Below are 128,555 nucleotides of genomic sequence, written 5' to 3' on the forward strand. Positions count from 1 at the left end.
GAGCTTCATGAGCTTCATGAGCTTCATTAGCTTCATTAGCTTCATTAGCTTCATGAGCTTCATGAGCTTCATTAGCTTCATGAGCTTCATGAGCTTCATGAGCTTCATGAGCTTCATGAGCTTCATGAGCTTCATTAGCTTCATGAGCTTCATTAGCTTCATGAGCTTCATGAGCTTCATGAGCTTCATTAGCTTCATTAGCTTCATGAGCTTCATGAGCTTCATTAGCTTCATTAGCTTCATGAGCTTCATGAGCTTCATGAGCTTCATGAGCTTCATGAGCTTCATTAGCTTCATTAGCTTCATGAGCTTCGTTAGCTTCGTTAGCTTCGTAGCTTCGTTAGCTTCGTTAGGCTTCATGAGCTTCGTTAGCTTCATGAGCTTCGTTAGCTTCGTTAGCTTCATGAGCTTCGTTAGCTTCGTTAGCTTAGCTCTGTGTTATCGTGGGCCATATTGGTCTCTGATCATACAGTATTTTCCTTTAAAAATAAATACACACAAATATACGGATGGTGTAGCACAGGTACATACTCAGAGACGCGCTGTCCCACCCCAACCAGTGGGTGGCAGTAGTGAGGATAAAATGGCCAACTTGCATCTCTCCTTTAACCATGAGGACGAAAACCGCCAGAACAATCCATCAATGAATCAAAAATGCTGAAGATCAAAAGGTTGATTTTGACCCTCAGTGACTGTTTGTTTATTATGATCTGGCAACCCGTGTTTTCCTGAGGAACGTGTCAGAACATGGTGTCCTCCTGAAACGCGCTGTGAGGAAACAGACGTTCCTCTCGGTGCCTCTTCAGTCTGAGCCGACACTGATTTGATTTGTAAATGAGGAGGCGAGAGCAGGACGTCCGTCTCCAGGGCAACCAGACGATGGAGGATCAGTTACTGAGGCGCGGGAACCTCTGAGCACCTCATGGTCTGACCCTCTGAGCACCTCATGGTCTGATCCTCTGTGCACCTCAAGGTCTGACCCTCTGAGCACCTCAAGGTCTGACCCTCTGAGCACCTCAAGGTCTGACCCTCTGAGCACCTCATGGTCTGATCCTCTGAGCACCTCATGGTCTGACCCTCTGATCCTCTGAGCACCTCAGGGTCTGACCCTCTGAGCACCTCTGGAGCTCCTCCTGTAGCACCTGGAGCTCCTCCTGTAGCACCTGGAGCTCCTCCTCCTGTAGCACCTGGAGCTCCTCCTCCTGTAGCACCTGGAGCTCCTCCTCCTGTAGCACCTGGAGCTCCTCCTGTAGCACCTGGAGCTCCTCCTGTAGCACCTGGAGCTCCTCCTGTAGCACCTGTAGCTCCTCCTGTAGCACCTGGAGCTCCTCCTGTAGCACCTGGAGCTCCTCCTGTAGCACCTGGAGCTCCTCCTGTAGCACCTGGAGCTCCTCCTGTAGCACCTGGAGCTCCTCCTCCTGTAGCACCTGGAGCTCCTCCTCCTGTAGCACCTGGAGCTCCTCCTCCTGTAGCACCTGGAGCTCCTCCTGTAGCACCTGGAGCTCCTCCTCCTGTAGCACCTGGAGCTCCTCCTGTAGCACCTGGAGCTCCTCCTGTAGCACCTGGAGCTCCTCCTGTAGCACCTGGAGCTCCTCCTGTAGCACCTGGAGCTCCTCCTCCTGTAGCACCTGGAGCTCCTCCTCCTGTAGCACCTGGAGCTCCTCCTCCTGTAGCACCTGGAGCTCCTCCTCCTGTAGCACCTGGAGCTCCTCCTCCTGTAGCACCTGGAGCTCCTCCTGTAGCACCTGGAGCTCCTCCTGTAGCACCTGGAGCTCCTCCTGTAGCACCTGGAGCTCCTCCTGTAGCACCTGGAGCTCCTCCTCCTGTAGCACCTGGAGCTCCTCCTCCTGTAGCACCTGGAGCTCCTCCTCCTGTAGCACCTGGAGCTCCTCCTGTAGCACCTGGAGCTCCTCCTGTAGCACCTGGAGCTCCTCCTCTGTTTCCCTCAGTGAATGAATGACGTTCCCCTCTCCTGTCGTAGCTCCTCCTCAGGTCCTGAATCTTCTCTCCATCAAATGTCCACGTCCTGGGACATGAGTGTCCAAGTCAGCGAGGGTTGTCCCAAAGTGTGACATAAACGAGCAGCAGCTAAAGCAGACGAGCTCGTTAGCATCGTCACAACAGAACAACAGAAGCTCCTCTGGTCTTTCCTCCGGTCGTCCGTGAGCTCAGAGCTGCTCCTCGTGTTTGTTTACAGGAGACACTTCCTCGTCTTTCACCTGTTAAACCCCCGATGGCGCTGAGGCCACGCCCCTCGGGGATTTATTATTGTGCGTCTCTGATTGGTTGAATTAATGATACGTAGTGACGTTTTTATACCATATCAGAGCCATTGGTTCGATCGCGTGGGCGCTGTCCCCCCCCCCCCCCCCCCCCGAGCACAAAACGACACATTTATGTAGATGAACCAGGCAGACACAATGACACCTCCTTCACCTCCGCCCCTGGAGCCGGTCCTGGAGCCGGTCCTGGAGCCGGTCCTGGAGCCGGTCCTGGAGCCGCTCCCGGAGCCGGAGCCGGTCCTGGAGCCGTGGCGTGTCCTGGAGCCGCCCCTGGAGCCGGTCCTGCAGCCGGTCCTGCAGCCGGTCCTGCAGCCGGTCCCGGAGCTGCTCCTGGAGCCGGTCCTGGAGCCGGTCCTGGAGCCGGTCCTGGAGCCGGTCCTGGAGCCGGTCCTGGAGCCGGTCCTGGAGCCGGTCCTGGAGCCGGTCCTGGAGCCGTGGCGTGTCCTGGAGCCGGTCCTGGAGCCGGTCCTGGAGCCGGTCCTGGAGCCGGTCCTGGAGCCGGTCCTGGAGCCGTGGCGTGTTCTGGAGCCGGTCCTGGAGCCGGTCCTGGAGCCGGTCCCGGAGCCGGTCCTGGAGCCGGTCCTGGAGCCGGTCCTGGAGCCTGTCCTGGAGCCGCCCCTGGAGCTGCTCCTCGAGCCGGTCCTGGAGCCGGTCCTGGAGCTGGTCCTGGAGCCGGTCCCGGAGCCGGTCCTGGAGCCGGTCCCGGAGCCGCCGCAGTATCACACGGGAGGATGTTTGGACTGTGGTTTCCTGTGTGATTCAGACACTTCCTGCTCCTCGTGCTCCACTTTCCAGCTCTTTATTTTCATCCTGTTTTATTTATTCACCACAGAAGCTCGGCATCGACACAGCTCTGCCGGAGTTTAGTTTAGTTTGGTTTAGTTTGGTTTAGTTTGGTTTAGTTTGGTTTAGTTTGGTTCGGTTTGGTTTAGTTCAGTTTCTTCGTCCTCCAGGAAACGTGTCTTTCAGTCGAAACATCTTCACCAGATCGTTCCATTTCTCGGTGGCGACTCTGGTGTTTCGTGCCAGTTCTAAAGAATCCAGAAGAATCCTCCGCCCCAGCGTCAGACCCAGGACGTGCAGCAGCCCCTCAGGAAGTGCCTCCTCCCTCTGCCGTCTGCTCCGATCCTTCATGTGGCCCGGGGGCCTCCTGGGGCCTCCTGGGGCGTCCCGGGGCCACAGACTGGGTTTCCCATTAGTCTTGACCTCAGCACTTGAACCACTGCAGAGGAAACACGTTATTAGTGTCATTTCACCCGGAGCGGCTGATAATCACTCATGTGGTCACCTCAGGCCTCAGTTTGTGAATGAGTGAACACAGTTTAACCCCTTAACTCCCACCTGAACTGAGCACACTTTCTCCAGCTTTACCCCAATCCAAAAGCTTCTGGAAAAAAAGGTGTGAAAATAGCAACAAAACTGAGTCGAAAACAATGATGAAAATGTGACAAAAAAGTGAGAAAACATTGACAAAAAAATTACAAAAATTTGACAAAAAAATTAGAAAAATTTGACATAAAAATTATAAAAATGTGACAAAAATGTGATAAAAATTTGACAAAAAAATTACAAAAATTTGACATAAAAATTACAAAAATTTGACAAAAAAATTAGAAAAATTTGACATAAAAATTACAAAAATTTGACAAAAAATGTGATAAAAATTTGGCAAAAAAATCAGAAAAATTTGACAAAAAAATTACAAAAAATTGACATAAAAATTATAAAAATGTGACAAAAATGTGATAAAAATTTGACAAAAAAATTAGAAAAAATTGACATAAAAATTACTAAAATGTGACAAAAATGTGATAAAAATTTGACAAAAAAATTACAAAAATTTGACAAAAAAAGACAAAAAAATGGACAAAAAATGTACAAAAAAAAGACAAAAAATGTACAAAAAAAAAGACCAAAAAAAAGACAAAAAATATAAAAAAAATGACAAAAGCCTGAGCCGTGTCCTGGGTGCACCTGGACCACAGTTTGGGAACCAGTGTTCAGACTCATGAACTCCTATATGAGACTTTACCCTGAAAACATCTCCCCCTGTCCCTCTGTGTCTCCAGGCTCCGGCTCAGACATGGTGCTGGTGTTCGACCCCCTGCTGAAGGACGAGGGGGTCATCCAGGCCCCACGGGAGGCCCCCGACGCGGGGCCCGACCCGCTCCCGCCCCCCCGCCTCAGGTCTGACTCCGCCTCTTCTGACCGCAGCTCCAGCTCTGCGACCTCCTGCTCCACCCAGGACTCTGTGGGCCCCTCCTGCAGGACCAGACTGGGCTCCGGGGCCTCGGACAGGAGCCAGGGGCCAATATCGCGCAGTCGCCATGACTCAGGGGCCTCAGACAAGAACCAGGGACCGATATCACGCAGTCGCCATGACTCAGGGGCCTCAGACAAGAACCAGGGGTCGATATCACGCAGTCGTCATGACTCAGGGGCCTCAGACAAGAACCAGGGACCGATATCACGCAGTCGCCATGACTCAGGGGCCTCAGACAGGAGCCAGGGGCCGATACAACGCAACCGTTTAGACTCAGGGGCCTCAGACAAGAACCAGGGGCCGATATCACGCAGTCGTCATGACTCAGGGGCCTCAGACAGGAGCCAGGGGCCGATACAACGCAACCGTTTAGACTCAGGGGCCTCAGAGAAGAACCAGGGGCCGATACAACGCAACCGTTTAGACTCAGGGGCCTCAGACAAGAACCAGGGGCCGATACAACGCAACCGTTTAGACTCAGGGGCCTCAGACAAGAGCCAGGGGTCGATATCACGCAGTCGTCATGACTCAGGGGCTTCAGACAAGAGCCAGGGGCCGAGCTCGCGCACTCCACTCGACTCAGGGGCCTCGGAGCCGAGTGTCAGTGTGTGCTCTGGCGACACGGGGCCCACACCTGCGCTGAACGGCTCCGCCCACAGCACAGACTCCGAGGCAGAGACCAGGGGCGGCTCAATGGGGGCCCCCACCACACCTCAGGACCAGGCTGACGGGGCCCTTCTGTCCAGACAGGGGCCGAAGAACGGGCTGACCAACGGCAGTCTGAAGGGCCGCTCGGACTTCCTCAGTCAGAGGGTGAGTTCACGTTAAAGCCTTTTACAGAGGGGGCCAGATGACCATACACCATCCACACTGTGGAATACGGGGGGGCAGCATCATGCTGTGGGGCACAGCTGAAAAGGCATAGGAACGCAAGGCGGCCTAAATGTGTCTGTTACACCAGTTCTGTTTGGCCGAATGGACCAAAACTCATCCAACTTTGTGAGAAGTTTGTGGAAGGAAAATATAAAAATATACAGTTTAAAGGCAATGCTACAAATATTAATGACATGTATGAAAACTTTTGGATTTGTAAAAACTAATATAAAAAACTTGTAGGAAATTCTATCTCTCATTCTTCTGGCATTTAGCAAATAGAAATATGTTTTAAAAATCCAGTTGACCTAAGTTAATTCAAGTTAATTCTGGTTTCATGTCAGACACTGACAAATATGTGTATTTTTATATAGTGCAGGCAGGGCCGGACTGGGACTGAAAAACAGCCCTGGACTCTGACCAGCCCGGCCCAAATTAGCGTAATTGTGACTTCCACAAATACATATTTTAACCTCTAACCCCCCGCCATAACATTAACGAGTGCATTTTCCCCAGTTCGGCTTTTTATCATTATTTTTTGGATCAGCATCATCAGCAAAAAGAGCGGGAAAGGTGGTCGTAGAAACAGAAGCAAAATCATTATAACATAAATAATAAATAATAACGGTCCCAAAATTGAACCTTGTGGTGCACCATACTCCACGGAACTCCTTTTAGATTCATGTTTTTTTATACTGGGCTTTACCCAAATCTAAAAGCTTCTCGACTGGAGATCAACAATGTAACGCCTCATTTGAAAGCTAAGACCTACAAAAGTGACGGAAACTTTTCATCACGTCATATTTGTCATATTTTTGTTGTTTTTTTCATAATTTTTCGTTGCCTTTTGATCACATTTTTTGTCACTTTTTTGTTGCTTTTCCAGCACATTTTTGTTTTGTTTTCATCCTCTTTTTCCTCGCTATTTCTATGCTTTTCTTTTTAGCTTTTAGATTTGGGTAAAGCTCGGTTGAGGCGGGACCGGTGGCCCGAGAGCCAGTGGCCCTTCTTTGCTCTTCCAGAACGGACATATGGCCCGTCCGCCCCTGTGTGTATGTGAACATCCGGCTCCCGCTGTACATTTAAATTGTTTGTTGTGTCATTGTTTACTTTCCTAATGTTCACAAAACGTCCACATTTGTCACAGAGATTCGTTCGTAAGCGTTTCACAACTTCCAGGGAGCGAAATCTAACTCACTGTCTCATGTTGCTTCCCAAATGTTTGCTTTTACGATATAGAGGAACTTTAATGCTCCTCGAACACCCAGACGCCTCAGGCCTGTGGGCTTTGGTAGTGGCGCCCTCTAGTGGAGGAACACGGCGATGCCAAAGCAACTCCCAATGCTGGAGGAAACCATGTGTGGATTCTGTCAAAAAGAAGCAGATTTTCAGTAGAAATTAAGGAAACCTGAGCACAGTTTAACCCCTTAACTCCCACCTGAACCGAGCACATTTTCTCCAGTTTGGCTTTACCCCAATCCAAAAGCTTCTGGGAAAAAGGTGTGAAAATAGCAACAAAACTGAGACGAAAACGAGGATGAAAATGTGAAAAAAGTGAGGAAAAAATGGACGAAAAGTGACAAAAAATGAGAAAAATAGACAAAAATTTGACCAAAAAAATGAGAAAAATTTGATGAAAAAATGGACGAAAAAATGGACGAAAAAGTGACAAAAAATAAGAAAAATAGACAAAAAATGGACAAAAAAAATGAGAAAAATTTGATGAAAAAATGGACGAAAAAATGGACGAAAAAGTGACAAAAAATGAGAAAAATAGACAAAAAATTGACAAAAAAAATGAGAAAAAAATGAGAAAAATTGAGAAAAAATTGACGAAAAAGTGACAAAAAATGGACAAAAAAATGACAAAATTGACAAAGAATTGACAAAAAAGTGAGAAAAATTTGACGAAAAATTGAGGAAAAAAATGACGAAAAATGGACAAAAAAGTGATAAGAATTTGAGAAAAAAAATGCAAACAATTTGACGAAAAAGTGACAAAAAAGTCACGAAAATTTTAACTGAACTGTGGAGATTCCTGAGCTTTGGCACGTCTTAAAGGTAATGTGTGTAGGATCTCAGGGGTTTATAACAACCACGTCTTAAAGGTAATGTGTGCAGGATCTCAGGGGTTTATAACAACCACGTCTTAAAGGTAATGTGTGTAGGATCTCAGGGGTTTATAACAACTACGTCTTAAAGGTAATGTGTGTAGGATCTCAGGGGTTTATAACAACCACGTCTTAAAGGTAATGTGTGCAGGATCTCAGGGGTTTATAACAACCACGTCTTAAAGGTAATGTGTGCAGGATCTCAGGGGTTTATGACAACTACGTCTTAAAGGTAATGTGTGTAGGATCTCAGGGGTTTATAACAACTACGTCTTAAAGGTAATGTGTGTAGGATCTCAGGGGTTTATGACAACTACGTCTTAAAGGCAATGTGTGTAGGATCTCAGGGGTTTATAACAACTACGTCTTAAAGGTAAGGTGTGTAGGATCTCAGGGGTTTATAACAACTACGTCTTAAAGGTAATGTGTGCAGGATCTCAGGGGTTTATAACAACTACGTCTTAAAGGTAATGTGTGTAGGATCTCAGGGGTTTATAACAACTACGTCTTAAAGGTAATGTGTGCAGGATCTCAGGGGTTTATAACAACTACGTCTTAAAGGTAATGTGTGTAGGATCTCAGGGGTTTATAACAACTACGTCTTAAAGGTAATGTGTGTAGGATCTCAGGGGTTTATAACAACTACGTCTTAAAGGTAATGTGTGAAGGATCTCAGGGGTTTATAACGACTACGTCTTAAAGGTAATGTGTGTAGGATCTCAGGGGTTTATAACAACTACGTCTTAAAGGTAATGTGTGTAGGATCTCAGGGGTTTATGACAACTACGTCTTAAAGGTAATGTGTGTAGGATCTCAGGGGTTTATAACAACTACGTCTTAAAGGTAATGTGTGTAGGATCTCAGGGGTTTATGACAACTACGTCTTAAAGGCAATGTGTGTAGGATCTCAGGGGTTTATAACAACTACGTCTTAAAGGTAAGGTGTGTAGGATCTCAGGGGTTTATAACAACTACGTCTTAAAGGTAATGTGTGCAGGATCTCAGGGGTTTATAACAACTACGTCTTAAAGGTAATGTGTGTAGGATCTCAGGGGTTTATAACAACTACGTCTTAAAGGTAATGTGTGCAGGATCTCAGGGGTTTATAACAACTACGTCTTAAAGGTAATGTGTGTAGGATCTCAGGGGTTTATAACAACTACGTCTTAAAGGTAATGTGTGTAGGATCTCAGGGGTTTATAACAACTACGTCTTAAAGGTAATGTGTGTAGGATCTCAGGGGTTTATAACAACTACGTCTTAAAGGTAATGTGTGTAGGATCTCAGGGGTTTATAACAACTACGTCTTAAAGGTAATGTGTGTAGGATCTCAGGGGTTTATAACAACTACGTCTTAAAGGTAATGTGTGTAGGATCTCAGGGGTTTATAACAACCACGTCTTAAAGGTAATGTGTGTAGGATCTCAGGGGTTTATAACAACTACAGTTTGACAATGAGCGGAACTGACCTTTAACCACTCGCAGACAAAAACGAGACGTAAATGAGGGTGAAAATGGGAAATATTTATCATTTTAAATCATAATTCTGACATACTCTACGTCAGGCGTGTCCAGAGTGTGTTTTGTTCTTCTTGTTTTATTGGCTCTCATGACCAGAGACGATACTTTTACTGCAATTTAAATAATTACGGGTATTTAAAACCAAAAAAGTAACATTTATTGTGAGTCAGAGCAAACATTACGGTTCCAAACCTAAATGAAGGTGTGGGGTTTAAGCTCTCTGTATGTGGACCTCGGTGAAAAAACAGTTTGCTCTATGTCTAAGGCACCCCAGGGTGAGTTCAGTACTTTCTTACAAACTGTCCTGCGTCAGAAGGAGTCCGCCAGCAGAGGGCAGTGTTTAGCTGTCCTGTGTTGTTTCCTTTAACCCCTTAACTCCCACCTGAACCGAGCACATTTTCTCCAGTTTGGCTTTACCCCAATCCAAAAGCTTCTGGAAAAAAGCTGTGAAAATAGTAACAAAACGTAGATGAAAACAATGATGGAAATGTGACAAAAAAGGGATGAAAAATTGATGAAAAAGTGGCAAAAATGTCACAAAAATGTCACAAAAATGTCAAAAAAATGTCACAAAAATGTCACAAAAATGTCACAAGAAATTGACAAAAAATGGACGAAAAAATGACAAAAATGTGACAAAAAAATGACCAAAAAATAACAAAAATGTGACAAAATATGACAACAAAATACAAAAATTTGACAAAAAATTGATAAAAATTTGACCAAAAAAATGACAAAAATGTGACAAAAAAGGACAAAAATTTGATTAAAAAATTGACGAAAAAATGACAAAAATGTGATTAAAATTTGACACAAAAAATTACAAAAAAAAATGACAAAAAAAATGACAAAAAAGTTACAAAAATGAGTTGAATACTCCACAAAAAAATGATGGAAAACAATCTGATGACGTGAGGATAAAGATCCTCTCGGTTCAGGCGGGAGTTAAGAGGTTAAGTACTCTCCTCTGTCAGTGTAGTGTTGAAATCAGAGGCTGTCATTAGCAGCTGCCTGGGGCCCCCAAAGTCAGCAGGGGCCCCCTGAGGTCCAACACAACAAACCTCCTGTAATAAGTTACTGTCCATCTGAAGTGCCTCCATTGTTCTTTATGCAAATATCACCAACAACAAGCGTGCGAGGGCAAAAGAAATGCCGTTTAAAATAGTAGATTTTTCTTTATAAAATGAGTTTTCAAAATGACCGAACAAAAAAGATAAAAAGATATTCTAGAAACCTTAGTGATTACCAGAGGTGGGAGACTCGAGTCGGATTTGAGACTTACTTGACCAAAGCTCCAAAAAGACTTGACTTGGGACTTAAAGAGTAACTAAACACCAAATCCACTTTTTTTTTGCTGATAAACGGTCTAAATGGTTGTTGAATAGAGTTAGCTACATGTCCCAGTCAATATTTTGACATTTGGCGCTAACCAAACAGGGTTAGCGCCCCTACTGGTTTCACGCAGCAACTACATTTGATTTTTTTGCGGTTGGAGGAGAGTGTGTCCACGGCGTCCAGAAAACGTCATCAGTTCTGCCCGTGGTTCTGCCTCTGTGGCCCCGCCCACACACGCCTCTGTGGCCCCGCCCACACACACGTACATTTACAACAAACGACGTCATAAATATTTCTACTGGTATTTTATTCAGCTCACCTGGGAGAGTAGTATTATTTAGCCTTAGCTACGATGCTAACTTATAGTTTGAGATTCTGGAGGTTTCATATTGAGCTCATGAGTCAAACCAGTAGATGGCGCCCCTGCGATGCTCACACTTCGGCTGAGGTGGTGTAGAGGAATAAATCCCTTAGAAAAGCTACTGTGCGATGCTCTCGAGCGAGTCGTCTACCGGTGGCCATCTTTTTTTTTTTTCGTAGGATAGTTGCTACATCAAGTCATGAGAATGCACCAACTCTCCTACGAAAAAATAAACCTTGCGCACAGTGGTGACAGCGGTAACAGCAGTCAGTCAGTCCTGTCAGATCGAGGGGCGTGGTCTGAGACTGTCAACAGAGCAGACCCCGCCCACACACTCACCCCCCTCGTCTCCCCCAAAGCCTCCGAGACCCCCCCTTTCTCAGCACTTTTTGACTTTTGTTTGTGGGTGGGGAAAGGCTCTGCCACGCCCGGTTAGTTACTCTTTAACTTGGACTTGAGGCCAGTGACTCTCAATGACTCGCTGTGACTTTATATTTATTATTTATTTGAGTGAAACTGTCGAAAGATCGGGATTAATTTCGTAAAAGCGGCGCATCTGTGTTTACATTATGTTAATCAGCCTCATGCGTGTTCGGTTTCCCCACGGAGCGTCTGATCAATACAGCGCAAAAAGGCAGGAGGAAATACCACGTGTTTCTTTGGATGCATTAACCCCTTAACCCCCGGGAAAACGGGAATTGGTTCGACCGGGGGAACTGGATTAATCAACAGCAATTTTTATTTTTTCTCGATGTTTTGAGGCGTTCACACAAAGTTACAGCATTTCGTGGTTATTTTCCGCATCCGCCACAGCCCAGTGACAGCGGGACTGAAGGCTACGCGGAGTCTACTTTGAGCAGGGGCGAATCCGAGTATACAGGGGCTGGGGCAGTACAGGGGAACCACTGACAGAAAAACTGCCAGAAACTAACAAAAATAAAAATATTGTTTTATATTTATCTTTCAGACTGCAGGGAAAAAACAGCTCATGTTTAAAAGACTCCGGGCCCCCTTCCTTAAAATGCTGTCCCGGTAATTTTGTACATAGACTGGAGCATTAAAATATATGTATTTTGAATTTTGTGGTGATTAAATATCAATTAGACTTTAAATACAAATCCATGAGATTTTAAAAAGTTTGATTTTAGCCTAAATTCCAAATTGCGCTTGTTATTTTCCAGATTAAACGCATGAAAAGTAGGTGACTTGGCGGCTAAAGCAAGACTTGACTTGACTTGACTTGACTTGACTTGACCCCATGATCGATTGACTTGGACTTACTTGGGACTTGGACTTGTGTATGATGTTAATAATAAACAAACATCGTTATAAAGTGATGTTATATATTCAATATGAGCATTAAAGGAACAGGCCACAGTTTTTCCATCCTGAGATCTGTTCTTACCTGAGCTTAGACGAGTTGATCCGTACCTGTCCGGTCTTTGTGTGTGCGCTCAGTCACGTAAAACGACCAAAGATGTTGTTAGCGTTTGGCCTCTCCCAGTGTATTCCTATGGCTCCAAACGGGGGTGAAGTTGGAAGCGACCATAATCAGTCTGGAAAAACGGGGGCCTGTTCCTTTAAGGCAAACCGCCCCCCCCCCCAGAGGGCCCCCTACTGACATTCCCCGGTATTCCCTCTGTCTCCATGGGTCTTATTATGGACTAAACCCGAGTCGTTTCTAATTCTGTCAGTCAAAAGTTTGGAGACACTTTAATGTTTTTGTTTATGTCCAACGCTATTTCCTTTGTGCGACTCTCATTGACCCTAAACTCTGAATAAAGGTTAGCGCTAGATCGTCTGCTCCGGAGGGACGGTCTGCTGTTTGTATAGATCTATGAGTTGGTTTGTCTAAAAATACAAATAATCCTAATCCGTAAAGTTAACCCCTTAACTCCCACCTGAACCGAGCACATTTTCTCCAGTTTGGCTTTACCCCAATCCAAAAGCTTCTGGAAAAAAGCTGTGAAAATAGCGATAAAACAATGATGGAAATGTGACAAAAAAGTGAGAAAACATTGACAAAAAAATTGACGAAAAATGTATGAAAAAGTGGCAAAAATGTCACAAAATGTCACAAAAAATGGACAAAAAATGGATAAAAAATGGACCAAAAAATTTAAAAAATGTGACAAAAAATTGATTAAAAATTGACGAAAAATTGACGAAAAAATGACAAAAATGTCCCCAAAAAGTGACAAAAAATGGATTAAAAATGGACGAAAAATTGACAAAAATGTGACAAAAAATGTATCAAAAATGGACGAAAAAATGACAAAAATGTGACAATTTTTTTTTTTAAAAACGATAAAAAAAATGTCAAAAATGTGACAAAAAATGATTAAAAATTGACGAAAAATGGACAAAAATGTGACAAAAAATGTATCAAAAATTGACGAAAAAATGACAAAAATGTGATAAAAAATTACAAAAAAGTTACAAAAATGAGTTGAATACCCAACAAAAAAATGTTGGAAAAAAAATCTGATGACGTGAGGAAAAAGATCCTCTCGGTTCAGGCGGGAGTTAAGAGGTTAACCATTTCCCTGGCCCTAACCTTCATTTGTGTCATGATATCTCACGTTTTCACAGCAGACTGTCCCTCCGGATCTCTGAATAAACACGTGGGATCATGGCCGCCCCTTTCCACTCGCCTTCTCGCCCCTGAGCTTGAGTTCGCTGCAGGAGCTCGAGTTCTCCGTGAGGAACCCGCCTCGTCCACGTGTGCTCTGGTCCGTGTCTCCCGCCTCATGTGTTTGGACAGCGCGGCCTGGACTCCCTTTTTGTCGTCCCCGCTGCTCAGTCTTGTGAGGAGAGTGTAAACACGAGGGGCCCCCGCCGTGTCCCCGGGTCCTATAAAAAGCCCAGACCCCCCCCCCTGAGTCCAAACACTGCAGTTACATAATGAAAACAAGCCGCTGATAAGGCTGCGGCGCTGGTAATGAGGGGGGGGGGCGTTAAGACCTGGATCTGGCTCTGGTTTAGTTCTGATTTAGCCTCTTAACCCCCACATGAACCAAGCACATTATGAAGACCAGGAAGCGATGGATAAAGTAGCCAAAATGTGACAAAAAAACACACAATAAAGTGACAACAACGCAAGGAAAAGGGTCCGTTTAAATCAGTTGTGTTGGTCTTAGCGTTAAATGAGATGTTACGCTGTCTTTTTTTTTTTAAAGAGGGGGTATTCTCCTTTTCTCAGTCCCACAGCACCAGTCTATATCACACTACAATGATGACAAACCTTCTGTTGGTCTGTAAATGCAGTAAATTAGAATCACTGCCTTGTTTAAAATGTCTCTCTCAAAATGGCTGTAGTGAATGTCTTGAAATAGGCCTCTGTCTCTTTAAGAACCTCTGAGCCTTTAGACACGCCCCCTCCACACGCTGTCTGTGGCATCAGTGGGGAGGGGGTTCTGCTGAGGAGCAGTGGTTGGTTACTCGGCTGGTGACGAAAGCTCGGAGGCGTCTCCAGGAGGTGGGGGCGTTCCTAGGAGGACAAAAATGTGACAAAAATTCAACCAAAAAGTGACAAAAATTCAACAAAAATGTGACAAAAATTCAACCAAAAAGTGACAAAAATGTGACAAAAATTCAACCAAAAAGTGACAAAAATGTGACAAAAATTCAACAAAAAAATGTGACAAAAATTCTACAAAAATGTGACAAAAATTCAACAAAAAAGTGACAAAAATTCAACAAAAAAATGTCAAAAAAATGACAAAAATTCAACAAAAATGTCACAAAAATTCGACAAAAAAATGTCAAAAAAATTAAACAAAAAAATGTCAAAAAAATGACAAAAATTCTACAAAAAATGACAAAAATGTGACAAAAACCTATCCCTAAAATGGCCGCCATCAGAGTTTTTACAGATTACTCAATGATACGTGAATGTGCCAAGGCAACACTTCAGGCATGTTTTAATGAGGGAACGACATAATAACATGAGGTAAAGCTTGAAAAAGTCCATTTTGCATAATACCCCCCTTTAAGCTTCATTTACCACGTGGCTATAATGTGTTGTTTATATCCTGATCTCTCATTATGTCAGTGCCCCCTGCTGGACATGTGTGGAACTCATTTTTCATTGACGTATGTTGACCCCTAGTGGCTGGAATGAGTATCCTGGTTAGAAATGGCTGGAGATGTACTTTTTTTTTAATTTAACATACTCAGGGATTTGTGCTCTGCAAGTCAGGGGCCGCGGGCCGTAGTTTGAGGACCCCTGCACTAGATGATTTTAAAGCTTGCACAGGGCTCGGGGGGCGGAGCACGACTTATTTACATACAGAGTGTGTGAAGTCTTTGGAAAGTGGCAAAAAAAGCAATGAAAAGAAACATCAAAGTGACCACAACACGGCAACGACCCTAGGAAGAAGATCTGTTTAGATGAGTTTTGAAGGTCTTAGCTTTCAAATGAGGCCTTGCTCTGGCCTATAGGCTGTGAAGCTTTAAGATTTGGGTGAAGCTGAAATGGTTTGCAAAGACATCGCTTCGTTATTGTTAAAGAGAAAGTCCACAAAAATACAAAGATTTTCATTTTTGGTGATATTGTCCTTTTTAACCCCTTAACTCCCGCCTGAACCGAGCACATTTTCTCCAGTTTGGCTTTACCCCAATCCAAAAGCTTCTGGAAAAAAGCTGTGAAAATAGCGACAAAACTGAGACGAAAACAATGATGGAAATGTGACCAAAAAGTGAAAAAACATTGACAAAAAATTGACGAAAAATTGATGAAAAATGTGACAAAAATTGACCAAAATGTAGCAAAAAAATGACAAAAATTGGATAAAAAATTGGATAAAAAAAAGAAAAAAATGTGACAAAACATGACCAAAAAAATGACAAAAATGTAGCAAAAACATTACAAAAATTTGATAAATATTTTACAAAAAAATTGACAAAAAATGGGACAAAAATGTGATAAAAAATGAACAAAAAATGGACGAAAAAATGACAAAAATGGGACAAAAATTGACCAAAAAAATGACAAAAATGTGATAAAAAATTGACGAAAAAATTGAAAAAAATGTGACAAAACATGACCAAAAAATTACAAAAAAAATGACAAAAATTGGATAAAAAATTGGATAAAAAAAAGAAACAAATGTGACAAAACATGACCAAAAAAATGACAAAAATGTAGCAAAAACATTACAAAAATTTGATAAATATTTTACAAAAAAATTGACAAAAAATGGGACAAAAATGTGATAAAAAATTGACGAAAAAATTGAAAAAAATGTGACAAAACATGACCAAAAAATTACAAAAAAATGTGACAAAAATGTGATAAAAAATTAACAAAAAATTGACGAAAAAATGGAAAAAATGGGATAAAAATGACCAAAAAATGACAAAAATGTGACAAAAAAATGACAAAAATTTGACAAAAAAATTACAAAAAATGTGACAAAAACGTGATTAAAAAATTGACGAAAAAATGACGAAAAATTTGCAAAAATGAGTTGAATGCCCAACAAAAAAATGATGGAAAAAAAAATCTGATGACGTGAGGAAAAAGATCCTCTCGGTTCAGGCGGGAGTTAAGAGGTTATCTCAGTCCTTCCATTCACTGCAATCCCACCAGAAAACCACTGTTGTCCAAATGTTTGTGTCAGATGATCCTAAACTCCACCTTCTCCTGTTTTCAGATCACCTTCAACAACTCCCTGAGCAACGGGAAGCCCAAAGATGCAGGTGAGGAACTTTACAGTGACCTTTCCCTCAGTCATCGTCCTCTCCTGGAGTTCTTCTGGAGTTCTCCTGGAGTTCTTCTGGAGTTGTTCTTCTGGAGTTCTTCTGGAGTTCTTCTGGAGTTCTCTTGGAGTTCTTCTGGAGTTCTGCTGGAGTTCTCCTGGAGTTCTTCTACAGTTCTTCTGGAGTTCTTCCCTTAACGTCCTGGTTCTGTCTCCTCACAGTCCTCGAACAGTTCTCCCGCACAAACTCGGTCCGGGACAGGATGCGCAAGTTCACCGAGTCCGCCCAGAGCCAGAGCGCCCCCCACAGGCAGACCACGGCCCCAGCAGCCCGCGCTCAGCCTGCGATCCCCGCCTCCAACACGGGACCGTCCCAAAGAGGGGGACCGTCCTCAGCCTCAGCAGGTGGGGAGAGATTTAACTACTGATATATAATTATTAACTAAAGGAAAGGGAAGAGGGAACAGACAGAGAGAGAAATAAAGCCGGAGCCGTTTAGACTTGTGTCGTGCCAAGAGTATTTGACATAAGTGCTGTGAGTAAAGCTTCATGTTGACTTTTAGCTCATTGACTGCCAGCCATTTTCAAATCAGAGAGCTCCCACTGCCAGAGGTTTTTCAAGCTTTTGGATTTTGAAAATGTAGGTCTATGTCAGCCCGTCAAAAGAAAGATTAGACTCTCTTCTATCATCTAAAACAGAAGCAATTCCATTGGCCCGCCAGAGAGTGACCTACTTTTTGCAGCGTGTGGTAAATACCAACTCTCTTCCATTCAATCTCAATGGTAAATATGGATGCAGTACACTTTTTGACCACCAAGGTCAAATTGGAAGCGCTGTTTCACTCCTTAAAAGGTTTTGTTTCTTGTAGAGCAGGGCGTCTATTCACCCCCCCTATACATTTTAGATTTAAGAACAAATCGCTCAGCTCCAATTTCGTGAGAATGAAAAAACTGAGTGCACTGCAAAAAGTGGATTCTAAGCAAGTAAAAAATGTCTTACTTTAAGAAATAAGTTCTTATTTTTTCCCTAAAAAGTAATAATGTTTTGCCGAGCAAAGTTTTCTTGAGAAAATAAATCTTATTTTAGGAAATAAAATCCAGCCATTTCTTATATATATTTGCTAAAAACATGATCATTTTTATTGTAACAAGAAAGAAAAACTTTTTGAATCTTCTTCAGCTTTAGACAAAGAATATTTTTTCTTATTTTTAGAAAAACTAAGATCACAACAACTCGGTGGCACAGGGGTTAGAGCCTCAGCTTCACAGCTCGAAGGTCCCGGGTTCGATTCCCACCAGGACGGGGCCTTTCTGTGTGGAGCATGTTCTCCCCGTGTCTGCCACTAAAAACATGTACAATAGGTGAATCCTCCAGCAGGTGATTCTGACCATCAGCCTGGCTCCACATCATGGAGGCGGGTCTCCGGGCGCGGCAATACTTTCCTTAAATATTAGTATTTATTAAGAACATTTTGCTTAAATCAAGCAAAATTTAAGTAAAATATCCCTCAATTTTTCATCAAATAAGAATGTTTTCCTTAAATTATTCCATTTTCTGAGGACATTTTGCTTAATTCTAGCTTTTTATTTGCTTAAATTTAGTGTTTCTTTCTTGTTTTATGATGAGAAAAATATTCTATAAATAAGAATTCTTGGCAAGAAAAAAATGCTGACCCCATTGGCAGAATTTATTCCTTAAAACAAGACAAAATGTCTTATTTTAAGATTTTTGTCCCTTGTTTTTAGGAGGGCAATTTTTCCAGTGTGGTGATTCTTATAAAGGATCATTTTAACATATCAGTGCTCTTGTATTTGTATTTCTTGCCTTTCATCTTCATTATTCTCCCCTTCTTTAAACTCCGTGTCTTCCATGTTGTCATTATCGAAGCCGTCCCGTCCTGCTCTTGCTTGTGTTCACGAGTGCATGTTCTGCCTGCCCCGACAGCCGACCAATGGGGGCGCTCGGGGGGCGGGACCGAGCCGGCCGCTGAAGAGGATGCTCCCTCGGCGGCAGCAGAGGAGCAGACCCCAGGGAGCGCGGACGAGGACGCAGACATGAAGACTTTCCTCACCATCGAGATCAAGAACGGCAGCGGCGGCGGGAGCGGCGGCGGCGCCCAGAGGAACCCCCAGAGGAACCCCCCCAGGGCCAACATGGGGGTCACCGCCACCAACGCCCTGGGACAGAGGACAGGTACGACATGGGAGACTGACTCCTACACCCGACTTTTACTTACCTCACCTGAACCGAGCACATTATTCTTCAGTTTGGCTTTACCCAAATCTAAAAGCTTCTTGAGGAAAGTGTCAAAAAGGAGGATCAGTTTGTAGAACAGGGGGAGGGAAGTTTTCTTAACAGAGGCCAATTTTTTTCATTGTAAAAAGAAGCCGAAGCCGCCAGTTTTAGGCCAAAGTAAAGCACTACTCTAGAAAAAACACCATCTTAAATGAGATAAATGACTTAAAATGGCTTGAATTAAAGGTTCTTTATGTTGAATTTGAGTCTGTTTGGACTAATCTAAGATAAAGAAACAAACGCTGATGCCAATGGAACAAGCAGAAAACCCACTTTGAAATCAGACAAATGAACTTTTACTTTTAAAAAGATTTGTTTTTCACTTGAAATTACACAATATAATCTGAACTAGTCTGGAATGACATAGGCAACAATGTGCCATTAATAACGGTGCCATGACTTAAAAAAAAAATATATATATTTGTCCTTTATTTATCCAGGATAAAACTCGTTGAGATTAAAACTGGTGTCCAGGCCAAGATTCTTTAAAATTAAAATATGCAATAATTTGCCACAGAAAGTAAAAGGAACCCGTAATACATCATTATGAATAAATTATATATTTACTTTACAGCAATTGCACTTTTGGGTGGCATGTAACTGGGATTATTTATTGTTTTTACTCATTTACAACTAGCATAAACGCTATCTTAAACAGAAAACTAATGTGTCATGTTCGCTTTATTAAACAACAGAAGCATCTACGATTTCTATATTGGTTCATAAGAAATCCAAAAAAAAAAAAACTCTGTTAAAGTCTCACGTTCGCTGAGTTGATCAAATCAATCTTCCCGAGACCTGACACCGTCGTGTATCCGTCTTTACCAGCAGAGGGCGCACTCTCACGGTGGATTCGCTTCACGGTGTTTCTGTCTCGGCTCCGGGTCTGCAGCTTCCCCTACTCGTGCGGAGTTATGGATTTTTAAAGAATAACCAGAATGCTCATTCTAGCCACTAGGGGGCATTACGTTTAAAACAGTTCCACACGTGTCCAGCAGAGGGCACTGGTATAACAGGCACATTGTGTACGAAATGCGCGGTATAAATAAAGTTGCCTGTAATAAGAGCTCAGGATATGAACAACACATTATAGCCATGTGGTAAATGGACAGTCTGCCCCAGGGCGGCTGTGGCTGTGTGGCTGAGTGTGGAGTGAATGAATGATGACTCTGTAGCACTTTGAGGAACTTGTGACCCAATAACAGTGTCAATGAAGCTACAGTTAAGTCGCGGCTTTGACCAAATCACGGCTTATTATTTTATTAGTTTATTTCTTCGGGACAGTGCATGTTAATGAACGTACATGGGACTCATGCATGTAAACGAGCCACACCGGACTGTAGCCTTACATCCGTCGTCCCCCATGTGCACTCTCAAACACACTCGCATTCATCCCGGCCTAGTGTACATGTTTTTAGTGGTAGGGGAAACCGGAGGAAACCTACGCAGACACGGGGAGAACCTGCAAACTCCACACATGAAGAACCCGTCCCGGCGGGAATCGAACCCGGACCAAACCGCTGAGCCACCGTGTGCATTCATTCATTTATTGGATTAATGTTCTCTATTATATACGACCCGTGACCCACAATGAGTTTGACTGGACTAGATTTTTTTTATTTTTTTTATTGAAGAATACAAAGTATGCCAGGGGGTGACAGAGTTGTACAATACAATGATTCAGTTACAAATATATTATATTTTGAGCAAATACTGATAGTTTTTAGAACCTTTTTGTTTATCAGAACCTTCCAAGATCTTGATATATGAGAGAGTATCACTAAAAAAATGTGCAGAGTTGGGTTTCTGCTTAGAATATTTACATTTGTGAATATAAAATTTGGACAAAAGGGATAAGTAAATGAATAACAAAATAGACGTCTTCATTCTTTTGCTTTCTGAAGAAACAAAAAAATAACGTTTTCCCATTTCAATGTAAAGTCCTTGTGTAGACGTCCAATTATAAAACTACAGAAGTCTTTCCAGAATTTCTTGGGGTAAGAACATGTCCAAAAAAAAGAGCCGTTCACACCAATGTCCCTTTTGAATTTAGTCATAAAAGAATTAACTGGATAATATTTACGGATGATTTTGTACGAGACCTCTTTTACGGTGTTATCAGAAATTTGTTGGGAAGTGTCCGTATATTTTTCCATGAAATATTACCTACAAATTGGGTCCAATATGATACAACATGGGGAGTAGATACAAGCTCTTTCTGGAATAAAGCACGAATATTCTTATTACAATTTCCCCCTGGACTAGATGCAAGATAGATACAGACGGCAAGGGGGCGTGGCCTCGCCAAGGGGGAAAATAGAATCTTTAGAGAAACACAATTTTCCCTCTTTTTAGCCATTTTCTGGTGGAATATCAACTTATTTATCACATACAAATAAAGTGTAAATCAGGTCCATATGGATATTTTCTCACAGCAAATTGTTCTGTAGAAGTGAAAAAAACGGCAGTTGTAGCAAGCGCTAGCTAACTGTAAGCATTAGCCCGATGCTAACCTGTAGCATCATGTTAGCATTCTCCGTTTTTTCATGTATTTATGGGCTGTTGAACCACTTTGCTCCTCCCCATGTCTTTGTTTCTTTATTTAGTAGAAAACTTTATTCATAATTCAGCGTTTGTTAAAGTAGTTTTTGAATAATTAGAGAAAAAGTTTAGATTTTTTCAAAATTGTTTTCCCCCTTTTTCAAACATGACCATATATGGGCGATTCCAGAGATGCCGTCTGTATCTATGGTCATTTTTTACTCACTACTGCCACCTCAGGTCTCACGCGTAACTGCAGCTTCTATACTGACGCTCTGGGCCTGACTGGAGTTTGCTGGTTTGTTTGTGTGAGTGTATGTGTGTGTGTGTGTGTGTGTGTGTGTGTGTGTGTGTGTGTGAGTTATGTAAACACGTGCATGTGTGTGGACAGAGGAGTGAACTGTCCCCTCGCTGTCCTCACTCCCCCCCCTCCCCCCCCCTCAGACGTCCCATTGTCCAGCGGTGCTCCCCGTCCTGACCCCTCGCTCACTCACTGGCCTCCAGAGAACACTCGCTCTTCAGAACATCCCACTGCTCCACACGCCGGCCCGTCTGCCCCCCCCCCCTCTGCCCCCCCCCCTGCCCCGGCTCTCGGACAAAACCAAAGTGTCTAAATCAGGGATAAGTCCTCGTGTTCGGTTAGTCACATGATTACTATACCCACCTCCAGGGCCGGACTGGGACTGAAAAACGGCCCCGGACTCTGACCAGCCCGGCCCAAGTGAGCGTAAATGCAGCACTTCCACCCCTACCTCCCGTTTTAACCGAGTGCCTTTTCTCGAGTTCAGCTTTACCCAAATCTAAAAGCTTCTCAACTGGAAAGCAACGGTGTAACGCTTAATTTGAAAGCTAAGCCTACAAAAGTGATCGCTGCACTGCAAATAAGAGGTAGCTAAAAAACAAGATAAAATACCAGCATTTCAAGATAAAAATACTTAAAACTAGTCAAATTATCTGTCCATGCAGCAAGTTCATTTTACATAGTAAGAAATCTTAAAATAAGATATCAAGATCTACAGAATAAGGACTCCCAAGACTTATTTTAAGCTCAGAAAACTTATTTTTAGATTCAACTATAAGGAAAATATACTTATTATGAGCATATCAACTTTTGTTTAAAGTTAACCTTACTTAAAACTTGCTCTAAAAACCTGAAACCAGTGCTTGTTTAAAGGACGTACATCTTACTGAAATAAAAAACCAGAAGAAGCAATATGAAAACATCAGAATGATTTTTTTTCCTCAAAGTTCAAACAAATTGATTCTTTATGGATCAAAATAAAAATACAATTCGTTACCAGAGAGTCGGGTCATAGGGGGGGCTTCAAGGAAAAAGGGTTGGGGACCCCTGCTGTACCCCATACTAACGGGAAATGAACTTCTTTTAGACTTTCAAACTTTTAGACACCTGCCTTATCATCCTCCACACTCAGACTTTTCTGTAATACTAGTGAATTAAATGTGCCCTTTTGTGCTGAGACACTAAATAGAACAAAATATAGAATGCAGATCAGGGCCAACCCTACGAAAATAATATATTGCAAAGTAGTTTTAGGTTTCTCCTGACACTCATCCTTGAATTAAGTATTTTTTTACGCTCCAAAAATCTCTAATCAAGATTTTCGACGTTGAAATAAAGAATATCTTATTTTAACTCCTAAAAAAACGGATTTAAGATTTCTGAACTAAATAAGACAAATAATACAATACAATAATATCCTCAGCTGCTCCTTTCGACGTGAAGGAGCAGCGACTCCACTCCGAGCTCCCCTCGTGTAACCGAGCTCCTCACCCGATCTCGCTGCATTTTTGTCACATTTTATGTAGTTTTTTGTTGCTTTTTCTGTGGCTTTCTGGCGTGATTTTGCCACTTTTTTTTGGTCACGTTTTATTCCTTTTCCATCGCTTTTTTTTATCGCTGTGTCGTCATGTTTCCCTCACGTTTTTCTCACTTTTTTGTTGCTTTTCCGGCACATTTTTGTTGCTTTTCACCGTCGTTTTTGTCGCTATTTCAATGCTTACTCTTTTAAGCTTTTAGATTTGGGTAAAGCTCGGTTAAGGCGGGGGGTAAGAGGTTAAGGAGAACATTGAGAGGCCAGACTTCTGTGCCAGTGGCCCCTCTGTGCTCTTCCAGGATGGACATATAGGCCAGTCCGCCCCCTATATCGCCTCCCCCTGGTCCCGCCCACACTCAGGGATTCCATCGAGATCTGAGGCTGAACGCACAAAGACGACACTGTAATCAAACACACACACACACACACACACACACGCACACACACACACACACACACACGCACACACACACGCACACACACGGACACGGGGGTTTGACTTCATTCACACAAACACTTAAGAGTCAAACATTATTATCTTCTCTTACACCAGGGTCTGGGTGAATACTGGATTCTGATTGGCTGGTGCATTATTTTGGTATAACCGCACACGTAGTCCGGTAGTTAAATCACTGGGATATCACTCCGCTGTGGGCGTCGCCATAGCAACGCCTGACACAGCTGAATCAGATAAAGGCGTAATTAGTGACTGACAGGAACGTATGAGATGGATTTTGTGTTAATTTCAACATTTTTGTCCAAAACAAAGCGTTTGCTAAATGTTTGTAGAGGAAAGTGAGCAGCTAGGTTAGCTACTGTTAATAACATATGAGCTTTACATTTCTATTGGAAACGGTTAAGGCTATTCATCATTTTCAGGCGTTCATAAAATGATCCTGCATTGAAGCATCTTTGTCTGGATTAGTAAAGTCCAACATAAAAGTTTGAGTTGGGGGGGCCCAGGTGTGAGCGACTCCACCGCAGCTGTTTCCATAAACAGTTGAGCTGGTTGAGCTAGCTAGCTTTAGCTTCAGGTTAAACACACTACAAAAAGTAATTATCAAGCATTGGCTTAAATGACTTGAATTGAGGAAATGTTTCTTGTTTTGAGCGGTTTTCACTCATTTAGACACTTTTCCTGATCGGACCAAGTTTACTTTGCTTGTTTGAGGACATTTCAGACCAGTTCTAATGTAAATCTCGCTTGAAATAAGAAAGTAAAATTGCCAATGAGATGAGACCAATTTTCTTTCCCCATTGGCAAAGAAAATGACCTGAAATAAGGACGAAATGTATCGAAACGAGTCAGAAACATCTCAGAAGAAGTGAAATAATCCAGGACAAACGCCCAACAACTTCTTAACTCGTCAAAACAACTAAAATTTGGATTATTATGCTCAAATTGAGATGTTTATACTGATCTAGTTAATTACTTTTTGCAGTGCAGCGTAAAAGGTAAATAACTCCTGCCCACGAGTGCCGCATATCGGTGTTTCCTTCCAGGGAAAAGTGTTTCCGGGTTAGTCCTGTTGTGTTGTGATTCTGTGCTGATGTTGTGTCGTTGAGCCTGACTGAGATCCTCGTAATAGCTGCGGAGAATGACTCGCTCTGAGACCAGCCTTCAGAGACCGGCTAATAACCCACACAAAATAGTCCCGTAGTCTGGCAGATTTAGTGAGTTTAGTCAATGAAAAACACATTTATTATAAATGTTAGGTTTGTGGGACCCTGGTATAAGCGGATTAAACAACGAGGAGCCGCGTTAGACGTTATAATGCAGGAGGAACAACACTGTGTCGTGGTGTTCTTGACTCCGCGTCGTGCATTATAACCGTCTAACGCACTAAGGCTCCGAGTTGTTTAATCCTTACTGACTGAACAGTTTACACAGTTTCCTCTTGACTCGGCGTTTAAAACATAAGTGAGAGTCCAGAAGAGGCAAGTTTATTTGTAGAGCACAGTCATACACAAGGCAAGACAAAGTGCTTCACAGGTGCATAAAAATGACAAGAAAACAGATCAAATCAACATGAATAATAATAATAATACATAAGCTTTACAGATGAGACTCAAAACACATTTTTCGGTCATTGTGGCGACACTATGTCCACGTCAGTCGGACCTAAAGACTTCACATTTTCCAGCCTCGGACTGAACAATATTTGGGAGATTTTTTCACAGGGATTTTTTATTATTTAATCCCTAGTTTTGCGTTTTGAATGTCAAAAGATAAGGCTGTAAATATACATTTTTTCCCTATTCCCCTGCAGTGTCTCGCCTTAAAAAGCTGCTGATGTTACTGCTCTGATGAGGATGTTTAAGTTCCTAAATAATTCCTAAATCTTCCTCCTCTTGCCCCGGTTCGATCCCTCCCTGTGTATCTCGACCTGAAAACTAAGAGTTTCCCCTAAACATCTGCCGTCACTTTTAGATTTGAGTTAATGTACTGCCCCCCCCCCCCATCCCGGACCAGCCTAATCCCTCTGGCTCCTCTCGGGTCCGTCCCGTCTCACCTCCGTCCGTGAGTCCCTTTTTTGGTGGCCCGCCGGACGCCCCCCCCCCCTGCCCCCCCCCCTCGGGTCGTCCATTAGCCGCGTTAGCAGAGCTGCTGTTTACACTGGCCCGGCTGACGTCAGGTACATTTGTTCAATGGAAAATACAGGGTCTGTTTATGGCTGTGCGGGCGTTATGTAAAAGCTCCTCACCTACTGTTACACGTGAGGGGGGGGGCGCGGGGGGGGGAGGGGGGTCGGACGCCAGCACTCAGACCTTTCACAGGGTTTACAGTGAAGCAGCGACTTTCTGTTCTTTCTGTGTTTACCTTTTAACCATATTTGTGAGCTTAAGTTATGAACCTTCTTAAATATTTGACCATCTTTGACGGTCCATGAACATTTATTTAACCCTTTAACCTCTTAACTCCCGCCTGAACCGAGAGCATTTTCTCCAGTTCAGCTTTACCCAAATCCTGTAGGCCAGTGTAACACCTCATTTGAACAAAACTCATCTAAATGGATCTTTTTCCTCACGACATCAGATTTTTTTTTCATCTTTTTTTTGGGGGGGGGGGGTATTCAACTCATTATTGTAACTTTTTTGTCATTTTTTTTGTCATTTTTTGCCCATTTTTTCTCTTTTATATGTCATCTTTTTGTCATTTTTTGTCATTTTTTGTCACTTTTTTGTCATTTTTTTGTCATTTTTTTGTCACATTTTTGTCATTTTTTGCCAATTTTTTCTCATTCTTTTATATGTCATCTTTTTGTCATTTTTTGTCACTTTTTTGTCACATTTTTTGTCTTTTTTTGTCACATTTTTGTCATTTTTTGTCATTTTTTGTCACTTTTTTGTCACATTTTTTGTCTTTTTTTGTCACATTTTTGTCATTTTTTGTCATTTTTTGTCACTTTTTTGTCACATTTTTTGTCTTTTTTTGTCATTTTTTGTCATCTTTTTGTCATTTTTTGTCATTTTTTTGTCACATTTTTTGTCATTATTTGTCATTTTTTGTCACATTTTTGTCATTTTTTATTTTTTTGTCTTGTCACATTTTTTGTCATTTTTTGTCACTTTTTTGTCACATTTTTGTCATTTTTTTTTTTCTCACTTTTTTGTCACATTTCCATCATTGTTTTCGTCTCAGTTCTGTCGCTATTTTCACACCTTTTTTCCAGAAGCTTTCGGATTGGGGTAAAGCCAAACTGGATAAAATGTGCTCGGTTCAGGTGGGAGTTAAGGGGTTAAATATATGTCTGTACCATAAAAAAATATAAATGACCTTTTTCCATTACGTTGAACCTTTGAAATCGCAGTGTGTTAATCATGGCCTTTAACAAAGTGTGTTAGCGCCCCCTAGTGGGTTAAACAGTTACAGTTTCAAAAGAGGCTAATAATAAACTCAACGCAAAAATGAATAAAGTGCAAATCTACAAAACAAAACCTGGTTCCCTCATCAACCGGGTGCGAGGGCCAGAGGCGTAGTTTGCCAGGCAGCTGCCCGGGCCCCCAACAGTCAAGGGCCCCCATGAAGCAGCCTGTAGTATTCAGAAGCCTGCAGTATTCAGAAGCCTGTGATGAACAAAAATGTGACAAAAATTCAACAAAAATGTGACAAAAAATCATCAAAAATGACAAAAAATAGACCAAAATTCAAAAAAAAATCAAAAAAAAATTCAAAAAAAATTAAAAAAAAATTCAACAAAAAATCAACAAAAATTCAACAAAAATTCAACAAAAAATCAACAAAAATTCAACCAAAAAATGACAAAAATTAATCAAAAATTCAACCAAAAAGTGACAAAAACTCAACAAAAAAAAACATACAAAAGGTGACGCAACACAGCAACAACACGAGGTAAAAGATCCGTTTTGTGGGTCTTAGCTTTCAAATGAGGTGTTACACAGACCTATATAATAACCAAAGAGGACAGAATGCATTAGGTTTAGGCGGGTGGTAAGAGGTTAACTTTACCTTTGTGTGGAGTTTCACACAGAGCACCTTTCTCTGCCCCTGGTTCGCTTTACAACAGTTCCTTCCGATTTACGGCACCTTCTCTGAGCTCCGTAAAAGCAGCCCTACTACTCAAACACCTTTTAGTGCTCAAGAGTACTTTAAAGATGTAGATTATCTCATGTTTTGATTCAGTTTGTAACCCGGTCCTGACCCGGTTCATAAATCGCCGACCACTGACTTTATTCCCATGTTTCCCCAGAGCTCACGCTGGGCCTGAGAGCGACGCCGTTCAAGATCTCCAGCTCCACGTTCAGCTCTGCGCCGTCCATCAAGGTAAGGCCTCAGCCGAGTCAGATCATCACCTCGTCCCTCCACGGGTTCCCTCCATGTTCCTCATCGGCTCTGATGGAAGGTCCATGCTTCTCACTTCAGGGACGTTGTGCCTCGAAACTAAATAAAGAGCCCCTTGATGCCCCCGTTCTGACTGGGGGAAAAGTCGATCTCAATAATCGTCCTGGGGCTTTAAACTCGTCAGGTTTACAGAGACACTGCTGTTGTGTCCTTGAGTGACTGGTTCTTTACTGTAAAGCGCTTTGGGCCAGATAACGGTCGAAAAGCGCTTTATAACTTTAATCCATTTACCATTAAAAGTCTCTGTAGTTCTTAGCTTTCAACAGGGTGTCCGCGGGGTCTTAAAAAGTCTAAAATTGGGCCTATTTGGTCTTAAATCCACGGTAAACTGGTCTTAAAGGAACAGGCCACCGTTTTTACAGACTGAGATATGTTCTTACCTGAGCTTTGACGAGTTCTTTAGGACCTGTGTTCCACTACAAAGTATAATTACACAAAATTAAACAATGTGGATTTTTTAAGCGGATAAAAGGGGGGACTATATTGTAAGGCGTAATAATACCAGGAGTAATTTGGCATCCGCGCAGTAAAGTGAAGATTACTGCGCGGATTTCGAACTACTCCTGGTATTATTACGCCTTACAATATAGTCCCCCCTTTTATCCGCTTAGAAAATCCACATTGTTTAATTTTGTGTAATTATACTTTGTAGTGGAACACTTCACGTAACCATATTTAAATAGGGAAAACGTGGAAGAGCTTGGTAGCTTCTGTCTTGACCTGTTTTGGAGCTATAGAGGAGAGAGGGAGAGGCTAAATGCTAACGCCGTCTGCGCTGTGTTTACGTGACTGAAGATCAGACAGGTCCTAAAGAACTCCTCAAAGCTCAGGTAAGAACATATCTCAGTATGGAAAAACGCTGGCCTGTTCCTTTAAAAATGAACGTTCAACGACCCAATTATTTGCGCACAATTGGGTTTAAAAAGTCGTCAAATAAATGCAGAGAAGCAGCGATGAGGAGCCGCCCGGTGCCGCTCATGGTCCGAGAGGGTCCAGAACATGACCGAGGTGTCGCTGATGGATCCGTAAAGCTGCTGTCGGTGGAAAGACGCGTCCAATATGAAACAACGCGGGGGCGGACCGGCCATGTGTCCATTCTGGAAGAGCACAGAAGGGCCACCAGTCCCGCCTCAACCAAGCTTTACCCAAATCTAAAAGCTAAAAAAAAAAGCATCAAAATAGCGAGAAAAAAAGGACGAAAAGTCAACAAAAACATGAGAAAAACACGGACAATAAAAAACCTACAAAAACGTGAGAGAAAAAAAAAAAGATAGAAAAAATAATTAAAAAATAAAATAAAATATGACAAAAATGTGGCGACGTGACGAGAAGCTTTTAGATTTGGGTAAAGCCCAGTATAAAAAAACATGAATCTAAAAGGAATTCCGTGGAGTATGGTGCGCCACAAGGGTCAATTTAGGGACCGTTATTATTTATTATTTATCTTAATGATTTTGCTTCTGTTTCTACGAACACCTTTCCCGCTCTTTTTGCTGATGATGCCGATAAAAAATAAAATAATAAAAAGCCGAACTGGGGAAAATGCACTCGTTAATGTTAAGGCGGGAGGTCAGAGGTTAAAATATGTATTTGTGGAAGTGTCACAATTACGCTAATTTGGGCCAGGCTGGTCAGAGTCCAGGGCTGTTTTTCAGTCCCAGTCCAGCCCCTGAAACAACGTGGAGATAATCCTTCGCTGTAAATATCCAACTCAAGGTCATGAACGGCAGAATTCACAATAAAGTTTGTCCAAATGTTGGGAAACACAAAGCTAACGCTCCTCAGTGAAAGTCCTGTTACTTTAGAAACACGTTTGTTCATCAAAACATCTGACAAACAAGTTTAGAAAACAGAAAACCGAGATTACACAACAAAAAGTGAATATCGAGCATTGGCTTAAATGACTGGAATTGAGGAAATGTCTCTTGTTTTGAGCGGTTTTCACTCATTTAGACACTTTTCCTGATCGGACCCAGTTTACTTTGCTTGTTTGAGGACATTTCAGACCAGTTCAAGGGTAAATCTTGCTTGAAATAAGAAAGTAAAATTGCCAATGAGACAAGACCAATTTTCTTTCCCCATTGGCAAAGAAAATGACCTGAAATAAGGACGAAACGTATCGAAACAAGTTGAGAAAAAATGGACGAAAAAGTGATAAGAATTCGACCAAAAAATGCGAATAATTTGACGAAAAAGTGACAAAAAATTTACAAAAAATTTACGAAAAAGTGAGAAAAATTTGACAAAAAAATGACAAAAAAATGCGAATAATTTGATGAAAAAGTGACAAAAAATTTACAAAAAAATGACAAAAAAGTGAGAAAAATTTGACTAAAAATTGACAAAAAATTGACGAAAAAGTGACGAAAAAGTGACGAAAAAGTGACAAAAAATTGACGAAAAAGTGAGAAAAATTTGACGAAAAAGTGACAAAAAATGGACGAAAAAGTGATAAGAATTCGACCAAAAAATGTGAATAATTTGACGAAAAAGTGACTTGAATTGAGGAAATGTTTCTTGTTTTGAGCGGTTTTCACTCATTTAGACACTTTTCCTGATCGGACCAAGTTTACTTTGCTTGTTTGAGGACATTTCAGACCAGTTCTAGGGTAAATCTCGCTTGAAATAAGAAAGTAAAATTGCCAATGAGATAAGACCAATTTTCTTTCCCCATTGGCAAAGAAAATGACCTGAAATAAGGACGAAACGTATCGAAACGAGTCAAATGCCCAACAACTTCTTCACTCGTCAAAACAACTAAAATTTGGATTATTGTGCTCAAATTGAGATGTTTATACTGGTCTAGTTAATTAGTTTTTGCAGTGTACTGTGTGGAACATGGACGCTGGCGTTTCCCGCGGTCCCGAGGCCACGTGAAGGCGCCGCGGCCCCCCGGTATCGCGGCCCGTCCTGCCCTGGTCCACAGAGCACACCTCCAGCCTCGCTCCGCCTCGTAAAAAAGCCGAGCGCTCCGGCTCTGACCGGGTTCGACTGTGCGGGGGCTGTTTACCCCAGCGCTCGCTCCATGTAGGGTCTGAGGAGGAGAGCGAGGCGTCGGGGGGAGATCGGGGGCATTCCTCCTGCTCTCTCTGCGGGACCGTCTCCCCCCTAAATCACCTGCCTCTGTCGTTACACGGCTCTTCTGCTGGGGGGGGGGCAGGGGGGCGAGGGGGGGGGGGGGGGGGGACTCCCGCCTCCTCAGCCCCTCATCACAGTCAGAGCGGGGATTTAACATCCTCCACAAACCAAACAGACTAATGATCCTGTATTTCACACGTCTGTCTCTTCAGCTCCATTTGTTTTGCTGCAGCACGTTTAGCTTCCCGTGTTTAAAGTGATTGTTTACATGTTTTTGGGCCTTTACGTGAGTTTAAAGTGATTGTTTACGTGTTTTTGGGCCTTTACGTGAGTTTAAAGTGATTGTTTACATGTTTTTGGGCCTTTACGTGAGTTTAAAGTGATTGTTTACGTGTTTTTGGGCCTTTACGTGAGTTTAAAGTGATTGTTTACGTGTTTTTGGGCCTTTACGTGAGTTTAAATTGATTGTTTACATGTTTTTGGGCCTTTACGTGAGTTTAAAGTGATTGTTAACGTGTTTTTGGGCCTTTACGTGAGTTTAAAGTGATTGTTTACATGTTTTTGGGCCTTTACGTGAGTTTAAAGTGATTGTTTACGTGTTTTTGGGCCTTTACGTGACTTTAAAGTGATTGTTTACGTGTTTTTGGGCCTTTACGTGAGTTTAAAGTGATTGTTTACGTGTTTTTGGAGCCTTTACGTGAGTTTAAATTGATTGTTTACGTGTTTTTGGAGCCTTTACGTGAGTTTAAAGTGATTGTTTACATGTTTTTGGGCCTTTACGTGAGTTTAAATTGATTGTTTACGTGTTTTTGGGCCTTTACGTGAGTTTAAAGTGATTGTTTACGTGTTTTTGGAGCCTTTACGTGAGTTTAAATTGATTGTTTACGTGTTTTTGGGCCTTTACGTGAGTTTAAAGTGATTGTTTACGTGTTTTTGGGCCTTTACGTGAGTTTAAAGTGATTGTTTACGTGTTTTTGGGCCTTTACGTGAGTTTAAAGTGATTGTTTACGTGTTTTTGGGCCTTTACGTGAGTTTAAAGTGATTGTTTACGTGTTTTTGGGCCTTTACGTGAGTTTAAAGTGATTGTTTACGTGTTTTTTGGAGCCTTTACGTGAGTGTAAAGTGATTGTTTACGTGTTTTTGGGCCTTTACGTGAGTTTAAAGTGATTGTTTACATGTTTTTGGGCCTTTACGTGAGTTTAAAGTGATTGTTTACGTGTTTTTGGAGCCTTTACGTGAGTTTAAAGTGATTGTTTACGTGTTTTTGGGCCTTTACGTGAGTTTAAAGTGATTGTTTACGTGTTTTTGGGCCTTTACGTGAGTTTAAAGTGATTGTTTACGTGTTTTTGGGCCTTTACGTGAGTTTAAAGTGATTGTTAACGTGTTTTTGGGCCTTTACGTGAGTTTAAAGTGATTGTTTACATGTTTTTTGGGCCTTTACGTGAGTTTAAAGTGATTGTTTACATGTTTTTGGGCCTTTACGTGAGTTTAAAGTGATTGTTTACATGTTTTTGGAGCCTTTACGTGAGTTTAAAGTGATTGTTTACGTGTTTTTGGGCCTTTACGTGAGTTTAAAGTGATTGTTTACATGTTTTTGGGCCTTTACGTGAGTTTAAAGTGATTGTTTACGTGTTTTTGGGCCTTTACGTGACTTTAAAGTGATTGTTTACGTGTTTTTGGGCCTTTACGTGAGTTTAAAGTGATTGTTTACGTGTTTTTGGAGCCTTTACGTGAGTTTAAATTGATTGTTTACGTGTTTTTGGAGCCTTTACGTGAGTTTAAAGTGATTGTTTACATGTTTTTGGGCCTTTACGTGAGTTTAAATTGATTGTTTACGTGTTTTTGGGCCTTTACGTGAGTTTAAAGTGATTGTTTACGTGTTTTTGGAGCCTTTACGTGAGTTTAAATTGATTGTTTACGTGTTTTTGGGCCTTTACGTGAGTTTAAAGTGATTGTTTACGTGTTTTTGGGCCTTTACGTGAGTTTAAAGTGATTGTTTACGTGTTTTTGGGCCTTTACGTGAGTTTAAAGTGATTGTTTACGTGTTTTTGGGCCTTTACGTGAGTTTAAAGTGATTGTTTACGTGTTTTTGGGCCTTTACGTGAGTTTAAAGTGATTGTTTACGTGTTTTTTGGAGCCTTTACGTGAGTGTAAAGTGATTGTTTACGTGTTTTTGGGCCTTTACGTGAGTTTAAAGTGATTGTTTACATGTTTTTGGGCCTTTACGTGAGTTTAAAGTGATTGTTTACGTGTTTTTGGAGCCTTTACGTGAGTTTAAAGTGATTGTTTACGTGTTTTTGGGCCTTTACGTGAGTTTAAAGTGATTGTTTACGTGTTTTTGGGCCTTTACGTGAGTTTAAAGTGATTGTTTACGTGTTTTTGGGCCTTTACGTGAGTTTAAAGTGATTGTTTACGTGTTTTTGGGCCTTTACGTGAGTTTAAAGTGATTGTTTACGTGTTTTTGGGCCTTTACGTGAGTTTAAAGTGATTGTTTACGTGTTTTTGGGCCTTTACGTGAGTTTAAAGTGATTGTTTACGTGTTTTTGGGCCTTTACGTGAGTTTAAAGTGATTGTTTACATGTTTTTGGGCCTTTACGTGAGTTTAAAGTGATTGTTTACGTGTTTTTGGAGCCTTTACGTGAGTTTAAAGTGATTGTTTACGTGTTTTTGGGCCTTTACGTGAGTTTAAAGTGATTGTTTACGTGTTTTTGGAGCCTTTACGTGAGTTTAAAGTGATTGTTTACGTGTTTTTGGGCCTTTACGTGAGTTTAAAGTGATTGTTTACGTGTTTTTGGGCCTTTACGTGAGTTTAAAGTGATTGTTTACGTGTTTTTGGAGCCTTTACGTGAGTTTAAAGTGATTGTTTACATGTTTTTGGAGCCTTTACGTGAGTTTAAAGTGATTGTTTACGTGTTTTTGGGCCTTTACGTGAGTTTAAAGTGATTGTTTACGTGTTTTTGGGCCTTTACGTGAGTTTAAAGTGATTGTTTACGTGTTTTTGGGCCTTTACGTGAGTTTAAAGTGATTGTTTACGTGTTTTTGGGCCTTTACGTGAGTTTAAAGTGATTGTTTACGTGTTTTTGGGCCTTTACGTGAGTTTAAAGTGATTGTTTACGTGTTTTTGGGCCTTTACGTGAGTTTAAAGTGATTGTTTACATGTTTTTGGGCCTTTACGTGAGTTTAAAGTGATTGTTTACGTGTTTTTGGGCCTTTACGTGAGTTTAAAGTGATTGTTTACGTGTTTTTGGGCCTTTACGTGAGTTTAAAGTGATTGTTTACGTGTTTTTGGGCCTTTACGTGAGTTTAAAGTGATTGTTTACGTATTTTTGGAGCCTTTACGTGAGTTTAAAGTGATTGTTTACATGTTTTTGGGCCTTTACGTGAGTTTAAAGTGATTGTTTACGTGTTTTTGGGCCTTTACGTGAGTTTAAAGTGATTGTTTACGTGTTTTAGGGCCTTTACGTGAGTTTAAAGTGATGGTTTACGTGTTAAATCGGGTTTTCTCGACGTCCCCTTCATAGGCAGTTGACGATGTTTACCGTGAACCTTGAATAGAGTAGAATGAATGGTATTTTCACAGACTTAAAGGAACAGGCCGGTGTGTTTTTACATACTGAGATCTGTTCTTGCCTTAGACGAGTTCATGTGGACCTGTCTGGTCTTCACGCGTGTCCTCAGTCGCGTTAGCGCAGACGTCGTTAGCATTTAGCCTCTCCTCCTCTATAGCTCCAAACCAGGTGAAGACAGAAGCTACCGAGCTCTTCACGTTTTCCCTATTTAAATATGGTTACGTGAAGTGTTACACGATAAAGTAAAATTACACAAAATGAAACAATGTGGATTTTCTAAGCGGATAAAAGGGGGAACTATATTGTAAGGCGTAATAATACCAGGAGTAGTTCGACATCCGCGTCCGAGTACTCCTGATATTACGTCACGGCACTTCAGAGGCTTCTCAAACACGTGATTTATACATTAATCATAAATGTTAGACACGTGTGTGCGAGTCGCAGGAGGGAGCAAACGTGGCTCTTTTCTTTTCACGAGTTTAACGTGCTCCGCCTGATGCCTGAGCCCTGCCAGGGTTTCTCTGTCCCCGCGGCGTCTCGTCCCTCTCCCGGTCTGTCACAGGCCTGACCCGCCTCGGCCTCTGCACGAGGTTAAAGCCGGTGTTTTCCTCCACTCGTCATGGAAACCTGGTGTGCGTTGGCCACGTCGTGTCTCTGGAAGGGCGACTGAAACTAGCCTGCTTATGTTCAGGGCTGAAGTGACTCCAATCCTGTATCTGATCTTTTCATGACCGTCTGAACGACACAGATCTGATCGTTTCAAATGAGGCGACGGTGGCGCAGATGGTGGAGCGGGGGCTCGAACCCCGGCTCCTGCAGGTGCAGACTGTCGTTGCACTGCAAAAAGTATTTAACTAGATCAGTATAAACATCTCAATTTGAGCACAATAATCCAAATTTTAGCTGTTTTGACTGGTTAAGAAGTTCTTGGGCATTTGTCCTGGATTATTTCACTTGTTCTGAGATGTTTCTGACTCGTTTCGATACGTTTCGTCCTTATTTCAGGTCATTTTCTTTGCCAATGGGGAAAGAAAATTGGTCTTATCTCATTGGCAATTTTACTTTCTTATTTCAAGCGAGATTTACCTCAGAACTGGTCTGAAATGTCCTTAAACAAGCAAAGCAAACTCGGTCCGATCAGGAAAAGTGTCTAAATGAGTGAAAACCGCTCAAAGCAAGATACATTTCCTCAATTCAACTCATTTAAGCCAATGCTTGATATTCACTTTTTGTAGTGTGTGTCCTTGGGCGCAGATGTGAGCAGCCTCGCTTCCTTCAGTCTGCCCCAGGGTAAACTGTGGCTACAAATGTATCTTACCACCATCAGCATGGAGAGAATGACCCCCCCCCCCCCCCCCCTTCATATAACAAGCTCAATACAAACTTCCCACAACTGCCTCTAAAATCCTGCACTGTCACTCAGAAAGTTGTTACTTTGGGTCTGAAGTGCCGTCATGCACGAGCTACATATAGAAGCTGCAGTTACACGTATGACCTGAGGTGGCAGTAGTGAGTATAAAATCACAAACTTGCATCGAGCCCCTTTAACCAGCATCAAGCACATGGGTTTATATGTTGGACGTTCATCAACATGTATGATAGAAGTTTTTCTACCTGAAGCGATTTGTTTTGACACAACACTTGATAACGTTCTCAGGAGGGATGCACCGATACCGATACCAGTGTCGGGTATCGGGCCGATACCACACGCTTGTACTCATACTTGTACTCATTCATGAGGTCCCGATACCAGAAACCGATACCATTAGACGTACGGCCGGCGCAGCTACGAGGCGCAGCTACGAGGCGCAGCTACGAGGCGCAGCTACGAGGTGCAGCTCTCAGCTGAGGAGAGAAGAAGCAACAAACTGGAGAATAGTTTAGTGTAAACACAATAATCCACATAGAGCTGACTTTATTACAGACTGCGCTCTCTAAACCAGAGTCTGAGCTGGATTTAACCAGAGCTTAATGTTGTTAGCGCTGTAGCGTCTGCAGTGTTTACAACATACAGGCTAACGATGCTAACTCGCGGCTAACAGTTTTGGCCATTCTGACGCCGTTTTATGCCCAGGGGTTTATTCATCTGAAAAAATAACCCAGCGACTAAAAAGTCCTCAGAAAATCCAGATTAAAGACATACAGCATGTTTATATTGAGGGAAAATGAGCTGCAGCAGAACAATGAAAACGCTGTAGCTTCTCGCTAAGTTACTACAAACACACGAGAAAATCTACAGGAGCTGAAGTAAAGACGAAAAGAGACCATTTAAGTAACATCTCAATACTATTGTTAAATAAAAACACATAAATGAATAAAGCTCAGGCATTGAGGAGCTTCAGGACATGGGCTTTTCTGTCTATGATGGACAGAGACATAAAAATAAAAAATGATATTGAATGAAAATAATGAAAATAAATAAATGGCATCAGCACAATTCTAATATGTGTCGCCGACTTTACTTAAGGAAATGTACATGAGTAAATTTACTAATTAAGTTTAAGTTTTAATGGTTTTGTTTAGCCCAATATCACAACAGAAGTCGCCTCACAGCTGCACCAAACATTAAGGCAATAAAAACAGAGCAATAAATATGACAGTTTAAAGTTCAGGTGAATCCAGGCAAATATAATGTCCAATCGGAGGCAGCGACGAGGGGCATGGGCGTCACAGTAAAGTGAAGATTACTGCACGGATTTCAAACTACTCCTGGTATTATTACGCCTTACAATATAGTTCCCCCTTTTATCCGCTTAGAAAATCCAGTTTGTTTAATTTTGTGTAATTATACTTTGTAGTGGAACACTTCACGTAACCATATTTAAATAGGGAAAACGTGGAAGAGCTTGGTAGCTTCTATCTTGACCTCTTTTGGAGCTATAGAGGAGAGAGGGAGAGGCTAAATGCTAACGCCGTCTGCGCTAACGTGACTGAAGATCAGACAGGTCCTAAAGAACTCGTCACAGCTCAGGTAAGAACATATCTCAGTGTGTAAAAACGGTGGCCTGTTCCTTTTAATCCAAGTACTTGCACTCGTATCGGTTTTAGAAAAAGTGGTATCGGTGCATCCCTAGTTCTCAGCAAGAAAACGTACTTTTACATACGATAAACACATTTTTGTTAAACTACTCACCACAGCACTGAGCACCAACCTCTCCTACCTGATCACATGACTCTGTTCTCCTTCCTTTGTTTGTCTGTGATGCAGCGGCGTTTGTGTTTATTATATTTAGCACCACCTTTAGTGCAGCTTATTTACAATGGAGTACAACGAGCGCGTACATTTAAGATCAGTGTGTGTGAGACTCGACGTCCGCTTTGTGACCTCTTCAGACCGAAGCTGATGAACCAAAGTGCTGCTCAGAATAGCTCTCAGACCTGCAGCTCCATCAGCGTCTCCTCCTCCATTAAAGGCAGTGTCGGCTGAACGGACCTGGAGCCGGTGACCCTTTTTTGGGCCTGCTCGGGTCCGGCTCTGGGAGGAGCGGGGGGTAATCTGCGGCGGGATCAGGAGGAGAGGCCAGATCCCGTCCAGTGATTAAACCGTCCCGTCCCGGCTGAAGGCAGAGCAGAGGTGCGGGGGGGGGGTTGCACCAGTCCAGTGTCCCACCCCACCGGGAGGCAGATGGAGGTAACGTCCCGCTGAAGAGCCGGGTTTGGATCAGGATCAGGTTTGTCCTTCAGATCTGGGACCGGCTGCAGGGGAAGAGGGAAACTTCTGCTGTAGATTTCTGGCATAAATGTGAGAGATTCTGAATAATGGATCGAGCCTGGTTTAACTTTATGGTTTTATTTTGTTGACATATCGGATACAAAGGCGTTTTCAGAGGTGGTTTTTAGTTTTTTTAGTTTTTTTATGCATCTTTCTGGATACAAACCCGGGAGCAGGAGTTTCCCCCGGGCCTTTTTTGTCGTGATTTTGGCCAAACGTTGTGTTTTCCTGGGTCTATTTTCTGTATTTTTGTCACTTTTTTGTTTAATTTTTGTCATTTTTTTGTTGAGTTTTTATCATATTTTTGTTGATTTTTTGTCAAATTTTTGTTGAATTTTTGTCATTTTTTTTGTTTAATTTTTGTCACATTTTTTGTTGAATTTTTGTCACTTTTTTGTTGAATTTTTGTCACATTTTTGTCACATTTTTGTTGCGTTTTTGTTGAGTTTTTGTTTAATAATATATATTATTATATATATATATATATAGAGTTAAGAGGGATTAACCTCTTAACTCCCGCCTGAACCGAGAGCATTTTCTCCAGTTCAGCTTTACCCAAATCCTGTAGGCCAGTGTAACGCCTCATTTGAAAGCTAAGACCTACAAAACTAAATTCATCATCAGATTTTTTTTCATCACTCTTTTTGTCGGGCAGTCGTCTCATTTTTGTCAAATTTTCGTGACTTTTTTGTCAAATTATTCGCATTTTTTTTAATCAAATTCTTATCACTATTTCGTTCATTTTTTCTAATTTTTTAGTCAAATTTTTCTCACTTTTTTGTCAATTTTTTGTAATTTTTTTGTAACTTTTTCGTCCAATTTTTCGATTTTTTTGGTCAATGTTTTGTCATTTTTTTCTAAATTTGTCGTCAATTTTTTGTCAATTTTTTCTAAATTTTTCGTCCATTTTTTGTCAATTTTTTCTCCGTTTTTCATCAAATTTTTCTCACTTTTTTGTCAAATGTTTGTCATTTTTTTGTCGTTTTTTTGTAAATTTTTTGTCACTTTTTTGTCTAATTTTTCGATTTTTTTTCTTCCAGTTTTTGTCACTTTTTGGTCAAATTATTCGCATTTTTTCGTCAAATTCTTATCACTTTTTTGTCCGTTTTTTCTCAATTTTTTGTCCATTTTTTGTCACTTTTTCATCAGTTTTTTTCTCACTTTTTTCACATTTTCATCCTTGTTTTCGTCTCAGTTTTGTCGCTATTTTCACACCTTTTTTCCCAGAAGCTTTTGGATTGGGGTAAAGCTGGAGAAAATGTGCTCGGTTCAGGTGGGAGTTAAGGGGTTAATGCTCCTTACGTTGTGTGATTGTGTGTTTCCTTGGAGCTGCGTCTCTAACAGGCAGGACCTCTAATGTTCTGCTCCTCCTCCTTTAGGGATGCACCGATACCACTTTTTCTAAAACCGATACGAGTACTTTGATTTAAGTACTCGCCGATACCGAATACCGATACGAGTACAAGGCATTTTCTTCAACATTTTCCACAGCAGATTGGTTTGTAATTAGTAAATTTACTCATGTACATTTCCTTAAGTAAAGTCGGCGACACATTTAAGAGCAGTTATATTAGAATTGTGCTGATGCCATTTATTTATTTATTTTATTTTCATTCATTATAGTTTTATATTTTTATTGCTCTGTCCATCATAGAGAGAAAAGTCCATGTCCTAAAGCTCCCAATGCCTGAGCTTTATTCATTTATGTGTTTTTATTTAACAATAGTATTGAGATGTTTCTTAAATGGTCTCTTTTCGTCTTGACTTCAGCTCCTGTAGATTTTCTCGTGTTTGTAGTAACTTAGCGAGTAGCTACAGCGTTTTCATTGTTCTGCTGCAGCTCATTTTCCCTCAATATAAACATGCTGTTTGTCTCTAATTTGGATTTTCTGGGGACTTTTTAGTCGCTGGTTTAGTTTTTCAGATGAATAAACCCCTGGGCTTAAAACGGCGTCAGAATGGCCAAAACTGTTAGCCGCGAGTTAGCAACGTTAGCTTGTATGTTGTAAACACTGCAGACGTTTAGCTCTGGTTAAATCCAGCTCAGACTCTGGTTTAGAGAGTGCAGTCTGTAATAAAGTCAGCTCTATGTGGATTATTGGATTTACACTAAACAATTCTACAGTTTGTTGCTTCTTCTGAGAGCTGCGCCTCGTAGCTGCGCCTCGTAGCTGCGCCTCGTAGCTGCACTGGCCGCACGTCTAATGGTATCGGTTTCTGGTATCGGGACCATGAATGAGTACGAGTATGAGTACTATATGTTGTATCGGTGTCGGTGCATCCCTATATTCCAGTGTGAGATGGCTCGGTATACAAGGCCGTGGGGTCCCAGGGTGCTGAGGGTACTGCAGCACCCCCGGTGGATAGTTCACGCATTACAGGCATTATTAGTAAATAGGAAATATGCACAGAAAAGGTGTTTTTTGGGGGCAATCTCAGGGTCCCCCAAACTAAAAACTGTTCCCATGGCTCTGTCGGTTTATAAATGTGCTTTTGGCCGAGGCAAAGTCAAATGAGTGTTAGAGGCTTTGAGGCCTTGTGCTGAAGCCATGTGCAGTGTCTCACAGTCACTGATTCATTTTCACTCACGAGATTTCCCTTGTTATAACATCCTGTTTCCAAGACTTTATTTATATGAAAAACTGGAGTAATCCACTCGTTACGAAGGAGGCGGGTCCACTCTTTCACTCATAGGCTGCCTTTAAAGAGGAAGTATTATCCTTTTTTCAGTCACACAGCACCAGTCTATAGCAGTGTTTTTCAACCTTTTTTGAGCCAAGGCACCACCACCAGCAGAAAATGTAAAAAAAAACATATTACTCTGTAGCCTATATTCACAATATAAAGTCATTCTCATCAAAGTGTTTTGAATAGGAACACCGTATAGTCTCGCCAGCCACGATGCCGCTGTCACACCTGTCGCATCCAGGCATCACTAAGTCTCTTGTCTCAAAGAAATGAGCGACCTCATGGTAAACGTGGTTACTCTGTCCATCACTACACTGCAAAAAGTAATTAACTAGATCAGTATAAACATCTCAATTTGAGCACAATAATCCACATTTTAGTTGTTTTGACTAGTTAAGAAGTTGTTGGGCATTTGTCCTGGATTATTTCACTTGTTCTGAGATGTTTCTGACTCGTTTTCTTTGCCAATGGGGAAAGAAAATTGTTCTTATCTCATTGGCAATTTGACTTTCTTATTTCAAGTGAGATTTACATTAGAACTGGTCTGAAATGTCCTCAAACAAGCAAAGCAAACTTGGTCCGATCAGGAAAAGTGTCTAAATGAGTGAAAACGAGTGAAAGTGTAGACAGCTCAGAGACTCAATAACAGCACATTATTTATCTTTTTATACCAATAAGGTGAATGTCTTGAAATAGGCCTCTGTCTCTTTAAGAACCTCTGAGCCTTTAGACACGCCCCCTTCACACGCTGTCTGTGGCATCAGTGGGGAGGGGGTTCTGCTGAGGAGCAGTGGTTGGTTACTCGGCTGGTGACGAAAGCTCGGAGGCGTCTCCAGGAGGTGGGGGCGTTCCTAGGAGGACAAAAATGTGACAAAAATTCAACAAAAATGTGACAAAAATTCAACAAAAAAGTGACAAAAATTAAACCAAAAAGTGACAAAAATGTGACAAAAATTCAACAAAAATTCAACAAAAATTCAACAAAAAAGTGACAAAAATTAAACCAAAAAGTGACAAAAATGTGACAAAAATGTGACAAAAATTCAACAAAAATTCAACAAAAATTCAACAAAAAAGTGACAAAAATTAAACCAAAAAGTGACAAAAATGTGACAAAAAAATGTCAAAAATTCAAAAAAAAAGTGACAAAAATTTGACAAAAAAGTGACAAAAATTTGACAAAAATTCAACAAAAAAATTTCCTAAAAATGCCAAAATGTCACAAAAATGTCACAAAAATGTCACAAAAAAGTGACAAAAAAGTGACAAAAAATCAACAAAAAAGTGACAAAAAAGTGACAAAAAATCAACAAAAAAGTGACAAAAATTCAACAAAAAAGTGACAAAAATTCAACAAAAAAATGTCCAAAAAATGACAAAAATGTCACAAAAATTTGACAAAAATTCAACAAAAAAATGACAAAAATGTGACAAAAACCTATCCCTAAAATGGCCGCCATCAGAGTTTTTACAGATGACTCAAAAACACGTGAATGTGCCAAGGCAACACTTCAGGCATGTTTTTAATGAGGGAGTGACAGAATAACATGATGTAAAGCTTGAAAAAGTCCATTTTGCATAATACCCCCCTTTAAGAAAGTCTCAAACCCGCGGATCAGAATCAGATCCTTCTCACTTCGCCCCAGGTCGATTTGCTCCTCGTTTCTTTCGCTATATTTGGTTCTCCTCGCCGGGGCTGGCGGTGCCGATACCTGCGCCTCAGATCTGTGTGGGTGGTCCGGAGCCTCGGTGGTCTCAAAACCTCAAATTATCACGTTTGCAATTCTCCCTTTTTTCCTCCCCATAAAGCAGGATAATGGCGTCTCCGAGCGCCGAGCTTTGACAGATACAAATCTACAGACGCCTGAGTGGAAAGTCTGAGCGTGAGTGAACACAGAGGAAGAGAAAGAGTTTGGATCTGAGCCCTGAAACGCATCGCCCAACCTGGACCGAGCGCATTCTCTCCAGTTTGGCTTTACCCAAATCGAAAGGTTTCTTGAACAGGATGTAAAGCAGGGGGAGGCAAGTTTTCTTTAAATTTTCTTTAATGTAAATAGACCGAGGGCCGAAGCCGCTGATTATTCGCCCAAAGTGAAGCACAACACTGGAAAAATGACCATCTTTAATGAGATAAATGACTTAAAATTGCTTGAATTAAAGTTCTTTTATGTTGAATTTGACTCGGTTTGAGCTAATCCAAGATACAAATGCTACAGCGCCAATGGAACAGGAATAAAACCCACTTAAAATCAGACAAATAATTGTATTTCACTTGAAATTACACAAAACTTATCTGAATTAAGAGAGTAACGACTACTAGAGATTTTATTTCATCAAAGACCAGACCAAATCTACTCAAACCTTAGATTTAATCTCTTAATTCAAGTAGATTTATGTCATTTTTACCTTAAAACGATTATTCTTTTCCTGTGCACTTCCTTCAAATGCCAGTGTTGTACATAATATATGACCTCATTGGGTGCATTCACAGCATTTCTACTTTTTTTCCTCCCATTTAACTCTAATAATGTTAAAAGTTCTCTCTGATTTGTGTAATAATGTTTTCCAAAATCATCTTGAGGGCCAGAGGTTCTGTGCCGGAGGGCCGGATTTGGCCCCCGGGCCTGACGTTGCCCACCCCTGATGTAAAGCGACAAAACAGCGACAAAAGCTCAACCCAAAAACTCTGAAAAACCAGACGAGAAAGAGACGAAAACACAAAAATGTGACGAAAATGAACGGGATGTTTCTCCTGGAGGCTGTGACCAGAAGCCTTTAGATTTGGGTAAAGCTGAACTGGAGAAAATGTGCTGAGTTAAGACGGGGGTCAGAGGTTTATAATATCCCGTCATCTAAACAAACCAGGAGTATTTTCGATTCATTCACGCACATTTTAAAGCAGAACTGAGTAACTCCTGCCCCTAGAGGCCGTAAGCGCCACTGCAGGTGTCGTACATGTTGTGTTTTTTACTCATTAATTGTAGTAAATACAATTGTAGTAAAATAGGAAAGAGTAAATATTACGCTGACAGAAAAGACAAAGGGACAGAGGGATATTGTTCATCCAGTTACACAATGGAGATCATTTGTTTCACTCAGACTTGGCTGTAAATACTGTTTAAGTGGTGCTAGCCCGCTGTTAGCTTTGCCCGTTAGCCTCTTAGCTTCTTCTGCGTGATTCCATTAGTGTGTGTTGGTGACTCCGACCTGTAGGCAGGAAAGTTGCAGTTGTGATTTTCTGGCCAGAGACACCAGGGGGCGATGAAAGACCCTCCAATCATCCCTTTAACCTCTTAACTCCCACCTGGACATGTTTTCTCCAAATTCTTTAAATCTAAAAGCGTATTCAAAACAGAGGCAAAAAACGAGGAGAAAATGAGGATGTAAACGCAACAAAAAAAGATAAAAAGTGACAAAAAAAGCGACAAAAATGACAAAAATCTAGCAGAAAAAATGACAAAAATCCAGCAAAAAAAGTGACAAAAATCCAGCAAAAAAAAGACAAAAATCCAGCAAAAAAGTGACAAAAATCCAGCAAAAAAGTGACAAAAATCCAGCAAAAAAAAGAACAAAAATCCAGCAGAAAAAAGTGACAAAAATCCAGCAAAAAAGTGACAAAAATCCAGTAAAAAAAGACAAAAAATCCAGCAAAAAAAAGGACAAAAATCCAGCAAAAAAGTGACAAAAATCCAGCAAAAAAAAGACAAAAATCCAGCAAAAAAATTTACAAAAATCCAGCAAAAAAAAGACAAAAATCCAGCAGAAAAAAGATAAAAATCCAGCAAAAAAGTGACAAAAATCCAGCAAAAAAAAGACAAAAATCCAGCAAAAAAAAGACTAAAATCCAGCAAAAAAAGTGACAAAAATCCAGCAGAAAAGTGACAAAAATCCAGCAAAAAAGTGACAAAAATCCAGCAGAAAAAGTGACAAAAATCCAGCAAAAAAGTGACAAAAATCCAGCAAAAAAGTGACAAAAATCCAGCAAAAAAAAGACTAAAATCCAGCAAAAAAAGTGACAAAAATCCAGCAGAAAAAGATTTGGTTTTGGCGGGTGGTAAGAGACGGGACGACGGGGAGGGTTTATCAAGGTCAACAAGTTCCAGAGTTGTTCTTTAAATTCACTCCGTGTTTTGCACCAGCTGAGGGCGTGTAGTGAGGACTACGTGTTACAGTAGTCGATGCGTGGTCATGAAGCTTCACCAGAGCTCTTTGTTGTGTTTCGTGTGTTGCCGCTGGTTGAAAGGCCGGAGTTCGAGTCGGGACAGAGTCACTGGGAGAAGGAGCCCATTGTTTGGAACCTACGCATCCATCACACTGGCTATTATTATCATCCAACACGAGTCAGGACCTGGAGCTGATCAGACACAGACCGACACTCACTTTTTAACCTCTTAACTCCCACCTGAACCGGGAGGATCTTTTTCCTCACGTCATCAGATTTTTTTTTCATCATTTTTTTTTTGTCACATTTTTATCAAATTTTTGTAATTTTTTGTCACATTTTTTTCATTTTTTCATCAAATTTTTGTCAATTTTTTGTCACATTTTTGTCACATTTTTGTCATTTTTTGTCACATTTCTATCACATTTTTGTCATTTTTTTTGTCACATTTTTGTCATTTTTTGTCACATTTTTCTCACTTTTTTGTCACATTTTTGTCATTTTTTCGTAATTTTTTCATCAAATTTTTATCAATTTTTTGTCACATTTTTTGTCACATTTTGGTCATTTTTTGGTCAATTTCTTGTGACATTTTTGCCACTTTTCCATCCACTATTCGTCACTTTTTCGTCAATTTTTCTCTCACATTTTTGTTGCATGTTGGTCATTTTTTTGCCACATTTTTGTATTTTTTTTTGTCAAATTTTTAATCATATTTTTGTCATATTTTAGTAATTTTTTGGTCACTTTTTTGTCATTTTTTGGTCAATTTCTTGTGACATTTTTGTGAAATTTTTGCCACTTTTTCATAAATTTTTCGTCACTTTTTTGTCACATTTTTGTCATTTTTTGTCACATTTTTGCCACATTTTTGTATTTTTTTTGTCCATTTTTTGTCAATTTCTTGTGACATTTTTGCCACTTTTTCATCCATCTTTCGTCACTTTTTTGCAAATGTTTTCTCATTTTTTTGTCACATTTTTATCAAATTTTTGTAATTTTTTGTCCCATTTTTTTCATTTTTTCATCAAATTTTTCATCAAATTTTTGTCAATTTTTTGTCACATTTTTCTCACTTTTTTGTCACATTTTTGTCATTTTTTCGTAATTTTTTCATCAATTTTTTGTCATTTTTTGTCACATTTTGGTCATTTTTTGGTCAATTTCTTGTGACATTTTTGCCACTTTTCCATCCATTTTTCGTCACTTTTTCGTCAATTTTTCTCTCACATTTTTGTTGCATGTTGGTCATTTTTTTGCCACATTTTTGTATTTTTTTTGTCAAATTTTTAATCATATTTTTGTCATATTTTAGTAATTTTAATTTTTTGGTCACTTTTTTGTAAATTTTTGGTCAATTTCTTGTGACATTTTTGTGAAATTTTTGCCACTTTTTCATCAATTTTTTGTCATTTTTTGTCACATTTTTGTCATTTTTTGTCACATTTTTGTCACATTTTTGTATTTTTTTTGTCCATTTTTTGTCAATTTCTTGTGACATTTTTGCCACTTTTTCATCCATCTTTCGTCACTTTTTTGCAAATGTTTTCTCATTTTTTTGTCACATTTCCATCATTGTTTTCGTCTCAGTTTTGTTGCTATTTTCACAGCTTTTTTCCAGAAGCTTTTGGATTGGGGTAAAGCCAAACTGGAGAAAATGTGCTCGGTTCAGGTGGGAGTTAAGGGGTTAAAATAATGGCCTCTTTCAGGGAGCCGTGTCTTACATCGCACAGAACACTTGGATTATAGCTGAGCGGTTCACACCTCGCAGACTCCTTAAAGGGACAATAAAGTCCAGATTTCCCTCCCCAATCATGCGAGCAGCTGAACAAACACGCCGAGTCCAGGGAAGGTCTGGAAACGAACACTTCCTGATTCACTGATCGCTAAAGCAGAGATATGAGATTATTATTATTATTACATTTGTTAACAGCGAGAGCACCGTTATTATGTGTCTAAAATAAACCTTAAAGACGTGCTGAGCAAAAGCCACGTGTTTGAAGGGGAGAGATGGGTCACCTTTTTAACCTCTTAACCCCCACCTGAACGGATCCCATTTTCTCCAGTTTGGCTTTACCCTAATCAAAAGCTTCTTGGGGAAAAAAGCACCAAAATAGCCACAAAAAATGAGAAGAAAACAAGGATGTAAACGCAACAAAATGTGACAAAATTCAACAAAAATGTGACAAAAAAAATCAAATAAATGTGACAAATATTCAACAAAAAAGTGACAAAAATTCAACAAAAATGTGACAAAAATTCAACAAAAAAGTGACAAAAAAATCAACAAAAATGTGACAAAAATTCAACAAAAATGTGACAAAAATTCAACAAAAATGTGACAAAAATTCAACAAAAAAGTGACAAAAATTCAACAAAAATGTGACAAAAACTCAACCAAAAAGTGACAAAAATTTAACAAAAATGTGACAAAAATTCAACAAAAATGTGACAAAAATTCAACAAAAATGTGACAAAAATTCAACAAAAATGTGACAAAAATTCAACAAAAAAGTGACAAAAATTCAACAAAAATGTGACAAAAACTCAACCAAAAAGTGACAAAAATTTAACAAAAATGTGACAAAAATTCAACAAAAATGTGACAAAAATTCAACAAAAAAGTGACAAAAATTCAACAAAAAAGTGACAAAAAATCAACAAAAATGTGACAAAAATTCAACAAAAATGTGACAAAAATTCAACAAAAAAGTGACAAAAAATTCAACAAAAAGTAACAAAAAATTCAACAAAAAAGTGACAAAAAATTCAACAAAAAGTGACAAAAAATTCAACAAAAAAGTGACAAAAATTCAACAAAAAAGTGACAAAAATGTGACAAAAATTCAACAAAAATGTGACAAAAATTCAACAAAAATTCTACAAAAATGTGACAAAAATTCTACAAAAAAGTGACAAAAATTCAACAAAAAAGTGACAAAAAACTCACACAAAAATGGACAAAAAAGAAAGAAAGAAAAAACATACAAAAGGAGGAAAAAGATCAGTTTTGTGGGGCTTAGCTTTCAAATGAAGTGCTACACAGACCTATATAATGGCCAAAGAGGACAGAATGCGTTTGGTTTTTCGGCGGGTGGTAAGAGGTTAATGTTGTCAATCAAGAAAGAAAGAGTAATATTCTCGCTTCATTCACACCATTTTGAGTCCGTCTTTGGTCATTTCTTCTTCTGTGGAGGCTGAAGCACTTGCGCTCATATTTGCTGGATTTTGTTGTGTCATTTTGCTCTTTTGCCACTTTTTTTTTCTTCTTTTTCCAATTTCTTTTCCCCCAATAGTGGTTTCTCATGGTTGACCTTGAAACGGTGCTGTTTTTTCCTCTGGCTCTGCTGACTCGTGACTTGGCTGTGGATGAATAGTTCACAGATAGCTTCTTTCACCTGCAACAAGTGGTCAGGCTTTGCTGCCAGGGGCGACCGGATTCCTGCGCCCCCATTGGCCGCGAGCGAGAGGCCGCCGCAGGGGAGGAGATTAGCCGCGGGTATAAAAAGCATTGTTGTTTTCGGAAGGTCCCCCCCCCCACACTCACAGGACAATGCGCTCCGTGGAGAACACCGCCGCTCTCTGAAACCCTCTGCCTGCCATGCCTGGAGCTCCCCCCGCCTCAGAACCGGACCGTCCCGCGGAAGTGACCGACCCTCGCTCCCGGGATGAGGACCGGGCTCAGCGGGAGTTAAGCTCCGCCCTTTGCCGAGCGGTTCAGGAAGTGCATCTGGATCTGGTCGCGTTCGGGAAGCGGGTGGACAGACGGTGCGAAGAGGCTACGACCGCGGTGGCTCCGGTGGTTCGGACTCTGACCCGGCTCCAGGAGGAGAACGAGGTCCTGAAGATGGAGCTGGAGAGGCTGGTCGGGCAGGCGGAGGTGGTGCTGTGCGGAGGGGCGGGTCTTCGGGAGCTGCTGCTTGAAGCGATGGCCGGTCCAGAAGGTCAATCGGAAACGAGCTCTTCCGGTGTGTGCGATTCTCCCCAAGGGTCTGTTCTTGTCCCGCAAGACTTTCAACCTTCTCCAGCAGATCTTCCACAACAAGATCCAGAACCCCAAGAGATGTTTTTAGACTCTCAAATCCTTGAATCTCCAAACAGTCCAACGAGTCGTAGCCATTCAGAGTTCCACACGGATTTTTCCTTTTTAAACCCTGGAAGTTTATCAGACTTTGCTTCCGAAAAGGCAAACAGTCCAATAAATCCTCCTGCAGATGTTCCACAAGGTTGTATTTTGGACCCGCAAGACTTTGAGCAAAACGAGGATGTCGAAGGCGCTCCACAAGGACCAATCTTTGGGCCGCAGGAGTTTGAATGTCCGTCAACCCACGATGCGCCGCGTGCTGTGGGACCTTGTGAGTTAAAAGCAGGAGGACGTCCTGAAGAGTCGTCATCCGCCCCCCGCCCGAGTCTGCTCTCGCCCCGCCGCTCGCTCTCCGCCCCGGCGCTGATGGGAAACACTCCAGGAAGCACGGTACCTCTTGTGTTGATGGCCCCTCGCCGTGACCCGATATAGCCCGTCAGGTTTTACTCTCGGGGACGGGTTTAACCTCTTAACTCCCGCCTGAACCGAGGGGATCTGTTTCCTCACGTCAGCAGATTTTTTTTTTCCATCATTTTTTTGTTGGGCGTTCAACTCATTTTTGTAATTTTTTTGTAATTTTATTATCATTTTTTGTCACATTTTTGTCGTTTTTTTCTCATTTTTTTTTTGGTCAATTTTTTGTAATTTTTTTTGTCAAATAATAAATAAAAAAAAGTCAATTTTTTGTCATTTTTTTTTGTCACATTTTGTCATTTTTTCGTCCATTTTTTGTCAATTTCTTGTGACATTTTTGTGACATTTTTCATCCATTTTTTGTCACTTTTTTGTCACATTTCCATCATTGTTTTCGTCTCATCTTTGTTGCTTTTTTCCAGAAGCTTTTGGATTGGGGTAAAGCCAAACTGGAGAAAATGTGCCCGGTTCAGGTGGGAGTTAAGGGGTTAAAGAGCGCTAACAAAACAAGTCATCAGGTCGGTTTATTTACAACAGGGTCTCAAACTCACTTGGAGCGGGGTCGACACATTTTTATAGTTTGCACATTAACCAGCAGCACATGTTTAAGCTTCCAGAGGTTTCCAATCACTCACTGCAAAAAGTGGATTCTAAGCAAGTAAAAAATGTCTTACTTTAAGAAATAAGTTCTTATTTTTTCCCTTGAGAAAAAAAAATCTTGTTTTAGGAAATAAAATCTAGCCATTTCTTGTTCAGATAAATTTACTAAAAACATGCTAGTTTTTGTTGTAATAAGAAAGAAAAACTTTTTGAATCTACTTCAGTTTTAGACAAAGAAAATTTGTTCTTTTTTTTAAGAAAAACTAAGATCAACAGCTCTTAATGTAAGAACTGATTCTCACAGAGAGATAAAACATTCCATTCTTTAAAGTGGGCGGCTCGGTGGCACAGCGGTTAGAGCCTCAGCTTCACAGCTCGAAGGTCCTGGGTTCGATTCCCACCAGGACGGGGCCTTTCTGTGTGGAGCATGTTCTCCCCGTGTCTACCACTAAAAACATGTACAATAGGTGAATCCTCCAGCAGGTGATTCTGAGCATCAGCCTGGCTCCACATCATGGAGGCGGGTCTCCGGGCGCGGCAATACTTTCCTTAAATATTAGTATTTATTAAGTGTAATGTAGAACATTTTACTTAAATCAAGCAACATTTAAGTAAAATATCCACAATTGTTCACTAAACAAGAATGTTTTCTTTAAATTATTCCATTTTCTGAGGACATTTTGCTTAATTCTAGCTATTTATTTGCTTAAATTTAGTGTTTCTTTCTTGTTTTATGAGAAGAAAAATATTCTAGAAATAAGAATTCTTAGCAAGAAAGAACACGCTGACCCCATTGGCAGAATTTTTCCTTAAAACAAGACAAAATCTCTAATTTTAAGATGTTTTTTCCCTTGTTTTTAGGGCACTTTTTGCAGTGCTTGCTGAGCTTCTAAATGTGAAATCACAGACTTCATTTTGGTTCAGGGAATGATCTTTCAGGACTCGGGTCCCGTCTGTGTCTTCAGTTCAGTCTCATTGTCCCACATTACAGAGTGAGAGGTAAACTGTGTGGACGTAACTGGGCCACTTCACACGGCGGATATAAAAGGTAAAGCAGGTCTGAAGTGGAAAAGTCCGACCTCTGGAGCCGCCGTGTAAACATTCTAACGCCCTGACGGATGGACTGTGGTTCAGCTGCTGCCTTTATGAGAGAACATCCCACACGGGGGGGTCGGGGGGGGGGGCGGGTCCAGCAGCACAGGCGAATGTAAATATTAAAGCGACGTGAACGGGAAGAAGAGGATCTGTCATAGTTACTCGCTCTTATGCTGATGTATTATTCTTGTTACCTTTTGTGTCGCTGTTTTGATGCTTTTTCCAAGAAGCTTTTAGATTTGGGTTCAGCTCAGGCGGGGGTTGAGAAGTCCGACACGTGAACTGTTAAACTAAAACAAGAACCTATATGTTTGTCTTCATACTGCGATACTGCATTAAACCTGAAGCAAACGTGTGACCGCATTATGGCAGTATCATTATGGCTAATCCCTAGTTTTTACAAGGAAAAGAAATGGGCGACCCCTTTATTCCAAGATGCCGGTGTGTTGTGCGCAGATCAGTGTGTGGTGACTCTGAGCCCGGCTGCTCCAGCTGACTGTCAGGACTGTGGAACCTTCCATTGTTTACCTTTTTTTAAATCAAAAATCTGACGCGATGCTCCGTAAGAAAGTGACGGTGCAAGTTTTAGTTTATATTTCTTAATATTTAGGCCCCGTGGTGCCAGTCATGTGCGTGCGTAAACACAGAGGGTTCTTGGCGCAGGCTGTAGAGCAGACGACTGCACAGGCTGTAGAGCAGACGACTGCACAGGCTGTAGAGCAGACGACTGCGCAGATGGTGGCGCTCCTTTGCAATCTTCAGTGTCATACCTGGCGCAAAAAGTGGGCAGGACAGGAGGGGGGACAGACTCGCATTGCGATGTTGTGGTGCCGCCCCCTCCCCAGGCTTTCCCCAGACCTGTGGAAGGCGGTGGGTTGCGAGGGGGGGGCGAGGGGGGTTTCTCTTGTAACATGCGTGATGCAGCGCAATGTTTAATAAAGATTAAAGAAATAAAACTGTCCCTCCGCTGCTGCAGATCCAAGATGAAGGGGCGGGACAGAGAGGAGCAGCCTTGCGTTCAAATGCACAAAGTTACAAAATGTACAGGATTTAACTGATCAGAAACTGTCATATCTGTGGAGGAGTTACAGAGTTATGCAGCAGCTGCAAGAAAACTGTAGTGTATTAGAACATTTGCGCTACAGCTGCAGGATTCAGGAGCGGCTGAATTGGGGAAAAAAAAGTTGCTCTGCTCCCTGTGAAATGTGCTTCTTTCTTTTGGACTGAGCTGTGGCTCCACAAGGAGCATCAGGAGGTAAAGACTGACACATGATGGAAATGTCTCCTTAAAACTCAGATAAGACCTGGTGTTGAGGCACTTGAGGCGTGTGTGGTTTGTTTATGTTTTTGTTTTGGTGTTAGGGGTGTGTTTGGTGTTAGGGGTGTGTTTGGTGTGATGCGTGTGCGCGATGATCTATCAAAGTAAACCCGTGCGTAACCGACGCTCAAACAGACTTTTCAAGGCAAAGGCAGCGCGATGTAAAGAGGAACATAATGTGAAGGTGCCACAGAAGAGTGAGTGCTGCTTGTAATAAACCAGGCCTCAGTCGCCTCTTCTTCTTAAATAACGCCCTCTCCTTTGCGGCGCAGCCTTGAGCGCTAAACCTGCGCCACGTGCAAGATCGCGTGTGCACCACGTTGCGTTTAGAGTTACGCACGGACTGCGCCCGTCACAAGATCTAGCCCAGAGTGTGTCATCATCACTTGATGTGGTCAAACCGCCTTCGCTCGGCCCTGTCCCGTCAGACCCTGGACGCTCAGCAGGACGGGCCTGGTCGGTGCTTGGATGGGAGACCGAAACACCAGAAAGCCTGGGGAATGTAGTGAGTGAGTGGTTGGTGGTCAGAGGGGCCGATGGCGCAGACTGGTCAGTCTACCCCAGGGCAGCTGTGGCTACAATAGTAGCTTACCACCACTGAGTATGGAGTGAATGAATAGTACAATGTAAAGCGTCTTTGAGTGTCCAGAAAAGCGCAATATAAAACTGATCCAAACCTTCAGAGTCTGAGAGTCTGAGCTCCACAGTCCCGGCTCTGACAGAGAGTCCGCCTGCACAGCCGGACCCAGTTTGATTATAGTGATTTAATGTTTCCCTCTAACACTCCAGACACGTGCGCAAGATCCGATCATGGTCATAAATCTTGGTCCACGTCAAAAACTTTGTTTCCAATAAAGTCCAAGTGTAATGTCCAGGAACAGCCCAAACACGAGCCTCTCACCGAACGCACGGCTCTGAGTGTTTTAGCCTGAGCTGCTACTGTTAATCTTTATTATTTTTACTTTAGCGCGCTCAGTTTTGTTTTCTATTTTGTTTTGTATTGTGAGCTTTTATTACAACGCAGCTTGAAAATGAGAAAGCATTGCCTGTTTTGTTCTGAGACTGTAGAGACTGCCACAGGATTTGTCTATTTCATTTCATACATGTTCTTGCCTTGACGCCGTGTGAACACCGTGTCTCTCTGAGGGTCATTTATAGGCCGGTCTTTGGCTGGGGCTGTTTTAAATCCAGTTTCCACCGACAGCTGCTCTGCTGTGTCGGACTCAGTTACGTAACTTAGACCTCGCATTGGTTTGTACTTCTCTAACTCTGATGTCGGATCCTAAACATCTCGTCAAAGCTCCACACATTGTGCTACGTTCATGTCACACGGCCTCATGGGGAACTTTGAGTTTCTCTGTGGAGCATGAGCCGGACAAGCAGGACTTTTATGCTTCACATTCAGTGTTAGATCTGTCCCACCTTCACCGTGAGCTCTTCTCTCCGGGTTTATCACATCTGTATCTGCGCCGGAGCTGTTTTGAACTGATCTGAGGCTTTTCTCTCACTATGACCAACTACGGTCATACTGTTAGAACGACTGTGACAAATATCAGACCAAAGCCTCACATGGAGCACAGACGTATGGACTTAAAGTTGATTCCGGATCTCGCTGAGGACAAGTTTCATTTCCACATTAGGCCTGCGCTGATTTGTAGTAAACTTGGTCAGATTTAGGGCACATTCACAGCCCGCTCATGATTCAGGTCCAGGCGTCTTCGCTCAGACGGCCCGGACTGAGGGCTGTTTGAGGAGCTGTCAATGAGGTCTGATCTGGACTTTGTGGAAACGAACTCTGAATGGTTTTATTTGTGAAGGCAAATGGACAGATCATGTGACTGTCCAGAGCAAACAGCAAAAATACATGACGGCCCTACATGATGAACAGCAGATGACGGAATTCCTCACATCTGGGGGTGCCTACTCACGCTCCTCAGGTCCTATGTTCCCTTACTTCTATTGACGGGGGAACTGCGGACCTGACCACATTCTGTCTAGCCTAGCCTATTTACATTTCTCGTTCTCTGTGTTTTTCCAAATGCGCTAAACCACAGGCCCAACACTTACGTTGGCCCACCAACGGGTGACCTACTTTTGTGCTGTGTGTGGTTAATACCAACTCTCTTCCATTCATTCTCAATGGTAAATATAGATGCAGTACACTTTATGGCCACCAGCGTCATATTGGGGGCGCTGTTTCACTCCTTTCGCAAAGTTAAGCAAACACTGCTGTTTATCACAGAGCGTTGTAGCAGCAACTTTCACATTTGTCCAACTTTTATTACAAAGGTCTTTGACGTCAACAAAGGTTCATGTTAAAAAGGTACTTATAAAAGAATTGATGCTGAACTGACACTTTCAAAATGATCTAATGTGGCACAAATGAATGAGGTAAAGTCACTGTAGGAGCTGCAGATACAGGTGGTGTTTACATTTTGCTCTATATTACTACAATAGTTGATTTTGTTTGGGCACCACTGCTCTAAACACTGTCGAACACTGAGCCTAATTGTGTTTTGGAATGTAGAAACTATGCTATGGTCTACTTCTGTTCCTCTGTTCCTCTGTTCCTCTGTTCCTCTGATGATCCTCTGACAATCCTCTGTTCCTCTGACGTTCCTCTGACGATCCTCTGTTCCTCTAACGTTCCTCTGTTCCTCTGACGATCCTCTGTTCCTCTGACGTTCCTCTGTTCCTCTGTCGATCCTCTGTCCCTCTGTCGATCCTCTGTTCCTCTAACGTTCCTCTGTTCCTCTGTCGATCCTCTGTCCCTCTGTCGATCCTCTGTTCCTCTAACGTTCCTCTGTTCCTCTAACGTTCCTCTGTTCCTCTGATGATCCTCTGTTCCTCTAACGTTCCTCTGTCCCTCTGTCGATCCTCTGTTCCTCTAACGTTCCTCTGTTCCTCTGTCGATCCTCTGTCCCTCTGTCGATCCTCTGTTCCTCTAACGATCCTCTGTTGCTCTGACGATCCTCTGTTCCTCTGACGATCCTCTGTTCCTCTGACGATCCTCTGTTCCTCTGACGATCCTCTGTTCCTCTGTCGATCCTCTGTTCCTCTGATGATCCTCTGTTCCTCTAACGATCCTCTGTTCCTCTGACGATCCTCTGTTCCTCTGTCGATCCTCTGTTCCTCTAACGTTCCTCTGTTCCTCTGTCGATCCTCTGTTCCTCTGACGTTCCTCTGTTCCTCTGTCGATCCTCTGTTCCTCTAACGTTCCTCTGTTCCTCTAACGTTCCTCTAACGTTCCTCTGTTCCTCTGACGTTCCTCTGTTCCTCTAACGTTCCTCTGTTCCTCTGTCGATCCTCTGTTCCTCTGATGATCCTCTGTTCCTCTAACGATCCTCTGTTCCTCTGACGATCCTCTGTTCCTCTGACGATCCTCTGTTCCTCTGTCGATCCTCTGTTCCTCTAACGTTCCTCTGTTCCTCTGATGATCCTCTGTTCCTCTGATGATCCTCTGTTCCTCTGTCGATCCTCTGTTCCTCTGTCGTTCCTCTGTTCCTCTAACGTTCCTCTGTTCCTCTAACGTTCCTCTGTTCCTCTAACGTTCCTCTGTTCCTCTGACGATCCTCTGTTCCTCTGATGATCCTCTGTTCCTCTGACGTTCCTCTGTTCCTCTGTTCCTCTAACGTTCCTCTGTTCCTCTAACGTTCCTCTGTTCCTCTAACGTTCCTCTGTTCCTCTAACGTTCCTCTGTTCCTCTGTCAATCCTCTGTTCCTCTGACGTTCCTCTGTTCCTCTGACCGACCCTCTGTTCCTCTGACGTTCCTCTGACGTTCCTCTGACGTTCCTCTGACGTTCCTCTGACGTTCCTCTGACGTTCCTCTGACGTTCCTCTGTTCCTCTAACGTTCCTCTGATGTTCCTCTGACGTTCCTCTGATGTTCCTCTGACGTTCCTCTGTTCCTCTGATGATCCTCTGTTCCTCTGACGATCCTCTGTTCCTCTAACGTTCCTCTGTTCCTCTGACCGACCCTCTGTTCCTCTGACGTTCCTCTGACGTTCCTCTGACGTTCCTCTGACGTTCCTCTGACGTTCCTCTGACGTTCCTCTGACGTTCCTCTGTTCCTCTAACGTTCCTCTGTTCCTCTGATGTTCCTCTGACGTTCCTCTGATGTTCCTCTGACGTTCCTCTGACGTTCCTCTGTTCCTCTAACGTTCCTCTGTTCCTCTGATGTTCCTCTGATGTTCCTCTGACGTTCCTCTGATGTTCCTCTGACGTTCCTCTGACGTTCCTCTGTTCCTCTGATGATCCTCTGTTCCTCTAACGTTCCTCTGTTCCTCTGGCAGATGGAGACCGAGCCCATCGTGGCGTCAGAGCCGGCGTTCCCCGCCCCGCCCTCGGTGCAGGTGGCATGTCCCGTCCCGGACCTGCCCAACGGCTCCAGCGCTCAGCCCAAACCCGAGGAGCGCCCGGAGAAGCTGACCCCGGAGCAGCTGGCCGCCATCGAGGATGAGGAGCTGCTGGACAAAATGGTGATTCACTCAAACATAGATGTTTACTCTGTGATCATTAGAGGTTTTGCAGAACAGCCTCAGTGAGTTTGTCTTTTTTTCAGCGCTTTTTTTTAGTTGCATTTTTGGCACTTTTTTGCTGTTTTGTTTTCATCCTCGTTTGAGACTGAAATACGTCTCATTTCCGTCGCTATTTAGACGCTTTTTTCAAGAAGCTCAGCTTTACCCAAATCTAAAAGCTTCTCCACGGGAGCTTACAGCCTATAGGCTAGAGCAGGAGTGGCCAACAAGTCAGAGACCAAGAAATGTTCAGCCTTGATCCAAGAGCCACAAAGGCACCGTGATCCAGGGGCGGTCGTTTATTATGATTAAATATAATGTGACCGTTTTATTTAAAGGGGGGTATTATGCAAAATGGACTTTTTCAAGCTTTCCATCATGTTATTATGTCACTCCCTCATTAAAAACATGCCTGAAGTGTTGCCTTGGCACATTCACGTGTTTTTGAGTCATCTGTAAAAACTCTGATGGCGGCCATTTTAGGGATAGGTTTGCCTGAGTCCTCCTAGGAACGCCCCCACCTCCTGGAGACGCCTCCGAGCTTTCGTCACCAGCCGAGTAACCGACCACTGCTCCTCAGCAGAACCCCCTCCCCACTGATGCCACAGACAGCGTGTGGAGGGGGCGTGTCTAAAGGCTCAGAAGTTCTTAAAGAGACAGAGGCCTATTTCAAGACATTCACTACAGCCATTTTGAGAGAGACATTTTATACAAGGCAGTTATTCTAATTTACTGCATTTACAGACCAGCAGAAGGTTTGTCATCATTGTAGTGTGATATAGACTGGTGCTATGGGACTGAAAAAAGCATAATACCCCCTCTTTAAAGACTGTTACAGTTTATGGGAAATATGTTCAAAGAGCCGCATTGTGTTAAACATATCCAATCAAGCAAAGAGCCGCTCTCTGATTGGCCTAGAGCCGCATTCGGCTCGAGAGCCGCTTGTTCGCCACCCCTGGTATCAATGTTAATTTTGTCGACTAAAATGATTTGTCTTAATTTCAGTCAAAGTGATATTTTTGACGACTAAAACAAAATTAAAAGTTTTTCATGAGACTAAAACTATGACTAAAATGTCCAGATATTTTAGTCGACTAAAATAAGACTAAATAAAAATGAAAAGGAGAGACTAAAATCATCCAAACTTGTATTGAGCGTCTGAAAGAGCCTCAGATCAGGTAAATTCTCTGCCAAAGGATCAGCTCTGAGCTTTGTTCATGTGGAGCAGCTCCATGAAGCAGAGGAACGACATTAAATATGATTATCATCAATATTATCAATGCAAAGTCGACTAAATTAGTCTTAAATTTAGTCGACTAAAACTAGACTAAAATCGAATTACATTTTCGTCGACTAAAACGAAATTAAAATATGTTATGTCAAAATTAACACTGCCTGGGTTAGAGCAACGCCTCAGTCAGTCATCACTTTTTCGTTGTATTTTTGGTGTTTTTTTGTCACGTTTTTGTCATGATTTTGTGGCTTTTTTGTGCGTTGTGATCCTCATTTACGTCTTGTTTTTGTCGCTCTTCTGACACTTTTTCAATACGCCTTTGTCAAGAGGCTTTTAGATTTGGGTTAAGCCGAACGGGAGAAAGTGCTCTGTTAACGCGGGGTTAAGAGCTTAAGGCGAGACACTGCAGGTGAATAGGGAAAAAATGTATATTTACAGATCTCAATTTGAAACTTTTGCTGTCGATCACTGGCATAAATGTGAGAAAAAAATACTTTGCAAGTTTTCTGTCATTTTATCTTTTTATAAAAGAACAAGGTGTTTTATGCCTAAAAATGCCCCAAATTTCCCATCTTTTTGGCGACGAAATCTGAATAATGGATAGAGCTACATTCAAATTTATGGCTTCATTTTATTGATGAATGAGTTACCAAGACTTTTTCAGAAGGGATTTTGGATTTCTTGTTTAGTTTTAAAATAAACTGTTTTTTAGTGGAAAAAATTGTAAAAATGTAATTTTTGCCTTATTTTTTTGACTTTCAAAACTCAATAAATGGGGCTTAAGGGATTAAATAAATAAAAAATTCCAAATATTGTTCAGTCCAAGGCTGGAAAATTTGAAGTCTTTAGATCCTATCGATCCTGTCGCCACAATGACAGAAAAATGTGTTTTGAGAAAAAGGCCCTTGAAATTGCATTCTCCCATATAAGTCTATGGGGGAACATTGAATCAGCGCAATATTTAAACATGTTATTGTGAAGATTAGGCATATTTTCTGTTTCCAAGTGAAAGCTCGTATGTTCAGAGACCAATTTGGCCCAAAACCTGAAAACTGAAAAAATTGAGTTTTGCCTGTAGTGTCTCCCCTTAATTCAAGTTTAAGGTCATGTGGGATGAGCTCTTAGTGCTTTACAAAAGGCACTACAATGAGTCGCCTTGAGCTGCAGACGGACACAGGCACAAGTTTGACCAGACCATTCCTCATGTGAAAGCTAAGAACCTCCAGAGTTCAGTCGCTGAGCTTTAGCTGGAGTTTTAGTCATTGAGAAATAGTTCCTTTTTTTTTTTTTTTTACATTCTCACGTCTCCAACATCCCGTCTGCTTTCTGTCCAGCTCGACGAGTCCAAAGACTTCGAGGAGAGACGCCTGATCCGCGCCGCCATGAGGGATCTGCGGAAGAGGAAGCGAGGTAACGGTCACGCTCGCCCCGTAAGCGCCGCCTGCTCCGTGATGAACGTTCATTAAACCCTGACCTTGCTCCTGTAGAGGCCGCGCTGGGCTGCACTCAGGAGGAGATGGGTAGGAGGCGCTGTGGCGTGTGTGGCGTGTGCGTGGCGTGTGCGTGTGACTGGCGTGTGCGTGGCGTGTGAGTGGCATGGCGTGATGACTTTTTCCATAGACGTGCGGTGGGAGATGCATGACTCCATGTATGTGCATTGGAACAGTTGTGTAACTTCCTGCTGTCACCGTTTTTCTCTGTTAGCGTGAGGTCGTTCGCACTTGTATGTGACACCCTGAGTGAAACACGCGTGTGCACGACTCAGTCCAGTGATACACGCGTGTGCACGACTCAGTCCAGTGATACACGCGTGTGCACGACTCAACACATGAATGAATCTCCAAAAACAGGAAGTGAAGAGCTCCAGAATTACACCCGAATCCCCCCTCTGTACGGAAACACCACGGGGACAAAGTCTGTTCCCTGTGGTGAGCCGGTGTCAAAACACATGAACAACTTTTTACTTTGGAGCCTTTGTGGAAATGTAGAAAGTGTTGTATTTAACTTTCAAATGCAGTAAAGTAAAAGTACAACACAAATGCTTCACACGTAAAGTCCAGATCCTCAAAACCCTTTGGACCGGCTGCGTTGAGCCTCACTGTGGGAAACTCTCTGCTGTGATTTTAAGACTCGCCACATAAGTCATTATTATTAACTACAAATCGAATCGATACGTATTATATGACGGTTCATTTGTGTTTTATATACACTGAATTTATGTAACTGAATGTTTTGCATCTGTATTTCACCACCATATTGAAACTGCTTCAAACTCAATCAGCTCCCAGAGCGGAGCCAGGAACTGACCACGTCCAAAAGTCAAACTAGAGCTAAAAGTACTCAAACCCAGAATAAAATTGTAAAACTAGATGCATCCATTGTTACAGTGTAGGATCTGATCACTGGTCTGTACCCGGGTGACCTGGCTAACGTCAGACTGATGTGCAGCTCGAATCATTTGAACTGCACAGCAGCCTGGGGACCACGGCTGAAATGTTCGCATGGATATACGGAAGCTTGTAGTTTATTTATGGATAAAAAAAAAAGTTTAGATCAAGCTTTAGGGCGGCACGGTAGCGCAGCGGTTAGCGCTCTCGCTTCACAGCTAGAAGGTCCGGGTTCGATTCCCACCAGGACGGCCTTTCTGTGTGGAGTTTGCATGTTCTCTCCGTGTCTGCGTAGGTTTCCTCCGGGTTCTCCGGTTCCACTAAAAACATGCACAATAGGCCACGATGAAGGATGTGTGTGAGTGAATGTATGGTGGTGGTCAGAGGGTTCGTTGGCGCAGACGTGTGTAGTCGCGAAAGCGCCTCTGTCAGTCTCCCCCAGGGGAAACTGAAGCTACAACCGTACCACCACCCAGTATGGAGTGAATGTACAATTGTCTCATGTAAAGCGCTTTGTGACTATGTCTGTGAAAGGCGCTATATAAATAAAGATCTTCTTCTTCTTCTTCTTCTTCTTCTTCTTCTTCTTCTTCTAAATAATTTATCTCGAAAGTTTACTGCGGGTACGTCATACGTCATCTCATACGCTGATACGATTGGCTGTGGCTCGTGCAGACGCATGAGAGACATTCAGCACAATAGATACAGACGCATCTCTGGAATTGTCCATATATGGTCATGTTTGAAAACAGTTAAGGGGGAAAACAATTTTGAAAAAATCACTTTCTCTAATTATTTATTATCTAATTACTTTAACATGTATTGAATTATGAATATAGTTTTCTAATAAATAAAGATACAACGACATGGAGAGGAGCAAAGTGGTTCAACAGCCCATAAATATATAAATAACGGAAAATGCTAACATAATGCTAATGCTAACGGTTAGCTTGCGCTAGCTACAACTGCCGTTTTTTCACTTCTACTGAACAATCTGCTGTGAGAAAATATCCAAATGGGCCCGATTTACTCTTGACTTTATTTGTATGTGATAAATAAGTTGATATTCCACCAGAAAATGGCTAAAAAGAGTGAACAATTGAGTTTCCCTAAAGATTCTATTTTCCCCCTCGGCGAAGCCACGCCCCCTTCTATGACGAGATGCGTCCGTATCTATAAACGGCTCTGGACGATCGTAAACCACACCTCTCCTACCAGAACATGAATTGGTGACCCCAGACTAAATATCACTTGTGATTTTAGTCTGGTGTTACCCAGGCTAGTACCAGGGTGAAAGGACCAGCGTTTTTATAGAAACTTAAGAATAAGCGAATGTTAGCTCAACGCTCATTCATTTCTATGGGTTAGCCTAGCCTAGCAGCGTCCATTGGTTTACATGGAACAGTTAGCATTGGACATCTCAACTGTGTAGTTACATGTGTCCTATGTATATATACAGTATATATACAGTATATATACAGAGGAATTTTAACAGTTTTAACATTGTTTGTTCTGAATGATAGAATTTTTTCAATATGGTTGGTGAAATACAGATGCAAAAATTCTGTTATACAAATTCAGTGTATAAAAACACTTTGATAATAATAAAAACACAAGTGAACCTTCATAGTATTCGCACAGATGCAGATCGATCCTTCTCTCTGATATTCTCCCTCCTCCACAGACCAAAGGGAGAAGGAGAGGGAGAGCCGGCTGCAGGAGCTCCGGCAGCAGAGAGACGCCCAGAAGACCTCCTCCTCCAGAGCGGGAGCAGGTGGGGGGGCCCCCGGGGCGGGCGCGGGGGGGCCCGGGGGGACGGGAGAGGTGGTCATCAGGAAACTGGAGAAATCGGCCGACGGGAACACGCTCAGCCAAGTCACCAAGACGGACCGATTCGCACAGTCCGGTAAATACGCCTTTATATACACTTTCATATACGCTTTTATATACACTTTCATATACGCTTTTATATACACTTTCATATACGCTTTATACACTTTTATATACGCTTTTATATACACTTTCATATACGCTTTTATATACACTTTCATATACGCTTTTATATACACTTTTATATACGCTTTTATATACGCTTTTATATACGCTTTTATATACACTTTCATATACGCTTTTATATACGCTTTCATATACGCTTTTATATACGCTTTATACACTTTTATATACGCTTTTATATACACTTTCATATACGCTTTTATATACGCTTTCATATACGCTTTCATATACGCTTTTATATACGCTTTCATATACGCTTTTATATACGCTTTTATATACACTTTTATATACGCTTTTATATACACTTTTATATACACTTTTATATACACTTTTATATACGCTTTTATATACACTTTTATATACACTTTTATATACACTTTCATATACGCTTTTATATACACTTTTATATACACTTTTATATACACTTTCATATACACTTTTATATACACTTTTATATACACTTTTATATACACTTTTATATACGCTTTTATATACGCTTTTATATACGCTTTTATATACACTTTTATATACACTTTTATATACACTTTCATATACGCTTTTATATACACTTTCATATACGCTTTTATATACACTTTTATATACACTTTTATATACACTTTCATATACGCTTTATACACTTTTATATACGCTTTTATATACACTTTCATATACGCTTTTATATACGCTTTTATATACACTTTCATATACGCTTTTATATACACTTTTATATACACTTTCATATACGCTTTTATATACGCTTTTATATACACTTTCATATACGCTTTTATATACACTTTTATATACACTTTCATATACGCTTTTATATACGCTTTTATATACACTTTTATATACGCTTTTATATACACTTTTATATACACTTTCATATACGCTTTTATATACGCTTTTATATACGCTTTTATATACACTTTTATATACACTTTTATATACACTTTCATATACGCTTTTATATACACTTTCATATACGCTTTTATATACACTTTCATATACGCTTTTATATACACTTTCATATACGCTTTTATATACACTTTCATATACGCTTTTATATACACTTTCATATACGCTTTTATATACACTTTCATATACGCTTTTATATACACTTTTATATACGCTTTTATATACACTTTCATATACGCTTTTATATACACTTTTATATACACTTTCATATACGCTTTCATATACGCTTTTATATACACTTTTATATACGCTTTTATATACACTTTCATATACGCTTTTATATACGCTTTTATATACACTTTCATATACACTTTTATATACACTTTCATATACGCTTTTATATACACTTTCATATACGCTTTTATATACACTTTCATATACGCTTTTATATACACTTTCATATACGCTTTTATATACACTTTTATATACACTTTCATATACGCTTTCATATACGCTTTTATATACACTTTTATATACGCTTTTATATACACTTTCATATACGCTTTTATATACGCTTTTATATACACTTTTATATACACTTTCATATACGCTTTCATATACGCTTTTATATACACTTTTATATACGCTTTTATATACACTTTCATATACGCTTTCATATACGCTTTTATATACACTTTTATATACGCTTTTATATACACTTTCATATACGCTTTTATATACACTTTTATATACGCTTTTATATACATGTAATAATATACATATAGCTACAAACAAAAACTGACTCTGGAATTTGAATTTGCTACAAAAACAAAATCTTTTTTTTTTCTGTTTTTCCTGCTGCAGATGACGGGAGCAGATCCACTCGGAGCACGGTGGTGGAGACCAGCTACGTCCAGAAAACAGACAGTGAGTAGATCAGGCCACATGGAGCAAAAAGATGGGTTCTCCTGTGGGACGGGTTAAATAAAGTAGGGATGGTCCGATATGAAAATGTGCTGCCGATATCGATATGCGATATTTGCCTCACTGCTGTGGCCGATATCTGATATTTGCCGATATTTATTTCGACGTTAAAAATCAATAGAAAGGCTCAAATGTGGTAAAGTTTGCAAATTGTTTCATTATTGGAATGTCTTGTGCCTGGACGCGTCTCACCCAGCATTAGGAAACAAACCTTTTTATTAGAAAAATATTAAAAAGACCAAATGCAATGTTAGAGTGAAATGTCATTTTGTTTTTGGCTAAATATTTACTCAGACCTACTTATTATACTTTCACCCATGTCCTCTATTAATGGGAAACAGTGACACTGGGAGTATGCCAGGCTACTATTTATTGTATTTTTTATTTAATCATGTAGCCTACCATGTTGTTTAAGCTACATAACAAACTTTTTCTGGTTTCTTTTTAAAAGACACTAGGTTGGAACAAACAAAAGCTGTTCAATTACCTTACGCGTTTCGACGGACAAGGAACCACTTCCGTCTTCGTCAGAGGCGTCTCCCGACGTGCCTGATGCGTCTCTTATTGGGAAAGCTGTAGTTCCCAGGCGTGGCCACACTGACATAAGCAATAAACCTGTCAGTGTGGCCACGCCTTCCGTTGTTTGTTCCAACCTAGTGTCTTTTAAAAAGAAACCAGAAAAAGTTTATAACTCAAGAAGACACAATGAATGTATTAAAAGAAAGGTTTAAGCTACATGTTTTTACTTTAAACAATCGGCTGATATTTCCCAATATCGGATCGATGCCGATATGTGAAAAAAATGACAAATATCGGCCATCCCTAAAACAAAGGTCAAATAAAAGTTTCTCCATCCCCCATTTTTGCCAATTTTTTTAAAAGTAGTTTTTGCCTAATTTTTCCCACATTTTTTTACACGATTTTTGCCACAATTTTATTTTCTCGCAATTTTTTTTCAATCATATTTTCTCCCAAATCTGTCCCCAGTTTTTTTCCCCTTATTTTCCCCAATTGACTCCCCATTTTTCACACACATGCCAATACTGTAAATGTGCAGATCTTCCACACATTATCTGCCACCAAATATTTTAGTGTTAGTCTCGGAAAAATGACCATTCAGGTATCGGTGTCAACAAGTATCGGTATCGAAAACCAAGTATCGTTAAAGTGCTCGTGTCTAAACTTTTTTAACAGTACCCAGCCCTGCACATAACATTTCCCTAGAAAGAGAGAGAATAAAAAGGTTTGTTCATGCAGTGAAACAGCAGCGTCTGAGTCTCTGAGCTTCAGGAGAACATCTGGAGTCGCTGAAAGGTTTATTTACTGAGTTAATCTGGTGACGGCGCGACATGAACCTGGAATGCTCCGCGGTGTGGCTTTAAGTGCTGGGATTAGAGCCCGTGTTTACTAAAAACGACACGGCCTGTTCTGTCCGAGCCAGTTTTCATATCAGCCGTGTCTGTTTAATATTCTGGCCGGACTCCAGAGCTCCTCTTAGCCGTGTGGGGCTGACGAGCCTTCAGGGCCTTCGGAGATGTTTGTGAACGGTTTCCCTGGTACAGAAGTGTCTGCAGATCATCCACACAGGTTCAGCTTTGTAAAGTCCACAATGTGTCTATAAAAGAGCATGTGGAGTCACTGCCGGGTTCCACACAGGACACAGCCAAAAGGCAACAAGCTTCTCTTTCTCTTTCCTCTTCAGCTCCTTCTCTTTCCTCTTCTTCTCCTTCTCTTTCCTCTTCTTCTCCTTCTCTTTCCTCTTCTTCTCCTTCTCTTTCCTTTTCTTCTCCTTCTCTTTCCTCTTCATCTCCTTCTCTTTCCTCTTCATCTCCTTCTCTTTCCTCTTCTTCTCCTTCTCTTTCCTCTTCATCTCCTTCTCTTTCCTCTTCATCTCCTTCTCTTTCCTCTTCATCTCCTTCTCTTTCCTCTTCATCTCCTTCCCTTTCCTCATCATCTCCTTCCCTTTCCTCATCATCTCCTTCTCTTTCCTCATCATCTCCTTCTCTTTCCTCTTCATCTCCTTCCCTTTCCTCTTCATCTCCTTGTCTTTCCTCATCATCTCCTTCTCTTTCCTCTTCTTCTCCTTCTCTTTCCTCTTCTTCTCCTTCTCTTTCCTCTTCATCTCCTTCTCTTTCCTCTTCATCTCCTTCTCTTTCCTCTTCTTCTCCTTCTCTTTCCTCTTCTTCTCCTTCTCTTTCCTCTTCATCTCCTTCTCTTTCCTCTTCATCTCCTTCTCTTTCCTCTTCATCTCCTTCTCTTTCCTCTTCATCTCCTTCCCTTTCCGCTTCATCTCCTTCTCTTTCCTCTTCATCTCCTTCTCTTTCCTCTTCATCTCCTTCCCTTTCCTCATCATCTCCTTCCCTTTCCTCATCATCTCCTTCTCTTTCCTCTTCATCTCCTTCCCTTTCCTCTTCATCTCCTTGTCTTTCCTCATCATCTCCTTCACTTTCCTCATCATCTCCTTCTCTTTCCTCTTCATCTCCTTCTCTTTCCTCTTCATCTCCTTCTCTTTCCTCTTCATCTCCTTCCCTTTCCGCTTCATCTCCTTCTCTTTCCTCTTCATCTCCTTCTCTTTCCTCTTCATCTCCTTCCCTTTCCTCATCATCTCCTTCCCTTTCCTCATCATCTCCTTCTCTTTCCTCTTCATCTCCTTCTCTTTCCTCTTCATCTCCTTCCCTTTCCTCTTCATCTCCTTGTCTTTCCTCATCATCTCCTTCTCTTTCCTCTTCATCTCCTTCTCTTTCCTCTTCATCTCCTTGTCTTTCCTCATCATCTCCTTCTCTTTCCTCTTCATCTCCTTCTCTTTCCTCTTCATCTCCTTCTCTTTCCTCTTCTTCTCCTTCTCTTTCCTCTTCATCTCCTTCTCTTTCCTCTTCTTCTCCTTCTCTTTCCTCTTTGGCTCCTTCTCTTTCCTCTTCATCTCCTTCTCTTTCCTCTTCATCTCCTTCTCTTTCCTCTTCAGCTCCTTCTCTTTCCTCTTCAGCTCCTTCTCTTTCCTCTTCGGCTCCTTCTCTTTCCTCTTCATCTCCTTCTCTTTCCTCTTCTTCTCCTTCTCTTTCCTCTTCAGCTCCTTCTCTTTCCTCTTCATCTCCTTCTCTTTTGTGTTTTTATTTACTGTTGTTATTGATGCTTTTACTGGAAAGCACCTTGTGCGCCTTCTCTTGATTGATGATCTTCTTGTCTTTCTTCCTCTTCTTCTTCTTGTTGTCTTTCTTTGTCTTGTCTTTCTTCTTCTTCGTCTTCGTCTCGTCTTTCTGCGTCTTGTCTTTCTGCGTCTTGTCTTTCTTCTTCTTCTTCTTCGTCTTGTCTTTCTTCTTGTTGTCTTTCTTCCTCTTGTCTTTCTTCTTGTTGTCTTTCTTCCTCTTGTCTTTCTTCTTCTTCTTCCTCTTGTCTTTCTTCTTCTTCTTCCTCTTGTCTTTCTTCTTCTTCTTCTTCTTCTTGTCTTTCTTCGTCTTGTCTTTCTTCGTCTTGTCTTTCTTCTTCTTCGTCTTGTCTTTCTTCCTCTTCTTCTTCTTCTTGTCTTTCTTTGTCTTGTCTTTCTTCGTCTTCTTTTTCGTCTTGTCTTTCTTTGTCTTGTCTTTCTTCTTCTTGTCTTTCTTCTTCTTCTTCTTCTTGTCTTTCTTCTTGTTGTCTTTCTTCGTCTTCTTCGTCTTGTCTTTCTTCTTCTTCGTCTTGTCTTTCTTCCTCTTCTTCTTCTTGTTGTCTTTCTTCTTGTTGTCTTTCTTTGTCTTGTCTTTCTTCGTCTTCTTTTTCGTCTTGTCTTTCTTTGTCTTGTCTTTCTTCTTCTTGTCTTTCTTCCTCTTGTCTTTCTTCTTCTTCTTCTTCTTGTCTTTCTTCGTCTTGTCTTTCTTCTTCTTGTCTTTCTTCTTCTTGTCTTTCTTCTTGTCTTTCTTCTTCTTGTCTTTCTTGTTTTTTTTCTAGATTTTCTTCTTGTCTTTCTGCTTCTTTTTCTTGATTTTTCTCCTTGTCTTTCTTCATCTTGTTCTTCTTGTCTTTCTTCTTGTCTTTCTTCCTCTAGTCATTCTTCTTCTTGTCTTTCTTCCTCTTGTCTTTCTTCTTGTTCTTGTCTTTCTTTGTCTTGTCTTTCTTCTTCTACCTTCTTTGTCTTCGTCTTCTTCTTCTTCTTCTTCTTCTTCTTCTTCTTCTAGATAACAAACATTGCAGTATTCACCTTATTCCTTATTGCCTTGTCTCTTCACTTCCGTTGTCCTGACTCTTCCGGTCGAGCGTGAAGCCGTTCGTGTAGTAACTGACTTTATCTTCACGTCTCCAGTTCCCACGTGACTGATAGAAGAAAAGGGGCGGGCACTCTTCATGGCGACGCCCACAGGAACTTCCGAACTGCCCATAAACATCTCTATTTGCCTTTGTCTGTCACAGGAGGAACCGTGCAGTCCAAGTCCTACAGCTTCTCCTCCTCCACCTCCTCCATCTCCTCCAACACCACCAAGAAAGTGGGCAGGTACCTTCACACCCGTGTCAGACAAAGGTCCTTCAGTCCTCGTCCGTCCTCTGCAGTTTCAGCGTTTCTTTCTCCTCTGCTCAGTGTGTTCGACCGGACGGACGACAGCTCCTCCCGCGGGGGGGCCCTGGCCGCGGTGGAGCGCAGGCAGGCCGAGAGGAGGAAGGAGCTGATGAGGGCCCAGACCATGCCCAAGGCCTCCTCCATGCAGGCCCGCAAAGCCATGATCGAGAAGCTGGACAAGGACAACTCTGGAGGGTGAGTTTCATTTTAAGGACTTGTCGTTCCTGAACACTTCCTCCGGTTTGTGTGGGAAGACCTGCCATTTAAAGATTATGCTCTTTGACCCCTTAATTCCCGCCTGAACCGAGCACATTTTCTCCAGTTTGGCTTTACCCCAATCCAAAAGCTTCTGGAAAAAAGGTGTGAAAATAGCGACAGAACCGAGACGAAAACAATGATGAAAATGTGACAAAAAAGTGAGAAAACATTGACAAAAAAGTGACGGAAAATTTATGAAAAAGTGGCAAAAAAATGACAAAAATGTGACCAAAAAATGACCAAAAAAATGACAAAAAAAATGACAAAAATGTGACAAAAAAAGACAAAAAAATGATTAAAAAAATGATGAAAATGTGACAAAAATGTGACAAAAATGTGACAAAAAAAGACAAAAAATTGATGAAAACAATGATGAAAATGTGACAAAAAAGTGAGAAAACATTGACAAAAAAGTGACGGAAAATTTATGAAAAAGTGGCAAAAAAATGACAAAAAAGGACAAAAATGTGACAAAAATGTGACAAAAATGTGACAAAAAAAGACAAAAAAATGACGAAAATGTGACAAAAATGTGACAAAAATGACAAAAATGTGACAAAAAAATAACAAATATGTGACAAAAAATGACAAAAATGTGACAAAAAATGACCCAAAAATTGACAAAAATGTGACAAAAAAAATTACAAAAATGTGATTAAAAATTGACGGAAAAAAATGACAAAAATGTGATAAAAATTTTACAAAAAAATTATAAAAAATTGACAAAAAAATAATAAAAAAATGACAAAAAGTTACAAAAATGAGTTGAATACCCAACAAAAAAATGATGGAATAAAATCTGATGACGTGAGGAAAAAGATCCTCTCGGTTCAGGCGGGAGTTAAGAGGTTAAGACTTAAAGCAGGAGTTGCAACGTCAAATCCGGCACCCCAGGACAGAACCTCTGGCCCCTAAGATGATTTTGAGAAATATTATTATGCAAATAAGAGATCAAATACCTGTTAAAGGGGCGAGATGCAAGTTCGCCATTTCATACTCACTACTGCCGCCTCAGGTCATACATGTAACTGCAGCTTCTATACTAACCTCGTGCATGACGGCTCTTCAGACCCGAACACCTTCCTGAGTGACAGAGCAGGATTCAGAGGCAGTTATGGTGAACAGGTCTGAGCTCATTCTACACATGAGGACATGGAGGAACATGTAGGGGGGGAAAATACAGAATTTTAACATTTTTAGACTTGGTATAGTCCCTTTAAAGAGCTCTAAACATGTGAAATTGTATTACTGTAATCAGTTTTTTTTTTTTAAATGTCCTGGCAGAAAATCCCCCCGTCATATGCAACAGTGTAATACAGTGATTCTCAACTGGTGGGACCTTTTTTTCCTCCATATATTCCAAGATTAATATTAATGGGTTGTTTTGATCTCTTAAAAGCATATCTACTGCAGGTTCAAACAATAACATGTATGGAATATACAATATTTCATACGATATGTGACAAATTACAGTTGTATTTGGGTTCTTTCCTTTAGGCTCCAACGGTGAGGTTCAGCCATTGGTGTTGAAAATGTTCCCTCCATGATGCAAACTTGCCTCCCCCTGCCTTAAAGGAACAGGCCACCGTTTTTCCACACTGAGATATGTTCTTGCCTGAGCTTAGACGAGTTGATGTGTACCTGTCTGGTCTTTGTGCGTGCCCTCAGTCACGCAAAAATGACCAAAAATACTCTTCCACGGGCACAAAGACCAGACAGGTACGGATCAACTCATCTAAGCTCAGGTAAGAACATATCTCAGTGTGGAAGAACGGTGCCTGGTCCTTTAATGCTTTCTGTAACTGTATCTCGTATTCACTGGAGGAGGAGGAGATAAGGAAGCCTGAGCTAACACTGCTCTCCTGCCCTGTTGTCCACAGCTCTGGAGGTCCAGCTGTGGTGAAGATCAACAGAGTCCAGCGCTCCACCAGCTTCGGAGTCCCCAACGCCAACTCCATCAAACAGATGCTGCTGGACTGGTGCCGGGCCAAGACCAGGTCTTACGAGGTGAGGACCATCTGGTTTTGGCCGACCTCAGAGACCGACGAGGAGGAGTCGGGTTTGAGGAGCTCAGAGAGATACAAAGAAGCATTTAAAAAACAATAAAAGGAAGTTGAAATGGATCTGAAAGTTCACAGGCAGCCGGTGAAGAGAAGATCAAATTCCCATGTGCCAGTAGGACTGACTTCCCCCCTAAATAAAGTGCATTAAAGTAATCCAGCCTGGTCGTGATGAAGGCTTGGATAAAGTTCTCACGTGACAGAAAGTGCTTTACTTTGACCAACTGCCTCAAGCTCAGCTCACACTACGCGACTTTTATGCCCGATTTTGCTCTAATTCTCAGTCGTGCCGAGTCTTCTCGAGTCGGAGGAGATCACAGAGAGTCGGGTCGTGTAGTGTGGGGGGGGGTCACGACTGGACCGACGTTGGACTCGTGTAGTGTGGGCGGTAGAAAGACGTGATTAGACTCAAGTCGTAGGAACATGTTTGATTTTTAAGCCCGATTTTGGACGCACGGGAGAAACGTGGGTGATTTTACCCCAAATGTGAATGACAGAGTGATATAAGTAAGGATTAAACAACGAGGAGCCGCGTCGTGGTGTTCTTGACTCCGCGTCTTGCATTATAACGTCTAACGCGGCTCCTCGTTGTTTAATCCGCTTATACCAGGGTCCCACAAACGTAACATTTATAATAAATGTTTTTTTCATTGACTAAAGTCACTAAATCTGCCAGACTACGGGACTATTTTGTGTGGGTGATTAGCCGGTCACTGAAGGCTGGTCTCAGAGCGAGTCATTCTCCGCAGCTATTACGAGGATCTCAGTCAGGCTCAACGACACAACATCAGCACAGAATCACAACACAACAGGACTAACCCGGAAACACTTTTCCCTGGAAGGAAACACCGATATGCGGCACTCGTGGGCACGAGTTATTTACCTTTTACAAGGTTTAACCTGAAGCTAAAGCTAGCTAGCTCAACCAGCTCAACTGTTTATGGAAACAGCTGCGGTGGAGTCGCTCACACCTGGGCCCCCCCAACTGAAACTTTTATGTTTGACTTTACTAATCCAGACAAATATGCTTCAATGCAGGATCATTTTATGTACGACTGAAAATGATTAATAGCCTTAACCGTTTCCAATAGAAATGTAAAGCTCATATTTTATTAACAGTAGCTAACCTAGCTGCTCACTCTCCTCTACAAACATTTAGCAAACGTTTTGTTTTGGCCAAAAACGTTGAAATTAAACAAAATCCATCTCATACGTTCCTGTCAGTCACTAATTACGCCTTTATCTGATTCAGCTGTGTCATGCGTTGCTATGGCGACGCCACAGCGGAGTGATATCCCAGTGATTTAACTACCGGACTACGTGTGCGGTTATACCAAAATAATGCACCAGCCAATCAGAATCCAGTATTCACCCAGACCATGGTATAAAGACAGAAAAACACCGCCGCACCTCCTTTTTTTCACTTCTCTGTTAAACCAGCGGCACAAACGTCTCATTTCACGGCCACAGCCCCACACACGAAACAGCACAACTTTATATCACCAAAAGTTCACCACAACCACCTTTTCCAGCTACATTTCAACCACGAACAGAGTTTAGTGGCTCTTACTGAGTTTGGAGACGAACTGTTCAGCTTCACCTCGCTGCTAACGGAGGCTAGCCTCTCTCCGCTTTCTCCTCCGTCTCCTCCATCTCGAGGCTTTGTCACAATATTTCAGCTCTGTGTTCTCTTAAAACAACGTGAAGCTCAGACATTCTCAAGAGTGGATGTTCTTTTCTGAAGCCCCTGTTTTCAGTCCCAGCTCAGAGAAGAGAGAGACGTGAGGGAGACGGTTTCATAAAACTGGCAATATCTCCGTTTCTAGAAACAAAACAGTGATTTTGATCAAAACTAGCTTCTGCTTTCTCCTTTTCTTTTTAAATCCACTGAAATACGTCCCGCTTCTTCGTGTCGCAAAGGTTTATCTCCATTTGACAGAACTATAGCCCAGTTGAAGCTTCGTAGTAGCAGTAAGCTAGCGCTGCGGTGTTGTGACATTGTTGACACCGTTGACCAATCCGTACACGCACATGTTTTCCCTCCTTCACAAACACAGGCCTGTCTTTGCAGATTTGGGGTCAGTTTTGGAAGAGGAGAGGACAGACTGTGTTATAAAACATCAGCTGTTTGTCAGAATCGTGTGTCGCTCTTACGATTCTCAGTCGTTAAGTGTTGAACCCCCAGACGTTCTATAATCGCACTGAATCCAGTCGTGTAGTGTGGACCCCCCATTCTATATAAAATCATTTAAGACTAGAAAAATCGTGTAGTGCGTGCTGACCTTCAGGTGGAAGAAATTCACAATCCCCAGTTTACAGCACAGGGTCGTACATACAACTCTACAGAACTGACACCAGAGCTGGGACCAAAAAATTAAAATGGAGGGAATTCAAAACCATCCCGGATTTAATGTCCCTAAGACACATTTGTAAAGAGTTCACAGAAAGTCCGTCCTTCTTTCTCAGGGGAACATAAATCTGACAGTATCTTAACAGTAGAAGGAGAAGCCATGTCTCCTAAGTGTGGATCCCAGAGGCAACAAATACAATGGAAACAAAATGGGGCCCAGTATGGATCCTTGTGGAACCCCATAGGATCGAGGTGCATGAGAAGTAGGGATGCACCGATCCGCTTTTTTGAGCTCCCGATCCGATCCGATATTTTTGACACTTCATCTGGCCGATACTGATCCGATACCGATCCGACCACTAGTTTTACCAGTTGTATTTTTTTCATAAACATGGAAGACGTTTTGGCTTTAGCTTTGAATTTTTTAACACCTTAACTCCCGCCTGAACCGAGCACATTTTCTCCAGTTTGGCTTTACCCCAGTCCAAAAGCTTCTGGAAAAAAGCTGTGAAAATAGCGACAAAACAGAGACGAAAACAATGATGGAAATGTGACAAAAAAGTGAGAAAACTTTGACAAAAAATGACAAAAAAAGGACAAAAAAAGACCAAAAAATGACAAAAAATGATTAAAAAACATTACAAAAAAAGTTACAAATGAGTTGATTACCCCCCAAAAAAAAGATGGAAAAAAATTTGATGACATGATTAGAAAGTTTTTCAGAAGCAGGTGTTTTAATTCTGTTTTGAAATGTGTCTTGTAAGCCCACGAGAGCTGAGCACTTCTGTGAAAGACACAATAATAAGAATAAATCAAATCAAATAAATAAATTCAGTGTCCTAGCGTAGCGATAGCATGTAGGCCGTGAATCTGCGGTCCTGGATCTGCAGCGGCTCCATCTGCAGGTTTACCGCAGATTCACGGCCGTCTTGTATCGGACCCGTTCAGTCATCAAATCCGATCCAATCCGATACTCTAAAAAAGCCTGATCGGCTACCGATACCGATACTGAATATCGGATCGGTACATCCCTAATGAGAAGTTGTGTCTTTTAAATAGGATCCAAACCAGTCCAGAGCGACACCCTTTGAAAATGAAACCGCTGGTCGGTAATGGATTCCCGGTGGCTCTTGGACAGTTCCTTTGTCTTCTGTCTTCTCGCGACCTTGTAGGCCATCGGTGACCAAACGTCTGATGGTTCCGTGGTAAATAGAGTGTAAAGAAAATGTGAAGAAATGTGATGTTTTTTGAGAAGAGACCAACGTTCTCTCACGGTCCTGTATGAGCGCTCACTTTGTCGACTCTTTCTCTCGTAGCACGTGGACATCCAGAACTTCTCGTCCAGCTGGAGCAACGGCATGGCCTTCTGCGCCCTGGTCCACCATTTCTTCCCCGAGGCGTTCGACTACAGCTCGCTCAGCCCGTCGGAGCGCAGGAAGAACTTCGACCTGGCCTTCACCACCGCAGAGTGAGTGCTCGGTCCGTTCCCCGCGAGAGAAGGAACCAAAGAACGAAGAAAACGATCCTTTACGCTTAGATAGAAGCTCCGCCTTCTCTGTGTCATAGGACATGAGTGGGATTTACCTCCAGGGATGGGCCACGGAGTTTAGATCAAATGAAATACTAAGTAATATTAAATATAAAACCAATACCAATGCAAAAAGTGGGGATATCCGGATGCTTTTATGTTCCACGTTTAAAACTGGAATTAATGTGTGTATGAAAAACAGGCTGCTCTTGTAAGGATCGTGTATGTTGCTTGGAGCGCCCTCCAATGGCAGCCGGATGAATTACCAATGCTTAAAACGTAAAGATCGACCGATATGGGTTTTTCTAAGGCCGATGCCGATTTTTGGGGATTTTCATTGCCCGATATTTTTTATTGATTTTTATTTAATTACTTTATTGTGATTCAATCATAGGCTGTGTCCGAATGTCCACACTATCCCCTATATAGTGACTCTATAGTGGTCACACCATTTTGTAGGGGTGTCTTAATGTCCAGAGAGAAAAAAGTAGTGCACTCGAAATTTCCCACAATGCATCTCGAAAAGTGGTGAGCATCGATGGTCACAAAACGGGTCAATATAGACCACAATGCATTGCGAGAGTGGGAGAAGAGCCGGACAGAGACAGGTCTGTGAACTAAACACGACTTAAGTAAATCAGCTGTTTCAGTCGAGTGTTTGTGTTTCTCAGGAATAAACGATTTCAATATAAACGGTTACGGTGAAAAGATGCTAACGTTAGCTGCTAACCTTTAGCGTAAGCTGTTAAATGACCGACAGCTTCATGCTAACGTTAGCTGCTAACCTTTAGCTGGAGCTGTTAAATGACCGACAGCTTCCTCTGGAATAATCCAAGCCATTCATGTAAAATCCATGTGAAATATAAAGTATCTGACTCATATTTATCCATAAATATTCCACTGTCTCTGAGTTTGGTTTTTATCACAGAAATACTTTATTCCCGGAGTTTAGTGACTTTTATCAGATGTAGTCGCTCAATCTGCTGGTGTTCGGACACCGGGCTCTGACCGACTCTCGGCGTCTCTGAGCTCACGCTGGAGTGACTTTTTTTTTTTTTTGTGATGATAGTTTTAATTTTAATTTAACTGTCAAATAAAACGCCTGTAAAAGTGCCAAAACAGTCGTTCTGTTTCATAAAATAAACGTTTGTAACAATAAATAAATTCCGATAAAATTTAAAACAAACAAACATATCTGCAGCCGCAGCGCGCCTGACGTCACGCAGCTCGGAGAAAGTCGTGACTTCTGTCCAAATCGCCAACAGAATCAGTGACTCTATAGTGACTATATAGTCACTATAGAGTCACTATATAGTGACTATATAGTGACTATATAGTGACTATATAGTCACTATAGAGTGACTATAGAGTGACTATATAGTGACTATATAGTCACTATAGAGTGACTATAGAGTGACTATATAGTCACTATAGAGTCACTATATAGTGCGGCCTATGTAGTGAATGAGGGGTCAGGGACGAGTGTGGACATTCGGACACAGCCATAGTTTCTGTCCCAGCTTAGTTGCCGTTAGCTTTAGCATGCTGCTGTTAGCATTAGCGTACTGTCGTTAGCCATGGTGTTTTGCACGGCGATCAAAAAAACATTGTGTAGGTTAAAACTAACTCAGCGATTGAATTCTCTCTTTCAGTAGAGCTGAAAGAAATATCGTTATCGTATCGATATCGAGATATGAACATTCAAGATATTAGTATCGAACAAGCAGCGATATATCGTATACTGATATCGAGATATGAACATTCAAAACATTGAAATCGAAAGAAGCAAGATCTAAACGATATAGATTTTCATCAATAAAACTGCACTCATTATTATGTTTTAGTTTTCCTGCTTTTAACCTAACCCATAGTTATATCGTATCGTATCAATATCGAGATATCTGGCAAGAATATCGAGATACAACATGTTGTTCATATCCTTCAGCCCGACCTCGGAGGTTATGGGGGACTCGTTTTAAAGCCGACTTCGTTCTTTCCAAAGCAAAAGTCGGGAAGTCTCTGTCACTTTTATCAGCTTTTATCGGCCGATAACCGATACTAGATCAGCCGATAACCGATACTAGATCAGCCGATAACCGATACTAGATCAGCCGATAGACGATACTAGATCAGCTGATAACCTATATTGTAAAATACCCAAATATCGGCCCGATATATCAGCCATATGTTGGTCGACCTCTACTTAATAACGGCATGCTGGCAAATCGATAGTTTGGCAATGGCTTCGGAAATAAATTAAAAAATCCAAACTGCATTTCAGTGTTTAACCACAAGGGGCAGCACACACGTGTAGACAGATTTACCACAGAAAAACCTGGGAAACGAAAACAAACAATACTTTTCTCTAGGTCATTTAAAGTGTAGTTTGTGTGTCTTTGGGTCGACTCCTCCGTGTATACGACGTCCGTACAGCAGCAGGTCGCCCTCCGGACAGACTCCCCCTTCTCCCCCCCCTCCCCCCCCGGTCCGCCACGCTGTAGTTCAGCCCTACAAGCTTCACTCGTGCTGTGATGTCATTGAACACATTCACCGTGTACTCGATGTGTAAATCACTGTGTGTTTAAGGCACTGTAAGAATGTACTGTATTTGTGTCGCGCAGGGTTCCTATGCATTTTCATCACACAGAGACATTTTAGACGAGAGAAAACTTTTATGTAAACGTACATGAAATAAGGACAGGAAGTAGTTCATCTAAAATGGCATACAGGAAGTAACTACAACATTTCATACAGGCAGAGATACTGTATGTACTTCATCCCCAGCTCGTTACACTTATGAAAACTTACATACGAGTCAGGGCGGCCACCAGAGAGTTGCTGAACACGCTGCCCTCTGGTGGTCTGGAGGTGATTTAGTTTAGATGCATGGAACCCTGGTAAATGAATGGACTGTATAGTTTGTCAGTGTGAGCCTCTGGGTCACGTCTCACACGTCTCACACGTGTCACATGTGTCACTGTGTGCTGTAGATGAAGCATGTCACGGAAGCACCTGTGTAATGTTGTCTTTCTTTCTTTCTTTCTGTGTTTGTCCCACTCACTGTTCTGGCCGTACACCACTCTCTCCTGTCCCACGTTCTCTCTCTCTCCTGTCCCACGTTCTCTCTCTCTCCTGTCCCACGTTCTCTCTCTCTCCTGTCCCACGTTCTCTCTCTCTCCTGTCCCACGTTCTCTCTCTCTCCTGTCCCACATTCTCTCTCTCTCTGTCCCACGTTCTCTCTCTCTCCTGTCCCACGTTCTCTCTCTCTCCTGTCCCACATTCTCTCTCTCTCCTGTCCCACGTTCTCTCTCTCCTGTCCCACGTTCTCTCTCTCTGTCCCACATTCTCTCTCTCTGTCCCATTCTCTCTCCACCTTTACCACTCCCTCTCTCGCTCTCTCTCGCTCTCTCTCTCTCTCCCTGTTCTTCTTTCCTCCCTCTCCTCTCTCTTTGGTCTTCCCACCTTCCCTCTATCTCTCTCTCCCCCTTTACCTCTTCCCTCTCACTCCTTTTATCTAACTCACCCTCTATCTCTCTCCCTGTCTTTCTGTCCTCCCTCTCTCTCTCTCTCTCTCTCTCTCTCTCTCACACTCTCCCTTTACCTCTCTCTCCCTCGCTCCCCCTCTCACCCTACCTCTCTCACTCTCTGTCCTCCCGTTCTATCTCTCCCTTTACCTCCCTCTTCCTCTCTCTCTCTCTCTTCCTATTCTTCTGTCCTCCTTCTCCTCTCTCTTTGGTCTTCCCACCTTCCCTCCCTCTCTCTCACTCCTTTTACCTAACTCTCCCTCTATCTCTCGCTCCCCCTTTACCTCTCCTTCTCTCGCTCCCCCTCTCACCTTACCTCTCTCCCTCTCTGTCCTCCCGTTCTCTCTCTCCCTCTCTCTTCCTGTCCTTCTGTCCTCTCTATCTATCTCTCTCTCTCCCTTTACCTCTCCCTCTCTCTTGACCTCTTCCATCTCCCTCCCTCCCTCTCACCCTCTATCTCTCTCCCTGTCTTTCTGTCCTCCCTCTCTCTCCCTCTCTCTCTCTCTCTCTCCCTTTACCTCTCTAACTCACTGTCCTCTCCCTCTCTCTCTCTCTCCCACCTTCCCTCTCTCTCTCTCTCTCTCCTCTCTCTCCTCTCTCTCTCTCTCTCTCTCTCTCTCTCTCTCTCCCTTTACCTCTCTCACTATCTGTCCTCCCTCTCTCTCTTCTGTCCCACCTTCCATCTCACTCCCTCTGCCCTGCCGCCCCCTCTCTCCATTTACCTCTCTCACTCTCTGTCCTCCCGTTCTCTCTCTCTCTCTCTCTCCCAACTTCCCTCTCTCTCGCTCTCTCCCTTTACCTCTCTAACTCTCTCTCTCTAACCCACTGTCCTCTCTCTCTCTCTCTCTCTCTCCCTTTACCTCCTTCTCTCTCCCTGTCCTACTGTCCTCTCTCTCTCTCTCTCTCTCCCTCTCTCCCTCTCTCTCCCCTCTCCCTTTACCTCTCTAACTCTCTCTCTCTAACCCACTGTCCTCTCTCTCTCTCTCTCCCTTTACCTCCTTCTCTCTCCCTGTCCTACTGTCCTTTCTCTCTCTCTCTCTCTCTCTCTCTCTCTCTCTCTCTCTCTCTCTCTCTCTCTCTCTCTCTCTCCCACCTACCATCTCTCTCCCCCCCTCCCGCATGCCCCGCCCCCTTCCCTCCCGCGGCGTCTCCAGGGCGATGGTGGACTGTCCTCAGCTGCTGGACGTGGACGACATGGTGAAGATGCGCGAGCCCGATTGGAAGTGCGTGTACACCTACCTGCAGGAGTTTTACCGCGGCCTGGTGACCAAGGGCCTGGTCAAAACACGCGGCAACAGCTAAGGCCGGCGCCGCGGCGGCGAGGCCCGGCACGCACACGCAGCAGCAGCACGGTGAGACGGGCCGAGCACGCCGAGCCCAAACGTCACGGAGCCAGAAAAACACACTTTCACCCATACACACTAATGGAGTCACGAAGGAGAAGCTAACAGGCTAACTAAAGCTAACTGTGGGCTAGCGCCACTTAAGCAGTATTTACAGCCAAGTCTGAGTGAAAACAATGATCACAATCTCCCTCTGTGCCTTTGTCTTTTCTGTCAGCGCAGGATTTACTCTCACGGACGATTAATGAGTAAAAAACACAACATGTACGAGAGCTGCAGTGGTGCTGACGGCCTCTAGGGGCAGGAGTTACTCAGCGCTGCTTTAACCTCTTAACTCCCGCCTGAACCGAGAGGATCTTTTTCCTCACGTTATCACATTTTTTTCCATCATTTTTTTGTTGGGTATTCAACTTGTAACTTTTTTAACTCATTTTTTCTCATATTTTTTTTCATTTTATTTTATTTATTTTTTTCTTTTTTTTTGTCAATTTTTTGTAATATTTTTGGTCCATTTTTTATCCATTTTTTTTCATTTTTTGTCACTTTTTTTTTTTTTTTTTTGGTCACATTTTTGTCATTTTTTCGTCCATTTTTTGTCCATTTCTTGTGACATTTTTTGTCACATTTTTTTTATTCTTTTTTCATTTTATTTTATTTATATTTTTCATTTTTTGGTCAATTTTTTTGTCAATTTTTTGTCATTTTTTCGTCAATTTTTTATCAAATTTTTGTCATTTTTTGTCACATTTTTTTTTTCTTTCTTTTTTTTTCATAATTTTTTTCTTTTTTTTCTTCTTTTTTTGTCATATCTTTGTAATTTTTTTGTCATATCTTTGTAATTTTTTTGTCATATCTTTGTAATTTTTTTGTCACATTTTTGTCATTTTTTCGTCCATTTTTTGTGACATTTTTGTGACATTTTCGTCACTTTTTCATCAATGTTTTCTCACTTTTTTGTCACATTTCCATCATTGTTTTCGTCTCAGTTTTGTTGCTATTTTCACAGCTTTTTTCCAGAAGCTTTTGGACTGGGGTAAAGCCAAACTGGAGAAAATGTGCCCGGTTCAGGCGGGAGTTAAGGGGTTAAAGTTGCTCCTCGGTGTCTGCTGACCACTGTTCCGTGAAACTACCATGAAAAAAGTCGGTTTAATTTGGGAAAGTGTAAGTTTGCCGAATTTTAAACCTTTGTTGAAGCTGCGAAGATGCCGTGAGGCCTTAAAGGAGGTCTGAAAGCAGCTCTAAGTAACGTGTTTACCTAAATAAACCCTCCTCGTCGTCCCTGTGGGGGGAATACAAGTGTTTATGGGATGATTGGAGGGTCTTTCATCGCCCCCTGGTGTCTCTGGCCAGAAAACCATGTTTGCAACTTGACTGCCACCGGTCCGGAGCCACCAATACACACTAATGTAATCACGAAGAAGAAGCTAACAGGCTAACGGGCAAAGCTAACTGTGGGCTAGCGTCATATTAAACAGTATTTACAGCCAAGTTTAAGTGAAAAAATAGTATTCCCATTGTGTAATTGGATGAACAATATCCCTCTGTCCCTTTGTCTTTTCTGTCAGCGTAGGATTTACTCTCACGGACGATTAATAAGTTAAAAAATTGCAACTTGTTACGACACCTGCAGTGGCGTGTATGACCTCTAGGGGCATGAGTTACTTAGTACTGCCTTAAAAAAGTCTTAAAGGTATTGAATTTGATTTTGGGGTTCCTGCAGTTACCCTGTCAAAGTGCTTTACATTCACACTCTCTTAGGCCTGTCACGATAGTTACTATATCCACATGTCGTCCGATACATGACAGAAAAACTATGTATTTTTAGGCTCAGTAAGTATTGTCAGTACATTTAACCTCTTAACTCCCGCCTGAACCGAGAGCATTTTCTCCAGTTCAGCTTTACCCAAATCCTGTAGGCCAGTGTAACGCCTCATTTGAAAGCTAAGATCGACAAAACTCATCTAAATGGATCTTTTTCCTCACGTCATTTGTTATTTTTTGTGACAAATAGTAAATTTTTTGTCACGTTTTGTCACATTTGTCCTTTTGTTGTCAAATTTTTATCACATTTTTGCCACTTTTTCATAATTTTTTTGTAGTTTTTTTGTCCTTTTTTGTCAATTTTTTGTGACATTTTTGCCACTTTTTCATCATATTTTTGTCATTTTTTTGTCTTTTTTTTCGTCATTTTTTGGTCCTTTTTTGCCATTTTTCATAATTTTTTCATAATTTTTTGTCAATTTTTTTTGTCCATTTTTTGGCCGTTTTTGTCCATTTTTTGTAATTTTTTCATCATTTTTACATTATTTTTAGTAAAAAAAAATTGTCATTTTTTTGTCCTTTTTTGTCCATTTTTTGTCACATTTTCATATTTTTTTTTGTCATTTTTAAAAAATATTTTTGTCATTTTTTTGACCATTTTTTGACCATTTTTTAAGTCTAAATTTGCATGACATACAGTGCTTTTTTGTCACATCATCATTGTTTTCGTCTCAGTTCTGTCGCTATTTTCTCACCTTTTTTCCAGAAGCTTTTGGATTGGGGTAAAGCCAAACTGGAGAAAATGTGCTCGGTTCAGGTGGGAGTTAAGGGGTTAAATAATATTTTTCATTCATCTTTACCCGATTTTTGTGATACTCACTTTTAGAGCTATTCAAGTTTCCATTTTTGAAGTTGGTCTCAGTGGCATCAGGTGGTTTTCCTGCTTAAACATATTCAGATGTTCTCCCGGTGACAGGCCTCCTCCTCGTGGTTTCCTGCTCTGAGCACGAGCAGAGCCAAACATGGAGAGGCTGCATCAGGCTTTAAAAGGACTGTCCCCCGCAGACACCGGGCCGGAGACACGGCGCTTTAAGACCTGGTGTTTAGAGCTCGCAGCTTGTAAAGTCCCTCACACTGTCCCGACGCTGGACCAATATTCCAACTGCGGGGAAACTGTTCGTACGTCAGAGCGTCTGAGCCGAGAAGTGAGAGGTAGCTCCCAAAAAGGACAAAGCAGTTTTTATTTCAGTACCAGGAAAAAAAAAATCTGGTAAAAGGCCTTTAAAATGAATAAAGTGTTAGTTTGAGAACCACTCATGTTTGTACCAGTATATTCACCAATGTTAAACTATGAGAAGACAGTGACATCTAGTGGCCAGGATGTGCAAGGATCTTTATTGTTTTGGCAGCCCTGGTCCTCCGTAGGTGGATGTGTCAAAAGTGTGACAAAAAGATTCTGCAGAATGATCAGTTAAATGAAAAATGAATGACCACAGTTTGTGATTTCCTTGTTGTTTTGCTTTATAGACATGTTGTCCTTTTTCACATGGTTTCAGTTGGATTTCGGTCGATAGGAAGTTCCTCCAGGATGTTGTGATTGAAACTATTAATGCAAAATTAAACAAACTCTGGTGAATCAGCGCAACTTCCTCAAGACTTTTCCAATAATCTGTGATTTCCCCAAAGCCAAAGGTTTGGTCTGGTTGGTGTTTTCGGTGAGGCAGATATCTGATCCTCCTCTGATCCTCCTCATATCTGACCCTCCTCTGTCCTCCTGTGTCCTCCTGATATCTGATCCTCCTGTGTCCTCCTGATATCTGATCCTCCTGTGTCCTCCTGATATCTGATCCTCTGATCCTCCTCTGTCCTCCTGTGTCTGATCCTCCTGTGTCCTCCTGATATCTGATCCTCCTGTGTCCTCCTGATATCTGATCCTCTCTGTCCTCCTGATATCTGATCCTCCTGTGTCCTCCTGATATCTGACCTTCCTGTGTCCTCCTGATATCTGATCCTTCTGTGTCCTCCTGATATCTGACCTTCCTCTGTCCTCCTGATATCTGATCCTCCCGTGTCCTCCTGATATCTGACCCTCCTCTGTCCTCCTGATATCTGATCCTCCTCTGATCCTCCTGTGTCCTCCTGATATCTGACCCTCCTGTGTCCTCCTGATATCTGATCCTCTTCATATCTGATCCTCCTGTGTCCTCCTGATATCTGATCCTCCTCTGTCCTCCTGATATCTGATCCTCCTCTGATCCTCCTGTGTCCTCCTGATATCTGACCCTCCTCTGTCCTCCTGATATCTGATCCTCCTGATATCTGATCCTCCTCTGATCCTCCTGTGTCCTCCTGATATCTGATCCTCCTCTGATCCTCCTGTGTCCTCCTGATATCTGAGCCTCCTGTGTCCTCCTGTGTCTGATCCTCCTCTGATCCTCCTGTGTCCTCCTGATATCTGAGCCTCCTGTGTCCTCCTGTGTCTGATCCTCCTCTGATCCTCCTGTGTCCTCCTGATATCTGATCCTCTTCTGTCCTCCTGTGTCTGATCCTCCTCTGTCCTCCTGATATCTGATCCTCCTCATATCTGACCCTCCTCTGATCCTCCTGTGTCCTCCTGATATCTGACCTTCCTCTGTCCTCCTGATATCTGACCTTCCTGTGTCCTCCTGTGTCCTCCTTATATCTGATCCTCCTATGTCCTCCTGATATCTGACCTTCCTGTGTCCTCCTGATATCTGACCCTCCTGTGTCCTCCTCATATCTGATCCTCCTATGTCCTCCTGATATCTGACCTTCCTGTGTCCTCCTGATATCTGACCCTCCTGTGTCCTCCTCATATCTGATCCTCCTGTGTCCTCCTGATATCTGACCTTCCTGTGTCCTCTGATCCTCCTGATATCTGATCCTCCTGATATCTGACCCTCCTCTGATCCTCCTCTGTCCTCCTGATATCTGATCCTCCTCTGTCCTCCTCTGATCCTCCTCTGTCCTCCTCTGATCCTCCTGATATCTGACCTTCCTCTGTCCTCCTTATATCTGACCCTCCTGTGTCCTCCTTATATCTGATCCTCCTATGTCCTCCTGATATCTGACCTTCCTGTGTCCTCCTGATATCTGATCCTCCTCTGTCCTCCTGATATCTGATCCTCCTCTGTCCTCCTGATATCTGATCCTCCTGTGTCCTCCTGATATCTGACCCTCCTGTGTCCTCCTGATATCTGACCCTCCTGATATCTGATCCTCCTCTCTCCTCCTGATATCTGATCCTCCTGTGTCCTCCTGATATCTGATCCTCCTGATATCTGACCCTCCTGATATCTGACCCTCCTCTGTCCTCCTGATATCTGACCTTCCTGTGTCCTCCTGATATCTGACCCTCCTCTGTCCTCCTGATATCTGATCCTCCTGTGTCCTCCTGATATCTGACCCTCCTGTGTCCTCCTGATATCTGACTCTCCTGTGTCCTCCTGATATCTGACCCTCCTGTGTCCTCCTGATATCTGACCCTCCTGTGTCCTCCTGATATCTGACCCTCCTCTGATCCTCTCTGATCCTCCTGTGTCCTCCTGTGTCCTCCTGATATCTGATCCTCCTCTGATCCTCTCTGATCCTCCTGTGTCCTCCTGTGTCCTCCTGATATCTGACCCTCCTGTGTCCTCCTGATATCTGACCCTCCTGTGTCCTCCTGATATCTGACCCTCCTCTGTCCTCCTGATATCTGACCCTCCTGTGTCCTCCTGATATCTGACCCTCCTGTGTCCTCCTGATATCTGACCCTCCTCTGATCCTCCTCATATCTGACCCTCCTGTGTCCTCCTGATATCTGATCCTCCTGTGTCCTCCTGATATCTGACCCTCCTGTGTCCTCCTGATATCTGACCCTCCTCTGTCCTCCTGATATCTGACCCTCCTGTGTCCTCCTGATATCTGACCCTCCTCTGATCCTCCTCATATCTGACCCTCCTGTGTCCTCCTGATATCTGATCCTCCTGTGTCCTCTGTCCTCCTCATATCTGACCCTCCTCATATCTGGTCCTCCTGATATCTGATCCTCCTCTGATCCTCCTCTGTCCTCCTGATATCTGACCTTCCTGTGTCCTCCTGATATCTGACCCTCCTCATATCTGATCCTCCTCTGTCCTCCTGATATCTGATCCTCCTCATATCTGATCCTCCTCTGTCCTCCTGATATCTGACCCTCCTCTGATCCTCCTCATATCTGATCTTCCTCTGATCCTCCTCTGATCCTCCTCTGCCCTCCTGTCTCTGTAGGACGTTCGCTAAGTGCATGCCTCTGCTGGAAGTGGAGGACATGATGATCATGGGCAACAAGCCGGACTCCAAGTGCGTCTTCACCTACGTCCAGTCTCTGGTCAACCACCTGCGGCGCGTGGAGATGTCCCGGGGGCTGTCGGGCGACCTCTGACCCCTCCCCCCCCACCCCCCCTCCCCCCACCGTGAGGCGCTGCAGGGGGACGCTCCGGATCCAAAGCTCGAAAACCCACACTTTTAAGCTTTATTTTCTAACTTTATTATGTATGTTTCTGTCACGCGCCTGCCCCACATCGCTCCAGGACCGGCCACACTTTACACCACAGTTATAAAACATGTACAACGGCTTTCCTTTACTCCACCGTTTTTAAAAGATACGTATAATACTTAATATTGCTGTACTTTTTCAACAAAGGCTCCAGAGTAAACCGTTTCAAAATGGCCGCACAATTTGTCACGTTTAAATGCTGGCGATGCACACTCCGGCCAGCAGGGGGAGCGCTGTGTGTGCAGCTGCCACTGACTCACCACAAAGAAGAAAGTTTGTCCCAGCAGTGTGTCGAATTTTGGCTATTTATGTTTTGGAAGCGACAAAGTAATTACCAGTTACTTTGAATATGTTTTTTACTGCAAATACTGCAGTACGCTCACTTATTTGACCGGTAGCGTCAGTACTTTAAGTTAAGTAATGAAATGAAATGTTCGGGTTAAAGGAATAGGCCACCGTTTGTGTCGAAGTACTCCTGGTATTATTACGCCTCACAATATAGTTCCCTTTTTATCCACTTAGAAAATCCACATTGTTTAATTTTGTGTAATTATACTTTATCGTATACTTTAAACGTGGAAGAGCTCGGTAGCTTCTGTCTTCACCTGGTTTGGAGCTATAGAGGAGGAGAGGCTAAATGCTAACGCCGTCTGTGCTAACGTGGCTGAGGACACGCGTGAAGACCAGACAGGTACACATGAACTCGTCTAAGCTCAGGTAAGAACATATGTGGAAACGGTGTCCTGTTCCTTTAGCCTCGGAGCTGAGGGACAGACGTTCTTCTCTGTGGTGAGTTTGTGGACGAGATCTTTCCAGAACAACAGTTTATCGGGATGTTCTGTTTGGACGATGCTTCTCTCCGTCCTGTACTCGTCCCAGTCGTCCCCTGAGACTGAGACTTCTTCACCGAGGCGTCTGGAGCAAACGAGTGTCGGGCTTTTGTAAAACTGCTGTACGTTGTAAACCAAAAAAAAAAAAACATTTTTAAAGGAACAGGCCGTTTTTCCAGACTGAGATATGATCTTACCTGAGTTGATACGTGCCTGTCTTTGTGCGTCTAACTTCACCCCATTTGGAGCTACACATGCCTTTCATCATCGTCATGTGACTTTTGTTGTTACAGCGGCCATTTTGAATACCGAAGTAGAATTATGCAGTATTACAACATGTAGCAATATCTCTGAAGACATTTGATCGACAGTGACATTTTTATGGACTCTTAATCATCGCTCAAGAAGAAAACGGTAAAAACACGGCCCCAGAGACGCACGTTTATGTGAAGAAACCAGCGAGTCAGTGTTTAAGACGTTAGCATGCTACCGGTTAGCTTCAACACTCCAAACATCTGACCTTGGATACAACATGTGACTGAGGAAATACCACAGTAACAGCTCTAACCTCTGTGTCATACATGTGAGAAACACATCGCGTTGAAGCCTTTGACAGTTGCTAGCCGGTAGCATGCTAACGCCTCGAGCAGCTTAAACACTGACTCAGACTGAGACTCTCTTGACATGACAAACTGTAAAAATCACAGAGAGGTTTTATGTTTTCTTATCTTACCTGAGTTGATACGTGCCTGTCTTTGTGCGTCTAACTTCACCCCATTTGGAGCTACACATGCCTTTCATCATCGTCATGTGACTTTTGTTGTTACGGTGGCCATTTTGAATACCGAAGTAGAATTATGCAGTACTACAACATGTAGCAATATCTCTGAAGACATTTGATCGACAGTGACATTTTTATGGACTCTTAATCATCGCTCAAGAAGAAAACTGTAAAAACACGGCCCCAGAGACACACGTTCATGTGAAGAAACCAGTGAGTCAGTGTTTAAGACGTTAGCATGCTACCGGTTAGCTTCAACACTCCAAACACCTGACCTTGGATACAACACGTGACAGAGGTTAGAACTGTTACTGTAGTATTACCTCAGTGTCATACATGTGAGAAACACATCGCGTTGAAGCCTGTGACAGTTGCTAACCGGTAGCATGCTAACGCCTTGAGCAGCTTAAACACTGACTCAGACTGAGACTCTCTTGACATGACAAACTGTAAAAATCACAGAGAGAGGTTTTATGTTTCCTCTTTGATGGGTTAATTTAGTCTTCAGACACTGAGATATGATCTTACCTGAGTTGATACGTGCCTGTCTTTGTGCGTCTAACATGTGACTTTTGTTGTTGCGGCGGCCATTTTGAATACCGAAGTAGAATTATGCAGCACTACAACATGTAACAATATCTCATTTTTATTTACTCGTAGTCATCGCTAAAAAAGAAAACAGTAAAAACACGGCCCCAGAGACGCACGTTTATGTGAAGAAACCAGTGAGTCAGTGTTTAAGCTGCTCAAGATGCTAGCATGCTACCGGTTAGCTGTTAGCTTCAACACTCCAAACATCTAGCCTTGGATGCAACACAGTGTTAATTTCGTCAACTAAAATATGTCTTAATTTTAGTCAAAGTGATATTTTTGACGGCTAAAATTGGACTAAAACTAAATTAAAAGTTTTTCATGAGACTAAAACTATGACTAAAATGTCCAGATATTTTAGTCGACTAAAATGAGACTAAATAAAAATGAAAGGGAGAGACTAAAATCATCCAAACGTCTATTGAGCGTCTGAAAGAGCGACTAAAACTAGACTAAAATTGAAGATATTTCTTTGACTAAAACTGGGCTAAAATTAACTTACATTTTCGTCAAAAGACTAAAACTAAATTAAAATATGTTATGTCAAAATTAACACTGATACAACATGTGACAGAGGTCAGAGGTCAGAGCTGTTACTGTAGTGTTTCCTCAGTGTCATACATGTGAGAAACACATCGCGTTGAAGCCTGTGACAGTTGCTAACCGGTAGCATGCTATGCTAACCGGTAGCATGCTAACGCCTTGAGCAGCTTAAACACTGACTCAGACTGAGACTCTCTTGACATGACAAACTGTAAAAATCACAGAGAGAGGTTTTATGTTTTCCTCTTTGATGTGTTCATTTAGTCTTCAGACACTGGGATATGATCTTACCTGAGTTGCCTTTCAGTCATGTGACTTTTGTTGTTGCGGCGGCCATTTTGAATAGTAGAATTATGCAGTACTACAACATGTAACAATATCTCATTTTTATTTACTCGTAGTCATCGCTCAAAAAGTAAACAGTAAAAACACGGCCCCAGAGACGCACGTTTATGTGAAGAAACCAGTGAGTCAGTGTTTAAGCTGCTCAAGATGCTAGCATGCTACCGGTTAGCTGTTAGCTTCAACACTCCAAACATCTAGCCTTGGATGCAACACAGTGTTAATTTGTCTTAATTTTAGTCAAAGTGATATTTTTGTGACTAAAATTGGACTAAAACTAAATTTAAAGTTTCTCATGAGACTAAAACTGTGACTAAAATGTCCAGATGTTTTAGTCGACTAAAATAAGACTAAATAAAAATGAAAAGGAGAGACTAAAATCATCCAAACTTGTATTGAGCGTCTGAAAGAGCCTCAGATCATGTAAATTCTCTGCCAAAGGATCAGCTCTGAGCTTTGTTCATGTGGAGCAGCTCCATGAAGCAGAGGAACAACATTAAATATGATTAAAATGAATATTATCAATGCAAAGTTTACTAAATTTACTTGCAATTTTAGTCGATTAAAACTAGACTAAAATTGAAGATATTTTTTTGACTAAAACTCGGCTAAAATTAACTTACATTTTCGTCAAAAGACTAAAACTAAATTAAAATATGTTGTCAAAATTAACACTGATACATGTGACAGAGGTCAGAGGTCAGAGCTGTTGCTGTAGTATTACCTCAGTGTCATACATGTGTTTATCGTGTTGAAGCCGCTGACAGTTGCTAACCGGTAGCATGCTAACGCCTCGAGCAGCTTAAACACTGACTCAGACTGAGACTCTGTGGACATGACAAACTGTAAAAATCACAGAGAGAGGTTTTCTGTTCCCTCTTTGATGGGTTGATTTAGTCTTCAGAGTGGAGCAGATCTTTAGTAAATCCTGCTGTCGCTATAGGACGGAGCTGCTACGTCTGGTTTCTTCACATAAACGTGCGTCTCTGGGGCCGTGTTTTACTGTTTTCTTCTTGAGCAATGATTAAAAGTCATAAAAATGCCGCTGTCAGTCAGTCGTCTTACTTTTATATCCCGAGTAGAGATATTGCTACATGTTGTAGTACTGCATAAATCTACTTCAGTATTCAAAATGGCCGCCGGAACTATGTGTGATGTCACTGGAAACGCATGTATAGGAATATAGTGGGAGAGTCCAAATGCAACACAGGTACACATCAACTCGTCTAAGCTCGGGTAAGAACAGATCTCAGTCTGGAGGAACGACGGCCTGTTCCTTTAAGTCACAGAATTTTAAATCAGATTTTTATTATTATTATTATTATTATTATCAAATATTTGTAGTAAAGCATTTTTCACAGTTCTTATTTAATGTGTTTTTTCTATATCCGTTCCAATAAGAGACAAAGCATTTGCATCATTATCACTTATTCGTGGGTTTTGGTCACGTGACCCTGGAGCCCATGGACAGGTCTATTTAGCGTTTTTTTGGGGGGTTGCTATGACGACATATTGTTCCGCCCTCATCCGTTGATGTTTTTCACATGTGCGTAAACGGCTGGTACTTTATCAAACACGGATTTAAATTATTCCGCTTTTGTTTTTGTTTTTGTACGACGCGACGGTGTCCAGATTTCTAATATTTAATAATTCCGACGGCTTCCACACGCGGCTGTGTTTTTATGTATTTATCGTGGTTTTCAGTGTCGTGCTGTGATTATCGGTGTTTGTTTAGAGAATTTCCAAAGGACAGATTTTCATGACTGAAAATGGCTGTAAATTTAATGGCAAAGAAAGTGAATTATTAATGTTAAGAAGCTTTAGCGACGGATTGAAAAGGCTTAAAGTTCAGGAGTTTGTAAATAAAGTCACGTCTTTGTACCACCTTTGTAAATCAATCATTAAAACTCTTCTGAGAAACTGTGTGTTTTTGGAATCTTTTTTAGGGACGCACGGTGATTTCAGCCGACAATAATGAGTTTATATCTGATGTTTTAGTTTCACATTTTTCACCTCTGAACCCGCCTTTACGGAGAACTTGAGAGTTTTGCTTTAACCAAATCTAAAGCTAAAGAGGGACAAAAATGAGACTTAACTGATGAAAATGCGACAAAAAAGTGACAAAAATGTGATGAAAAAGTCACAAAAATATGACGACAAATATATGACAAAAGTGACAAAAATACGACAAAAATATGACAAAAATGCAACAAAATAGTGACAAAAATGTGATGAAAAAGTGACAAAAATATATCAAAAATTTGACAAAAAAGTAACAAAAATGCAACAAAATAGTGACAAAAAAGTGACAAAAATATGACAAAAATGTGACAAAAATATGATAAAAAAGTGACAAAAATATGACACAAAAGTGGCAAAAATACGACAAAAATATGACAAAAATATGACAAAAAAGTGACAAAAATATGACAAAAAAGTGACAAAAATGTGACAAAAATGTGACAAAAATATGACAAAAATGTGACAAAAAAGTGACAAAAAAGTGACAAAAAAGTGACAAAAATGTGACAAAAAAGTGACAAAAATATGACAAAAATGTGACAAAAATATGACAAAAATGTGACAAAAATATGACAAAAATGTGACAAAAATATGACAAAAAAGTGACAAAAATGTGACAAAAATATGACAAAAAAGTGACAAAAATATGACAAAAATGTGACAAAAATATGACAAAAATGTGACAAAAGTGGCAAAAATATGACAAAAATATGACAAAAATATGACAAAAATGTGACAAAAATATGACAAAAAAGTGACAAAAATATGACAAAAAAGTGACAAAAATATGACAAAAAAGTGACAAAAATATGACAAAAAAGTGACAAAAATGTGACAAAAATGTGACAAAAATATGACAAAAATGTGACAAAAAAGTAACAAAAATGTGATGAAAAAGTCGCAAAAATAAGACCAAAAATTGTGCATGAAAAGGTATTGTGCGTAACTGCTCATACTAAAAGACCCATAATCACAAAGCGTGAGGGGGGAAAACATATGGACTTGGGATGTAAACCTGACATGCACAACTCAATAAAAACTTGATCACAAAAAAAAAAAAAAGACCAAAAAGTGTGATGTGAAAAGATGTAAAAGTGACGGCAACAACGAAGAAAAAGATCCGTTTCGATCAGTTTTGTAGGTCTTAGCTTTCAAATGAGGTGATCCCCGGACAGCTCTCCAGTCAAGAAGCTTTTAGATTTGGGTAAAACCGAACTAGAGAAGATGTTTCAGGTGGGGGTTAAGAGGTTCATGATATTCTCTTCCTATATGAGCCTCCCGGGCGACCCCTGCTGGTTCAGCTGAAAAATACAAAGAGTTTAAACCCCCACCTGAAACATATTATACACTTTATCACTTTAAACACCTGCACATCTGTAAACACAATCCTGCTGTTGTTCTATGTCAAACTGCTGTCGTCTTACCACATCTTATTTATTTTAATATTCTTCATGCATGCTTCCTTATAGTTATAATTACTTATTTATATTATTCACTAGCTGAGACCCGGACAAAGAAAGTGAATTATTAAGAAGCTTTAGACGGATTGAAAAGGCTTAAAGTTCAGGAGTTTGTAAATAAAGTCACGTCTTTGTACCACATTTGTAAATCAATCATTAAAACTCCTCTGAGAAACTTTGTGTTTTTGGAATCTTTTTTAGGGATGATTTCAGCCGACAATAATGAGTTTATATCGTTTTAGTTTCACATTTTCACCACTGAACCCGCCTTTACGGAGAACTTGAGAGTTTGGCTTTAACCAAATCTAAAGGCTTCATGAGAAAAAAGCTAAAGAGGGACAAAAGTTAGACTTAACTGAGGAAAATGCAACAAAAATATGACAAAAATGTGATGAAAAAGTGACCAAAAAGTAACCTGGCTAACACCAGGCTGCTGTGTGCGCTCGAATTATTTCGAACTGCACAACAGCCTGGGGACCATGGCCAAATCTCCGGTGGATTTGGGAACCAATCACAGAGCGAGGAGGGACGGCAAGACGATGACGCGCTATTCGATATACGGAAGCTTGTAGTTTATTTACGGATAATTTAAAAAAAAGTTTATTTACGGATCCAACATGACAGCAGCAGACACGATGGTATTTTTTGATCAAGCTTTAGACCTTGTTCTAAATAATTTAGCTCAAAAGTTTACAGCGGGTACGTCATACGTCATCTCATACGATGATATGATTGGCTGTGGCCTCGTGCAGACGCATGAGACTTTTTTTGTTTTTGTTTCGTAGCGCCCAATAAACGACTATGGACGATCGTAAACCACACCTCTCCTACGAGAAAATGAATTGGTGTCCCCAGACTAAATATCACTTGTGATTTTAGTCTGGTGTTAGCCAGGCTAACCAAAAAGTGAAAAAATGACCAAAAAAAGTGAAAAAAATGACAAAAAAATGAAAAAGTGACAAAAAAATGACAAAAAATGACAAAAAAAAGTCACAAAAAAGTCACAAAAAGATGACGACAAATATATGACAAAAGTGACAAAAATGTGACAAAAATATGATGAAAAGTGACAAAAATGCAACAAAAAAGTGACAAAAATATGACAAAAAAGTGACAAAAATGTGACAAAAATATGGTGAAAAGTCACAAAAAAGTCACAAAAATGTGATGAAAAAGTCACAAAAATATGACGACAAATATATGACAAAATGCGACAAAAATGTGTCAAAAATATGATGAAAAGTGACAAAAATGCAACAAAAAAGTGACAAAAATGTGAAGAAAAAGTCAGAAAAATGTGACGACAAATATATGACAAAAATACGACAAAAATGTGACAAAAAATGTGATGAAAAGTCACAAAAAAGTCACAAAAAGTGACAAAAAAATGACAAAAAAAAAGTCACAAAAAAGTGACAAAAATGTTGTGAAAAAGTGACAAAAATATGACAAAAGTGACAAAAATACGACAAAATGTGATGAAAAGACACAAAAATCAGACCAAAAATTGGGCATGAAAAGATATTGTGCATAACTGCTCATACTAAAAGACCCATAATCACAAAGGGTGAGGGGGGAACAAACATTAAAAAAAATGTGTGCTGCATATGGAACTGGGATGTAAACCTGACAACATGCACAGCTCAATAAAAACTTGAGACCAAAAAGTGTGATGTCAAAAGTTTGTAAAAGTGACGGCAACAACGAGGAAAAAGATCCGTTTCGATCAGTTTTGTAGGTCTTAGCTTTCAAATGAGGTGATCCCCGGACAGCTCTCCAGTCGAGAAGCTTTTAGACTTGAGTAAAACCGAACTAGAGAAGATGTTTCAGGTCAAGAGGTGAAGTTCATGATATTCTAATGATATGACGAGCACCTGCATGAGCCTCACGGGCGACCCCTGCTGGTTCAGCTGAAAAATACAAAGAGCTTTAACCCCCGCCTGAAACACCTCTCTCCGTGAAGCCATTATATCACTTTAACACTTTAAACACCTGCACAAAGTATCTCCAGAAATCAGCAACACTCTGGATAACTAGGAAATGAAGCCCTATGTCAAAAATCCTGAAACATCCCTTTAAATCAGGGGTGCCCAAACTTTTTGTCTCCGAGGGCCAAAATGAAAAAGTGCCTGTGGGTCGCGGGCCAAACACGGTGATGTCAAGCGTGAAACATATAACTGCAAATAATAAAAGTTACTTTATTTTCTTTTTTGGTACACCTTTGCATTTAATTAAATCTATGCAATTAACCTCTTAACTCCCATCTGAACCGAGAGGATCTTTTTCCTCACGTCATCAGATTTTTTTTCTATCATTTTTTTGTTGGGCATTCAACTCATTTTTGTAACTTTTATGTCATTATTTTGTAATTTTTTGTCACATTTTTGGCATTTTTTTGTAAATTTCTTGTGACATTTTTGTGACATTTTTGCCACTTTTTCATAAATTTTTCGTCACTTTTTTGTCAATGTTTTCTCACTTTTTTGTCACATTTCCGTCATTGTTTTCGTCTCAGTTTTGTTGCTATTTTCACAGCTTTTTTCCAGAAGCTTTTAGACTGGGGTAAAGCCAAAATGTGCTCGGTTCAGGTGGGAGTTAAGGGGTTAACATGCTACAAAAGCCTAGTTTTAGTAGATTAGAACAAAATCAATTATTGTAGCAATATAGAGCAAAATGGAAACAACAGCACCACCTGTACCTGCAGTACCTACAGTGACTTTAGCTCATTCATTTCTTTAAGTCAAAGAAAATGCCATATTATATCATTTTGAAAGTGTCAGTTCAGCATAAATTCTTTTATAAGTCATAGATGTCAACGATTTTTGCAAAAAAAAGTTGGAAAAATGGGAAAGTTGATGCTACGACGCTCTGTGATTGATAAACACCAAGACACCAGAACAGTGTTTCCTTAACTTTGCGAAAGGAGTGAAACAGCGCCCCCAATTTGACGCTAGTGGACAAAAAGTGAACCGCAGCCATATTTGCCATTGAGAATGAATGGGAGAGAGTTATTAACCAGATGCGGCGCAAAAGTAGGTCACTCTCTGGCGGGCCAACCTAATTGTTCCGGCGGGCCAAATTTGGCCCGCGGGCCCCACTTTGGGCACCCCTGCTTTAAATGATATAATCCCAATGACGGACAGGAGGCGCCGGGTCACTCAGTTCCCTTTAATCAGATACAGTGTAACGTCTGACAGCTCTGAAATACAAAACAAAATCACAGGGTATTGGCAGGGCTGGACTTTAACACGGGCCCACCTTCCACCCGAACATTAAAGCCACACTGCGGAACGTTCCATTACCCCTACAGAGCCGTGAAAACAAGCATGTCGGAGCAGTGTGGCTTTAACGAAGGCTAATCTGGCACCACCTCGTGACATCAGCAGGTGGAGGTGAGCGTTTAAAGCCCAGCCCTGGTCATTAGTCGTCTTTCCCCTCGGTGTCTGCGGTCGCTCCCCCTGAGCTCCTGAGAGCGGTGGTCGGACCCACGCCAGCGTGAGCGTCAGCCCCAGACCAGCGGAGCTTTGAGCCTGGAGCTTCATGAGGCGTGGCTGTGGGCGACCAGGGCGCGGCAGGGAAAGCTCAGGACGTCCCACGGAGACGCCTCTGCCGGGGCCGACGCTGCGGGAAACACAAGAAAGTGAAACCAGGAGCGGGCGGGGCTTTCTGTGACCGAGGCAGAGAGATATTTTTTGTAATTCATGCAGTTCTTATATTTGAAGAGTTTCGTGGCGCTAGGCTAGTGCTAGGCTAGTGCATTTCTATGGTATCAGCTAGCCTGCATTAACCTCTTATCACCCGCCGAAACCAAATCCATTCTCTCCTCTATGCCATTGTCGTCACTTTTTATTTCCCTTATGTGTTTTTGTCACTTTTTTATTAATTTTTTTGCTTCTCTTCTGTCACTTTTTTGCTGGATTTTTGTCTTTTTTCTGCTGGATTTTTGACATTTTTTGCTGGATTTTTGTCTTTTTTTTGCTGGATTTTTGTCTTTTTTCTGCTGGATTTTTGTCACTTTTTCTGCTGGATTTTTGTCTTTTTTTTCTGCTGGATTTTTGTCACTTTTTGCTGGATTTTTGTCTTTTTTCTGCTGGATTTTTGTCATTTTTTTGCTGGATTTTTGTCTTTTTTCTGCTGGATTTTTGTCTTTTTTTTTGCTGGATTTTTGTTTTTTTTTCTGCTGGATTTTTGTCATTTTTGTGGCTGGATTTTTGTCATTTTTTTTGTTGAGTTTTTGTCATTTTTGTCGCTTTTTGGTGTTACAAGTGATTTGCCTCAGGTGCTCTGTGGAGCGGGTCACACTGTTTTTAATGCAGGCTAGCTGATACCATAGAAATGCTCTAGCCTAGCACCACAAAACTCTTCAAATATAAGAACTGCAAAACTCTAGATAACTAGGAAATGAGGCCCTATGTCAAAAATCCTGAAATATCCCTTTAACGCTCGAGCAGTTAAAGTCACTTTAAGTCAAGTATGAAATGGATTCAAATGATCGTAACATAAAGGAGTCATTTTGAAAACCTTCCAAATATTGTGGAGGTGAAGTTAGTTCAAGTGGATTTACATTACTCAAAAATAAAAGGGCTTTTTGTCAATTTTACCCAGGCCCGAGTCTACTTAAAAAGGGGAACTATGTTGTAAATCAGGGGTCGGCAAGTTTGTGTTGAGGCCGATTTTCATCTTCGCCAAAACACCGAGGGTCAAACCTCAACATTGTCGCTTAAAGTCAAGAACTTTTTTCTGCAAATGCCAAAGTTTTACATCAGTGGTTCCCAAGTCGGGACCCAACGTTACCCTGGGATGACCGGCCCAAACAACCCAAATAAAACCTTTGTTTGTCAGATATCGTACAAAATATTGGCTGTATTTGAATGTCCACACTATTCCCTAACCCCTCATTCACTACACAGGCCCGCACTATATAGTCGACTATATAGCCAGTATATAGTCACTATATAGTCACTGATTCTGTTGGCGATTCGAACAGAAGCCACGACTTTCTCCGCTGCGTGACGTCAGGCGCCCTGCGGCTGCAGATATGTTTAAAAAAAAATCTGAATTTATTTATTGTTAAAACGTTTATTTTATATATATATGAAACAGAACGACTGTTTTGGCACTTTTACAGGCGTTGCTCTCATCACACACAAAAATAAAGTCACCCCAGCGTGAGCTCAGAGACGCCGAAAGTCGGTCAGAGCCCGGTGTCCGAACACCAGCAGATTGAGCGACTACATCTGATAAAAGTTCAATAAACTCCGGGAATAAAGTATTTCTGCGATAAAAACCAAACTCAGAGACAGTGGAATATTTATGGATTAATACGAGTCAGATACTTTATATTTAACATGGATTTTACATGAATGACTTGGATTATTCCAGAGGAAGCTATCGGTCATTTAACAGCTCAAGCTAAAGGTAAGCGGCTAACGTTAGCATGAAGCTATCGGTCATTTAGCTCCAGCTAACATTAGCATCTTTTCACCGTAACCGTTTATATTTAGTTCATTTATTCATGAGAAACACAAACACTCGACTGAAACAGCTGATTTACTTCAGTCGTGCCCTACTTTTTTCACTCTGGACATTCGGACACCCCAACAAAATGGCGTGAGCACTATATAGTGACTATATAGTCACTATATAGTCACTATATAGTCACTATATAGTGACTATATAGTGACTATATAGTGACTATATAGTCACTATATAGTCACTATATAGTCACTATATAGTGACTATATAGTGACTATATAGTGATTATATAGTGACTATATAGGGAATAGTGTGGACATTTGGATACAGCCATTGTGTTTTCCCACACAAGTTTTTTATTGAACAAGCCGTAGATGTGCCTTTAAATCTGAAATTCCAGCAGTTACAGAGGGAAAATATTGAAAAAAAGCTTCCAATAGACTCGCGACCCACTGAAAAAGGTTCCGCGACCCACTTTTGGGTCCCGACCCACCAGTTGAGAATCACTGCAGGACCAAGTTGGATGTTCTGCCAGGGCATTTTTAAAGTACTATAAAAGCAATTTGAGCTCTTATTTGCATAATAATGTTTCTCAAAATAATCTCGAGGTTCTGTCCTGGAGGGCCGGATTTGGCCCGCGGGCCTGACGTTGCCTTCCCCTGTTGTAAGGCGTAATAATATCAGGAGTAGTTTGACATCCGCACAGTCTTCACTTTACTGAGCAGATGTCGAACTACACCTGGTATTATTACGCCTTACAATATAGTTCCCCTTTTTATCCGCTTAGAAAATCCACATTGTTTCATTTTGTGTAAGTATACTTTATCACGTAACCATTTTTAAATAGGGGAAGCGTGAAGAGCTGAGAAAGCCGTGTCACCTGCAGCGTCCGCCCCTACAGGTCGGTGTGCTCGGGCTTCTCCGGGGCCGCGGTGGACTTAAACGGGGGCTCGTCCGGGAAGGGGCTGTCCTTCGCCGGGGAGAACCTGAACTCCTCCGGCACCTCGTCCTCCGCCTGCTCTTTCTTGTAGAAGCCCAGCTTGTCCAGCAGCTCGTTGATCTCCGAGCGCGTCATGTCCGTGAGAGGGATCCGCTGAGGAGGGGGAGGAGGAAGAGGAGGAGGAGAAGAAGAGAGGAGGAGAAGAAGAGAGGAAAGATAAAACACAAAGGTCAGGCTTGTTTTAAGGTTTTATAAGGACTTTGTTTGAATCTGAGGTAAAAGTGTCCGACTCACGTCCAGCTCCTCGAAGTAGTGGTTGAGGAGGACGAGTTCTGGGTCGGCTCCGGGAATGTGCTTCATCACCAGGTTATGACTGAGAGGTCAAGGGTCAAGGGTCAACACACAGGCCGGAAAAACCCGCTGTAGCACCTCCATGTCGCCGCTATCGTCTCCCATTGGAAAGCATTGCACTTTACACACGTTAAAAACAACTTTAAAGCCGGGTTTCTAAATTTCTTACACTTTCTACAGCGAGATGTTCCTCCTGTGAACAATTAAAGGGACACATTTTACAAATCTCGTACTTAATGAGGGCCGGACTGTTAGCATTGGAGCTACGCGGCTACGACCTGTCAGACAAGGGCGGAGTCTACAGTGGAGATCCCGCCCTTATGCCCTTTTTAGGAACATGTTCCATCAGAGCTGGGGAGGAGGAGCCTGGGAATCCACCATGATTTCCCCCTCGAACGTGGTCATTGTGTAAACGGGGAGGAGTGAGGAGGAGGAGGAGGAGTCTATTAATAATATGTCTATGGGCTTCGTCAGCAACACTACAGTTCAGTTCAGCCCACAGGCTAGATAAATACCTCAGGGAGGAGCTCAGCTTGGCTCAGTCTCTCCCCTATATTAACAGCTACTCTCACCTGTGGGTAAACACTTTTGTAGTTCTAAGTCCTAACGACCTAACTCAAACCTGAGTTTCAGTCTGACTAAATCTCAGCCGATCCCATGATTTTGTTCCTCCATGAACAGGAATGAAAGGCTTTGATTTCACTTGCTCCGCTGTACGTGTTAAAGAGGGGGTATTCTGCTGTTTTCAGTCCCACAGCACCAGTCTATATCACACTACAATGATGACAAACCTTCTGTTGGTCTGTAAATGCAGTAAATCAGAATAACTGCCTTGTATAAAATGTCTCTCTCAAAATGGCAGTAGTGAATGTCTTGAAATAGGCCTCTGTCTCTTTAAGAACCTCTGAGCCTTTAGACACGCCCCCTCCACACGCTGTCTGTGGCATCAGTGGGGAGGGGGTTCTGCTGAGGAGCAGTGGTTGGTTACTCGGCTGGTGACGAAAGCTCGGAGGCGTCTCCAGGAGGTGGGGGCGTTCCTAGGAGGACTCAGGCAAACCTATCCCTAAAATGGCCGCCATCAGAGTTTTTACAGATTACTCACAAATACGTGAATGTGCCAAGGCAACACTTCAGGCATGTTTTTAATGAGAGAGTGACAGAATAACATGATGGAAAGCTTGAAAAAGTCCATTTTGCAGAATACCCCCCCCTTTAATGAGGCTGAAACTCAGCCCAGGACAGATCAATAGGCAGGTCATTATCAGTGATCAGCTGAGATTAGGGCCGTTCAGACTGAAACTCAGGTGTGAGATTGTTGTTAGGACTTAGAACTACAAAGACACATAACTACGAAGGTGTTTTCCCACAGGTGAGAATAGCTGAGCGCCCCCCTGTGGTCTTTATCTAGTCTGCCGGCTGAGCTGAACCTTAGTGTCGCTGACAAAGCCTTTTGGATTCGACACTTCAGCTACAGAGTACAGACGATGACTCAAGAACCTTCACTGAAGATGTATTTACTTATTTACTTACTTCCACTTTTATTTTTGGTCGACGCTTTATTTATTTTAAAACCCTACATTATTCTCTTCTTGATTTCTCTCGGCCACATGCAAATGAAGGGGGCGGGGCTTGAGCGAGGCCTGTGCACTGGGATCCCTCACGGTCCCGCCCCCCCTGCATGTCTGCCCCCGGGGGCGAGGGAAGGATACTACAGAGGAATGTCCTGGACCACAAAGGCCTTGACCTGGGGGAGAGAGAGAGTTCAGCCACACTGGAGCCGTGTTATGGGAAGTGTTGACGTGTTTGTGTCTCACCTCCCTGAGCCGGTTCAGCTGTCATCCCCCGCACGACTGCAACACAAGCACCGAGAAAACAAGATTCAGAAAATACTTGTATATATATACTTGTACAATACTTCAAAGACTTGATTAGGAAGGTCCTGACCGTTTGTTTTGAAACAGGTACTTAACCTCTTAACTCCCGCCTGAACCGAGATGATCTTCTTCCTCACGTCATCACATTTTTTTTTCATCATTTTTTTGTTGGGTATTCAACTCATTTTTGAAACTCATTTTTTTGTCTTTTTATTTTTTTTATTTTTTTTGGGTCAATTTTTTATCACATTTTTGTAATTTTTTTGTCACATTTTTGTAATTTTTTGTCACATTTTTGTAATTTTTTTGTCACATTTTTTGTCACATTATGGTCATTTTTTCATCCTTTTTTATCAATTTTTTGTCACATTTTTGTAATTTATTTGTCAGAATTTTATCACATTTTTTTATTTTTTTTGTCATTTTTTTGTCACATTTTTTTATTTTTTTTATCACATTTTTGTCACATTTTTTGTCACATTTGGTCACATTTTGGTCATTTTTTCATCAATTTTTTATCCAATTTTTGTATTTTTTTTTGGCACATTTTTGTTATTTTTTTGTCATTTTTTGTCACATTTTTGTCATTTTTTTGGTCATTTTTTCATCCTTTTTTATCAATTTTTTGTCCCATTTTGTCATTTGTTCGTCAATTTTTTGTCAATTTCTTGTGACATTTTTGCCACTTTTTCATCAATTTTTCGTCACTTTTTTGTCACATTTCCATCATTGTTTTCGTCTCAGTTTTGTAGTTATTTTCACACCTTTTTTCCAAAAGCTTTTGGATTAGGGTAAAGCCAAACTGGAGAAAATGTGCTCGGTTCACGTGGGAGTTAAGGGGTTAAACAATACCACATTTCAGAAATATGGCATTGTTTAACCCCTTAACTCCCAAAAGTGACGGCAACAACGAGGAAAAAGATCTGTTTCGATCAGTTTTGTAGGTCTTAGCTTTCAAATGAGGTGATCCCTGGACAGCTCTCCAGTCAAGAAGCTTTTGGATTTGAGAAGATGTTTCAGGTGGGGGTTAAGAGGTTAAAACGATTATTCTTTTTCCAGTACAGAAGACAAAGAGTTTAGTAAAGTATGGTTAAAGTTCAGTCCCCAGCTGATGTTGATGTGCTGCTTTAACTGAAGGATGATTAACCTCTTAACTCCCACCTCCCAGTTCGGCTTTACCCTAATCAAAAAGATTCTTGGGGAAAAAGCACTAAAATAGCCACAAAAATGAGAAGAAAACAAGTTTGTAAACGCAACAAAATGTGACAAAAATTCAACAAAAATGTGACAAAAATTCTACAAAAATGTGACAAAAATTCATCAAAAATGTGACAAAAATTTAAAAAAAAAAATTGACAAAAATGTGACAAAAATTCAACAAAAATGTGACAAAAATTCAACAAAAATGTGACAAAAATTCAACAAAAATGTGACAAAAATTCAACAAAAATGTGACAAAAATTCAACAAAAATGTGACAAAAATTCATCAAAAATGTGACAAAAATTCAACAAAAAAAATTGACAAAAATGTGACAAAAATGTGACAAAAATTCAACAAAAATGTGACAAAAATTTAAAAAAAAAATGACAAAAATTCAACAAAAATGTGACAAAAATTCAACTAAAAAATGACAAAAATTTAACAAAAAAATGACAAAAATTTAACAAAAAAATGACAAAAATGTGACAAAAATGTGACAAAAAAAAAAAAAAAAATGACAAAAATTCAACAAAAATGTGACAAAAATTCAACAAAAATGTGACAAAAATTGACTAAAATGTGACAAAAATTCAACAAAAAATTGACAAAAATTTGACAAAAATTTGACAAAAATTTGACAAAAATTTAAAAAAAAATTAAAAAAAATTCAACAAAAAAGTGACAAAAATTCAAAAAAAAATTGACAAAAATTCAACAAAAAAATGACAAAAATTCTACAAAAAGTGGCAAAAACTCAACAAAAATGTAACAAAAATGGGAAAAAAAGAAAGAAAATAAAAACATACAAAAGGTGACACAACACAGCAACAACGTGAGAAAAAGATCAGTTTTGTAGGTCTTAGCTTTCAAATGAGGTGATCCCTGGACAGCTCTCCAGTCAAGAAGCTTTTGGATTTGAGAAGATGTTTCAGGTGGGGGTTAAGAGGTTAAAACGATTATTCTTTTTCCAGTACAGAAGACAAAGAGTTTAGTAAAGTATGGTTAAAGTTCAGTCCCCAGCTGATGTTGATGTGCTGCTTTAACTGAAGGATGATTAACCTCTTAACTCCCACCTCCCAGTTCGGCTTTACCCTAATCAAAAAGATTCTTGGGGAAAAAGCACTAAAATAGCCACAAAAATGAGAAGAAAACAAGTTTGTAAACGCAACAAAATGTGACAAAAATTCAACAAAAATGTGACAAAAATTCTACAAAAATGTGACAAAAATTCATCAAAAATGTGACAAAAATTAAAAAAAAAAATTTGACAAAAATGTGACAAAAATTCAACAAAAATGTGACAAAAATTAAAAAAAAATTTGACAAAAATTCAACAAAAATGTGACAAAAATTCAACAAAAATGTGACAAAAATTCAACAAAAATGTGACAAAAATTCAACAAAAATGTGACAAAAATTCAACAAAAATGTGACAAAAATTCAACAAAAATGTGACAAAAATTCATCAAAAATGTGACAAAAATTCAACAAAAAAAATTGACAAAAATGTGACAAAAATGTGACAAAAATTCAACAAAAATGTGACAAAAATTTAAAAAAAAAATGACAAAAAATCAACAAAAATGTGACAAAAATTCAACTAAAAAATGACAAAAATTTAACAAAAAAATGACAAAAATTTAACAAAAAAATGACAAAAATGTGACAAAAATGTGACAAAAAAAAAAAAAAAAAGACAAAAATTCAACAAAAATGTGACAAAAATTCGACAAAAATGTGACAAAAATTGACTAAAATGTGACAAAAATTCAACAAAAAATTGACAAAAATTTGACAAAAATTTGACGAAAAATTAAAAAAATTTTTTAAAAAATTCAACAAAAAAGTGACAAAAATTCAAAAAAAAATTGACAAAAATTCAACAAAAAAATGACAAAAATTCTACAAAAAGTGGCAAAAACTCAACAAAAATGTAACAAAAATGGGAAAAAAAGAAAGAAAATAAAAACATACAAAAGGTGACACAACACAGCAACAACGTGAGAAAAAGATCAGTTTTGTGGGTCTTAGCTTTCAAATGAGGTGTTACACAGGCCTATATAATGGCCAAAGAGGACAGAATGCATTTGGTTTAGGCGGGTGGTAAGAAGTTAAAGGTATTTTCTAATCGTAGATTTGCATAAAGCCGCCGTGGGATCTGGGCCAGGTTGGACTTTTGCCTCCGGTGCTTTTGTTTTTTTCCACAGTGAGAGATAAATCAAACACAGACCTTTTGTACCGACCTGGGAAACATCCTAACCTAGTTCGTAGCAGAACCCAATCCCCGTCCTATTCAGGCGTGTTACAAAGGCAGCGGGTCATGTGACGGCGATCATGTGACAGCCCTGAGGGAGCGAGGAGGACCTGAGCTGGAGACGAGCCGGGACGTCCTGTGAGGCTGGAGGTCGAGAGTCGCTCACTTTACACAGACGAACGACGGCAGTAAAAACACGTTTCTGTGATGTAGCAGCACATGTGGCTCAGATGTTTCACTCTGAAGACCAAACTAACGCATCAAAGAGGGAACAGAAGACCTTTCTGTGTGATTTTTACAGTTTGTCATGTCGACAGAGTCTGAGTCAGAGTTTAACCCCTTAACTCCCACCTGAACGGATCCCATTTTCTCCAGTTTGGCTTTACCCTAATCAAAACGCTTCTTGGGAAAAAACACCAAAAATAGCCACAAAAAATGAGAAGAAAACAAGGATGTAAACGCGACAAAAATGTGACAAAAATTCAACAAAAATGTGACAAAAATTCAACAAAATTGTGACAAAAACTCAACAAAAAAATGACAAAAATTCAACAAAAATGTGACAAATATTCAACAAAAATGTCACAAAAACGCAAATTACAAAAAAGTGACAAAAAAATTACAAAAATTTGATAAAAATTAGACGAAAAAATGACAAAAATGTGATAGAAAATTGACAAAAAGTTGACGAAAAAATGACAAAAATGTAACAAAAAAAGACATTTAAAAATGAGTTACAAAAATGAGTTGAATACCCAACAAAAAAATGATGGAAAAAAAATCTGATGACGTGAGGAAAAAGATCCTCTCGGTTCAGGCGGGAGTTAAGAGGTTGAGTGTTTTCGTCTCGTTTTTGATTCTTTTTTAAGTCGGGGGTTAAGGGATAATAAATGTAATCAGGTTTAGAGCCATCACTGCATCTCCCTCCGCTCCACTGAACACATCCAGGCTCTCGTCTCATCATGTCTCCCCCCCCCCCCCCCGAGCTACCCTGCCCCGGGTTGTGAACCACTTGTCTCCACTGTTATAGTGTATAAATGTTGACCTGATGCCTTAGTAAATATAGAAGTCCTTTCAACATAAGGAACGTGTTTTTGGTTCATTTGATGTTGAAGATGTTGAACTTTGTGTCAAAACATCTGCATTATCTTCTCACCACCTGGACTGTGCTATAATGTAAACACTCCATGTAGTTTATACTGGTGGTTTAATGTTTAACCCCTGAACTCCCACCTGAACCGAGCACATTTTCTCCAGTTTGGCTTTACCCCAATCCAAAAGCTTCTGGAAAAAAAGCTGTGAAAATAGCAACAAAACTGAGACGAAAACAGTAATGGACATGTGAGAAAAAAGTGAGAAAACATTGATACAAAAGTGATGAAAAATAGATGAAAAAGTGGCAAAAATGTCACAAGAAATTGATGAAAAAATGACAAAAATGTGACAAAAAAATGACAAAAATGTGACAAAAAATGACAAAAAATAGATTAAAAAATGACTAAAAAATGACAAAAATGTGACAAAAATGTGACAAAAAATTGGCCAAAAAATTACCAAAAATTGATCAAAAAATGACAAAAAAATGACAAAAAATTTGACAGAAAATGACAAAAAAAAGACAAAAATGTGACAAAATGTGACAAAAATGTGACAAAAAAATGACAAAATGTGACAAAAAAATGACAAAAATGTGATAAAAAATGACAAAAATGTGACAAAATGTGACAAAAATGTGACCAAAAAATGACAAAAATGTGATAAAAAATGACAAAAATGTGACAAAAATGTGATAAAAAATTGGCAAAAATGTGATAAAAATTTGACAAAAAAATGACAAAAAAATGACAAAAATGTGACAAAAAATGACAAAAAAATGACAAAAATGTGATAAAAATTTGACAAAAAAATGACAAAAAAATGACAAAATGTGACAAAAATGTGACAAAAAAATAACAAAAATGTGATAAAAATTTGACCAAAAAATGACAAAAAAATGTTTAAAAAATGACAAAAATGTGACAAAAATGTGATAAAAAACTGGCAAAAAAATGACAAAAATTTGACCAAAAAATGACAAAAAATTGATCCAAAAAATGTGACAAAATGTGACAAAAATGTGATAAAAATTTGACACAAAAAAAAAGACAAAAATGTGACAAAAATGACTAAAAAAATGACAAAAAAGTTACAAAAATGAGTTGAATACCCAACAAAAAAATGATGGAACAATAATCTGATGACGTGAGGAAAAAGATCCTCTCGGTTCAGGCGGGAGTTAAGAGGTTAATGCAGGTTCAGCAGCATCTGGTTCAGGTTTAGTCCAGGTTCAGGTTTGGTCCTGGTTCTCTCCATGACTCTCAGTTCAAGCCCCCCCTGTCTAAAACCCCACGGGCCTGTGCCATTACCTCCCCACTTCTATTTACATCCCCTTCCTTATATCTTTACGCATGCGCCAAAAGACAAATAAACGCTCGACATTTTTCTCCCCCCTCCCTCTCTATAAATCACTAAACACTCCTTTCCCCACCATCCCCCCCCCCCCCCGGTCTCTGCACCAGTCCGTACCTCCACCCGCGCTTTGGCCAGTCCCTTCAGCCTCTCCGGGTCCACGTCGTGGGCCGCGGCGCCCTGGAGGAGGCTGAGCAGCAGCACCAGCAGCCACATGTCCACGGCTCCGGCTCGGCCTGTGTCCCCGCGTGTGTCCCCGCGCGTGTCCCCGCAGAGAGAGCCGACAGAGGAGCGCTCCTGGCCGGGGGCAGAGGAGGAGTGATGCGATGAGTGTGCGCAACCCGGTGCCACGTCAAGTAACAGCGCGGGCGGGAGGGACGGAGGGGAGGGGAGGGGGAGGCGCTGGGTGGAGAACCGGAAAAGAGAGAATGGAGGCGACAGAGTATGAAGTTACAAAAGAGGAGTTTCTGTTGGAAACATTCAAATGGCAGCGGGCAGAGAATACAGTATTTACATAATGGCAACGGCGGATTCAAATGAGAGGCGCGTGCAGCCTGTCTTCCTCAGACCTGACCTGGGGGGCTGGACTGCAGACTGTGGAGGCTCGATAAGGGCTGGACACATTTAACCTCTTAACTCCCGCCTGAACCGAGAGGATCTTTTTCCTCACGTCATCACATTTGTTTTTCATCATTTTTTTGTTGGGTTTTCAACTCATTTTTGTAGCTTTTTTGTAATTTTATTATCATTTTTTGTCACATTTTTGTCGTTTTTTTCTCAATTTTTTTTTGGTCAATTTTTTGTTATTTTTTTGGTCAAATAATAAATTTAAAAAAGTCAATTTTTTATCATTTTTTTGTCACATTTTGTCATTTTTTTTGTCATTTTTGTGTTGATTTTTTAGTTGATTTTATTGTCAATTTTTTATCACATTTTTGTCATTTTTTTTGTCATTTTTTTGGTCATTTTTTGTCGTTTTTTCCTCAATTTTTTATCAATTTTTTGTAATTTTTTTTGTCATTTTTTGTCTTTTTTTCATCAATTTTTTATCGCATTTTGTCATTTGTTCGTCATTTTTTGTCACATTTTTTTTATTTTTTCGTTAAAAATTTTTAGCAAGTTTTTGTCATTTTTTGTAATTTTTTTGTCACTTTTTTGTCACATTTCTGTCATTGTTTTCGTCTCAGTTTTGTCACTATTTTCTCACCTTTTTTCCAGAAGCTTTTGGATTGGGGTAAAGCCAAACTGGAGCAAATGTGCTTGGTTCAGGTGGGGGTTAAGGGGTTAAAGACATAAACAAGGTGTTTTTAGGTGAGAAAATAAGGAGGCTCTAAATAAACCAAACAACGTTGCAGAAGGAATGGATAAAGGTAAACTATTCCAATCAGAGGTTCCACTGGCATCGACAAAATAAAAGCATGAAGCTGCAGAGAAGAAATATAGAATATAAATCGATATTCAAGATTTGATGCCGTTGGTCATCAAAATGTAAAAAGGGAAAAAAGTGAAACACAAGTTGAAAAAAAAAGGAAATTGTGGGAAACCCATGTAAACAAATTTGGGGAAAATTGAGAAATTTAGGAAAAATAATTGGAAAAAATCTCCATCCATTCATTTTCTTCCTCTTTATCCGGGGCCGGGTCGCAGGGGCAGCGTCTCAGCAGAGATGCCCAGACTTCACCTCCTCCAGATGTTCTGACCCCGAGGCCACACCAGGCCAGCTCGGAGACATCGTCCCACCAGCGTGTCCTGGGTCTTCCACGAGGACATGCCTGGAACACCTCCCCGCGAGAGGCGACCAGGAGGCTCTGGCTCCTTTCGACGTGAAGGAGCAGCGACAGGTGAGGGCGGGAACGTAGACGGACTCAGCTCGTCTTCACCACGACAGACCCATGTGTATAAAGTATTGCATGGACTTGCTCCGCCTCCATTGCAGGATTTCATCAAACCAAAGTCTGGATCACGGGCTCCAGGGCATCAGCTCCAGGAGACTGTGAGGTTCCACACAGGAGAACCTGCTCTGGACAGACTGTGAGGTTCCACACAGGAGAACCTCCTCTGGACAGACTGTGAGGTTCCACACAGGAGAACCTCCTCTGGACAGACTGTGAGGTTCCACACAGGAGAACCTGCTCTGTGCTGGAAGAGTCTCCCTTTATCATCAGAGAGACTTTTAAAGCAGGTTTTAAACTGTGGCTAAAGGAAAACCAGGCCTGTGACACTTTCAGTTGTTCCTGCATTTATTGTTGTCACTTTATGTTAATTGTAAACTGTGTATGTGTTTCCTGCCTCGGGACGACAGATGGAAACTAGCATCCCCGCTATAATCTGGCATATTCACAGCTCATGTGCAACTGTTCATCAATATGCACTGTCCCTATCAAATAAAGAAATAAATACAAAAATACAGACAAAGAGCGGGTCAGAAGAACCTTATGAGAGACCAACAGGCCCGGTTTAGTTTAGTTCATTTATTTAGAAAAACAGGGACAGTGTAAAATAAGCATCAACCTCAAGGGCAGAACTGAGACGAAAACAATGATGGAAATGTGACAAAAAAGTGAGAAAACATTGATAAGAAAGTGACGAAAAATTGATGAAAAAGTGGCAAAAATGTCACAAAAATGCCACAAGAAATTGACAAAAAATGGACGAAAAAATGACAAAAAATTGATAAAAAATTGGCGAAAATGTGACAAAAAAATGACAAAAATGTGACAGAAAATGACAAAAAATGTGACAAAAAAATGACAAAAATGTGACAGAAAATGACAAAAATGTGACAGAAAATGACAAAAAAATTGATAAAAAAGTGAGAAAACATTGATAAAAAAGTGACGAAAAATTGATGAAAAAGTGGCAAAAATGTCACAAAAATGTCACAAGAAATTGACAAAAAATGGACAAAATAATGACAAAAAATTGATTTAAAAAATGACCAAAAAATGACCAAAATGTGACAAAAAATTGGCTAAAAAATTACCAAAAAAATGACAAAAATGTGACAAAAAAATTGACAAAAAATTGACAAAAATTGACAAAATGTGATAAAAATTCGACACAAAAATGACACAAAAATTGACAAAAATGTGATAAAAATTCGACACAAAAATGACACAAAAATTGACAAAAATGTGATTAAAAATTGGCGAAAAAATGACAAAAATGTGACAAAAAAAATGACAAAAAAGTTACAAAAATGAAAAAGATGCAGCGACCTCATCACTGCTGACGCCGCACTGATCCGTCTGTCCATCTCACGCTCCGTCCGTCCCTCACTGAGACCCCGAGATACTTGAACTCGTCCACTTGAGGCGAGGACTCCCCACCCACTGAAGAAGGGGAGGAGAACCATGGCCTCGGATCTGGAGGCGCTGATCCTCATCCCGCTTCACACTCGGCTCCTGAGGTTCCCCCCCCAGGCCCCCCTCCGGCCCCCCCCTGGTGGCTGCGCCGAGAAATTCTGTCCATAAAGGCAATGTCAAAAAATATGGAAATTAAATATGGTGAAAAAGATTCTTAATCTCAGCGGGACTTTCCTGGAAGTTTCTTGGTTGTTTCTGATGGAGAATTCCAGAGTGAACTCGGCCTTCACACACGCCTTACAAACCTTATCATGTTGTTGTGTCGAACGGGAACATTTGGGCGCCGACCTTCTGCGTGACCTGTGGCCTCATCAGCGTGTCTGTGACTGTTCGTACATACGTGTAACTGTTTCACTCTGCGTGTGGAAGCATCGCCAGACTCTGATCAAAGCCTGAAAACAGCGACTCTTCAAACGTCTCCAGGCCTGGAACACGTCTCTCCGTCCACATCTCCTCCAGACTCCTTTAGTATTCCCATAACAGTTTCTCCTCAAACAAATGCAAAAGAAATCAAATGGAGGGAAAAGGAATTAATCTGTTTTCTGGTTCTATTTGACGAGTAATTTAGTTTAGATATCGAGAAAAGTATCATGTTAGAAGCGTGATAAAAAAAATTGACGAAAAAATGAAAAGAATGTGACAAAATTTTCCAAAAAAAGAAAAAAAAAAGAAAAAATATGATAAAAAATTGATGAAAAAACGACTAAAAATGACCAAAAAAATCACAAAAAAATTACAAAAATGTGATAAAAATTTGACAAAAAAAATAAACCCAAAAAAAAAGTCAAAAATGACAAAAAAATTATAAAAAATGACAAAAACTTGATAAAAAAATTGACGAAAAAATGAAAAAAAAAAATTACGACATTTGACAAAAAAATAAAAAAAACTTGACAAAAAATGACCCAAAAACTGACGAAAAAATGACTAAAATGTAATTTAATTTTAGTCGAGATTTAGTCAAAAAAAATCTTGTCTAGTTTCAATCGACTAAAATTGTAAGTAAATATAGTCGACTATAATTTATATTCATTATAATCATATTTAATCTTGTTCCTCTGCTTCATGGAGCTGCTCCACATGAACAAAGCTCAGAGCTGATCCTTTGGCAGAGAATTTACATGATCTGAGGCTCTTTCAGACGCTCAATACAAGTTTGGATGATTTTAGTCTCTCCTTTTCATTTTTATTTAGTCTTAATTTCGTCGACTAAAATATTTAGTCTTAATTTTAGTCAAAGTGATATTTTCGACGACTAAAATTGGACTAAAACTAAATTAAAAGTTTCTCATGAGACTAAAACTGTGACTAAAATGTCCAGATGTTTTAGTCGACTAAAATAAGACTAAATAAAAATGAAAAGGAGAGACTAAAATCATCCAAACTTGTATTGAGCGTCTGAAAGAGCCTCAGATCATGTAAATCCTCTGTTAAAGGATCAGCTCTGAGCTTTGTTCATGTGGAGCAGCTCCATGAAGCAGAGGAACAAGATTAAACATGATTAGAATCAATATGAATTATAGTCGACTAAATTTACTTACAATTGTAGTCGATTAAAACTAGACTAAAATTGAAAAGATTTTTTTGACTAAATCTCGACTAAAATTAAATTACATTTTAGTCATTTTTTCGTCAGTTTTTGGGTCATTTTTTGTCAAGTTTTTTTTTTATTTTTTTTGTCAAATTTTGTCATTTTTTTCATTTTTTCGTCAATTTTTTTAATCAAGTTTTTGTCATTTTTAAAAAAAAAATTTGTTGATTTTTTTGTCAAATTTTTATCACATTTTTGTAATTTTTTGGTAATTTTTTTGGTAATTTTTAGTCGTTTTTTCATCAATTTTTAATCATATTTTGTCTTTTTTTTTTTTTTTTTGTCAAATTTTGTCACATTCTTTTCATTTTTTCGTCTATTTTTTTAATCAATTTTTTGTCTTTTTTTTGTCAAATTTTTATCACATTTTTGTTACATTTTGTCATTTGTTCGTCCATTTTTTGTCAATTTCTTGTGACATTTTTGTGAAATTTTTGTCACATTTCCATCATTGTTTTCGTCTCAGTTTTGTTGCTATTTTCTCACCTTTTTTCCAGAAGCTTTTGGATTGGGGTAAAGCCAAACTGGAGAAAATGTGCTCGGTTCAGGCGGGAGTTAAGGGGTTAAACGAGTTGGTATCGAGGAAAAAAAGGTTTAGGTTCCACTGGCATCGACAAAATAAAAGCATGAAGCTACAGAGAAGAAATATAGAATATAAATCGATATTCAAGTTTTGATGCCGTTGGTCATCAAAATGTAAAAGGGAAAAAAAGTGAAACAGAAGTTGAAAAAAAAGGAAAATTTGGGGGAAATTGTGGGAAACCCATGTGGACAAATTTGGGGAAAATTGAGAAATTTTGAGAAAATAATTTGGAAAAAATCCATCCATTTTCTTTTTCTTTATCCGGGTCACGGGGGCAGGCAAGGCAAGGCACAATTCATACACAAGGCAATTCAAAGTGCTTCACAGTTGCATAAATACAAGAAAACAAATAGAATCAATAAAAACCTCAACATAGAATTAATCAATTACAGTAAAAGGCGAGAGTGCAGATAAAATACTTTCAGTCATATGTATTGGTAAAAAGAACTGTTTTCAGCCTGGATTTGAACATTGTCAGAGTTGAGGCCTGTCTCACATCCTCGTGAAGACTGTTCCAGATTTTAGCTTTGGCCTCACCGTGTTTATTATTGACTCTGGGAACCACCAGGAGGCCCCTCCCTGAAGTTCTCAGGGCCCGAGATGGTTCATACGGCTCAAACATGTCAGAGATGTAGCAGACTCAGCAGAGATGCCCAGACTTCACCTCCTCCAGATGTTCTGACCCCGAGGCCACACCAGGCCAGCTCGGAGACATCGTCCCACCAGCGTGTCCTGGGTCTTCCATGAGGCCTCGTCCCAATAGGACATGCCTGGAACACCTCCCGCGAGAGGCGACCAGGAGGCTCTGGCTCCTTTCGACGTGAAGGAGCAGCGATAGGTGAGGGCGGGAACGTAGACGGACTCAGCTTGTCTTCACCACGACGGACCGATGTTTATAAAGTATTTCATGGACTTGCTCCGCCTCCATTGCAGGATTTCATCAAACCAAAGTCTGGATCACGGGCTCCAGGGCATCAGCTGGAGGAGACTGTGAGGTTCCACACAGGAGAACCTCCTCTGGACAGACTGTGAGGTTCCACACAGGAGAACCTCCTCTGTGCTGGAAGAGTCTCCCTTTATCATCAGAGAGACTTTTAAAGCAGGTTTTAAACTGTGGCTAAAGGAAAACCAGGCCTGTGACACTTTCAGTTGTTACTGCATTTATTGTTGTCACATTATGTTAATTGTAAATTGTTAATTGTTAATTGTGTATGTGTTTCCTGCCTCGGGACGACAGATGGAAACTAGCATCCCCGCTATAATCTGGCATATTTACAGCTCATGTGCACTGTCCCTATCAAATAAAGAAATAAATACAAAAATACAGACAAAGAGCAGGTCAGAAGAACCTTATGAGCGACCAACAGGCCCGGTTTAGTTCAGTTCATTTATTTAGAAAAACAGGGACAGTGTAAAATAAGCATCAACCTCAAGGGCAGAACTGAGACGAAAACAATGATGGAAATGTGACAAAAAAGTGAGAAAACATTGATAAGAAAGTGACGAAAAATTGGTGAAAAAGTGGCAAAAATGTCACAAGAAATTGACAAAAAATGGACGAAAAAAATGACAAAAATGTGACCGAAAATGACAAAAAAATTTACAAAAATGTGATAAAAAAAATGGCGAAAAAATGACAAAACAAATTACAAAAAAATGACCAAAAATTTATTAAAATGACAAAAAAATGACAAAAATGTGACAGAAAATGACCAAAAAATTGACAAAAAATTTGACAAAATGTGATAAAAATTCGACACAAAAATGACACAAAAATTGACAAAAATGTGATAAAAATTCGACACAAAAATGACACAAAAATTGACAAAAATGTGATTAAAAATTGGCGAAAAAATGACCAAAAAAATGACAAAAATGTGATAGAAAATGACCAAAAAATTGACAAAAAATTGACAAAATGTGACAAAATGTGATAAAAATTCGACACAAAAATGACACAAAAATTGACAAAAATGTGATTAAAAATTGGCGAAAAAATGACCAAAAAAATGACAAAAATGTGACAGAAAATGACCAAAAAATTGACAAAAAATTGACAAAATGTGACAAAAATGTGATAAAAATTCGACACGAAAATGACACAAAAATTGACAAAAATGTGATAAAAAAAATGGCGAAAAAATGACAAAAATGTGACCAAAAAAATGACAAAAAAGTTACAAAAATGAAAAAGATACAGCGACCTCATCACTGCTGACGCCGCACTGATCCGTCTGTCCCTCACTGAGACCCCGAGACACTTGAACTCCTCCACTTGAGGCGAGGACTCCCCACCGACTGAAGAAGGAGAACCATGGCCTCGGATCTGGAGGCGCTGACCCTCATCACGCTTCACACTCGGCTCCTGAGGTCCCCCCCCAGGCCCCCCCCGGCCCCCCCTGGTGGCTGCGCCGAGAAATTCTGTCCATAAAGGCAATGTCAAAACATATGGAAATTAAATATGGTGAAAAAGATTCTTAATCTCAGCGGGACTTTCCTGGAAGTTTCTTGGTTGTTTCTGATGGAGAATTCCAGAGTGAACTCGGCCTTCACACACGCCTTACAAACCTTATCATACTGTTGTGTCGAAAGGGAACATTTGGGCGCCGACCTTCTGCGTGACCTGTGGCCTCATCAGCGTGTCTGTGACTGTTCGTACATACGTGTGACTGTTTCACTCTGCGTGTGGAAGCATCGCCAGACTCGGATCGAAGCCTGAAAACACTGACTGTTCAAACGTCTCCAGGCCTGGAACACGTCTCTCCGTCCACATCTCCTCCAGACTCCTTTAGTATTTCCATTACAGTTTCTCCTCAAACAAATGCAAAAGAAATCAAATGGAGGGAAAAGGAATTCATCTGTTTTCTGGTTCTATTTGACGAGTAATTTAGTTTAGATATCGAGAAAAGTATCATGTTAGAAGCGTGATTAAAAAAAATTGACGAAAAAATGAAAAGAATGTGACAAAATTTGACAAAAAAAAAAGACAAAATATGATAAAAAAAATGATGAAAAAACGACTAAAAATGACCAAAAAAATCACAAAAAAATTACAAAAATGTGATAAAAAATTTGACAAAAAAAATAAACAAAAAATAAACAAAAAAATGACAAAAATGACAAAAAAAATTATAAAAAATGACAAAAACTTGATAAAAAAAATTGACAAAAAAATGAATATTTTTTTACAAAATTTGACAAAAAAATAAAAAAAACTTGACAAAAAATGACCCAAAAATTGACGAAAAAATGACTAAAATGTAATTTGATTTTAGTCGAGATTTAGTCAAAAAAATCTTTTCAATTTTAGTCTAGTTTCAGTCGACTAAAATTGTAAGTAAATTTAGTCGACTATAATTTATATTCATTATAATCATATTTAATCTTGTTCTTCTGCTTCCTGGAGCTGCTCCACATGAACAAAGCTCAGAGCTGATCCTTTAACAGAGAATTTACCTGATCTGAGGCTCTTTCAGACGGTATATAGAAGTTTGGATGATTTTAGTCTCTCCTTTTCATTTTTATTTAGTCTTAATTTCGTCGACTAAAATATTTAGTCTTAATTTTAGTGATATTTTTGTGACTAAAATTGGACTAAAACTAAATTAAAAGTTGTTCATGAGACTAAAACTGTGACTAAAATGTCCAGATATTTTAGTCGACTAAAATCAGACTAAATAAAAATGAAAAGGAGAGACTAAAATCATCCAAACTTCTATTGAGCGTCTGAAAGAGCCTCAGATCATGTAAATTCTCTGTTAAAGGATCAGCTCTGAGCTTTGTTCATGTGGAGCAGCTCCATGAAGCAGAGGAACAAGATTAAATATGATTAGAATCAATATTAATTATAGTCGACTAAATTTACTTACAATTTTAGTCGATTAAAACTAGACTAAAATTGAAAATATTTATTTGACTAAATCTCGACTAAAATTAAATTACATTTTAGTCATTTTTTCGTCGGTTTTTGGGTCATTTTTAGTCAAGTTTTTTTTTTTTTTTTTGTCAAATTTTGTCAAATTTTTTTCATTTTTTCGTCAATTTTTTTAATCAAGTTTTTGTCCTTTTTTAAAAAAAATTGTTGATTTTTTTGTCAAATTTTTATCAAATTTTTGTAATTTTTTGGTCATTTTTTTGGTCATTTTTAGTCGTTTTTTCATCAATTTTTAATCATATTTTGTCTATTTTTTTTTTTTTTTGTCAAATTTTGTCACATTCTTTTCATTTTTTCGTCTATTTTTTTTATCAAGTTTTTGTCATTTTTTGTCGTTTTTCATCAATTTTTTTTATCAATTTTTTGTCATTTTTTTGTCAAATTTTTATCACATTTTTGTTACATTTTGTCATTTGTTCGTCCATTTTTTGTCAATTTCTTGTGACATTTTTGTGAAATTTTTGTCCATCATTGTTTTCGTCTGTTTTGTCGCTATTTTCACACCTTTTTTTCCAGAAGCTTTTGGACTGGGGTAAAGCCAAACTGGAGAAAATGTGCTCGGTTCAGGTGGGAGTTAAGGGGTTAAACGAGTTGGTATCGAGGAAAAAAAAAGGTTTCGGTTGTAAAGTTGTAAAGTTTATTGATGGAATGCCCCCTTGACACAGACCTCCCAAACCCCTCCAAGATACTTAGACAAACATTTACAAAATAAAACAAAAATACACATAAAAAACAACAACAACAGAAATATAGTCAAAAGGAAACAACAACAAAAAAAGGAAAATTTGAGACAAAAAAGTTGAGACAAGTAACAAAACAGATAAATACGTTTTCCAAGAGATGAGGTAAAAGTACAAAAATACAAATACACTTAAAGACATAAACAAGGTGTTTTTAGGTGAGAAAAAGACTCAAACTAAAATAATATATGTTGTCTAAATTAACACTGGTTAGAAGGACAGTTATGGTCATAGTTGGGGCGCCCTCAGTTTTAGTAATAATAATAATGCATTAGTCTTATATGTGATCCTGGAGCTCCTTATGAGAGACCAACAGGCCCGCTTTCCTTTCCTTTCCTTTCCTTTCCTTTCCTTTCCTTTCCTTTCCTTTCCTTTCCTTTCCTTTCCTTTCCTTTCCTTTCCTTTCCTTTCCTTTCCTTTCCTTTCCTTTCCTTTCCTTTCCTTTCCTTTCCTTTCCTTTCCTTTCCTTTCCTTTCCTTTATTAAACATTCACCTCAAGGGCAGGGATGTTTTGTCCCAGGTTAGAGCTCAGGTGCTCATTTCCACCTCTCGTCCCTGGGCTGATGTTAGAACCGTGAGGCCGTCCTTCTGTGGACCCACCACCTGCAGGGGGCGCTATCAGGGGCTGGTGCCATGTGATCCGGACACCTCCACCAGCTGCTCCCACGACCCGGAAACGGACAAGTGGAAGAAGATACTGCACCTTAAAGGAACAGTTCACCGTTCTTCCAGACTGAGATAAGTTCTGACCTGAGCTTAGACGAGTTGATCCGTACCTGTCTGGTCTTTGTGGAAGAGCTCGGTCGCTTCTAACTTCACCCCGTTTGGAGCCATAGGAAAACACTGGAGAGGCCAAATGCTAACAACATCTTTGGTCGCTGTGCGTGACTGAGCGCACACACAAAGATCAGACAGGTACGGATCAACTCGTCTAAGCTCAGGTAGGAACAGATCTCAGTGTGGAAAAACCTGTGGCCAATTCCTTTAAAGTGACATTAGTGGCTGACCTCTTTTTTCCTCGGTAGTCGGTTGAATAACACGAGGCTGCTGTGAACACTGTAGCGAATCCACCGTGAGAGTGCGCCCTCTGCTGGTAAAGACGGATATACGACGGTGTTAGGTCTCGGGAAGATTGATTTGATCAACTCAGCGAACGTGAGACTTTAACCGAGTTATTTCATTTTTTGATTTGTTGTGAACCAGGTTTGAAATCGTAGATGCTTCTGTTGTTTTAAAGATAACCTGACACATTCATTTTCTGCGTAAGATAGCGTTTATGCTAGTTGTAAATGAGTAAAAACAATAAATAATCCCAGTTACATGCCACCCAAAAGTGCAATTGCTGTAAAGTAAATATATAATTTATACATAATTATGTATTACGGGTTCCTTTTACTTTCTGTGGCAAATTATTGCATATTTTAATTTGAAAGAATCTTGGCCTGGACACGAGTTTTATTCTCCACGAGTTTTATCCTGGATAAATAAAGGACAAATAAAATAAAATAAAAAAGTTATGGCATCATTATTAATGGCACATTGTTGCATGTATATGTCATTCCAGACTAGTTTTGACCGTAGTATTATTATTATCCCCCTCCTGGAGCCGCCACCTTAACGTGGTGGAGGGTTTGAGCCTGAATGATCCTGGAGCTCTGTGGTCGGGGCTTCGTGCCCCTGTAGGGTCTCTCAGGGCAAACTGGTCCTATAGGTGACGGGTCAGACAAAGAGCGGGTCAGAAGCTCCTTATGAGAGACCAACAGGCCCGGGTAATCGTGAGGCCGTCCTTCTGTGGACCCACCACCTGCAGGAGGCGCTATAAGGGGCTGGTGCCATGTACCCGGAAACGGACAAGTGGAAGAAGATGGATGGATTATTATCATCATTATTAGCCCAGAATTAGAACATTTGATTTTTCCACATTAATGACGTCAGTGTTGATCTTTTGTTTTGCTGCTGAATTTAGGAAACAGGGAAGATCCTGACGGTACAAATGTTAAACTAACATTATTAAGCCTGTGATTTCTCTCCTTTCTTTACTGATCACAGCAATGGCCGTCACCACAATAAACATGTGATTTTGTTCCAAAATATCGTCTCTGTCCCTTATTGAACAAATGAACAAATAAACAAATGAAGGCTCTGTCCTACAACATACAATGAAAGGAGTAAAACACACAGTTTTAAAGCAGTACTAAGTAACTCTTCCCCCTAGAGGCCATAAGCGCAACTGCAGGTGTCGTAGCAAGTTACGATTTTTTTACTTATTAATTGTCTTGGAGAGTAAATACTACGCCGACAGGAAAGGCGAAGGGAGAGAGGGTTACTGTGCAACCAATTATACAATGGAAATACTTTTTTTCACTCAAACCTGGCTGTAAATACTGTTTAAAGTGACCCGCAGTTAGCTTTGCCCGTTAGCCTGTTAGCTTCTTCTTCGTGATTGCATTAGTGTGTATTGCTTTCTCCGGACCGGTGGCAGTCAAGTTACAAACATGGTTTTCTGTCCAGAGACACCAGGGGGCGATGAAAGACCCTCCAATCAGCCCATAAACACTTGTATCACCCCCACAGGGACTACGGGGAGGGATTATTAAGGTAAACACGTTACTTAGAACTGCTTTAATTTCATGAAATAACCCAAATAACAGCACATGTAAACTAAGTCACATGTCAACACTAAATTGCACAAAATAATCCCAACGACACAACTGTAAAACATGAGCTAAACACCGTCGTATATCCGTCTGTACCAGCAGAGGGCGCACTCTCACGGTGTTGGCTCAGCGGCCTGACTTTAATCCTGCCTTTTGACTGGAGGTGACGGCAGTTCCACTCTCGGGCACCAGGGGGCGGCAGAGCGCTGTCTCACACGTGCACACACTCGCAAACGCAGAAACGCCCCCTTTGGATCTATTTCTGGTTATTTTATTGCGTTTCACTTTATCCTCGCGTGACATGTCCACGCAGCGGCGCGTGTCGGGGTCACGTGTGCCTCAGCTCTATGTAAAATCCATCATTTTCATTCGTTAATTCGCTTTTCTTTAAGCGTGACAAACGGTCCGCCATGTTTGCTGGGCAGCCAGTAGCAACGGCGGTCGGTGGTCGGTTTACGGAAGCGCGCGCGCTCCCTGGTTACATTTGAAGGGCACATACGGAGGGAGGGAGGGCGCAGGGGGGGCGGGCTGTTCTACCCTACGCGGAGCAGGGCGCACACGCACGGAGGAGGGCGCGGAGGACGGAGCTCTGTCGTGTCCTCAAACAGAAACGACCCGCGGGAAGAGCCTCGCAGCATGTAGAGTCTGCAGGTGCCGTCCCTCCCCCCGGGTTCACCGCGTCTGCCCTGACACCCAGCCCCCCCCCGGAGCGCCTCGGACACGGGGATGCCCGCGCTGTTCCTCCAGTGAAGACGCGTTTTCCCTCAGACGCATCGGTCACCGCGCGGTTCTGCTCCTGCTGACAGGTACGTCCGCGCGCCCGGAGAGCTCATCCGAAATGTTGTTTACGTTCAGTCACGGAGCAGCTGCGGCCACAGACCTGCTCCTGGGGGGGGGGGCGGGGGAGGGGGCTGTTTGTTTAAGATCCAGCTGTTTACAGGGACACAAACCTCTGTCAGCAAAACACTGGCACGTGATGGTGTCCTTGGTGTGAGCAGAACAAGGGCCACTGCCTGGGGCCACATGCAGAGGAGACACTGAGGCTGGATTTAAAGCCACGCTGTATGTGTTTCATGTTGTGTTGATGGAGAAACACCTGCAGGCTCAGCTCTCCTCAGACCTCACTGGTCATGTCTCTGAGATCAGCTCGTCTCCATGGAGATGTGGCTGTTTTTCTTGTGCCGAACATAAGGTGACTCGGTTCCTCCTTCAAACGCTTTGCTTCGATTTCCAAAACAATCACAGGGTCTGGGTTATTATGGAGGATCATCGTCCTCGTGATGAAGATCATCTCTTGTTCCTTTATGGTGTAAAGTCACGGTTCTGTGTTGCTTTGACTCAATATTTCAGTGTGATATTGATCTTTACAACAAGTACCAATCGAACATTCTCCGTGTTTATGGCTGAAAGATATATCGATATCGGATCGATATCGAGATATGAACATTCAAAATATTAAAATCGAAAAAGGAAAAGATATAAACGATGCAGATTTTCATCAATAAAACTGCACTCTTATAATAATAATAATAATGCATTGGTTTTATCGCGCTTTTCTGGACACTCAAAGACGCTTTACATTGCATTATTCATTCACTCCATACTCGGTGGTGGTAAGCTATTATTGTAGCCACAGCTGCCCTGGGGTAGACTGACGGAAGCGAGGCAACCAGTCTGCGCCATCGGCCCCTCCGACCACCACCAACCACACACTCACTCACTACATTCGCTATAGGCTTCCTGGTGTTACCAAACGGTCTCCCATCCAAGTACCGACCAGGCCCTTCCCTGCTGAGCCTCCAAGGTCTGACGGGATTGGGCAGAGCAAAGGCGGTGTGACCGTTTTGTTTTACCTTTTTATTTTTCTGAAAAATGTTTGGTTTTCACCCAAAGTTATATCGTATCGGATCGATATCAAGATATCTGACATGAAGATCGAGATTTGAAATTCTGTCCATATCGTTCAGGCCTCGTCCTGTTTGTGTTGGACCCAAAATATACCTTTGTCCCGTCGACTGTCAGTGTGGGGGAAACGTTATGTTGTATTGTAACATATATAACATGTTACATTATGTTGTATTGTAACATATATAACATGTTACATTATGTTGTATTGTAACATATATAACATGTTACATTATGTTATATTGTAACATATATAACATGTTACATTATGTTATATTGTAACATATATAACATGTTACATTAGGTTATATTGTAACATATATAACATGTTACATTATGTTATATTGTAACATATATAACATGTTACATTAGGTTATATTGTAACATATATAACATGTTACATTATGTTATATTGTAACATATATAACATGTTACATTAGGTTATATTGTAACATATATAACATGTTACATTATGTTATATTGTAACATATATAACATGTTACATTCATAAAATACAGAAATATAAGTCATAACAGTTCAAGTGCATTTAAATGTATGAACAGAAAAAGCCGGAGGAGCTGGTCAGAGGTTCAGACACTAAACTACAGGTCGACTGAGGTTTTTTTTTAAGGCCGATGCCGATATGCACGGCCGATCTTTCTGACCGATATTTTCTGGTTTATTCACCTCATTCCGGAGGTTCGCGTGGGCGCCGCCGTGTCCCGCCCCTTTTCTCCCGTCAGTTAACCTGGGCCTGGAGACGTCCAGATAAAATCAGTCTCTACAGGAAAACAAAGCCGCTTCAGGCCGAGCTCAGAAACGCTGCAGAGTCGACGCGTCGGCGCAAATGAACATCGGACGTTTTACACAAATCAGTCGACTAAACATCAGATTTGAGCGACAAACATTTCCCCTCGTTCTCCGTTTAAATGAACCGGACGTGTCAGGACAACGGAAGCGCCGAGACAAAACAACAAGAGGCAGAAGTGGGCGGGGCCGAATCAGGTGAATAATCCTGTAAAAACATGAGGCTGATTTAAGTTTTTTAGCTGCTTTAGGTGAATCTACGGCTGCAACTAACGATTATTTTGTAATCGATTAATCTATCGACTATTTTTACGATTAATCGATTAGTGGCTTGGCTATGAATGGTCTCTATTCTATATCTATGGTTCTATTTTTTTATCACATGAAGCTAAAGTGGATCCGCTTGAGGACATGTTGATGGAGTAAACGTAAAGTAAATGTTTGTCGGAGGCTCTTGGCGTTGATTCTGCTTCTGATCGGACGAGACACAGATGGATATTTATGAAATTTACAACGTGCAAAGTGAACTACATACACTTACTATGAAAACAAAGTCGGTTTTCATCAAAAATACTGCATTTTCATGTAATTTTTGCTCTATTTGAGTCTGTGTGAACCAGAAAACGATTAATCGATCACTAAAATAGTTGTCGACTATTTCAATAATCGATTAGTCGTTGATTAATCGATTAGTCGTTTCAGCCCTAGGTCAAACAATCCTAGTTTCTGTCCCAGCCTTGATTACTTGCCGTTAGCGTTAGCATGCTGCCGCTAACAATACCGATGCTAGCCACGGCATTTTGCGCAGCGATCAAAAAATACCTTTGTGGATGTTAAAACTAACTCATGATTAAATTGAGTTGAACTTGGAGGCCGTGGCCGGTTTTAAAGCTGTGACTGAGCTCTTTCCAATGGCAACAAAAACAGAAAGTCTCTTCTATCTTTCGGCGCGAGATCGGCCAATATCGTAAAATCCCCAAATATCGTCCGGTTGACGTCCTGTATTAAAAACCTCGCAGCCAAAGAGGCGAACAGCACAGTTTGCTTCTACAGTTTGATATAACAAAAAACACATTATTCTATATTATTTCCCGTGATCAAAAGTGTTTTCTTGAAATAAATCCCCTGAGGCTTTAGTTGATCGAATCTTCCTGAAATGGGATATTGTGATGTTTGTGGTTTTGCAGATTCGATCCCAGCTCTAAGTGTTTTTTATTCTGGTCAACAAGCCTCTATCAGGGGAGCGTCGTGTGAGAGTCAGAGATGAACTGTGGGCGAATCATTTACTGTAAATAAGACGCGAGTGGAAGAGCTGATGCATTATTATACATGGTTTAGTGTCTGAGTGTCTGTGATGATGATGATTCTGAAGAGCCCAGAGTGAACACTGAGGTGGAGCTCGTGTCCACAGACTCCTCAGCTGGAGCCCGTGTCCACAGACTCCTCAGCTGGAGCTCGTGTCCACAGACTCCTCAGCCGGAGCTCGTGTCCACAGACTCCTCCTCAGCTGGAGCTCGTGTCCACAGACTCAGCTGGAGCTCGTGTCCACAGACTCCTCAGCTGGAGCTCCTGTCCACAGACTCCACAGCTGGAGCTCGTGTCCACAGACTCCACAGCTGGAGCTCGTGTCCACAGACTCCACAGCTGGAGCTCGTGTCCACAGACTCCTCAGCTGGAGCTCGTGTCCACAGACTCCTCAGCTGGAGCTCACGTCCACAGACTCCTCAGCTGGAGCTCGCGTCCACAGACTCCTCAGCTGGAGCTCGTGTCCACAGACTCCTCAGCTGGAGCTCACGTCCACAGACTCCTCAGCTGGAGCTCACGTCCACAGACTCCTCAGCTGGAGCTCACGTCCACAGACTCCTCAGCTGGAGCTCGTGTCCACAGACTCCTCAGCTGGAGCTCGCGTCCACAGACTCCTCAGATGGAGCTCGTGTCCACAGACTCCTCAGCTGGAGCTCGTGTCCACAGACTCCTCAGCTGGAGCTCGTGTCCACAGACTCCTCAGCTGGAGCTCGCGTCCACAGACTCCTCAGCTGGAGCTCGCGTCCACAGACTCCTCAGCTGGAGCTCGTGTCCACAGACTCCTCAGCTGGAGCTCGTGTCCACAGACTCCTCAGCTGGAGCTCGTGTCCACAGACTCCTCAGCTGGAGCTCGTGTCCACAGACTCCTCAGCTGGAGCTCGTGTCCACTGACTCCTCAGCTGGAGCTCACGTCCACAGACTCCTCAGCTGGAGCTCACGTCCACAGACTCCTCAGCTGGAGCTCACGTCCACAGACTCCTCAGCTGGAGCTCGTGTCCACAGACTCCTCAGCTGGAGCTCGTGTCCACAGACTCCTCAGCTGGAGCTCGTGTCCACAGACTCCTCAGCGTGAGCTCGTGTCCACAGACTCCTCAGCTGGAGCTCGTGTCCACAGACTCCTCAGCTGGAGCTCGTGTCCACAGACTCCTCCTTCAGCTGGAGCTCGTGTCCACAGACTCCTCCTTCAGCTGGAGCTCGTGTCCACAGACTCCTCAGCCGGAGCTCGTGTCCACAGACTCCTCAGCCGGAGCTCGTGTCCACAGACTCCTCCTCAGCTGGAGCTCGTGTCCACAGACTCCTCAGCTGGAGCTCATGTCCACAGACTCCTCAGCTGGAGCTCGTGTCCACAGACTCCTCCTCAGCTGGAGCTCGTGTCCACAGACTCCTCAGCTGGAGCTCGTGTCCACAGACTCCTCAGCTGGAGCTCGTGTCCACAGACTCCTCAGCTGGAGCTCACGTCCACAGACTCCTCAGCTGGAGCTCGTGTCCACAGACTCCTCAGCCGGAGCTCACGTCCACAGACTCCTCAGCCGGAGCTCGTGTCCACAGACTCCTCAGCTGGAGCTCGTGTCCACAGACTCCTCAGCTGGAGCTCACGTCCACAGACTCCTCAGCTGGAGCTCACGTCCACAGACTCCTCAGCTGGAGCTCACGTCCACAGACTCCTCAGCTGGAGCTGACAGACTCCACAGACACAAGTTTTCTCGGCGGAGGGACGATTTTCTTTATTGTAAACAGACCGAGGGCCGAAGCCGCTGATTATTTGCCCAAAGCAAAGCACAACACTGGAAAATGACCATCTTAACCTCTGAACTCCCGTCTGAACCGAGAGGATCTTTTTCCTCACGTCATCAGATTTTTTTTCCATCATTTTTTTGTTGGGTATTCAACTCATTTTTGTAACTTTTTTGTCATTTTATTGTCATTTTTTATCACATTTTTGTCATTTTTTTCTCAATTTTTTCTCAATTTTTTGTATTTTTTTGTCACATTTTTGTAATTCTTTTAACACATTTTTGTCATTTTTTTGTCAAATTTTTGTCACATTTTTGTCATTTTCTTGTCACATTTTTGTCAATTTTTGGTCAAATTTTTAGCACATTTTTGTCATTTTTTTGTCACATTTTTTGTCATTTTTTGTCACATTTCTGTCATTTTCTTGTCAATTTTTTATCAATTTTTTGTCGTTTTTTTTGTTATTTGTTATTTCACGGCGCTGGGATTATTTTCCCTTCGCTTATCACCCGCTACGGCTCGTGCTTTTGCCTGACATCAAAACAAACGGCGCTGTGTGATGATGTCATCAGGCCGCGCTGCTCAGTTTGCCTGCGCAGGTGTGAGGGCCGGCCAGCAGGGGGCAGGCGTGAAACAGAGACCTCTCCTTAATCGAGGCAAACTTGAAATCATTTGTACTTTTGTGACTGTCCAGAAAACAGAAAATATTCAGCATCGTTTTTTTTAAATTAATAAATATATAAATAAAATAAATACTTTTTTTTAAAGGCAACAAATAATGGTTTGAATAATCGTGATTTCAATTATGACTAAAATAATCGTGATTATTACAAAATAGCATAAAAGTGAGACAAAAAGTGATGAAAAAGTGGCAACAAATGTGAGGAAAAACGGGTGGAAGATCAGCTTTGTAGCTTTAAGTGAGGCGTTCCTCTGGGCTGTAGGCCGTCAGGAGCTTTTAGATTTGGGTAAAGCAGAACAGGAGACAATACGCTCGGTGAAGGCGGGGTTTAATGAAACACCACTCTTTCAATGTGAAGAAAATGAATGAAAGAAAAGACGCAGGAGAAGTTTCCCTCAGTCGACCCGGCGTGTGAGAAAAGGACAAGCCTCGACAGCGGAGTCTGGAATGACGTCATGATTCCTCAGCTCTGATTCTCCGTCTGTGCCTTCACTGCGCTCGCTCGAAGTCACCGAACACGTTTATGAAGCGAGTTCCTGATCGAGCGCAGATCAGTAAAGTGTTACTACAGCGTGAAAACGTGGAATCAATCACCCCCCCACGCCGAGCACTTCCTGAAAATGATTCATCTGTCCTCAAACACTGCTTTACGCCTCACAGCCCACACGCCTCATTTGATAGATTAAGATGAACCAGTTTTACAATCACCACCGTTATAAAAGCTCACGGCAAGTTAATCATCAGAATTTTAGAGCCAAATGTGCAAATCTGATCCATTTTCTAGGGATGCACCGATACCACTTTTTCGAAAACCGATACGAGTACTTGGATTTAAGTACTCGCCGATACCGAATACCGATACGAGTACAAGGCATTTTCTTCAACATTCTTCCTTTATTCACAGCAGATTGGTTTGTAATTAGTAAATTTACTCATTTACATTTCCTTAAGTAAAGTAGGCGACACATTTAAGAGCAGTTATATTAGAATTGTGCTGATTTATTATATTTTCATTCAATATAATTCTTTATTTTTATGTCTCTGTCCATCACAGACAGAAAAGCCCATGTCCTAAAGCTCCCAATGCCTGAGCTTTATTCATTTATATATTTTTTATTTAACAATAGTATTGAGATGTTTCTTAAATGGTCTCTTTTCGTCTTTACTTCAGCTCCTGTAGATTTTCTCGTGTGTTTGTAGTAACTTAGCGAGTAGCTACAGCGTTTTCATTGTTCTGCTGCAGCTCATTTTCCCTCAATATAAACATGCTGTATGTCTTTAATGTGGATTTTCTGAGGACTTTTTAGTCGCTGGGTTAGTTTTTCAGATGAATAAACCCCTGGGCATAAAACGGCGTCAGAATGAACAAAACTGTTAGCCGCGAGTTAGCATCGTTAGCCTGTATGTTGTAAACACTGCAGACGCTGCAGCAACAACATTAAGCTCTGGTTAAATCCAGCTCAGACTCTGGTTTAGAGAGTGCAGTCTGTAATAAA

General features: G+C 41.1%; 2 protein-coding genes across 2 annotated transcripts; one reads left to right on the top strand and one right to left on the bottom strand.

Moving 5' to 3' along the window:
* Window positions 1-4,354: 4,354 nt before the first annotated feature.
* On the top strand, window positions 4,355-86,508 carry LOC306959846 (uncharacterized protein). Its single transcript, XM_079552074.1, has 15 exons — window positions 4,355-5,358; window positions 16,404-16,449; window positions 16,671-16,853; window positions 18,394-18,642; window positions 27,833-27,906; window positions 56,997-57,182; window positions 59,790-59,865; window positions 62,527-62,748; window positions 64,635-64,697; window positions 69,135-69,216; window positions 69,301-69,474; window positions 71,418-71,544; window positions 75,264-75,415; window positions 80,154-80,351; window positions 86,376-86,508. The coding sequence occupies exons 1-14, from the start codon at window positions 4,366-4,368 to the stop codon at window positions 80,299-80,301; spliced, it is 2,775 nt and encodes a 924-aa protein (XP_079408200.1). The 5' UTR covers window positions 4,355-4,365; the 3' UTR covers window positions 80,302-80,351; window positions 86,376-86,508.
* Window positions 86,509-96,582: 10,074 nt separating this feature from the next.
* Window positions 96,583-108,123, bottom strand: selenom (selenoprotein M). The gene is made up of 6 exons (XM_079553121.1): window positions 107,874-108,123; window positions 101,793-101,828; window positions 101,688-101,722; window positions 99,922-100,000; window positions 99,568-99,780; window positions 96,583-96,833 (listed from the first exon to the last, which is right to left on the bottom strand). Exons 1-5 carry the CDS (start codon window positions 107,970-107,972, stop codon window positions 99,583-99,585), a joined length of 447 nt encoding a protein of 148 aa, XP_079409247.1. The 5' UTR covers window positions 107,973-108,123; the 3' UTR covers window positions 96,583-96,833; window positions 99,568-99,582.
* Between the last annotated feature and the right edge of the window lie 20,432 nt (window positions 108,124-128,555).

Source organism: Gobius niger, assembly GCF_951799975.1.
Source record: "Gobius niger genome assembly, chromosome: 1".
NCBI classification, from domain to species: Eukaryota; Metazoa; Chordata; class Actinopteri; order Gobiiformes; family Gobiidae; genus Gobius; species Gobius niger.

Coding starts and splice junctions, on each gene's coding strand:
- LOC306959846 (XM_079552074.1), top strand. CDS start 4,366: ATGGTGCTGGTGTTCGACCCCCTGCTGAAGGACGAGGGGGTCATCCAG. Junction 16,854..18,393: donor ACCGTCCTCAGCCTCAGCAG/GTGGGGAGAGAT, acceptor CTGCCCCGACAG/CCGACCAATGGGGGCGCTCG. Junction 71,545..75,263: donor CCAAGACCAGGTCTTACGAG/GTGAGGACCATC, acceptor TTTCTCTCGTAG/CACGTGGACATCCAGAACTT.